Genomic DNA, 144,179 nt, shown 5'->3' with positions numbered 1-144,179 from the left:
AGCCAGGGTACCTTTTTGGCTAGGCTTATATAGGACCTAGGGACAATAGCCTAGTACCTACCTATGAACCTATAATAAAGCAGGGTTATAAAAGAAGAAAGATTCCGAATATTTTGTTTCATAATATATAAAGACTTAGCAGAAGTATTCCTAAAACAGCTACTTGATGGATGATTTGAAGATGATCCATGTATTTTGAACATACCTAGGCATAACTAAGGAGGAATATATGTGAAGAAAGATGATATCTGCTTTCATTGTTAAGTACAAACTGTTCTTTTGACAAGCTTGAGTTGAGGAAGGAAACCCAAAAACAAACAGAAATTTACAGTTATCTATAAATTAAGAAATGAATTAAAGGGAATTTTGCATATTCTACCTTTTCTAACTATTATGAAACTTTCCCCCGGATTCTCAAAAGCTTGCACGGAGTGCAAGATCTGTGCAGGAGCTCAAGCAGGCAATATGTCTGCCATGCGATCCAGGAACAGCCTGCAGGGGTGTGCACGAGTGCTCCTGCACTAATCTTGCACGGACTAAGTCCTGGTATGCAAATCACCCCATTTGCAGGTGAAATCCATGCAAATGAGGTGATTTTGCAATCCAGGAAGCTTGCAATAGTCCGTGCAAGACTAGAGCTATCTGCAGAAATGTACTCTGTTAGTAACCAAGTACATTTCTGCAAAATCCAAAACGGAGCTATGACAGCTACAAATAAAGGCTGCATATCATTGAGGAAGCATGCCAATGGCCAAGTATAAGGCCATTGGCATTGCAAATAATACAGAAAATAAAAAAATCAACTTTTAATTTTTTTAGCCGATCTCGGCCGTTTAAGCATAGGGCAGTGGCGCGCAAATGGGATTGGGGGGAAAATAAGAAAATAAACCTAAAATAAGAATTCAAACTAAAATCAGTATTCTGCCATGCAAATTAATGACAGGCAGAAGACAACCTGGCCAGTGAGTAGTGGTTGCTAAGGGGGGAGGCTCAGTGTGACACATGTAACTATGCATTAGCAGGCAATCCTATGCAAATGAGGAGAAGGAAAGTGAATCCCAGTTTTCCCCAGCATGTGAGTCAGGTCCCAGCAGTGTACGAGTTTGAATAGCTGGGTGCAAGCCTAGGAGGTAGGTGACATCATGGGGGGTGTGTCAGGCATACTGTAAGTGGTTTGGAAACCTGTGGCTTGGGTTTGTTCCTAGCTTAGCACAGCTAAGCTAGGTGGTGTGTTTAAACCTGCCTAGCACTCTTCACAAACCGTAAGCGTGTGAGGGTGCTGCACACTGGGTTTTACAGGAAGAAAAAAGAAGCTAAACCAGGAAATATCAGCAGTGTGCACATTTGTGCAATCTGTTTGTGCGGCGCGCACACGGGCTTAAACTGGGAGGCAATGGGAAGGGAAAACAGCAGTAGGAAGCTATTCAAGGAGAACTAGTGTAGCTGGCAGGTGAAATGTATCAGAATCAGCCAATTACACAGGCAGCAGACTAGCCCAGCCCAGAACATTACTATAAACTAAGCAAACACCTTCACCTCTGTTTTTTCCCACACTCTACACCACTGGTGTAAACAAGTGGTGAACTTTTAACACTCACAACAGCAAACCGTTAAGGGCTGCAATAGCTATCATACAACTTGTGGAAGATGCTGAGGGTGGTGAGAATGTGAATGCTGCCGAGCAACCCACAGTGAGGAGACGGAGAAGAGTGTACAGACCCAAGGTAACCTACCAAGGGCTAAATGAGCTGGAGATAGTGGACCGCTATTGGGTGGACAGCGACCTCCTACAGCAAATAGTTGAGCTGTGCCGACCACCCCTGACACACAGAACTAACAGAGAGGAACCCATCCCAGAGGATACCAAGGTATGTGTAGGCCTCAGAATACTAGCTACAGGTACCTTCCAAAGGCCAACTGGGGATATGATGGGGATTTCACAGGCATCAGCATCCAGTGTACTCCACCAGTTCCTGGATGCCATGTCAGCACGTTGGTGACCACATATATTTCCCCAACACCCGTGAGGCGTTGGCCAACAATATGCATCTCTTCCACCAAATAGTAGAATACCCTGAGGTAGTGGGTGCAATAGACTGCATGCACATATGCATCAAAGCACCACCCAATGAGCAGGGTAGGGTCTACATCAACTGCAAGGGCTTCCCCTCCATCAACCAGGTCGTGTGCGAAGCCCAGGGCATAATAATGAATGTGTGTGCTGGCTGCCCTGGAAGCTATCACATTTCCCACATCTGGCATCTGAAGCAGCTGTACCAGAGATTTGCCAGTGGGAACATCCCACATGGTCACCTAGTGGGGGATGCTAGATACACACTGGAGCCGTGGCTGATGAAACCCATCAGAGATTCACACACACCTGAACAAGCACTCCATAATGAGGCACACGCACAAACAAGAATCATAACAGAGCATGTGTTTGGGATGCTCAAGTCATGGTTCCAGTGCCTGGACACATCAGGTGGAGCCTTGCAGTACTCACCAGCTACATGTACAAAAATTGTCCTTGTATGTGCCATGCTACTATGATCCTGCAGAAACAGCTGCAGCAGGAAAAGTATGGGGCAGGGCCACACAGCCCCCCACCATTGCCAAGGCCTGCACAGGCACAGAGTGATTTGGAGGAGGAACAACCTGAGCCTGCCCCAGTAGGTAGAAGGAAGCATGTCCAGTATGCCCTGGCCTTGGCAAAGAGGCAAAGCATAGCACATACACTGACATGGGAGGGACCCAGGGAATAACACCTCTCTCTGACTCTCATATACAGTAAAATGGATGCCAAACATTACGCTACCTGTGCCTAACCATGTGTAGGGAGTGTACTATGTGCATCCAACATAGACAGCCCTGCAGCACCACCCTCAGTACTGGGACACGCACAAGGTAAGTGACTCACACATGCCAGTCGGGGGGGGGGTCACATACCCAACAACAGTTACAGTCAGCAGGATAGATGTAGACAAACACAAACAAATGCTGTACTATGGCCTCTGAATGAGGCCTATGGGTAACCTCCCCCCAGGCCTACACAGACAGACTACAGCAGGCCAGGCAGTGGGATGTCAGTTGTGAAGGCTAGAAAGTCAGAAACTAATATGTAGGTAATTAAAAGCAAAGATCTGTAGTACACTGTATGCCTCTAGCCAGCACGATAGGTAAGACTACAGACTGAAATAGACTACCCGACATACCAGTACAGTCCTAGCAAATGTGTACAAGTTTCAGGTGTGCCCCCCCATCCTACGTAGACATATAGTAACATTCAGGTGTGCCCCCCCAATCCTGTGTAGAAATGTAGAAATAGTCAAGTGTGCCCTCCCCCCATCCTACATAGAAAAATGTTAACAGTCTGGTGTGCCCCCCCCCAATCCTGTGTAGAAATGTAGAAATAGTCAGGTGTGCCCCCCCCCATCCTACATAGAAATATAGTAACAGTCAGGTGTGCCCCCCAACCTGTGTAGAAATGTAAAAATAGGCAGGTGTCCCTCCATGCATAAATGTAGCAACAGTCAGTGCCAAATGATTGATGGATACCCTGCAGAGACAGCATGCTACCTTTCAGTGTACAACACAAAGGTCAGTACTGCAGTACAAACTACCTGGACTTGATCCACACATGCAATACAGATGGCCATACTGGGCATGCTCACACAGAGAAATGAAGTCAGTGTCAGTCAACAACATACTGAAAGGTCATACTGGGCATGCTCACACACAAACACATGAAGGCCATGTCTGCAAACACCAGTGACACATGAAGGCCATGTCTGCAAACACCAGTGGACCAGACATATCTGGCAGTTGCAGTTGTTAGTGCAGACACTTGTCAGTATGCACCACTCATGCCTTGCACACACAGTGGATAGGAATACAGACATATATGTAAGGACAACACACTATAATAAGCCAAAGGTAGATGGATATAGATGTGTGGAAGAGGGTGACTGTGACAAGGAACCATCCAGGCCTGTCCCACCCAGCACACAGCCAAAGGGCCCCAAACACATGAGGGCAGATGTCACTAACTGCAGATACTAGCCACCAGTATCTGTCTGCATTACAGACTATGTGGTGCACGTGCCAGCTGTGCAACATGACTGTACAAGGAAGTAGTCATCTAGCAGCTGTATACACGTACCTGTGAAATATGACCCTGTGTGTGTCTGCATGTGGTGTGTCAACCACTAGATGAATGGATTATGGCCTATGCACACATACTGCCCTCCCCATAGCCCTACTATGACAAGCATGCTGAGGTCATCCAGTATGAAACACACCTTTGGGAGAGCTGCAGCCCAGTAATCTCCGTGGTGTGTCCCACAACTGCGTACTGCTGTAGTGTAAGAAGCTAGTTAGGTAGGAGTTTGAATTCCAGACTTGGCATTTGTGTGTGTGTCTGTCTGACTGTATAGAGATCAATGCTTTTTAGGGTACTCACAAGGCCTACAAGTCATATACTCAACTTTGGCAAGGCTGCTAATGTAATCCACCTAGAAATATACTTAACTTTGGCAAGGCTGCTGATGTCATCCACCTAGAAATACACCTCTGGAAAGATTGTAGCCCAGTAGTCTCTATAGTGTCCTGTAACTGTGTACTGCTGTTGTGTGATAAAGTAGTTAGGTAGCTGTTCTAATCCCTGACATGGCGAGTGTGTGTGTCTATATGTGTAAAGAGCAATGCTTTTTAGGGTACTCACACTGCCTACAAGTCATATACTCAGTTTTGGCAAGGCTGCTGATGTCATCCACCTAGAAATATACCTCTGTGAAGGTTGTAGCCCAGTCATCTCTATAGCACATCCTGTAACTGCATACTGCTGTCATGTGCTAAAGTAGGTAGGTAGCTGTTCTAATCCCTGAAATGACAAGTGTGTGTCTGTCTGTGTAGAAAGCTATGCTTTTTAGGGTACTCACACTGATATAAGTCATATATTCAACTCTGGCAAGGCTGCTGATGTCATCCACCTGGAAATATACCTCTGGGAAGACTGTAGCCCAGTAATCTCTATAGCATATCCTGTCACTGCATACTGCTGTTGTGTGGTAAAGTAGTTAGGTAGCTGTTCTAATCCTAGACATGGCCAGTGTGTGTTTGTCTGTCTGTGTAGAGAGCAATGCTTTTTTGGGTACTCACTCTGCCTACAAGTCATATACTCAACTTTGGCAAGGCTGCTGATGTCACCCACCTAGAAATACACCTCTGGGAAGGTTGTAGCTGAGGAATCTCTGTAGTGTGTGCCATAACTGTGTTCTACTGTAGTGTGATTTAGGAGTGTGTTAGGGTTCCTTCCCCACCATGGCAGTTGTGAATGTTTTGTGTGTGTTACAATGTCTTTGTAGGGAGAAATATTTTAGCTAGTCACACGCAGTACATTTCAAATGGCCTACTTTGGCAATCCTGCTGATGTCATTCATTGTGAAATACACCTTTGGGGAAGGAGCTTCCCAGTAATCCTTGTGGTGTGTCCTATAACAGTTCCATGCTGTTGTGTGATATAGACCTCTGTTAGGGGTTCTATACCCACACATGTTGGTGGTGGATGTTTTGTGTGTGTGTGTGTCACTGTCTGTGTAGGCAGCAATGCATTGTAAGCTAGTCACATGCAGTACATGTCAAATGGCCTACTTTGGCAATCCTGCTGATGTCATTCAGTATGAAATTATTTATTTATTTATGTATTTATTTATTTAATTATTTGCATTTGTTGACCGGGAGTGTCCGACTGGATGTAGGTCCATTTTCAGCGGAGGCCCGAGGAGAAAAGCTCCACGGTTAAAATAAACAGACAGTAGTTACATTGGATTACATAGCAATTAACAATTTAACATAGCAATTAATTACAAACATATTTACAGATGAAGAACATAGTACATCATTAGACAACTAGAATCTTTATCTGCAATGTACATAACAGACATTAACAAATGTTACAATAAGAAGTTCCTGCTGTATAGTAAGTACTAGGCTTATGAGCATCTGAGCTTGCTATAATCAAGGTAGTTAGTGGGGTGGAAAGAAAGGTAGTGGTTGGATGGGATGGGTGATATTAGAATTGGAGTTGCAAGGGCATAGCCAGCATGCTTTTAGGTGCACTTTTAGTAAAGTTTTGAAGTGGGTGCATGATGGTATGGAGGTAATTGTGGGTAGCAGGTTGTTCCATAATTTGGCTATGGCGCAAGAGAATAGTTCTTCACCAGCAGAGTTATTGGCTTTAGTGATCTGCAAATGATTTTTGTTGCTGGATCTTAGTGGTCTGGTGGTGCGATAGGGTTGGAGTAGATTCTGGAGGGATGGGACATTTAGTGGATGGTTTACTAGCTTGTGGGTGAGTGATAGTTGATACCATTGAAGGAGGTGAGAGAGTTCAAGCCAGCCCAGTTCAGCAAGTGAGAGACAGTGGTGACTACGGTAAGATGCCCCTGTGGCGAATTTAGCAATTTTGTTGTAGCAGGGCTCTAGCTTGTTTAGATCGCATTGCCTTAGGTTGGTATATATTGGAGAGGCATAAAGTAGGGTGGAGATAAGGTGGGAATTTGCTATTGAAATCTTTGCTGCCTTGGTGAGAAGTTGCTTATTTCTGTATAATGCTCCTATTTTTTTGTGGACTTTTTTTATGGTCATGGATATGTGAATGTCAAATTTTAGTTTATTGTCTATTTCCGCTCCTAGCAATTTGGTGTGTTCAGTTGGGTATATAGTGGTGTTGTCTTTTGCTGTGATGTTAATGTGAGAGTTGTTTATAGTATGTTTGGTGGATTGGAAGATGAGTAGTTTAATTTTGTTTGGGTTGAGTATTAATTGAGCATCAGATAACCAAGTTTCAACAGAGGAATAGGCTTCCTGTGTAACTTTTGCAGTTTGGGTAGGGACTGGGCTGAGCAGATGATGGTTGAGTCATCTGCGTATTGTATGAGTGTGCCATGTTTGGTGGCAGAGGCTAGATTATTGGTGAAAACAAAGAAGAGTAGGGGTCCAAGGATGGATCCTTGGGGAACCCCTATGGAGACAGGTTGCTGGGGAGATATGTCATTCTGCCATACAATGGATTGTTGGCGGTCAGACAGGTAACTCTGAAACCAGTTGGTGACTGATTGAGAGAAGGATAGGTTATTGAGGACAGAGATGAGTTGTTTGTGTGGGACCATGTCAAATGCTTTAGATAGGTCTAGGAAAGTAGCAGAGGAGAGATAGCCATTGTTTTTATGCTGAAGGATAGTGTTAGTAAAGGAGAGTAAGGCAGTGGTGGTGCTGTGGTTTGGTCGGAAGCCATGCTGAGTATTAGAAAGGAGGTTGTTAATAAGGAGGTAGTCTGAGACTTGAGAATGTATGCATCCTTCTAGTATTTTGGAGAGTGGAGAGAGAATAGCTATGGGGTGGTAATTGGTTAGTTCTGTGGTGGGGCCGCCTTTGTGGAGGGGAATTACATGTGATACTTTCCACAGTGTGGGAATGTAACTTTCTGACAGAGATTGGTTAATCAAGATGGATACTGGGTAGGCCAGAACATCAGCTGCGATTTGTAGGTATTCACTTGGGAGGTTGTCTGCTGCTAATTTGGTGGACTTAAGTTTAGTTAAGAGTTTTTTTATGTTGGAGGTAGGTACAGGAGAAAAAGAGAAGGCAGTGGGGAGATTACTAGTTGAAGGTGTGGGTTGGAGGGGGGGGGGGTTGTGTTGTTTAGCTAGTGATAGTATGGTTTGTGTGAAGTGTGTGATGAATGAGGTAGCAATATTTTTGGAGGAGTGAGGGATGTTAGTAGGAGGGGTACTGACTTTACCTGGGTGGAGGATGGAGTTTATGGAGGACCAGAATTGTATGAGGCTGTGTTGGGAGAAGTCTAGGGCAGACTGGTAGTATTGGAATTTGTCCTATTTTATTAGCTTTTTAACTCTATTGCATAGTTCTAGTAATTTCTTTCTAGTTGAGGGGGTTTTGGTTTTGCGACAGTGCTCCCAGGCTTTATCCCTGTTTTTCATTTCTGACTTAATGGTTTTCTGTAGCCATGGGAGGGTTGTGCTTTTGTTCTGGAAAGTCTTATAGGGGCATGGTAATTAAGGATGCTCAGGAAGGTAGTATTACAAACTTCAACTGCGTCATCAAGACTGAGGTACTTTAGGGGATGCCAGTTACATTCTTTGAGGGATGAGATGAATGTGAGTGGGTTAACGTTTAGTTTTTTACGTATTTGATGGTAGATGACAGGTTTAGCTTGGTATATGCATTTTTTGAGTAGGAATGTTGGGGAGTGATCACTGAGGATATCTGATAAGCAGCCTGTTATATATGACTGGGGGCTCTTACCGACTAGTATCCAATCCATGGTAGTGTGCTTGCTGGAGTTTTTATTTATCCTGGTTGGTGACTGCTGGACTAGTTGGGGGAAGCCATGAAGGTTTATATGATGGGTTGGATTGTTCCCAGAACAGGACTGCCAGTCAATATTGATTCACCTAAAATGATAGTTTCTTGTGGGAGATGGTGGGTAGACCAGCTGAGGAGGTTTTCTAGTGGAGGGATGTTTTGGCCAGGTGGGAAGTAGCATCTAATTATGTTGATGGTTTTGTTTTGGTTTATTTTGAGGTTGGTATATATTATTTCTTCATTGCCTATTTGTGGAGCTGATGATTTTAAGATCTGGATGTTTAGATGCTGTTTAAATATTATAGCTACACCACCTCTTTTCTTGTTTAGCTGGTCTACTCTTAGTATGCCGTAACTGGTAGGGAGTATTTGCTCACTAGTAATGTGAGGTTTTAGCCAGGTTTCTGTCAGGATGACTATATCTGGGGAGTACAAGTCTATGGTGGCACAGAGTTCATGGACTTTGTTGGATATACTTCTAATATTTAGGCTTAGTAGAAGGAAGTCACTTGGCTTTCTATTGGCTGTGATATGGGAGAAGTTGTGGTTTCTAGTCTGATTATGAGGACTGGGGTTGGAGATGGTAGGGTCAGGGTTGGGGTGGATGTCTCCACTTAGGGGTAGTTTTGATATGCATGAGGTTATTAGTTTTCTCAGTTTTTGAATGTGTTTGTTTATTAGAGAAACTTTATGATTGTGCTCTGTGGGTAATAGGTATGGTGGAAGGGTTACTATGTTAAGTCGTAGGGATGCTTTATATTTGAGTAATAAAGTTGGTACAATATGCGGGGGGTGCATAGGGATGGTTCTTGAGTTGGTGGGAGGGGAGCTGAGTGAGGGTGAGACATGAGTGGTGGTGTGAGTAGTAGTACAGTGGTAGTGGTTGAGTGGGGGAATGATGGAGCTTTGGTAGGATGTAAGATATGCAAGGAGAGTTCATGCAGTGAGTAAAGGTAAGGTATGCTTGTACATGTTAGTTGAGGAGGTGTGATAGTAGTGGGAAAATGGAGGAGGTAGTGTTGGGTTAGCGCTGTGGTTGGCTATTGGAAAGATGGGAAGGGTTTGTGAGTGTAATAAAGGTAGGATCACTGGGGGCTGGAGGAAATAGGGGGCAGGGTGGGGAGCAAAGCGGGTAGAGACCCTGTTAGTTGCTCTTATGAGGGGTCTGGAAACAATCAGTAACAGAGTAAACTGATAAATGAACATATGATAGTGACAAAGGGCGGTTGTAGTTTTAAAAATGGTGCCTGCCACAGGTAATATTTATTAACTTTGGGACTGGCTTAAGGTAATAAACAGGGAAGGGGGAGGGGGAGAACAAGGGTGTGAGCAGGCAGTTCTTTTGTACTGCTGCCAATGAGCCAAAGCAAAGACAAGTTTTTGTTTAAGAAACAATCAAAATTGACCAAGGACTGCTCTGAAACTATAAGTCATTTCTTAACCATTTCTCTGGTGGAAAAACAGGATAACCTTATATCAGTAGGCTACTGTGGTCTCAATTTAAATTAACAAACACACAGTATTGATCAGTTATGGATACTATTTGCTGCCAGAAGGGAATAAGAGAGAAAATGGAAGATGAGTGTGTGTGTGTGTCTGGGGGCGGGGGGGGGTGCTGCTTACAAGCCAAAGCAAAGTGCTCTCCAGGGGATAAGGAATATTGGCTCAAACAGGTAGACACATACTCAAAGTTAACTTTAGCTGTTTGCAGACAGTTCAGACATGGACTGCGCTACGCTGTGCTGTGACCTGCGTGTCGAGCCTGCTAGAATCTCAGGTACATGTGTATTCCCCCATACAATATGTATTCCAGTGTTGTGGCAGTCCGCCTGTAGTTTGCCCAGTGCTTTGTGACATGCCTAGCAGCCTACTGTAAATATCCAGTGTGCTGTTATGTCCAGTTATTTGCAAAACATACTGCTGCCAGGCCAGCATAACTGTTGTCTATTTCTGACAAAGCAGTGGTATGCTGTACAGATGTATGTCATTATCTATTGGGTAGTATTTGGCCATGGTAACTCAGCACCACCAGGTATTATGTTTCTGGACAGACTGGTGTGTGTGCGTGCATTACACTGTGCGGGTATATGTACCCCAGTATTGCTGTGATATACCCATGTACATGGCTAGTAACATCCACATTGGGAGGCGTGGTCCACTTCTCGCATGAAGGTGACATGTGTACACTTCTGGACTGACCAGAGAGTGCCAGACTGTCCACATATATTGGTCATATCCCTGCTGTAGTCCACATGATCATTACCGTGTTAGCAGTGGGACTGTACTATGCTGGCCCAGGATGTCTGTCCATAGGCAATGGTGCACATGTCTACAGCAGATGTGACCTCCCACACCCAACATGTCTGTTAAGACACCCATGTGACAGTAGCAACAGTCTATATATATACCCGCAATACATCCATGGCATCCCCTTGCACTACAGGGTTGGGACTATTGGTACAGAGGTAGGACTCTACTCCATATTCTGGACATATGGTAAACATATATGTGTATACATATATCCACATATCTATGTAGATATATACACATATAAATATCCACATACATATTTGGACATATACATATCCATATATATATATATGGAGATATATATGTACACACACACATATATATATATATATATATATATATATATATATATATATATATATATATATATAAACACCACACATATACATATACACAACCATGACTTCAACAAGTGGCAAAGTGTCTCATGTCATTCAAAGGAGATCAAATATCTGTCTGCCTGGGATGATGTACAAACCACAATGCTTTGCCAGAGATGGTCTGCATCTGTTGCCCCTGGGATTCAGGTTACTGGCTACAGCTCTTAGCACCCCATAGTGTCTTATCTAGGCAAGCTTCAAAAGACAAAACCACCACTGTAATAGATACAAGCATGCAAAATTGACGGTAATGCGACTCAATGCTAGAAGTCTAAACCTAAAAAGGCACTCTCTTGTGGCACACCTACAAATGCGGAACATCGATATCTGTGCAGTAACTGGGACCTGGTTCAACGCTCCAGAAAGCACACCTGTAATACCTGGCTACAACCCTTTTCACACATTTTGGTCAACAAACCAAGGCCCCAACACTATAGGTGGAGGAGTGTTCATATTCACCAAGGTTATTCACACCTCCAGCCTAGTTTCCAACACAATGCATTTGAGAATCTCCAGATGCAACTAACACTAGGTAAGACTGCAATCCAAATTGTAGCTTGCCAGAAATCCCCCTCCATGGCCCATGATTTTCATTATACAGTTATAAACATACTGGGCAATATTAAGATACAACCAAACACCATAATACAGGGTGATTCCAACTACTCTGCCATTAGCTGGGAAAACAACTCATGTACCAACACCCTTTATGGACAGTTCCTGGAATTCATACATTCCAACCCTCCTGGATCAACTAATCCATTGTCCAACCAGGGTCTCCAGTATCCTAGACCTGGTCATTACCAACATGGGAGTAAGATGCTCCACACCAGTGTTCAACCCCTCATAGGTCAGGTCTGACCATAAGGTAATCACCATTGACATCCACATCCCACCCCCACCCACCAGTAAGGAAACCTCCACAAAAACCCTCTCCAAAACCAATGCCATGCTACTCAAGTCAGAAGTGACAAACCTCGTGACACCCATGGAGATGGGAGCTAAATGTGCAACTGGTGAATCCTACACTAAGGCACTGTATGGGCACATCCATTCGTGCATGAATTATGCCATCCCAAATAGAATTGAGACACAGCCCTCCAAAAAAGGAAGGCAATCTTGTGCTCCACTGCCATGAACAAACTGTACAACAGAAGGAAGAAACTGTTGCAGAAAAAAGGATAATTCCAAAATGCTAACTGCTCCCTTACCAGCTTCAGTAAGAAGCTGATATACCTCAAAATCCACCACAACTTGTTACATAAATATAATTGCCATAGATTCCAAAGACAACCACAATGCATTCTATAGTTATGTCCAGGATATAAATGGCAGTGCTCAGAAATGCTCTGAGCTACAACAGAATGGCATTAAATATACTGATTCCAAGGAGTTTTCCATTATCCGGGCAGATCGATTTAGTGCCACATTCACCCTACTCTCACCCCCTAAAGGGCCCATCTCAGTACCAAACGATTGCCAAATTCCAGTAATCATGGCCATACAGGTGGAAACCGCTATATCCACTGCTAGGAATAGAGCATCCATTGGACCAGATGACATCCCAGGTCTGCATCTCACGTAAGTGCCATGTTTAATCATAACCTCACCTCAGGTTTCGATCCCACTGAGTGGCACACTGCTGCAGTTATCACACTCCACAAGGGGGAATCCACCTTGGATCTCGGGAAATACCTTCCCATCAGTCTGACGAGCCTGATCTGCAAGAGCATGGAATGCATTATCATGCAACTTATAAACAAAGACATTGGCAACCAGCAAACAATGGACCCACCCAGGTTGGGCTTGTGAAGGGCCGATCTTGTCTCCTGAACCTGACTGACTACTTTGATTCAGTCTCCCGAGCTGTGGAAGAGGGTAAGGCAGTCCACACAGCCTATCTGGACTTGGCCAAGGCCTTCAACAACATCCTCCACTCTGGAGACATAGTTAAACTTACAAAGGTGGCCATAACTACCTGCATCACTCAATGGGTTGCCAACTGACTTACTGACAGAACCCAGACTGTAAAAGTAGCCATGTCCAATCCCTGCTCCAGACAAGTGACACTTGGAGTACCTCAGGGTCGGTCCTGGGACAGCTCTTGTTTGGCATCTACGTCCTGAAGTACAGGCCAACACTACAGAACTCTGGCTAGCAAAGTTACAGATGACTGCAAACTGGGAGCCATTACTGCATCCCCAAATTATGTTAATATTCTACAACATGGCTTTACAGAAACAGATGCTTGGTGCCAGAGCCATGGGCTCAAGCTTAATGCCAAGTAATGTATAGTTATCCCCTTTGGAAATACCATGTACCCATGAATTACCACATAGGTGGCAGTACACTAAACACTGAAAGTGTGCTGACAGACATAGGGACACAGGTGGACAGTGGTTTCACCTTAATTAACCACATTGCCACAACAGTAAGGAAATCCTTCTATGTTGCACACCTCATCACTGAGGGATTTACATGCAGAAAAAGGGGGTAATCATCCCACTGTACTCATCCCTCATTACACCCATTACAAAGTACATTTGGTATGTACCTCGCTAGACAGCTGAGACAGCTGGGAAGGCAGTGGAAATACCTCACTATAAGAATCACAGACCTAAAACAGATGGCCTATGTTGACTGTCTAGAAATCCTCCAGCTATACTCTGTGCTATATCGTTTACACAGAGGCTCTTTCTGCGTAATATACAAGGCTATGTCAAACCCTGGGAAATGACAACTGTAATATGTGTATGTACTGCTATGTGCAGTACATGCATCTATGTGCTGTCTTTACAGTAGCAAAGGGCATTGAGTGTCATGTCTAAGACCTGCACAGCACTGTTATCAATGTGAATGTGTGACATGCAGGAGTAGCAACCTAGGGTACATGCTGTCACACTAGCATGTGGTGTAACTTGGCATTACTATTCTCAACAGTGCTGTCCCAGGGAAGGATAGAGTGCTAACATTACTACTGACAATGAGCACACCTGCAGGCATAGCTGCACTCTGAGGGATCACTGTCATGTTCCTGGTGTGTGGGCTGTGTCACCGTATATATCCCCTACTGGATAATAATCAGACAAGTGGAATGTAACAGTAGAGTACTGTCTGTACAGCACATGTTAGTTAGGGCTTACAACATGTAGTAATGGCATACATATTGTTGTCAAACATCCATCTGTTGACACATTCATCCTACTACATAGCTACTCAACAAACTGGTGTCTGTCAGTCCCTCTACAAATGTGCAGATGGCAGGTATCCAGCTTGGATACGTACAGACAACCTATGCTTGACTGACACTGACATGTGTGGCCAGCTGTGTACTACCTGTCACATATAGGAGACAACACCTTATATGGGTCACATGCCACGGGTACCTACACTACACTACCACAGTCAACTGAACATGCCTGGGTACAGGTCTCCAGTACAGACACTAACCATGTGTTGTAATACATGTTGCATACATGTCAACTGGATCGCCTCAGTGGCCATGTGCAAAAGGCACCCAGAGGATTGGCTGATGCATGTCACTCTCCCCCTGCCAGTCACTAATGTGGTGTCTGTTGATAGATTGCCTGCTGGCACATGGCAGGGGGCATGATACCAATGTACACACACCCCCTACACATCCACTCCCTCCATGGACAATAGCCAGGTACACAGCTATGACAACCTGCAGCAATGCACCACAGTATTGACATGTGTATGTGTGCATTGCTGAGGATAGCATTGTTTGTGTGTTAGTACACCTGTAGTTGGGAATTCCATGACAGTCTTCACAACCAGCTTCACTCCCATTGCCATAGTCAGATGTGGCCACTGCTGTATAGAACATGACATGTACTCTGTTACACTCCTCTCTCTAACAGCTACATGTGCCTTGCAGTACCAGCACAACAGTGTTGTACAAATGGGTCGATAGGCATGGAAAACTCATTGAGGTCTGTCAAGTGTGTGTATGTGTGCATGTCTACATATAGGTAGGGTACACCATTCCAAGGCCTACTCCTATTACACTACACATTGCAACACAGTAGTACAGATAGTGTTGTCACTGCCCATAGGTGAAGCATCGCAATGCAACACCCTATAATTATAGCAAACTGGTGAAAATAAAAACGAAAAACAAATTCACCAGTAGGACTAGTAGACACAAGTTTATTTTTCAGGTTAAGCACTTTCATCAAAGTAAAATTGACTTCCTCAGAACAATATACAAACAGTCATGTTGATTTAAATATATTACACTGTCACAGGATAGGTGAGGAATCCCACCAGTCAAACAAAAGATCTCTTGAATAAATGAATACCTTAAAGGCATACGCTATAAACACTAAAAATACAATGAAATACATTTCTGTGAAGAAATTATGTTAAAATTAAACCCTTTCCACTCTTTCTTTTAAAGCAGGCAAGATAGATATAAAATAATTTAATCCTGGACACAGATTAGCTGCCAAACGAAGCTGCCACATCAGTTCCCTCTTGTTTAAAGTGTTTTTCCAGTTGCCACCCCTTAGGGTTTATTTCAATGGTATCTAATATCCCAAACTTAAATCCAGAGAAATTAACACATATTTTACTATGCCTAAATAAGGCATTGGTTTCTTTTGAATTCTTAATGTCATATAAGTGTTCATATATCCTGGACCTGAGAGCCCTCTCAGTTTTCCCAACATAAAACCCCGGGCAGGAATTACACTTTGCCAGATAAACTATTTTGCTAGTCTGACAGTTACCTTTTTTGAAAAACACTGTGTCCAGGTTGATATTATTAAGTTTCAAACTAGCAGCCGGTAGTATATATCTACACTGTGTACAACAACCAGAGGCTTTGGTGAATTCATTCATTTTTTCACTACTATTGTTCATGTTACCCTCCAAGGTAAGTTTCAAGTTGCGGCCCACTTTAGTACAAAAAATAGGCTGTTCACCCACTGCTTGTAAAATATTAGGGTCACCCCTAAAAATGTTCCAATTCTTACAAAGTATATTTCTGACGTCATTATAATGTGTACTATATTGCACCACACATGCCTGGGAGAAGTTATGGATAGAACTCTCTGTTGTTTCACAATTTTTGGTTTTAGAAAGACCTCTACCTAGTAGAGGTTCATATTTAGAACCCCACTCTCTCAAAACCTCTTGTAAAATACCCTCTGCAAATTCTAGTGGATAATCTCTCTCCAGAAACATGTTCCTCAGGTCACTGAATTCCTTAATGACGTCCTCAAGATGGGAAGTCATTCTAGAAATTCTGATTGCCTGTCCCTTGACAATACTTTTTTTCTGGTATAGTGGGTGGTGACTTTGGAAACGGAGGTAGGAATTACAAAAAGTTTTCTTTCTATACACCTTGGATCTAAAACAACACACATCTTTAATGATGATGGTATCAAGGCAATATTTCCAACAAACCAAAGGAGTTGCTATGGGGGCAGCTTGTGACCCTGTTTATGCAAACCTTGTTTTATTAGGGTGGGAGAAAGAGTTTATTTTTGAAAGTAGGTTTCATTTGGATATTTTGTTTTACAGCAGGTACAAGAACCTGGATTATATTTTTATTTTATGGAAGGGTACCAAGGAAAGCATTGCTGGTTTTGTCGAATATCTAAATAGCACTACCCATTATTTGAAATTTACCTATGAGTGTAATGAGAAAGAAATTCACATTTTTAGGGGTGACCCTAATATTTTACAAGCAGTGGGTGAACAGCCTATTTTTTGTACTAAAGTGGGCCGCAACTTGAAACTTACCTTGGAGGGTAACATGAGCAATAGTAGTGAAAAAATGAATGAATTCACCAAAGCCTGTGGTTGTTGTACACAGTGCAGATATGTACTATTGGCTGCTAGTTTTAAACTTGATAATATCAACCAGGACACAGTGTTTTTCAAAAAAGGTAACTGTCAGACTAGCAAAATAGTTTATCTGGCAAAGTGTAATTCCTGCCTGGGTTTTATGTTGGGAAAACTGAGAGAGCTCTCAGGTCCAGGATATATGAACACTTATACTTCTCAGAAGTACAGGCAAGCACGGAAGGGCTGTGGCTGACTAAGTTTGCGGACGACTGCAAACTGGGTGCTATAATAGAGTCTCTGGCCAACATGGAGATCATCCAGAAGGGCCTAAATGAGACTGATGCATGGTGTCAAAGCCATGATCTCAAGCTAAATGCAAAAAAAAATGAGTAGTAATCCCCTTTGGAAAAAACAGAGTACCTGCAAACTACAACATAGGAGGTAATCCCCTGAAATCTGAAGAAGAAATAAGGGATCTAGGGACCCAAGTAGATAGTCAGCTTTCCTTTGATAACCATGTTGCCAAAGTGGTTAGAAAATCCTTCTATGTGACCCATCCTATCACAAAAGGGTTCGCATCAAGATCTAAGGAGGTAATGGTGCCCCTCTACTCTTCCCTTATCAGACCCATTATTGAGTACAATGCACCAATTGGAATGTACCTGGCTAGACATCTCCAGCAGCTGGAGAGACCACAGAGGTACCTAACCAAGAGGATTACTGGCCTCAAACAGTTGCCCTATGCAGCACAATTGAAAAAGCTAAGACTGTTCTCTGTTGCATACCGCTTTCTCAGAGGCGCTCTCTGTATAATGTACAGAGCCATGTCCAACCCAGAATTGTTGAACATGCTCCATCTTAGAAAAAACAAATCTACTCGAGCTACATGCTCTAGGGATATAAACCTCAACACAACAATGAATAGAACATTGTGGAGGGATAGATTCCCTTCACAGAGATTTCCCTTACTATGGAACAGGGTCCCAATCTACATAAGACAGAGCCCCTCACTATCACTCTTCAAGAGGAACCTTGATGAGTGGATGGGTAACAGAAAGTTCATGCCGGGGATCACACCAACAGCACTACTAGATAGGGGCCAAAGGTATTAGCTGATAGTACAAGGGTCTAGGGAACTACTAAAGGGGCAGTGAATACTGCACAACATGGCTGGGCTAATATATGCCTTCGGGCAGACAGCCCAGTACCAACCTATGAACCTATATGACATTAAGAATTCAAAATAAACCAATGCCTTATTTAGGCATAGTAAAATATGTGTTATTTTCTCTGGATTTAAGTTTGGGATATTAGATACCATTGAAATAAACCCCAGGGGTGGCAACTGGAAAAATACTTTAAACAAGAGGGAACTGATGTGGCAGCTTCATTTGGCAGCTAATCTGTGTCCAGGATTAAATGATTTTATATCTATCTTGCCTACTTTAAAAGAAAGAGTGGAAAGGGTTTCATTTTAACATAATTTCTTCACAGAAATGTATTTCATTGTATTTTTAGTGTTTATAGTGTATGCCTTTAAGGTATTCATTTATTCAAGAGATCTTTCGTTTGACTGGTGGGATTCCTCACCTATCCTGTGACAGTGTAATAGACTTAAATCCACATGACTGTTTGTATATTGTTCTGAGGAAGGCAATACGACACCCTACTATGCCTGTGGCATGCGCATTGCATGCATATCCCTGTGGTACCACTGTTGTGATATACAATGGGTTGTATTGCCGTCATGGGCAATGTGTGATAGTGGGCATGTCAGACTATCATAATGGGCTCCAGTGTGTATAATATCCATTGGGGGATGTGGGTGCTGTGTTCACTGTCATTACACTATGGTACACCCGGTATATGTCCCACGTACCACTTTCTGGTGACCACTGTGACCATCAACCATACAGGTAACAGATAACAGGATACAGCCCAGTTACGCATGTGCTGTCTGCAGCCTACTTGTAACACATTGGACACATGGACTAGTTAGTTAGCAACAATAAGCCCAGTTCTCTAAGATGTGTGTCTGCCTGTTATGTGTCTGTCAATGTGTATATGATGGTATGACAAACTATGTATTCTCCAAACATTAAATCCCCCATTACCATATTGTACATGTCTGTGGAGGTTCTGCGTGTAACATGTTACCTGGCACACACCTCTCCCTAAACGAGGTGTGGTGTGTACAATGAAAGCCACACAGTTTAGTAGCACTACATACCTAGGTAGGGGTCTAGTCACAGTGGTACCAAGTAAGGATGTGTGTGTATGTGGATGGGTTGATATAAGGGTGTAGATTATACATGTCCCAGCAGGTCACTTGTCAATGCGGCACAGGCAATAACTGTTATACAAACCTGTGACATATGTGCAACTGTACACTGGATATGTCACAGCCATGGTGTCACCACAGTGCCATAGCCCTTGCGGAATATGACTGTAGACCATCCTCCTGCTGAAACAAGTACACCTACAACATAAATGGATAATATTATGGAGATCACAATCAATCAGTGTTACTAACAGCTGAAATGCATCATATCTGCATGGCTACACTACCTGACATGTATGCATTACACATTACCCCTGACAACATCTTACACTGCAGTACATTACAACACTCTATTACAGTCATTATGTGCATCAGAACCATATTAGCATGTCCCTGGATAGATGTTATGGATGACAGGGATGTGGCACAGATATCATATGTACAGGGTGAGTTGCTGGTTTGCCAGAGGCTGAGGGTGGTCCATATATGTGTCACCATGTGTGTGGGTGAGGGATTTAGTTCTTTGATTGGGGCATGGTGATGTGATGTGTGTCGATATGGGGTTGCCCTAGGTGTGGTTGAATAGTATGCGGGTATGCTTGCACACAGTTCTGCCATGTGGCTGCCCTATACAGGTGTTGTTGGACAGCTGCAAACCATACTTGGCAGAGTGTGCAGTTCTCCGCCTCTGGCCAAGGACACCCTGACTGGGCCTGTCAGTGGTTCCATGGGCACGTGCAGGTACAGACCTTGAGGTGCTACTCTCCCCTGATGATGACATATGTTGGAAGGTCTACTCATGTGCACATCCCTTGGAGTGCACACTCTGCTGTCACTATTGCTGTGGAGTCAGGGTTACGTCTGCCGCAGTTACTTAACCTGATTGTGTGCAGATACAGCCATTCTTAGCATACATAGGATCCCTGCTGCAGTGCTCTGCTGTGTCATGATGACAAACCCTCCCCACCTTAGGTCTTTTTGCAGATGCTTGGCAACTATGGCCTACACATGTGTCAGTTTGCAGTGTCCCGAGAATGGGACACTACATGCAACAGCCTACTACCAGCTAATTATGTGGACCACAGTACTATGTTATGACATAGTGTTGATCTGTAACAGTTGCTTACATAATACAGGTATATTTACAGTTGTAGCACCATATGAGGGTGCTGTTTCACACATGTCCCTACTGTAGGCCATGTATCCTGCCATTCTTCTCATCCCTGTGGACACATTTCACAATGACAGGATGTTAGTTATCTTGCATGTGTCTGATGTACCCTTCCAATACCCCATTATGGTCTCTACTGTGATGCAGTGCATTTCCCAGCAACAAAACATGAACATGTACAGCAGGCAGTATGGGTAGGTGTGTTAGATGTGTACATGGAATATCCCATAGCTAATACATGCCCGGTGTATTGTCAAGCCTGAACATGAACCATACTCAGCTGCTACAGGCTGCTGCCTTGGTGGTATCCTGGAGAGACCTACTTAAGAGTGTGAGAGAGTTGATGTCAGTGGCTACAGCTGTGGCATTCATAAAGTGTGATGCAGCATTATGGTACATCAACAGTAGAAGCCCACAATACTACAGCTTATGCACAACTGTTTATTACTACTACACAGCAACAGACTATGTATATGACATCTCAGATATGCATGATGTACCTGTACAGATGTGGACACATACACAAGAGTGGACTACTGATGTGCCCTGGGGCCTTACCTGCCCACTCCTCAGCCGGTGTGTCGGTGGCACCCACCTCCACAATGCTCCCTGCTAGTTGTTGGTTCTGCAGGCAGGCAGGTGCAACAATGCTGCTGAGAAGCTCCTCCACACTGGTGAGGGGTGGATGGACAGTGTGCCCCCATTGTGAGGTGGTCACCCCATATGGTAGATGCACGCCAATGTACATGGTGAAGCAGGTCAGTGCAATGATGCTGGACCTGCGCATAGCTGCGGTTCTGCAGGCCGACATCATTGACCCTGTGGAATAAATCGTTCCACAGGGTGGTCCTCTCCTGCTGATCACAGGCTGTATGGCTGAAAAACAGTTGGTAGTGCTGTATCATGTCTTCAAAATTACTTCAGTTTCTGTGGCACTGAATGGTGGCAGTCGGGTGTGAGCCATCTTCCCTGGAAGACATAAAGATGGAAACAGGTCTGAGCAACTCATACAGCAGGATTACCATAGTTCTTAATACACATCTCTGTCTCCACCCACCATATCAGCTACAAAAAAATTGTTCACACAATGCAGTTGGTATGTCCACAGCTGACCTACCATTGGGACATATGTTGTATTGTACCACACTTTGTGCTATGTGTGTACCACACTTTGTGCTATGTGTTTGTAGCCATGTTCCCTGTGGGGGGCACTATCCTTGCTGGCCTGTTACAGACTATTTCACCTGCATGCCATTGTCAATGCCACTCTATATATATATATATATATATATATATATATATATATATAGGTTCATAGGTTCATAGCTTAGTACTAGGCTAACTGCCCTTGTGAGCCAAAGTCCAGCCAATTATCCCTTGTGAGATTTAAACCCTGCACCTTGTGTTTGTAAGGCAAACACCTTAACCATTAGGCCAACCTATCTATCTATCTATCTATATATATATATATATATATATATATATATATATATATATTGTTTATATACCTATATCTATATCAGTGTCTGTATATCTGTAGACATACATGTCTAATTATATATCACACAAATATTTATCTATATGTGGGGTGCATACAGACATCTGGTCCACAGTCTGTAACTCTCTTTCATTCACAGCTGCACTGTTCTGCCTTGCTGCAACACAGACAGGTGTCGCATGTGAACACAGACTAACATTAGGGTGGTATATATGGTGAGAGATTGCTGGTAAGCCTACTTTACACCTATGGCATTTGTGCATGCTACATTACACATTAACATGACCTTCCTGCAAGTGGTGTGCTCTGACACCCATGTGTCTATCATGACGGTAGTACTTCTACTGCCAGTTATTGCCCACACTAACATACCAAACACAGACATTATGGCTTACATCTTTGTCATTCATTGCTGATCTGCACAGTTGGCAAGTATGTCCCACTGCCTACAGGGAAAGACAGTATTGTCCAGAGCAGCTGTTCAGCAGAACATCATTACAGGAACAACTACAGATGGCACATATAAATTATTCCACATCATATATCCTATTATTCTATACCACATACTACATTCAGTTAAGTACATATATGTTTTACATACCTGTACATTTTTTTTCTGAAAGCTGTGACAGCTTTCTGTTGTTTAAGGTATTTTTTTTTTTGGTTGTTGTCTATGTCTGTCTGTCTCTCTCTCTCTCTCTCTCTCTCTCTCTCTCTCCACTAGAGTGATTGAGCTGGTTTGAATGGATTGCAGCATGGCTTTTGTAGGTGATGCACATGATGAGGTGATGGGCTCTGCACCACTCAGTGTGCAACAGTTACTAACAGCATGCAGCCTGCTGTGTAGTACTTCAGAAAACCACTGTCATGGCAACCCGGTACTATAAAATACTGACTAATGTGGCCGTTGTCCCTTAAACTTTCCATTATGGAGGACGTCCTTCCTGTATGTGGGCAGCAGTGTTACAGACAGTAGGTTGCAATACCTCTTACAGCAGGACTTGCAGACACAGGCCAACTACAAATTTGTATAAGGTTCCAGACCTACAGACAGAGTGAGTAGTGTTGTTATGTGCATTGTATATTGCTGGTCTTTCAGAGTTTGTGTGCACATAGTAGTTTAGGATGGAATGCATTCTCTCTGCATAGCTCTCAGCTGTGGGCCTATCCACATGATTGCCAGTGGATTGTCTGTTTTGATTTGTCTGTGCACCACACAGGTCTTGCCCTAGATATATCACTGGCAGTTTGTCTCTTGCATGCTATCAGTACATGGCTACATCCATTTGTGTTTCTGATGTCTTATTCCTGCATAGGGGTATGTTGCAACAAATCCTGTAACTCCAGCAATTTCCAGGGTGTGTAACAACAATACTGCAAATATGGCCCTGTGTTCCTGCCTCTGTCCTCCACATATATGGCAGGCTTTGTCCTACTGTGATACAGTTAGGGGTTGTTAGGCAATGGCCTATCATTATTTACTGCTAGCATTCCTGCTATCATCCCAGTCATATCGTGGAATCCCACAATATATGCTGGTCAGGGTCCATACATGTGACAGATACATTGACATCACCACAACCAATACATTTCCCCCTAGGGCCTGACTACAGGGTGTAATTGGAGGATGCTGAACTACACCTGTAATTGTTGATTGTTACTAATCTTGAAGGCAAATCCTTTGTCTACTGTTGTACTAATTGAAGGCCTGGACAGCATAGTATGTTATATATCCACATTACTTGCATCTACTGTTTTGTGTGGGCCTTGCAATCATCACTGATTACAATTTTCAAAATTTATGTGCTGTAAGTAATGGCATACATTATTGTATAGTACACAAATAAAGGTTTTCTGTGTATGCATACCTGTGTGTGGTGTCATGTCCTTTGAATTGTGAGTGGGTATATGTTTAATGTAAGTATTTTCATTGTAGCTGTGTTGTGGAGGGTCCTGAATTCAAAAACTGCATTTGCTGGATATTGGATTGCACAGCATATTCGTTAGGGCTGTGGTGGTGGGTTACATAGCACTAATTACCAGGTATCCCTCATTTGATCCCCCACCCCCAGTAAAAGTGCTTATGATCTGTTATGTTCTAGTGTTGAAGTGAGTGGTTCAGGATTTTGTTCACATGTGTAAATGCTATACACATTTCTATCTGTGTGTATATATATATATATATATATATATATATATATATATATCTGTCCATATGTCCATGCATGTTCAGCTCATAATTGTGGCTTGTACCTCATTCTCTTGGCAACTGACATGGATGATCTCAGGATTGAAGTCAGTGACTAGTGTTGACACATTTGTGTTTCAGACTTCATCTCCTTCAAAATATGTGTTTTAATACATATAACTGTGTAACTAGCAATGTTTTAAGTGTATAAGAGCAGTATTTGACATATATCCCTATTTGTACCCACATTTTGGCACACATTGTCCAGAATTCTTGCATTAAGATATTGTGTGGTATGATATTACTACATTTCCTGTACTGTTGACTGATTGTACTGGATGATATGCTTGTGAAAATATCAGTGCTGTGTACGTCTGCCATGGCTTAGTGGTAAGTTACTTTGTGTATAGTGTGCAGGGTCCTGGGTTTAAGCCTTGCAGAGGTGTTTTAATTTGTTGCTGTGCAGAACACCAGCCGTTGGATACAGAGTGATTAAGGCACTTTAAAGCAGTTGTAAGCGGGTTTGCACAGAGCTAGGCACTGCTAACATCCAGTCAGTTTCTTACACCCAGTGAGCTTCTAAATTGCTTAACCTGTGTTGGCAGTGCTTACCCCTGCGCAAACAGGCTTAGACATGCTTATTGCTGCTTAAAAGTGCTTGCTTCCGCTTACCCCCATGCTAATTGCTTTAAAAGAAAATAAAAAGGGGTTGATAGGACAGTGGTGAAAAAAGGGGCAGAAAGAGGGAAAGTCATTAGGGAAAATAGCCAGGGATGTGCAGGAAGAGTGTAGGGAAGTCCATAGCTGCCCATTTCTTCTACAGCAACAGCCATGCATATACACTGAATTTGGAGATAGATTTGGACACTCAAACCCCTGGGAGGGGGTGAGGACAGCAATAATAAGTTGTGATGCCAATTAGACCGGATTGCATGTGTCCAGCGAATATGTGTGCGAAATGGACAGCTATGTATGGGGCGAGATTTGTTTGTGGGAACAAATTGCCCTTATTTTTCTTTTTCAGGTGAGAGTGGGATGTTGGGGAGGGGTAGTAGGTATATTTGGGGAGGTAGGTTGTGTAGGTTAACAGACAAGACAAACAAGAAGCATACAGGGGCAGTATATGACATGTGGGGGGTACACACCTTGGACGGGGAAGGGTGTTTTGAAGTCGCAAGCCCATGAGTCCCCAAATGGAAACAGTGGAACTGATGTCCCCTCCCATGGGCAGTCACCACTTCACCTTCATGGCCCTAAAAATGGCTGTCCTGGGGGCTGGGTAGGAAGGGCAGGCTCACCCTCTAATTGTGCCATGCGACTCTCAAGCTGGTGTAGCTTGTCTCAAAACTTCCTGCTGAGCTCCCTACGCACCACGGCCCAGACCTGATGGTGGGTGACAGGTACCTCTCTACCCCCACTCCCAGGGGGGCCAAGTCCCATCCCCTGTGGTGGTTCCACCCAAAGGTGGTGCAGGGCCAACGGAGGAGGAGGTCCCAGGCTGGGCCCCAGATGTGCTGGTGCCCGGTGCCATGGCCAGCTGAGATGGCACAGGTGGGTCTGCTGGGACCAGCCTTCCCATACGAGCTATGGTGTTGCAGTTTTAAGAAAGATATCAGTTAGTCATAGTCAACAGCATTCTGGATTAGTTATAACAGCATGCACAGGTATTCCCATTGACCCAAGACACCAATTTACAACAGTTACAGATCAAGCAGAACACATGCATATATGGGACAAAAGTGGCCATTACAAAAGCATGCAGGTTTCATTGATGGCAACAGGCCACCAATATTCAAGTATTTGAACATGGCACATGCATAGAACCAAATGTGAAAATTTATAAACCAATAGAACATATGTCCCAACAAAAGTTTGGAGTGTACACATACCCATTGAGGTGTGTTATAAGGTTATTGTTACACATATAGAGGGGGTGAGAGAGAGAGGTCATTTACCAACTACTATATCCCTGTAGTTTTCACAACTTTCTTAGTCACTGCAGTGATCTGTCTCTTACATGTATTATTACACTACCCAATGTCCATACTTTGTACAGTGGTATGTTTGTAGATTAGTATGAGTGGACTGTGTCTTATGTATAGTTTACACCTCTTAACTGTTATACCTGTTGAGAAATTCTTTTTTAACACTACCAGACAATTTCTACACATACTCCCAGATTCCATGCTTGTAGATAAGTATATAGCCAAGGCTTTCAATACCATCCCCCATTCTGGAATTATAGCTAAACTCAATAAACTAGGTATAAATCCCTATGTCACAAGATGGGTTGCCAACTGGCTCACTGACAGAACCCACACTGTAAAAGTTGCAGATTCCAAATCTGACCTCAAAGCAGTGGCAAGTGGAGTACCACAGGGTTCCATCCTGGAACCTCTCCTGTTTGGTATCTACTTCTCTGAAGTACAGGCTAACACAGAAGGCCTCTGGCTAACGAAGTTTGCAGATGACTGCAAACTAGGAGCCATAGTCAACTCCCCAAATGATGTGGACATCCTACAGAAGGGCCTCACTGAGACAGATGCCTGGTGTCAGAGCCATGGCCTCAAGCTCAATGCCAAAAATTGCAGTGTCATCCCCTTTGGTAAAAACTCTGAAACCATGAACTACCACATAGGCAGCAATCTACTTAACACCAAATGCGTGATAAGAGACCTTGGCACCCAGGTGGACAGTAGTCTCTCCTTTGATAGTCACATCGCCACAGTAGTCAGGAAATCCTTCTACATGGCACACCTCATCATAAAAGGGTTCACATCCAGGAAAAAAGAGGTCATTACTCCCCTCTACTCATCACTCATTAGCCCCATTAATTACTACAATGCCCCTTTTTGAATGTACCTCACAAGACATCTGCAGCAGCTGGAAAGGCCACAGAAGTACCTCACTAAGAGGATTACTGGCCTCAAACAAATGCCCTACCCTGATCACCTCAAAAACCTCCAGCTTTACTCCGTAGCATATTGCCTACTCCGAGGTGATCTCTGCCTAACATATAAAGCTATGTCAAGCCCAGAGCTGTTGGACATGCTACACCTAAAGAAATCCCATCCCTCCGAGCTACACACTCTAGGGACATAAACCTTGTCACCACAATAAACAGGACACACTGGAGGGATAGATTCCTGTCCCAGAGACTTCCTATATTCTGGAACAAGCTACCCATCTATGTCAAGCAGAGGTCTTCATTACCAGTCTTCAAGAAAAATCTTTATGAGTGGATGGGAAATAGGAAATACACCCCGAGGATCACTTCTGTGTCTCTACTGGACAGTAGCACAGGAAAATAACTTTCTTGGGTGGCATAAGCTATGGAACCTTGCTGGCTAGGCTTATGTAGGCCCTTGGGTCGATAGCCTAGTACCTACCTATGAACCTATGAACTTATACGCAACCTGTGTTGTACCTACAGTCTACACCTCTTACCTGTTATACCTGTTGAGAAAATCATTGTTAACACTACCTGACAATCGGTACACATACCCCCAGATTCCATGCTTGTAGACTGGTATGTATGTGACCTGTGTTGTACCTACAGCCTACAACTCTTACCTGTTATGGCTGTGGAGAAAAACTTTGTTAACACTACCTGACAAATACTACACATACTCCAAGATTCCATGTTGATGTTATACACATACCTAACAATCCGTTATTGCACACACTCTGGTCAAGGCTTGACAGGATGCAGGTGTTAATGTGACATATTTTGGAATAGCTGTCATACACTTTGGGTGAGATGCCACAATGGTAGGTTTGTTTCCATATACATTCTCTTTTTATGTTCAGGTCTGACTATCCATTATATATCAGTGGAAACTGCCTACATTTCTTGAATCATCACATTGATTTGTCAGGGGAACAGGTTACCGGGCAGTAGATTTGGGCCATTTATCTGGACATGCTGGACAGTTCAGAACAGTTGAGAGGTATAACTATGCATACAGCTGACCACCTGAACATTCTGCTACAGTCTGTACAGTTGATGGTTATGATTATGCTTACAGCTTACTATCTGAACATTCTAGCAAATTCTGTACAGTTGTTGGGTCTAATTAAGCATACAGCTTTCTATCTGAACATTCTCACAAACTTTGTACAGTTGTGGGGTATGATTATGCACACAACTTATTACCACTCCTGGGATTCAAACCCCTGCTGTGTGTGGTGAAAAGATTACAGTTGATATCACTGTGCTATCAAGGAGTTGGTGTAGCTTTCCAATGGTTTCTGTCTAAGTCTCCCTCAGTTGTTCTGTATGACTGACCTCTTGGGACTTCCAACATTATTATACTGACCTTCCTACACATTTTACCTACATTCAACAGTGTGGGTATAACTGCTTAATACAACAGTACTATTTATAGAATGCAACACTACAACAACATATGTAAGCAGGATGTACACAAGCACTCCAGGGGTATACTTTATTCACAAGATATTACACCTTTATTTCCACGCAACCTATATGACAGTCATCCTGCTATATTGTCTGGTTTATTCAGTACATCCCATACACAATAAATTTTTATACTGGTACAACACTTTCCAGGACTGTTATCTTTATTTGTTATGACAGCACATGCAGGAATATTACTAACCTGCCTCGTAATGCAGCCTTTGCAGCCTAGCAGCATGTGCTTGCTGGTTCGCAGCCCACTCATCTGCAGCTTTCAGAGAAATACAGTGATATTTAGCCATTACCTATCCATAGTATACACAAGCTAGGCAATCATTATCTACGTAGTAGAATGGGTTCTTAGTGCTGGGGCATCGGCCATCTGCCTTGCTTCTTAGATCCACTGGTCCAAGAGACCACCCCTCCACCGCTTCAAGTCAGCATGGCGATGCCTGACCTGCTCACCAATCCAGGGGATACCAGTGGCACTGGTGAGGTTACAGGTGAGACTGTCCCAGGCCTCACTTTATACTGAGAGCCCTGGTACTGACCATGCAGTAGTCTCTTCTCATGGTGTTTTACCAGGAGCCATACCATGAATCTGGACTCCTGGGTGTCCCAGCGCTGTGCTCTAAATCGAGTTCCTTCCCCAACTCCAGCCATTCTGCCTACAGTAGGGAGCTTCATCCAGTTATGAGAATTATTGGTGCCTGTGGGGTTTAAATATGCCCAATTTCCCACACTTTCCTGTGATTGGATGGTTTTGAAAAGGCTAAACTATGGGCACACCTGCTTACTTAATGTTGGCATTGCTTAAAGGGGTATACCGCTGGGCATATTGAGTTAGCCGACCTACACATTGCTTACCCTAACTTAGCTGAGCTGTGCAATGCTTAGAGTTGTTTAATATTTCATTTGCATTATATTTTCCTTTTGGCATAGCTGTATTATTTATTACATGTTATATATGTGTCTGGTATCCGTGATTCATGTGTACATACACTGTATGGGGTCCTGGAGACTTCCACACTTCATTAGTATATCACCTCACATCTGGCCTTCCTGCAGTATTCCAGTTCACATAGTTATGTTATGTAGCAGGTTTTACAACAGCACACTGTACATAGATTCCTTTCACATGTTCAGTTTGATTTTCCTATGGTGAAGATTTGTTTGTTGAAACCACAATTTTATATAAATGCTGCTATGATGACTTAGTGGTTAACTGCTGTGATCGTAATATACAGGGTCCTTGGATTTGAGCCTTGCAGAGGCTGTTCATTTTACTGCTGGGCAGAACATGTGCCATTGGATACTGAGTGATTAAGGCACTTTAAAGCAGTTATAAGTGGGTTTGTGCAGGTTTGTGTGGAGGTAAGCACTGCTAACTTCCGGTCACAGTTTCTTACACCCAGTTAGCTTTTCCTTTGCTTAATCTGTGAAGGCAATGCTTACCACTATGCAAATGCACTTAAACGCGCTTACTAGTGGTTATATATGCTTAATACTGCTTATCTATGCTTAAACATGGTTACTAGTGCATTATTCATTAGGACACTGATACTTAACATGTGCATTTAATGCAGTACTCCACTTCATAAATATATGTTATTTTGTGGGTTTGGCAACAAAAGTATTGGTTATAACATGCTTTGCCATGTAAAATTGACTGTGCTGCAGTGGGACTCGAACCAGGAATGCCTGTTTATTAGGCAAATACTCCACCCACTACACTATTGCTGTGTGGTTTCATTTGCATATATCTTCCTTGTTATCCTCTTCAGTCTTCTAAGCTGCTTTAACCATAACTAAGCAATTGGCACACCTGCAGACCTACGGTTAGCTGTACTCAGATTTAAAAAAAAAAAATAAAGGGGTTTCTTCATTTGATTTTTATGTACTGTTGCTGTTGTACACATGGGGGACTGTTGGTGGGGATATGCACATGCCTATGAATGGTCTTGCTCATTTATTTCCACTTTCTGCTGTTCTACATTTCAGGGGCATGTTTATTCTGAGAACATTGCTCTCAGACATGCCCCCTGCACTCATACATGCTCTGTGTAAGGCTAGGAGGTTGGGCAGCGTGCCTTCATTAATATGCATGGCGCTCTGCCGTCCTGCTGCTAAACAGGCGCTTCCCTGCAGGACTAAGTTAGTCCTGCATGGAAGATTAGTGAATCCGGGGTTTGTCTTTTTCAAAGTGTTTGTTCATCTGGTTGAAAACTACTTTTCAGGCGATCAGTCATATCTGTTAAAGTACTTTTCTGGCCTTGAGATACTAGATGTCTACATTTCATTTGTAGATTTGCTTTCATTTCTCTAAATGTTTTTGCCATTATCTTTTATTTTAATGAAAATGGTTTTCTGCAAATATGCCACTTGATGTCTTAAAACTTTTAGCTTTGATTTATTTTAATTTTATTTTATTTAGCTTGTCTTATTTATTTTATCACGTAAGTCTGCATATATCTTCTATCTCTTCTTTGTTTCTGTGGCAGTTACTTGTGTCTTTTCCTCACAGCCAGTAAATTCAAGCTACAGTTTGGGTTTTTCTTTTACAATAAATTACAAGGCATTGCACATCTACTACTGAACCACCCAACTACAACATTCTAGGTTCCTTTTCAACTTGCAAAAAGCATGTAAAGTAGCAAATACAAGTTAACTCTGCTGTATGTCGTTATTGTTAATTGATAACTGATCTTGCAGTCCCAGTTAAATTAGTTGTTAGTAAGGTTTGCTTCTTCTTCTAAGTTATTGTTTGTGAAAGTAACTGCATCAGTTCAGGCTAAGGAATTGTATGTATAGCCTCTCCCCTCCCACTTTAATAGTTTATCTATTGTTACACAATTTAATTTGGGATAGGAATGAATTTGCATGTCCCCAACTAATAACTATGCATTTTTAGTCCATAATTAGCCATGCACATGATTTTAAATGTATGCATCTCTTTATCATTTCTTGTGCTTATTTTGCTTGCATAGAGGATTGTTTTCTGCTGCAGTGATTGTTCATCTTAAATTTGACAAAGACACTTTTATCACAGCCCTGTCCCACTACAAGTGGAATGTATTGACAGTAATGTCCCTAGATGAAACAGTTACTCACTTCAATTAGACCTTCCTAAAAATACTGAATGATTTAGCACCAGTTAGGACTAGAAGGTTAAAAGCTAACACAGCACCATGGCTGACAAAAGAGACCAAACAGTTCATGCTGCAGAGATAAAGCATGGAAAGAATGGTAAACACAACATGCCTACCAAAATTTTAGATATCTCAAAAACTGTACCAAGATCCTTGTTAAATCTGACAAGAAATCATGCCACAGTAATCTCCAATAAAAGCAACAAAACAACCCTAAGCTTTGTTTGTCCTCTCTAAATAAACTATTGCATCCCGGCCATACCATTACACACTGTCCTTCTACTTCAAACAACAAAGACTCCATTGTCACACAGTTCAATGCTCATTTATCCAGTCAGTTCTATCACTAATCAATGACCACCTCACTTGTTCTTTCACCTGATCTCACCTCAACTTCCATCTATTCTTGAAAGCAACACACTGTCCTTTCCTTTAGTTTTCAACCTGTCTCAACATCAACTATAAAAAAATTACTAGCGACATTTAAAGCAACAAATGAAGCTGCCAATAACCTTCCCATTGAGTTCCTCAAAATAGGTGAAGAAGCACTAACCTTTCCTGTCTCCAGTCTGATCACCTGGTCAATAACTGAAAACTATGTCCCATCTATCTGGAAAAAATCTATTATTATATCCCTTCACAAAGGAGATACTTCAACAGAGTTAACAAACTATAGACCTGTTGCTATCCTATCACCTCTCTTTAAAATTCTTGAGGAATATAGTCACTCTGAGTTTATGAAACATATAACAAACACAGCCTGCTCTCCAACACCCAGCATGGCTTGAGGCCCGACCATAGTACTACTACTGCCCTCTTTAACTTCACCAACATAATAAACCAACAGAGAAATGAAGGCAACCTTGTTTCTTCACGTTCCCTTGAGCTTTCCAAAGCATTTGACACAATGCCCCACCAAAAGCCCCTCTCTAAATTTTCAGCACTAGGTCTCACCACTCCCTCTCCTGGTTTCACAGTTATTTATGCAATTGTCAGCAGACAAATGAATAGCAACAAAACCATTTAACATTTCAAAAATCTCTATTGGTGTTTACCAAGTGTCAATACTCAGCCGCCCCTTCTATTTAATATTTTCATAAATAAACTTCATACTGGTACAGCTCTTGCCACTCTCATACAATACCCCAAGTGGTTCAACCTTTATCTGCTCTGTCCCATCCACAACAAAATTGCAGGAAATTACTCAAATCTCTGACATTGAAATATGGTTAAAAAATTCTAATTTGCTGGTTAATACCAAAAAAAAAGGGAAAAAAAAGCTTATGCTATTTGCTCCAAAACAACACCTTCAACAGAAATACTCATTTCGTATTAACTTAAATAATAACACAAAAATAGAAACCATACAGCAAACTAAACTACTCAGAGTCATAATAGATGACATCCTCAGATTTGATCAGCACATACTTCATTCCATCAAGAAAACTCAGTGAAAACGTGTCTCCCTCTGTAGGGCCAAACACAACCTGACAGATTAAGCAAGGATTACCTTAGCAGCAACGTGCCTTCTTCCATCTCTTACATGTTTTCTTTATTCTTACAAATATCTACACTATGTATAAAACTAAACTTATCTCCTGCTACTATAAAATAGCTAAATTTGCAACCAACCAACCAGCCTTATAAAACACACCACTACCTTGCATTAAAACAATGAAACTGGCATGAACCCCAAAACCAGCTGACATGCTCACAACTAATCACTGACCACAACCTATTACAATTAGTCATTGACCACAACCTATTGTACTCTCCAGACAAATGTCCAGCATTAAAAAAAAATACTATACTGTACTATTCACTCAGAGACATTTAGTCTAGCAATGATCTCTTACTAAACATCAGTAAGACATTCAACATTGCTGGACACTCTCTCTACTCCCATTATGTGCTAAAACTCTGAATGAAATACCCACACAGCTAAAACAGATAGAAAACTTGATTAGTTTCAGAGCTTTGATTAAACAGCACCTATGCCAAAGATGGCTGTGTTATTCCCACTCAACTGCTAACTTAACTCCGATTACTTTACTCCAACTCTTACAGCCACTTTGCTTCCCAGTCTTTTGTATCTTATTGCTCTTCTTCATATTGCACTAATTTCCTAAACACTTAATCTTCCTCATTCTCCCACCACTAACTACAATTCCTCCTCTGTCAATTTATTCTCTTTCTCATTTCCATAATTTTTCCTTTCATATCTCTCTTGTCATTAATTTTTAAGCTACATAACTACTTGTTTGTCTTTCAATTATTAATAGCTTAAAAACACCCCTGTTTTGATGTTTTCCCTGCAGCTAGCATGTTATAAATACACTATTATTGTATTTCATTTTTCTGTTCAATAACAAGCCAATATACATTACATTCTCTCGTTTTTTGTGTTAAAATACTATGGTCATGTAAGAAATATAGAAAAATAATGTAATTAAGCTCATGTACAGATGTTTCACGCTGCAATTATAAATGTGCATTATGGGTAACTTAAATGTGGAGCTTTTCTCTCCAGGCTTCTGCTGAAGATGGGTTTTACCCAGTCAGACTTTTCCCAGTCAACAAAGACAAGTAAATTATTCTCATTTGTTTGTTTTATATAATTCTGCTCTTTTATATTTCCACAGTCTATTCACATTTATTGTTTTCTATCATATGCATGTGTGTATTATAAACTTACATATTCCAATAAACTGTTTTAGTTTGTAATAGAATATGCCTGCACGTTTAGTAAAGTGTCAGGCTTTAATATAGCATTTCTATGCAATCTTTTTCCAGTCATGTTACTATTTATATATCCAACCAAGTCAGAGTATGCATGCTATTTGATTGGCATACCATTCAATATTTTTTTGGTGATTAAAGTGGCATTTAGATACGATCAGGAATCATTTTTGAGATATACATAGCAATTAATAATGTCACATGTTCGGTTGTATAAAGTCAATCTGATAACTAGATCTTAGGGAAGTAAGCATTTGTGAGTTATCCAATATTATACAATGACAGGCCATTGCCATTCAAAAACATGCACCTTTTACTGGTCAGCCCCACCAGTGTGTCAGTTATAAAATCGACTATATACCAATAGAAAAAAGTCCAGTTGCCTGGACTTTCTTCTATTAATATATTCCAAGGCTTTCCAATTGTCTTGAGTTAAGTATGAAGTATGAAATTTGAAAAACAGACATTTTAGAGGTACAAGCGAGACAGGTCATAAATACAATGAAAATGAGGTACATTATGCAAAACTAAAGAAATGTGCCTGATTTTCCTTGTATTTGCACCATGTGTCTCTTGTACCTCTGAACTGTCCGGTTTCAAGCTTTAATGAAAAAAAAAAAAAACAACAGAGATATTCCTTTCCCCATTGCTTCCTTTCCAAAGCACTGATGTACTGTGTAAGTGTGGGAACGTAAGTCTCATACGAATATGCAGTACATCAAGAAAGCAGTAGGATACTGAAAGAAAGCAGAGGAACACCATGGAGCTGCTATACAAAGACATTATATAATAAAAGTAAATAATTTTTGTTTTAAATAATCCCCTGGATTCTGCAAGCCCTGTATGGCATGCAGGACTAGTGCAGGAGCTCCAGCAGGCAATATGTCTGCCGTGCGAGCCAGAAATAACCTGCAGGGACATGTACAAGTGCTCCTGCACTAGTCCTGCACAAACTCAGCCCCTATATGCAAATCACCCCATTTGCAGGAAAAATCCAGGCAAATGAGGTGAATTTGCAATCCAGGAAGCTGGAAATCAGCCGTGCAGGACTAGTGTAATCTGCAAAAATGTACTCTGCCAGTAACGGAGTACATTTCTGCAAATTACAAAACGGAGCCATGACAGCTCCAAATAAAGGGTGGATATCATGTAGAAAGCATGCCAATGGCCAACTATAAGCCCATTGGCATGGAAAACATTTGCAAACATAAAAAAATCAACTTTTATTTTTTTTAGCCTATCTCGGCTGTTTAAGCGTAGGGCAGCGGCGTGCAAATGGGATTGGCCAGAAAATAAGAAAAAAAAACATAAAGTAAGCATTCTAACCAAAATCACTATTTTGCCATTATACCCAATGGCAGGCAGAAGACAACATGGCCAGCGAATAGTGGTTGCTAAGGGGGGAGGCTCAGTGTGGGACATGTAACTATGCATCAGCAGGCAATCCTATTCAAATGAGGGGAATGATACTGAATCCCAGATTTCCCCTGCATGCTAGTCAGCACCCAACAGTGTAAGAGAAGGAATAGATTGGTGCAAGCCTAGGAGTTAACTGACATCATAGGGGTGTGTGTCAGGCATACTGTAGTGGACTGGAGCCCTGTGGCTCGGGTTTGCTCCTAGCTTAGCAGAGCTAAGCAAGGGGGTGTGTCCGAAGCTGCCTAGCACTCTGTACATTGCCTAAGCAGGTGTGCGTGCCATGCACTGGGTTTAAAGGGGAAAAAAAAGTAAACCAGGAAATAGCAGCTCTGTGCACATATGAGCACTGTATTTGTGTGGCGTGCCCCCGGGCTTAAACAAGAAGGCAATGGGAAGGAAAAACAGCAGTAGGAAGGTACTCTAGGAGAACAAGCACAGCTGGCAAGTTAAATGTATCAGAATCAGCCAATTACACAGGCAACAGACCAGTCCAGCCCAGAACAATGCTATAAACTATGAAAATACATTTCCCTCTGGTTTTTCCCACATACTCTACACCACCAGTGTATACAAGCGGGGAAATTTTAGCAAACAAAAACAACAAAATGATAGGGGCTGCAGCAGCAATCAGACATCAACATGTGGAAGAGGTTGAGGGTAGTGAGGATGTGAATGCTGTTGACCAACCCACAATGATTAGACAGAGAAGGGTGGACAGACCCAGGGTAACCTACCAGGGGCTACATGAGCTGGAGATAGTGGAGCACTATAGGGTGGATAGGGACCTCCTACAGTAAATTGTTGAGCTGTGCCGGCCATGCCTGTCACACAGAACTTACAGAGGGGAACCCATCCCAGTGGATACCGAGGTATGTGTAGGCCTAGGAATACTAGCCACAGGTACCTCCCAAAGCCCAACTGGGGATATCATGGGATCTCACAGGTATCAGCATCCAGAGTATTCCAACAGTTCCTGGATACTATGTCAGCACATGCCGGTGAGCACATATATTTTCTCAACACCTGTAAGGTGTTGGACAGCAGTATGCATCTCTTCCACCAAATAGCAGAATACCCTGACGTGGTGGGTGCTATAGACTGATGGACATATGAATTAAAGCACCACCTGGTGAGTGAGGTAGGGACTACATCAACTGCAAGGGCTTCTCCTCCATCAACTGCCAGGTCGTGTGCGATGCCCAGGGCATTATAATGAATGTGTGTGCTGGCTGCCCAGGAAGCTATCAAGATTCCCACATCTGGCATCTGATGCAGCTGTACCAGAGATTTGCCAATGGGGACATAACTTATGGTCACCTAGTGGGGATATTGGTTACACACTGGAGCCGTGGCTGATGACACCCATCAGAAATGTGCACACACCCGAACAAGAATGCCATAATGAGGCACACGCACAGACCAGAATCATAATAGAGCATGTGTTTGGGATGCATGTGTTTGGAAGTCATGGTTCCTGTGCTTGGACACATCCGGTGGAGTCTTGCAGTATTCATCAGCTACATGTACACAAATTATCGTATGTGCCATGCTACACAATATGATCCTGTGGAAACAGCTGCAGCAGGAACAGCACAAGGCAGGACCACACAGACACCCCACCAATGACAAGGCCTGCACAGGCACAGGTGACTTGGAGGAGGAACAACCTGAGTCTGCCCCAGTAGGCAGATGGAGGTGTTTCCAGTATGCCATGGCCTTGGCAAAGAAGCAACGCATAGCCCATACAGTGACACAGTAGGGACCCAGGGAATGACACCTCTCTCTGACACGCACATACAGTAAAAGGGATGTCAAACATGACACTATCTGTTCTCAACCATTTATAGGGAGTGTACTATGCGCATCCGACATAGACAGCCCCCAGCACCATCCTCAATACTAGCACACCCACAAGGTAAGTCACTCCCCTTACCGATTGCTGATTGGAGTAGTATGTGTATTTACTTGTATCTATGGTATAGATGTGTGCATGCAAGGGAATCAGGTGGCTGAATAGGATGCCAGCAGATAGTAGACACCTATAGTAGCAGCATGAGATTTGTAACAAATACGGGTGTCACCATAGTAGCCAGTATTACACATGTTGACAAAACTCACTGCAGGAAATGTGCTGGGCCACATGTGTGTCCATATGACACACACATGCCAGTCAGGGAGGTTCACATACCCAACAACAGTCACAGCCAGCAGGACAGGTGTAGACAAACACAAACCAAGGCTGTGCTAAGGCCACTGAATGACGCCTATGGGTAGCCCCCCCCCAGCCTACACAGATAGACCACATCAGTTCAGGCAGCGGGATGTGAGTTCTGAAGGGTATGAAGTCAGAAACTAATATGTACGTCAATCAAATGTAGGACCTGTAGTACACTGATATGCTTCTAGTCAGCATGATAGGTTGGAAAACAGAATGGAATGGAGTACCTGACATACCAGTACAGTCATAGCAAATGTGTACAAGTGTCAGATGTGCACCCCCTACAATCCTGTGTAGCAATGTAGAAATAGTCAGGTGTGCCCCCCATAGCCTGTGTAGACATGTAGTAACAGTCAGGTGCCCCCCATCCTATGTAGAAATGTAGTAACAATCAGGTGTGCCCACAATCCTATATTTATATGCAGTAACAGTCAGTTGTGCCCCCCCAATCCTGTGTAGCAATGTAAGAAACAGTCAGGTGTGCCCCCCATCCTATGAAGACATGTAGTAACAGTCAGGTGTGCCTCCCAATCTGGGCTAGAAATGTAGTAACAGTCAAGTGTGCCCCCAATCCTGTGTAGCAATGTAGAAACAGTCAGGTGTACCCCCCCATATCCTATGTAGACATGTAGTAACATTCAGGTGTGCACCCCAAATCCTATGCAGGAATGTAGTAACATGTATGTGTAGGTATAATACCAGTGGAGCATGGATGCCCAGAGGTGGCCAAGGTAGCAGGATAGATTGTAGCATTTGTACAATATGAAGGTATGTTTGTGTCAGGTTGGTATGTGTTTCATATTGTGTGAGAGTGGTCAGTATGTATGCATGTTGAGGTATGACCCGGTGGCCATTGCCCACTACTGCCGATAACAGGGCCAAGTCCTCACAATTGCAGTGCCAAAGACAATTCCCACCAGTAGAACACATGCTAGCAGTAAGCCGTTGTAAATGTATGGTGGTAATATGTGTCACCATCTAAAAGATTGATATGGCATGGCTGTTGGGCTCGATATACAAGCAGTACACAGGAGAAAGTACCCCAGACATACAGTATATATTGTGTGACTGTGAAATGGATACACCCTTGGAATTGTACAAACAGGTATGCATCACATTATCTGGTCCTGTAGTAGGGGATACCAGTGTTGTCTGCCCGAACACTTGCAGATCACAAAGGAGGTAGGACTGATGTACTGGGAAACAGCTGATGTACCTGCACATGCCAGCATAAGTGGTATGTCCCATGCATATTTGTGCGTCAGATGCAAGTAGTGTCCATAGCACACATGCACCCAGCTTACCCAAACACCACCCACAGGTTCCACTCTGGTCATATCCCTGCTGTTGGGAATGGGTACAATATGACCCCCACCTGTATATGGCAATAGCGATAGAATGCAGAATGCAGTGCAGATGTCCCATGCAGGTGTGTCCCTAGCTGTATATAGAACACTGCCACCATCCACACCACCTGATCAGTACTTATAGAAAGTATTGGCATGAACACCTAGCACACCTACCCTGTCACCCTGGGGAATATACTGTATGGTGGTCTGGGACTGTAGGACTGACAGAATGCAATGGCCTGCCACAGCTGGCCTGCATCACCAGCAAATGGCCTACAGGCCTCTGCCAAAGGCCTGGGTCTCACATGTACTGCCAATGCATGTTATGTCATGGACACCCACATAACAACATAACACACTCCACATAAGCCATGTGCAAGGCCATGTGGACAAACCACAGTAACATGTCCTCCATGTCCCACTGTGTCAACTGTGGATCAACACAGAAACACAGTTGTGATGAGGTGATAACCTTAGGGAAAGTATCAGAGATTGTATGCATAATGTATGGCAGAGGATAGAATGATGGGGGGGGTAGCATAGGCAGCATGGACTGTGCAAGGTCCGACACAATCAGCTGTGTGCACACACTATCCTTGGCTGCTAACACATAAATGGGTGGCTACAAACCTGCCTGTACACCACAATAGGGGTAATGTCCTGACTCATGGCACCTGCCTCTGGATAACCTGTGTGAATCTGTACAGCTGTGAGGAATTGCCACAGCAAGTTAAGGCCATACTGTCATGTTGATGGATGTACAAGTATGGGATCCTTTGATCCTTTGCCAGCACTGTACCAAGGTGCTGAGCCGGATATACAGACCCAGAAGCAAGTGTCTGCAGCCCTCCCCCCCCCCGAATGGCATAACTTACCATGAATATGTAGGCATCTGTCCACAATACTGGACACAGCTTCATTCACACTTGTTCCCCAGGACATCACTGTAAGCAAGAATGTCCACCTGACAGTACTTGAGGACATAAAACATCACAGTGTATAACAGTGCACATGTCTGAATATCTCTGCTAACACCAGTACCATGTAGTAGAAGCAGCACAGACACAATCACCTACAGTACACACTATCCCTTGCACAGTTTGTCCCCATATTGCCAAATGATCTATGGATACCCTGTAGAAACAGTTTGCTACCTGTAGGTGTACAACACAAATGTGTGCACAGGAGTACAAATGACCTGGAATGGATCCACACATGCAATACAGAAGGGCATACTGGGCATGCTCACACACTTAGAGAAATGAAGGCAATGTCAGGCAACATGTCGAAAGGTCATAATGGGCATGCTCATACACTTAAACAAATGAAGCCCATGTCTGCAAGCAATAGTGGACCATACATATCTGACTGTTGCAGATGTTAGTGCATACACTCATCAGTATGCACCAGTCATGCTTTGCACACACAGTGGATAGGAATACAGACATATATCCAAGGATAACACACTATAATAAGCCAAAAGTAGACATACATAGATGTGTGGAAGAGAGTGACTGTGACAAAGAGCTATCCATTGTGAGGCCTGTCCCACCCAGCACACAGTCAAATGGCTACAACCACATGATGTGTAAATGCCACTCACTGTAGAAATTAGCCACTGGTATCCATCAGCATTACAGACTAGCTGTGCAACATGACTGTACAAGGCAGTAGTCATCTAGCAGCTGTATACAAGTACCTGCAGAATATAACCCTGCATGTGCCTGCATGTGGTGTGTCAACCTCTAGATGAATGGATTATGGCCCATGCACACTCACAGCTCTGCTGATAGCTCTACTATGACAAGCCTGCTGATGTCATCCACTTTGAAATACACCTTGGGGAATGTGGCACGTCCTAATACTGTGCAATGCTGTAGTGTGATAAACTAGTTAGGTAGGAGTTCTAATCCCAGACATGGCAACTGTGTGTGTGTGTGTGTGTGTGTGTGTGTGTGTGTGTGTGTGTGTGTGTGTGTGTGTGTGTGTGTGTGTGTGTGTGTGTGTGTGTGTATGTGTGTGTGTCTGTGTGTCTGTGTGTGTGCACCTCTCTCTATATAGGGAGCAATGCTTTTTACGCACTACAATTCAAATCTCCTACTTTGGCAAGGCTGCTGATGTCATTCACTGTGAAATACACCTTTGGGAAAGGTGTAGCTCAGTAATCGCTGTGGTGTGTCCTATAACTGTGTAATGCTGTAGTGTGATAAGCTAGTTAGGTAGGAGTTCTAATCCCAGACATGGCAACTGTGTGAGTGTGTCTCTGTCTGTGTAGGGAGCAGTGGCGGCTGGTGACTTCAAATCAAAGGGGGGCTGCAGGAGACAGCTGAATGGGTGGGGCCAAGGGAAAGGAGTGTGACCAATTAGAAAGGGACAGAGCTCTGCTCAAAACCACAAAATCTGGGACTTTAATTAAATACGCTGCCCTGGGTGCCAAACCGTCACTATGAGAGTCCAATCAAGACAAAATGAAGTGTAGAAGAAAAAATATTTGAATGCATTGGCTATGTGACAGCTTACTTAATATCTAGATGGAAACAAAAAGGTTGTGAGGCATGAACAAATAAACTACTTTTAAAATGCATTACTGAAATGCCAGTCAAAATCAAGTGTAAAAAACAAGCAGCACTCAACTCAACCACTTCTTCTTGCACTGCAGTTCTAATTATATTTAGCTTCATAAAAGTGCCAAGTAACATGCTGAAAGTAGCAATCTATGTAATATCCCCACTTGTAAAAATGTTTCTTATATCAAAAAGACCTGCTGCCTGACAACTATCTACTTGTTTCATGGGGAAAACATGATCAAAGTAAAAAATGAATAGCAAACAAGAAACAAGCTCAAGATAAATTGCTTAAAGGATTACTGCATAGGATATGGATCACACATGATAGACTGGCATTCTGTTTAGTTTATGGATTAAGCCTGTAAAGATGGCTTCAAGTCTCCAACAAATGTAATGACCTTCTGAAAATACTGTAATCCTGTCCTTTATTACAAATACTGTCATATGCATTTCAATACCTAAGGCTTGTATGTTATGTAAATATTCTCTGCATGGCAGCAACAAAAAGGCTTTCAATGTTGGTAATTCTTTAACAGTATGCTTATTAAAGCTTACTTGCATCTTACAATCTCAGCCAAGCTTATGTTGTATACAGTTCTTGCTTAAGCATACCTCTCAACTGTCCAGATTTTTACAGAATGCCCAGATTTATGCCTCATATTTTGGTTTGTTTCTGATACAAATGTGTGGTGGGTGGTCAATGAATAATGAGATACATTTGAGTTTCAGACTTCATATCCTTCAGGGAATGCATGACATAAATCCAGCTATTGTAGCAACTTTCTAAGTTTGTAAGAGCAATATTTAAAATATGTCCCTATTTTCTGGGCCTTTGTCCCTCCATTATTATAGGCTTTGACCAACTTTCTTGCACTAAGAGTTTGACAAGTATGTACTTCAGTAAGGATGAGTGTTGCCCCCTGCACCAACTTACTTGTGTTTGGTAAATATATAACTATTACCTTGCACCTAAACCTAACCATCCACATTATATTATTAAAAATTCCCTAACACAACTATTACACAAGACAAATGAACACAGATCACACACAATACCAAACATGTAGTACTCTAAATCTATCCCCTTATCTAGCCCTTACTTTTCTCACACTCATGTGTACATGCACACTGTACAGTATAATGCAATCTTCCACAACCATCTTTTCTGTCAAACATTCATTTTCATGCTGGCTCCTACTTACCTTACCTGCACTCACTGTATAAAATTTTAATTCAACCATTTTAGAGTCACACATATGTGCAGTCACTCTTTTTTACACACACACACACTCACACACACACACACACACACACACACACACACACACACACACACACACACACACACACACACACACACACACACAGATTAATTAAACAAAAAATAAATAAAAGTTAAGACTGCCTAACCTCAAACAAACGAACCCAGGTCATTGAACCTGCTACAGCATTAACTCACTTTAACCACTTTGGAAAACCTTTCCAATAAAAGTTTAGGTTGGCCAGGCCAACACATTCTGTAAACAGTAAACTCTCAATTACCATCAGCAGCACACCACACATGTATAAATTACAAAAAAAAGAAAAAGTCATCTTTTTCTTTTCTGACCATTATAGCCCTTTTGCTTCTGCATTATCCAGAGTGACATTTCTTTAAAAAAAAAATAACATACAAACAAAGCTTCAGCAATGATATGCTGACTACAGATGAAATAAAAAGAAAAAGTGCTGTACTATTTGACAGTGACACCAAAGCCTGGCAAAAACAGTAAACCTTAGACTCTGAATGTAATCTGGCTGTTAAGAGGCCCACCTCGTTAGTGGATTTGAAAACTAACTCTAACTCAAGTTACTCAACTCAACTGTAAAGAAGTAAACAAGCCACAACAAAACACTCAAAAACAAACAGTATAGCAAATGTATTGTTTAGTGCAAGCAAGTAAACATACCACCAGTTTTAATAATTTATCTCTGAACAGACAACACAGGAGGATTATTATCTACTTAGTGATGAAAGAGCAATCAAATGTTGATTGTACACTGTACTAGTATTTTGTAATTTTGCCCTACCTCAATAATTTAAAAACCGAGTGACCTGTCCAGCGTCTCCGTCTTAGTAAATCACAAAATTTGAACTCTGGAGTCCTAACCATAACTTAATAAAGCCAAAAAAAGTTGTTGTAAGCCCCTGAGCACCATCCGTACTCCACAATTAGCAAGTCAAGTAATACCATCCAAAGCACTGCGCTGCCTAATAGTAGTAGTACTGATTGGTTCTCACTCTCAAAAAGAAAGCGAGAACCAATCAGTAGCCATCCAGCTGCCAACATCACGTACATGCCTGCCGACGTCGCAGTCTGAGCCCCTTCCAATTCTATGCTGTTTGGAACCACATAGACTTCTGGGCATAGGTTCATAGGTTCATAGGTTCATACTAGGCTATCTGCCCTGGGGCAATTATAAGCCTAGCCCGATTCTGTATGGCTTACGCCACCCCTTGATTTGAGTATACTGTGCCCTTTTTAAGGTTAAGTTTACTGTGCCTCTGTCTAATAGTGACACGGGAGTAATCCCTGGGACAAACCTACGATCCCCCATCCACTTATCGAGATTCCTCTTGAAGAGATTCAGTGAGGTGCTCTGCCTCACATGAACTGGAATTCTATTCCAGAGCGAAGGGAGCCTCTGGGTTATGAACCTGTCCCTCCAGCAAGTTCTATTTATTTCTGTGCTGAGGTTCAAGTCCCTCAAGCGTGTGGCTCTAAGGGATTTAGATTTACTGAGGTGGAGCATGTCCATTAATTCTGAATTTGACATAGCTTTGTATGTCAGGCATAGATCGCCTTGAAGTAGGCGGTATGCAACTGAGTAGAGCTGGAGTTTTTTTAACCGAGCAGCATATGGCATCTGTTTGAGACCCTTGATCCTCTTGGTGAGATACTTTTGGGGTCTTTCTAATTGCTGCAGGTGTCGGGTAAGGTACATCCCAAAAGGGGCACTGTATTCTATGATGGGCCTGATGAGGGATGAATAAAGGGGCACGATTACCTCTCTTGATCTAGATGTGAAACCCTTCGTGATGAGGTGGGCTATGTAGAAGGTCTTTCTAACCACTTTGGCAATGTGGTTTTCAAAGGAGAGATTGCTATCAACTTGGGTCCCCAGGTCCCTAATAACTTTCTCTGTACTTAATGGGTTTCCACCTATGTGGTAATTTGTGGGCACATTGTTTTTGCCAAAGGGTATGACTATACATTTTTTGGCATTTAGCTTTAAACCATGGCGCTGGCACCAGTTATCTGTCTCTGTGAGACCTTTTTGAAGGATGTTTGTGTCAGCTGGAGAGTTGATTATGGCGCCCAGTTTGCAGTCGTCTGCGAACTTGGTGAGCCATAGTCCTCCCACGTTTGCCTGTAACTCGGAAATGTATATACCGAACAAGAGTGGTCCCAGGACAGAACCCTGTGGGACACCACTTGTGACCGGTTTTGAGTCTGACATGGCTCCAGCAACTCTCACTCTGTGGGTTCTGTCTTTGAGCCAGTTTGCGACCCATCTTGTGACATAGGGGTTTATATTTAAGCTGGATAGCTTATCTATGATGCCCGAGTGGGGTATTGTGTCAAATGCCTTTGCAAGGTCCAGATAGGCTGTGTGGACTACCTTCCCTTCATCTATGGCTTTGGTGACTGTTTCAAAGAAGTCAACCAGGTTCAAAAGGCAGGATCTGCCCTTGACAAAGCCGAACTGGGTAGGATCTAGTGTCTGTAGGTCCCCAATGTCTTTGTTTATGAGCTCCATGATGATCCTCTCCATAGCCTTGCAGACTAAGCTAGTCAGGCTTATGGGGCAATAGTTTCCAGGGTCCGTAGAGGCTCCACCTTTGTGGAGTGGGACCACTGTTGCTGTACGCCATTCTGTGGGCACATATCCTGTAGTGAGGCTGAGATTGTATAGCTGTTTTATTTGAGGGATTAGTTCCTCTTGGAGTTCATGTAGGATGCAACCTGGGATGCCATCTGGTCCCATGGAAGCAGTGTTTTTTGCTTTGGAGAGGGCAGCCTTCACCTGAGCATCTGAGATGTTTGGGAGACAGCCCTCTGCCGAGATAGATACTTGCTCTTTTGGGGGGGAGGGGGTGGAGAAGTTTGCACTGAACCTGTCTGCCAGGATATTGGCGATGTCTGTGGGTTCAGTGTATTTTTTGTTGTTTAGAATCAACTCAGAACAAGTCTGGGAGTTGCATCCCAGGTTTCTAACATAACTGAAAAAAGCCTTATGATTGTCTTTGGTGTCCAGTGCAATTTTTCTCTCGAAGCTGGCCTTGGAGGATTTTATGAGGGATCGTAATTTTTTGCTAGTACTAATCAGAGATGCCTTCCCTATTAGGGATTTTGCTCTATCATGTAGTAGCTTCCTCCTTCTGTTGTACAGTTTATTTATGGCAGGGGTCCACCAGACCGGACACCTGCCTTTGGATGATTGGGTCTTGGTTTTGTTTGGGATAGCATGATCCATGCATTTCTGGAGATGTCCGTAGAATGCATTTATATAGGATTCTGCAGTTTGGGCCGTAGTTTCCATTGGCCCTGGGGCCTTGAAGGATTCCACTTCGGTTTTGAGAAGTGAGAAGTTCACTTTTGAGAAGTTTTTCACTGTGGTTTTCTGGGCTGGGGGTGGGGTCGGGATGTGGACATCCAGTGAAATTAATTTATGGTCTGATCTTACCAATGAGGGATATACTTCTGGTGTGGAGCATAGAGACCCATGTTGGTAATGATCAGGTCTAGTATGTTGTCCCCTCTTGTGGGAGTGGTGACTAGTTGTTTCATAGCATTTGAGTTTATAATTTCCAGGAATCTTTGGGCTAAGGTGCTGGGGCTTGAGTAGTGCTCCCAGTCAATGCTTGGGTAGTTGAAGTCGCCCAATATAATGGTGTTCGGAGAGATCTTCATGTTCTCCAATGTTTTCAGGAAAGCCAAGTGGGATTCCTGACTTTGAGAGGGTGGTCTGTAGGATGCTATAAACTGAAAAGCAGTCTTGCCCACTGTTAGTTGCACATGAATGGTCTCCGATGCGCGTGCAATGCCACTAACCTGGAGGTGTGGATATCCTTGATAAATATGGAAACTCCCCCCTCCTTTTGTGGTTCGGTCCGGGTTTTGGGGCCAAAAAGCATGACATGAGGTATAGCCTGGTAGTGCTGGGGTGCCCTCTGGAGCCCTGAACCAGGTTTCTGTCACTGCACAGATATCGATGTTCTCCATACTGAGGAGAGCTTCGAGTGCGTGCATCTTGAGGTTAAGACTTCTGGCATTTAGCAGCATTACCCTTAGTTTTTTGTTCCTTGTGCTGTCTATGGGGGTGGGTTTGACATTTGAGCCTTGCCTAAAAAAGGCACTATGGGGGTGGCAAGAGCCTTTGCCAATATCCGAAAGCCCAGTGGTGACAGGTGCAAGCCATCCCTAGCGAAGCAACGTGGCTTGTCGAGCATGTCATCCCAGGCTAACAGACACTGGATCCCCTTTGAATGACACCAACATTTTAGCCAATTGTTAAAATCGATCATTTTGTCTTTGTACTGTGGCATCATTCTAGGTGAGGGTAAGATGCTGCTCAAGGTCATTGTCATACCAGCCTGGGCTACATGATCAGAGAGCTCCTCTATGTCTCTTTTCATGTAGTCCAGGGAGGTACATCTCAGGTCATTCACACCAGCATGTACAATGACTGAGTCATATTTGTATTTGCTTTGGAGTGACCTGAGTGCTTGCGTTATGTGTCGGATCCTAGCACCCGACAGGCAGCTCACTGTGACCTTCTCTTTATTCAGCCTGGTGAGCGGGACGTCAGTGTGTCTGACAATAGAGTCACCTATAACAAGAGTATCAGGTGTGTTATTCAGCCTTAAGGGATGTGGCTGCTTGGCACACTGACTTTGTGGGTTATGTGTTGTGTGTGTTTTGTTTTGAGGTAGCGTTTGCTTGGATGTCTGCTTTGGAGGTCTCTGTTGCTTAGGTAGATTTTTATTTAGAGCCTCCGAGTATGTTTTTGTATATTTATGTGTTTGGTTCGCTGATGTGGTGGGACTATGTGATACTGGAATTGTGTTGTGTGAGGTTACCTTCTCCTCCTGACTGGTTACACCAGTTTTGAGATGAGAGAGCTCAGCCTCCAGTTTGGCTAAATAGTTGCATCTCTCACATATATTTGAACCTGTTTGGAGGAGGAGAGGGTTGTCCATGTACATGAGACAGTTGTAACATTGCCTCAAAATTCCCAGATTCACCAACTGGACTGGAGAGGAAACCATTGACTGACCTTTGTACATGCTAGAGTAATAGGGAAACTGAATTTAAGACAGACCAATAGAGGATGCCTTCATTACTCCTCCGGGCTGCAATGAAAACAAAAAAAAAAGGTGTTTAAAATTGCTGCAGCCCAAGGCGGTTAAAGTGCACAATGCCCATGCGCGTACTTCTGAGTTGCGGACTGGAAGTTTGTTTAAACAAAAAAAAAAGGTATTTTTTTTTTTACATTTTTTAAAACACTTAAACACTTTACTTTTTAGCTGAGGGGGCTGCAGTCCAGCAGTCCGATGCCACGAGCCACCCCTGGTAGGGAGCAATGCATTTTAGGCTAGTCACACCCACTACAGATCAAATGCCCTACTTTGACAAGGCTACTGATGTTATTCACTGTGAAATACAACTTTGGGAAAGGTGTAGCCCAGTAATCTCCGTGGTGTGTCCTATAACTGCGTAATTTTGTAGTGTGATAAGCTAGTTAGGTAGGAGTTCTAATCCCAGACATGGCAACTGCGTGTGTGTGTGTGTGTCTCTGTCTGTGTAGGTTGCAATGCTTTTTAGACTAGTCACACTCACAACAATTCAAATGCCCTACTTTGGCAAGGCTGCTGATGTCATTCACTGTGAAATACACCTTTGGGAAAGATGCAGCCCAGTAATCTGTGTGGTGCATCCTCTAACTGCGTAATGGTCTGGTGTGATATAGTACTCTGATAGGGGTTCTATTCCCACACATGGCAAGTGTGGATGTTTGTGTTTGTTTCTATGTCTGTATAGGAAGTGATGCTTTTTAGTCTAGTCAAACTCACTACAGATCAAATGCCCTATGTTGGCAAGGCTGCTGATGTCATTCATTGTGAAATACACCTTTGAGAAAAATGTAGCCCAGTAATCTCTGTGGCATGTCCTATAGCAGCATGCTGCTGTAGTGTGATATAGTACTCCCGTAGTGGTTCTGTTCCCACACATGGCAAGTGTGGATGTTCGTGTGTGTGCTTCTATGTCTGTGTAGGGAGCAATGCTTTTTAGGCTAATCACACTCACTACAGATCAAATGCCCTATGTTGGCAAGACTGCCGATGTCATTCACTGTTAAATACACCATTGAGAAAGATATAGCCCAGTAATCTCCATGGCACATCCTATAACAGTGTAATGCTATAGTGTGATGGAGTACTCTGGTAGGGGTTCTATTTCCACACATGGCAAGTGTGGATGTTTCTGTGTGTGTTTTTATGTCTGTGTAAGGAGCAATGCTTTTTAAGCTAGTCACACTCACTACAGATCAAATGCCCTACTTTGGCAAGGCTGCTGATTTAATTCACTGTGAAATACACCTTTGAGAAGGCTGCAGCCCAGTAATCTCCATTGCATGTCCTATAATAGCGGAGTGCTGTAATATGATATAATACTCTGGTAGGGGTTCTATTTCCACACATGGCAAGTGTAGATGTTTGTTTGTGTGTTTCTATGTCTGTGTAGGGAGCAATGCTTTTTAGGCTAGTCACACTCACCACAGATCTAATGCCCTACTTTAGCAAGGTTGCTGATGTCACTCACTGTGAAATTCAGATTTGAGAACAATGTAGACCAGTAATCTCCATGGTACATCCTATAACAGTGTAATGCTGTAGTCATACCTCTCAACCTGGAAACATCAAAAATCTGGACAATGTCATTGAAAAAGAGGTACAAATCTGTACGCTGATTAACATAACATTTGCATACATAATTACGTAACCCCGCCCACTCCAGTGGAGTTGTGGGATACCAACTTTCAAATGCAAAATGAAGAACAGACAACCAAAATATGGCACCAGAGTCCCCCTGCAACCATTCCAATGTCCCATTACCTGTCTATTTCACCACATTTACCATAAACACTAATGCGTGCATACTGCTTTACTTCTACAATGATTATTTGGACTTTATTTTTACATTTTATAGCACAATGCACAAACACTAAGACATCTGCTAAACAAAGCAATACTGTTTCACAATGAAAATAGACTTGGCATTAAAACTTCTCTGCTATTGAAACCCACATTCATTGAAACAGCATTGAAACCCACACACCACATCCAAAGAAAATGCATCTGACCAGTGGTGGATAAAGATTACCTTTGGGCTGTTTTCAAATCATTGGCCCCTTGCATACAAAACAAGAAACATACATGTGCTATTTGATACACCTCCCTGACTTTATTAAATTATATTCCTTGTATAATACAGCAGCACACTTGTTAGACAAAGCGAATTTTAAAATGTATTGTTTGAACATTTTTCCAGTAGGCAATGAAACGAAATGCATGAACCAATAATGACACAACTGCCCAGTTTAGAACATGTCCATCGTAAAAGTTTACTTCCATACCCACACACAATATATATATATATATATATATATATATATATATATATATATATATATATATATATATATATGTGTGTGTGTGTGTGTGTGTGTGTATAAATAGAATGACAGTAGTACATGCCGTAGGCATCTTGCACAGCTTGTTGCACTTATTTTCAATTTCAGGGGTTTTTTTTGGGGGGGGGCAAACATTTTACTTCAATCAAGTCTAGAACCCAGGACCCTGTGTACTACAGTCAGGGCAACATACCACTATGCCATTGCCAAATCAGCAATTTCCTGAAAGATAGGAAGACTGAAACTTAAATGGCTATCATTTAGTGAATTCAGTTCTCACTTTTCACCATAGCTCTAGTCTCAACCTCTCAGCACAAAAAAAAAAACTGGACAAAGCCAATAATGGGGGAATGCAGACCCAAAATAGGGACACATTTCAAAGACTGATCTTATAAACTTAGAAAATTACTAGAATAAAAGGTTTTGTGTTACCATTTAGTTTCTGAAGAATATGAAGTCTGAAATTCAAATGCCTGTCATTATTTAGTGAACTCAATCCTACTGTGATTTGCCACAAATCCTGAAGAACAAATCAAAGATATAAGGCTTTAATTCGCAAGTGGTGGTGGCAGCTAGGGAGTTTAGGCTCTTTTTACCCTGTACCCAAGGTACAGGGTTTGAGCCACCAGGTGTATAGATTGGGGGCATTTTCACTCACACACACACACACACACACACACACACACACACACACACACACACACACACTTATTATAATAAAGCATATGTACCTGGAGGTGATAAAGAAATCAACCTTAGATGAATAATACAGGTTCACAGTTTTTATGAGAAAAACTCATCTTGGTAATACATTATTCTACCTTATGTGGCTCCTGATTAACTCATTCTACTAATGCAAGCAAGGTCCTGAACCTGTAAGGTATTGTGAACTATGGCATTCAGAACTCCTGGCCAATATCTGGATTAAAAAAAACAATATGCAAACTCTGCAAAAGTAGACTCTTCAACAGTGCTTGTAGCCGATCAGATTTTGATGACCCACTCCTCTGTGTATTTGATACTGCTTGATTGTCAGTGCATAACCTATCATCTTATTAGCTAGCTGCTATGCCCAAGCCAACAAACCCAGCCATATGGGCAACAGTTCAAAAAAGTAACATCCTTAACTATACTTTTCTGCATCAAGTTTTAGGTCAGGGTCCCAAAAAACATTTCTTTGAAGATAGACTCCATGCCTGTTGCCTCAGTGCATCAGTGTAGAACTTGAGGTCTGGGCTGTTGAACAACTCATCCTGCTAAAGGATTTTCCATTGCGGTAGAAATTAATCTCAGACTAGGCTGACATCTCTCTCATGACTGGTCTGGTGATTCTAACTTAGTGGGGTTTTTCTTCTTGCCTGTCAACAGACTGGCTAGCAATCTGCTAAACACCCCTCATGGTGCAATGAATCTTCATGCATATTTATAGAGACCTAAGAGTGATATCACCTTACCAACTCTGGTCTTCTTCTTCTTGCATGTCAACTGGCTGATTTTGGTCTTGAAGACTTCCAACTTAATAATGGGCAGTCTGAATGCCTGGGTCTATGAATCAATTTCAATGCACAGAACAGGCAAGACATTTATGCCGTCCAGTTTGTCTGATGCCATTTGAAAGCCTAGCTTCTGGCACAGCTGTATATATTCATTTACAGCTTGCTTTGTTTGTGTCTGCCCTTCTGCAATGATCAGAAAGTTATTTAGATACTGCACCACCTTTCTTTCCTGTCCTTTCTAAATTTCACAAATGCAGCAATGCAAATTGCACACTCCATGGCATGTTTTTTTTTTAAAGTAATGGTCTCCCAGTCTCATGATGTACAAGGGGCAATCTTGTGGTCAAATATTGAAAAGACCAAAAATAGCCTTAATGTATTGTTTTGCTAACCATGGACTTTCATTACCCTAATATATATATATATATATTTTACTTTTAGTTTTAGCAACAACTTTATTAACACATCAAAACAAGAGAATACACACCCAGCAATTCTGAATGACAGTATAATAAATTAAAGCAAATATAGTTATGCCATGTGGGTCATAATTACAAGCTACTAAACCTAACACACCATGTTACTAATCATACTGTATTAGAGGGAAGATAAACATGCTTGTGAGGGGAGGTGGTTGCTATTAACATCTAAAATGAATGCCACTCTCTACTGTTTTTCTTCTCAATGGAAATTCCCTTAATAATGATGCATATTCCACCTTGACAACCTCCTTATCAATCACATTATTTTACCTTTAAGGTATGACAAATAATCTATCAGCTAGAATTCTTTCTGGATATTTCTAAAACACCAGTCCTAAGGATGATATTCAAAATACTGAATAGCAGTATCTCAAATGAACCTGCCACCCTGTCTGCCAATATTTCTTTCTTCAAGAGACTGTTAACTACCTCAACCTTGTCCTTGTTTGATTTAGATTCCTTGCTGATCTCCCATTCAGAGGAGAGACTACCCCAAAAGGGAATTTATTGTTAACATTTTCCACTTGAAAGTGCACTGCTTGTGGACTAGGATATCCTTGAAACTTGCTTGCTAAAAGCTGTTCATTTCACTGGCATGCATATTCCTTGCATACGTTTGCCTTCACATGCCATGTGCATATCCTTTATTTTCAAAGACCCTTTATCTTTGGCTGATTAACATACAAAAATCTAGGTATTCATGTTCACTTCACGCAAACAGCCGCACATTCGTTAAATTCAAATGCACTGTCACATCGAAGTTTCTGTTCTCATTCATAAATGGAGTACATTTGTGCCGGTCTGTAAAATACTTATCAAAACACTTACATCATTCACTAAACAGCCGCATATCGTTACATTCAAATGCACTGTCACATCGAAGTTTCTATTCTCATTCATAAATGGAGTACATTTGTGCCGGTCTGTAAAATTCTTATCAAAACACTTACATCATTCTATATTGAATCTGCACTGCAGCAACAATTTACTTTACTAGCATCACAATATATAATATTAGTACAGCTGTGTCAATGGAAAAGTACGGAAAACATTCAAATGCACACAGCATTTGTACCCTTTATGCCATCAAAATACACTTCCCATTCACATTTAAACAAAGCAATTTACCCAACAGAAACACTCTTTAAGTATTATACAGTTTAAATTTACATAAATTAAAGATATGCATTAGCTTACCACTTAAGTAACTGTTAGAGACTTACTGATATTCATATCAGCTGCTCGTTGAATTGCTAGCACTTCCCGACCCTTCATTCAGCTGCTCGTTTAATTAATTCTTCAAAGAATTAAAAAAAATAATAACTCCCCGGCCCGCTTGCAGATCCAATCTGTTTGCTAATCCCTGGACCCTGCTAGAGCCAACGCTCGTTTGAATAACCGCGAATCATTTAAAAAATTGTTTCCTGCTGCTCGCACAGGCAGATCAATTGCGGAAATGAAAATGTGTGCAATGGAGCCCTTGAGCTCAATTCCAACAGGCTGGTAGCCCTGACGGAGCTGATGTCATCACGTACGTGATGACATCAGCCCAAAAGTAAACGGAGAAAAAAAAATAAAAATAAAAACTTGGGAAAAGTCGGAAATGAAGGGGTACCACTCGGGAATCGTGGCACCCCATTATTTGGACCCCAAAACTCGGTAAAAACCGAGTAATTCGGTACAGTTGGGAGGTATGGCTGTAGTGTGATATAGTACTCTGGCAGGGGTTCTTTTCCCACACACATGGCAAGTGTGGATGTTTGTGTGTGTTTCTATGTCTGTGTTGGGAGCAATGCTTTTTAGGCTAGTCACACTCACTACAGATAAAATGCCCTACATTGACAAGGCTGCTGATGTCATTCACTGTGAAATACACCTTTGGTAAAGGAGTACACAAGTAACCTCTGTGGCACTTCCTATAACTGCATATTGCTGTAGTGTATTAAGCAAGTTAGGTAGGAGTTCTAATCCCAGACATGGCAAGTGTGTGTGTCTGTGTTTGTCATTCGTATCCTGTGTGGAGGTGGCTGTGAGTGTGTAACAACTGGACTCATTGTTGAGTGGGTTTTGCAAATTTCTTATATGGTGGCCCTATTATATGTCACAGTGTCCACCACAGAAGGATAACAGATGTGAAGTAACTGAGTGGCTGGGGTGCCAATCCATATCCCTACATGTGACATTAAGGCCTGATGAACAAAGTTAGCAACCCTTGCATTACCAAAGAACACTCATACACAAACACACTCGCCTAGGCAACAACTGCCGTGGTGGTAGTACCCTGCATATTGCCCAAAGATAGTAACCATGGTGTGATTGCAGTGGACTACAGAGAGCATGCCACCCTGTCCGTCAGTACAATAGGCATGTACATGCAGACAGTGAACCATTACTATGTTCCCCACTGGGACACCTGCAACACCTGTGGTGCCATCAAATGTGACACACAAAAGACATACCATGTCTTAAACCCATGCCCTGTATGGGCAGATGCCACTAACACTAGGGAATACCTGTATCATGCTATCATTGTAGGTGCAGGGTCAACCTGCTGTCCATTACCTGTTCCCACCACATGAGGGCATGACTCGCACATCTAATGATAACCTGTGCACACAACATGGGCCAGACACCTTAGGTACAGTTCCACATGTCACTGTACATGCATGCGGGATGTGTGCACATCCCAGACACTGTCCATTTCATGGACTAAAGAAAACATACATGGCAAGCAATGCACAGCAATGGCCACATATATTAGTTACCCAGGTGACTGGATGGTGAATACAATACCCAACTGTGTGGACCAATCCAGACAGTACACCCCTGAGCCACACTGCAGACCATTGTCATGTGGCTTGATGCCAAATTATACCCATCACCTAGCCTTGTATAGCCTTCTGGCACAGTCAATCACTACACACCCGTGAAGCAATGCACCCATGCATGTCAGTTCTGGCACCTTGTGTCTGAGTATGTGGTGTATGATGCTTCTGACCACATTCACACTCACTACAAGCCCCATTAGCATATTGAAGCATGCTGTCTGATGCCAGGCACCTCCACATACCCTTTGCCCATATAACCTCTGGATAACCCCTGTGGTGCATGTGATATCTGCACAGTACTGTATTGTGGCAAACTAACTAGTGAGGAGGTGTATTCCTGACCCTGCCAGTGTGCCAATGTGTGTGGGTCCCTGAGAGAGTGTGGCTGTATTGATGCTGACACCTGTTCATGTGGACAGGCAAGTGTACTATACCTACCATATCGCTATCATATCACTGTTGCAGCTGTCGCGCGACATGTGAAAGCAATACACAGGTAGTCAGGGATTTGATACTCTGTACTGGTAGGTGTGTGACACAAACATTCTTAGGTGTTACTCTACCACCCCCTCCCTGACCTATCTTTGCCTCTGTCTGCCTCTCTCTCTCCCTCTGTGGTGGCTGTGGAGACATACACCTGCTTTGCTTAAGCAGCAGTATGTATTTTGTAAGTGATGCTCATGATCAGATGATGGCATCAGCATGAATTGCAGTCCTCCTCTAGCTTATTGCATTTGTGGAACAGCTGTGCTAACATTCCCATAGCCAATTGCATGGAAACACACTCCAATATCTAGGAAAATCATGTTGGTGTTGGGCGCTTTCATTCACTGTGAGCAACATCTAGATCTGTTGTTTGGCAAACTGCATCACAAATGGATTGTGGATTTACCTCTAAAAACATACACTGTGGAAACAGGCCAACACACAGGAGGGGGATGTGCCTGACATGACTACAGAATGTAAGTGACGCTATTCTGCATTTGGAGTAATGTTGGTTGACCAGGGTGTGTGTGGATATGGCTGGTCTACATGTTTTAATACCTGTCATGACAGTGCTATGTGTCTGAGGAAACCCCTATCTGTAGGGTCATGTTCAGACTGGGCAGTGTGTGGTGCCTTTTGTTTCTTGTGTTACTCACAGAGCACCTATCTGTGAACTGCAGAAGCTTAGTGTGAGGATTGCAGACAGTACGTGGTGACAGACATGAGTTACTGACTTCATATCCCTCATAGGACATATATCACAACACACCCTGTTACAACAGTAAATGTATGAGGTTATGACAGCAACATGTCAATATTGGCCCTGTGTTTGTGCCTCCAACCACTACTCTGCCAACCTGTGTACATATGTCATGCGGTAAGAGGTGCATATGTTCTGTACACCATAATTTAGTGACATCATATCTGATAACAAGCCAGTGTGATATCAGACTGTGACACATTATGTATAGTAGGGGTTATCTTTGAGGACATAGCCTGGGCATTCTGCAGTTGTGTGTACAGTACTGAGGTCTGTGTACTTATGGTGATTGTCGACAATGTGTGTATTGTGAATATGTACCTTGGTCTGTGTTCTTGGTCCTGTTCTATCTGATGTTGCATGCTGCTCCACTGTATGTTACCCTATTGACTTACATGTTTGTAGGGCCAAACACACACATGTCCCATACCACAGACAGGCATCGAACCACATGGTGTAGTGGCCCAGTGTATGTAGGGTTAGTGTGTGAGTGGCACATTTTGAGGATGGTGTTGATCAGATAGTCCATATACAGTAATATTACACTAGCTACCATATGTGGTTATGGCTGTGTTCACATTGGTTGTGGTTATGCACTTTCACACATGTGTATGTTACTCTGTGCTGTGACATGCCTGTAGAGCCTGCTATAATCGGCAGGTACATGTGTATTCCCCCATAAGAAATTTAGCCAGTGTTGTGGCAGTCTGCCTGTATCCTGCACAGTGCTTTGTTACATGCCTAGCAGCTTAGTGCACTTACCCAGTTTAAAGTGTATTTTTCCTAACAATAATGATGTAAACATTAATGTATATAAAAAACCTAGTACCTATATACCTCCTACTCCTCCAGGTATACAAAGATTTGTGGACACTTGTGAGCATGCTTTTAAAGAAATGCATACCACTGATTTTAATGGTTGCACCTTCTATAACCTCACTGCACCAGAATACTGGGCTTTGAATGAACTACAGAATTTGAATTCCCTTGTTATAAAGCAGGCTGACAAAGGTGGTAAAATTGTTTTAATGGATAAAGATCTGTATATTAGTCAGATGAATGCCTTGCTATTAGATGACCATATCTACCAGATATTAACTAAAGCAGCTGTAACTGCCATTATTGACAAGGTGTCTTTTTTAGTATTTGATCTATTGATTACGGGATTAATTGATGAACCCTTGTTTAATTATTTTTTGTTCAGAAACCTTTAATTCCTAGAATATATGGCCTACCCAAAATTCACAAACACATCACTGCCCCTCCTATGCGTCCCATTGTATCAGGAGCAGGTTGGTGTACTGAGCCCTTGTCGATTTATGTAGAGGGTATCTTACATGAGTTCTTAAACAGCTGTCATACTATTCTTAGAGATACAAACATGTTTTTACAGCGTCTACATGATAGAATGGAAACTATTAATGATGATGAAGCATTTGTATTCCTTACTATGGACATTGAATCCCTTTTTACGAGCATTCCGAATGCATGGGGAATTGATAAAGTAAGAGAGTTCCTTAACACAGATAGGAAGCTTACACCAAATAAGATTTTGTTAGTCTGTGGCCTATTAGAGATTATACTTGAAAATAATGTTGTTACTTTCCAAGATGAGTTCTTTCTACAGATGAGTGGCGTAGCAATGGGCACGTCATGTGCCAACAGCTACGCCAATCTATCAGTAAGTTGGGAAGAAGAGTATGTTTTATCGATCTTGAATCCCTATTATGATTGTATCCTTTGGTATGTACGTTTCGTGGATGATGTGTTTATTTTATGGAGAGGACATGGTTCCAATATCAATAATTTTGTAGATTATTTACACAGTACAACAGATTTTTTGAAATTTTCTTTTACTTCTTCTGACACCTCCATTGAATTTCTAGATGTAAGTGTAACTAAAACTAATTTAAAACAGCTGAAAACTAGTATCTACTACAAACCTACCAGGACCAGTGCCTGTCTTCATAAATCTAGCATGCACCCGAGACACATTTCTAGAAATGTTCTCAAAGGACAAGTTTTTAGAACTTTACGCCTACATAACAATGATGAAGACGCTGCAGGGGCACTGGATAAATTACACAGTGAATTTGAGCAAAAAGGCTACTCAAGTTCAGAAATCACGAATGTGATAACAGAGGCATGGAAAGTTAGATCAACAAGATGTAAGCCTTACATGAGCTCTCAAACTGATATGAGAACATCTGGCAATAGAGACATTGATAGGAATAAGTTTAGAGTAGTTTTTCGATTTGCAAGTGATATCAATAAGTATACAGATATCATTAAGAAGAACTGGCACTTACTACAGGAAATACCAGACCTTGTCCCCATGATCGGTGACACACCAAGTTTTAGTTTTAAGAACAACGTGTCATTGAAGCAACATCTTTGTAATAAAGAACACCAACCCCATAGAAAAAAATCTCTCCAACAGACAAGGCACTTTTCCATGCAGGAATTGTGCAGCCTGTCAGTACATTTATATTAAAAATGAGTATATTCATCCGATGAAACATTTTAGGTTTTATACTAAGAAATACTATGATTGTAAGAGTACAGATGTTATTTATTTTAGTTTTTGTCAAGCATGTCATGCCTATTACGTAGGAAAAATAAACAGAACTTTTAAAGATAGAATATTAGAACATGCAAGGGATATACGAAATTTGAAACAATCTAATGCCCTAGCAAATCATATTTTAAATACAAACAGTACTCACTGCTTCAAATTTTTGATTTTACAACAAGTATTAAGGACAAATAGAGGTGGGGACATAGAAAATTATACAGAAGAGTTAGAACAGAAATGGATTATCAAGCTGAATGCAGATAGATATCCGGGTTTGAATGGCTGTACTTCACTAGTCCCTTGCCTTAAAGCAAGATGTCTTAAACATTAATTTCTAGGTTTTAATGTGGTACTATGGTTCATCAAGCTTTTGTATTTACTTACATATATATATATATATATATATATATATATATATATATATATATTTAAGATTTTATATAGGACATTTTTATTTTATATATCTTTTTTATACTTTTACATATATTATGGTCAATAATGATGGTTTTTATAGAGAGACATGTACTTTAAGGTTGGTTTTAAATACACAGTTAGCATAAGCTTGTACTAATAGTTTTAATTGTTAAATTATTTGACTGTATTGCTTTAAATAGTTGAAACCACACTGATTGCTTAAGTATTTAACCAAGCATGGTCTGCATTAACATTGTCTGATGAAGCATGGCTGAACCCTGGTAACCAGTTCACACCACACAGTCTGATAACATAGCAGGGTAATGACATCTGCAATAAATGTATGTAATACTATGTACAATACATGCTCCTATGTGCTGTCATTACAATAGCAAGGGGTGTGAGTGTCATGTGTGGGACACAGATGTATATGAGGCCTGTACAGCACTGTCGTCCATGTGACTGTGTTACATACAGGGGTAGTAGCCCATGGTATGTGCTGTCACACTGGCATGTAGTGTATCATGGCAATACTACTGTTGTCAGTGCCTACACAACCAAGAGTAGAGTGCTAAATGTAGTACTGACAACAGGTACACCTGCAGGCATAGCTGGACTCTGAGGCCTCCCTGTTGTATCCCTAGTGTGTGGAGCTTTGTCACAGTATATAACCCCTACTGGGTAATGATCCAATATGTGGAATGTAACTGTAGACTACTGTCTGTACAGCACATGATAGCGAGGGCTCCTGACATGTAGGTATGGCATATGCATTGTTGTCAAACTTCTTTCTGTCAACACAATCATCCTACTGCATAGCTACTTGCCAAGCTGATGACTGTCAGTCCCTGACCAGATGTGCAGATGGCAGGTATCCAGCTGGGATATGTACAGGCATCATAAGCTTGATTGACACTGACATGCTTGCCCAGCCTTGTAAGAACTGGCACATATTGGAGGTAACACCCTGTATGCACCACATGCCATGGGTACTTCCACTACACTACCACAGTCAACAGAACATGCTTGGGTACAGGTCTTCATCACAGACACTAACCATGTGTTGTAATGCTTGTTGCATGCATGTCAACATTACCACCTCAATGGCCATGTGCAGGAGACACCTGGAGGAATGGCTGATGAATGTTGAGGGTCAACACAGCACTGTCTGTCAACAGATTGCCTGCTGACACATGGCAGGTGGCAGAATACCACTGTACACACAACCCCTACACAACCCATCTCTCTTTTGGACAATAGCTAGCTACACAGCTATGACAACCTGCAGTGATGCACCCCAGTACTGACACATGTGTACGTGTGCATGACTGAGTACAGCAATGTCTGTGTGTTAGCACACCTGTACATGGGAATTCCATGAGGACCTTCACAACTACCACAACACCCATTGCCATAGCCAGCTGTGGCTGCTGCTGTATGGGACATTGCATGTACCCTGTTAAGCTCCTCCACATACCAGCTACACGAGCCTTGCAGTACCAACACAACAGTGTTGTGCAAATGGGTTGATAGGCATGTGATACCCATTTTGTTCTGGCAAGTGTGGATATGTGTGCATGTCTGTTTATCTGTAGAGTACAGCATTCCGAGGCCACAAACACTTATTACAATACCCATTGCCAGATGGTAGTACAGATAGTGTTGCTGCTGCCCATCAGTCAGGCATGACAATGCAACACTCAGCTATGCATGTGTCATGTGCATCAGATGCCTATCCCTGTTGTACCACTGTTGGGTTCTACAATGGGTTGTATTGCAGCTGTGGCCAATGTGTGATGATGAGTATATCAGAATGTCACCATGGGTGTCAGGGAGTAGAATATCCACTGGGGGATGTGGGTGCTGTGTACACTGTCAGTACACTGTCATTACACCAAGGTACTCCCAGTATATGTCAAATGTACCACATTATGATTACCACTGTCACCATCAACCATACAGGTAACTGATACCACATTCCAGGCCAGTTATGCATGTGCTGTATGCAGCCTGCCTGTAACACATTGGATACATGTTCAAGTTAGTTAGCAGAGATAGGCCCTGGTCTTTTGGATGTGTGTCTGCCTGTTATGTGTCTGTTAATGTGTATCTGAAGGTATGTCACACTATACACCCATTACATCCCCCATTAGCATACTGTACATATCTGTAGCTATTCTGCATGTAACATGTAACCTGGGACACACCTCACTTTAAATGGTGTGTTCTGTGTGCAATGTAAACCACACACGTTAATATCACTACATACCTAGGTAGGGGTCTAGTCCCAGTGTTGCCAAGTAAGAGTGTGCATGTATGTGGATGGGTCTACATCAAGTTACAGGGCATACATGCCCCACGGGGTCACCTGTCCATGTGGCACATGCAATAACTGTTATACTAACCTGCGACATGTGTTCAACTGTACCCCAGATATGTCACAGCCATGGTGTCACCACAGTGCCATACCCCGCAGTGAAATATGACTGCAGACCATCCTCGTGCTGACACATGTACACATACAACACAAATGAATAACATTATAGAGACCACAATCAACCAGTGTTAATAACAGCTATAATGCATCATTGCTGGGTGGCTACACTAACTGACATATATGCATTACACTTTACTCCTTACAAGATGTTACACTGCCATACTCTGGTACACTGTAGTATAATCACCATGTGCATCAGAACCATATTAGCCTGTCCCTGCATTGATTTTATGGATGACAGGGAAGTGGCACAGGTATCATCATATGCACAGGGTGTGTTTTTGGTTTGCCAGAGGCTGAGGGTGGGCTATACATTTGACACCATGTGTGTGGGTGAGGGGTGTACCGAGGTGAACTGGGTGTGGTTATGTGGTGTGTGTAGGTATGGGGTTGCCCTAGGTGTGCTTGTATAGTGTGTGGGTATGCATGCACACAGTTCTGCCATGTGGCTGCCCTAAACAGCCGTTTATGGACAGCTGCAGATCATACCTGTCAGGGTGTGCAGTTCACTGCCTCTGGCCATGGACATGTAGACTGTGCCTGCCAGGGGTTCCATGGGCACATGCAGGTACAGGCCTCGATGTGCTACTCTCACCTGATGATGACAAATGTCCACTGGTACCAGATCCCTCCTGGGACTGGCCAGGACTACGTGCTCATGGCCTGCTGTGGTGTGGTGTGCACAGCACACCCCCCCGCAGTGCTGGTGCTGATACTGCCACTACAGGAGCCCATTGGTGTCCTATCACATCCACGTTGACTGCCAGCTGTTGGTGTTGCTGGCCTACATCCACGCAGCTGTCACCACACTCCCACCACACATTCAAGCATGGACAGACCATGGTCGATGAGGGCCATCACCTCACCAGACCATCTATCCATAAACTCAGTTAATGCATGGATGGCACCAGCCAGTTCTTGGGCATTGTCACTTGTAGTTGTGAGAGCATCCCTCTGCAGCCTCAGGACCTGTCTGGTGTAATGTTCTATACATGCCTGCACCTCCCCGACAGCCTGAAACATGCACCTGTTGGTATCAGCTATGTCGCCTCTGCCAGGGCCATAATGTCCAGCGGCCCTACCATGAACACCCTGGTACATCTGTCTATGTGGTGCCCTGCCAGACATCTGGCTATGCCTGCTGCAACCAGACACATTTGGCATGGTTACCACACTTTCCTGTGCACAGCCACCAAATACCAGCTGTCCCTCCGCTATGGCCACTGGTGATGGGGTATGTACAGGCACTGAAACTGTGTGCGGGGTTGGAGTTGTTAAAAGGGGGATGTCAAATGATGGCACTATTTCTGCCCATGACAACCCCACCTGTGCCTTAACAGTACTATCATCATCTTTGGTGTCTGGACACCATCAGATTGCATGCAGGAGGGGCCCTAACCCTACTTGCCACCTGTGGGGGAAACCAATAAACGCACCTTAAAACCTGTACAGCATTGCCTAACAGTACACACACACACACACACACACACACACACACACACACACACACACACACACACACACACACACACACAATCACTCTCACACAACCGTAATACCTATCTGTCCGTGACTTTACAGACAGTCCCACATATATGTCCATGTGTACCCCATCCTGCATCACACTTGGTAACATACACACATCGATACCACTCATTAACATAAAAGTCCTCTAAATGCCTACACAAGCGATCACAACACAAGACCTTTTACTACATTACCTGCCGGACCTATGTGTAGTGGTTTTAGATGGCCTCACTGCTGTCATTCGGTGTTCACCCTGTGTATGTCCAGACATCATAACCATGGCCCCTATATGTGTGAGCTACTATGTTCACTCCATAATATTATGCACTGGTGTGTCATGTATATGTAATGCTCAGATATGCTGCTCAATCAGCCTATCAAGTGACAACTGTAATATATGGGTACACTCCCTGATGTTGACTTGTAATTCCCCAATACATCTCTAGTGTTGCATACATGGGTTGTAGGTGACCTCTCTGCTGAATGCAATATTAAGGGTGTACCTGGTGTCTACCTTCCCTCTTAATGCATGTTCCATGCTACATACCATATTATACTATCAGCTGTCCTGTAATTGCATACATGACAAGTATTCCTGGTGTGTATTGTGGCAGTCCACGTCCATGTATTGCAGAATCCTAAAGAGAGGTACTATTGTATGCACACCCCACAGTCACACATGTGCATACATGGCCAGCCACACAAACACACACACACATGCACACATGGGTCTATATTATAAAATCAAAAAGACTTTACGGTGAACGCTCACATGAGGGAAAACGACGGCAATCAAAATTGCTATTGTGGGGGCATGTAGTTCCCCCACACCCCCGCTAAATATATATTCTAACTCTGAGGTCGCACTACAGTGAGGAAAGGGCAAATATCCCACTCCTCACTTTAACTTGACCCCACAATCACGGTTTCAATTCCGGGCATTTTCGCTCATGTGAGCATTCGCACTAATGTCTTTTCTTGCATCTAATATAGACCCTGCATACACGCATCATACATGCATCAACCTCCCTCCACTTCACCAGAGTGACCCTACAGACAAATTAACTACCCACCAGGATGCACAGACACACATACAGGTGAAGTTGCACAATGATAGTACATGCAGTCCTCACATTACCCATCTGTCAACATGCATAACATATGGTACCCAACAGCATGCAGTGCAGCTATAGTCAATCCATGCTAGCAACAGTATACATGTGTGTGATGCATGTGCTATGTCATTAGGTGATGCCCCTTCCCCTGGATACCACTGCACCCATGTACACAGTATTGCTGTGCACCTGTTCTGCACCCTGCCATGTACTGTGTACCATAACTCACAGGTGTACAGCCCATTGCTGAATGTGTACTACTGTATCAGTTATGTCAGCTTTAATGCTCAGAACCTCTATGTTTTCCAGTAACACATACCTGGGATGATATGTGGACATATGTCATTTGTGAATGCTTGATGTCTGATTTACAGCTCTCACCATCAGTGAACCATGTATGACCAATCCAATGCTCTTACACTGACAACCATCAGAGCATACCATGGCTACAGGGGGTGTACACACCCTTATTGATATGATGCACCCATCCTTGATCTGCCAAGAGAGCACATCACCGCATATTTTAACAGTACATGAGCCCAATATGTGACATATGTCCTGCACTTTCACATGCAGTGTCTACGAAATGTGTTAGCTGTGCAGATGCTGACCATGATGCATAAACACTGTGTGGGCATATGTTTGCACAGCCTTATGATGGCTTGTCGCACCTCTTGTGTGTATTACATGAGTCACTACTTTTGGCAGGGGTATACCAGCATGGGCCATCTGCATTTGCTAGTGTATGTTCAGTCTGCCCTACACATATCCCCCTAATCTGCATGATTACAAAGGCTACTCATGTGCACATCCCTTAGTGTTCACACACGGCTGTCACTATTGCTGTGTAAGGGTAGGGTTACATCTGCCACAAGTCCCGAATCTGACTATGTGCAGATACAGCCATTCTTAGCATCCTTAGAATCCCTGCTGCAGTGCAGTGGTGTGTCATGCTGACACCCCCTCCCCTTCAGCCTTTTTGCAGATGCATGACAAGTAAGCCCTGCACATGTGTGTCAATTTGCAGTGTCCCATGCACTGAACACCACATGTTACAGCCTAGTCCCAGCTGATAATGTGGACCACTGTAATGCCTTATGCCATACTGTATCTCTGCAGCAGTTGCCATTGTCCTACATGTATATACACTGGTGTTGCACTGTATATGGGTGTTGTTCCATACATGTCCCTACTGTAGGCCATGTCTCCCACCATTATGTTACTCCCTCTGGAAACATTCCACAATGATAGGCTGTTAGTTATCATGCAGGTGTCTGACATACCCTTCCAATACTCCATCATGGTCAGCCCTGTGATGCCGTGCATTTCAAAGCAACAATATATGCACATATGCAGCATGCATTCTGGGTAGGTGTGTTAGATGTGTGTATGGAATACACCATTGCCATTACATGCCCGGTGTATTTGCAAGCATCTACATAAACCATACTCACCAGCTAAAGGCTGCTGCCTTGGTGGTATCCTGGAGAGACCTACATAAGAGGGTGAGAGATGCAAAGTCAGTGGCCATACCTGTGACATTGCTACAGAGAGGGTGCAGTATTACAATACATCAACAGTACATTTCCACAATACTACCACATATGGACATATGTTTATTACTACTACTATGCAGCAACAAACTATATCAATGACATGTATGCATGATCTACCTGTACCGATGTGGATGTATATGCAACAGTGCTCTACTGATGTGTCCTTTGGCCTTACCTGCACACTCCATGGCCGGTGTGTGGGTGGCACCCACCTCCACAAAGGTGTCCAGCAGTTGGTGGCTGGCCAGATGGGCAGGTGCCACGAGGCTGGCCAGGAGCTCCTCCACGTGTCAGGGGGATGGATGGCATGGCCCCCTCCTGTGGCAAGGTGATCCACCTGGACTACAGCAGCACGCTGACCGGCATTGCAAAGCAGGTCAGAACAATGATGCCGGACCTGCTCATAACTGCAGTTGTGCAGTTCAACATCATTGACCCTGTGGACTAAGTCATTCCACAGGGTGGTCCGCTCCTGCTGATCATGGGCAGCCCAGCCAAACAAGATCACATAGTGCTGTATTAGTTCATTCAGCAGGATTTCATTTTCAGCTGCTGTGTAGGCTGGCAGCCTTCCATGGGACATAGTGCCTGAAAGACATAAAGATGGGCACAGGTGTGAGCAAGTCATGCAGCAAGGTTACCACAGTTCTTAATACACATCACTGTCACCCCCCCCATCATATCAGTGACAACTAACTGTACAGACAACTCAGTAAGTATTGCTACAGCATACCTACCAGTGAGGTAGATATTGTACTGTACCACGCTTTGTGCAATGAGTTTGTAGCCATCTTCCCTGTATGGACACTATCATTGCTGGCCTGTTATAGACTATTCACCTGAATGCCATTGTCAGGGCCACAATCGTTCCATATATGCCTGGGGTATGCTTGCTATGTGTTTGCTGCACATCTGACATTCTGTGTTATTGCGGTTATCTATGCATGCTGTTGGACATGTTCTTTGATTGTGTAGAGTATTACTACCAACATATGTTCTATAACAGTGACACACTAGCATGCATATGTACTATTGGCCAGCAGGACCACCTCTCCAAACTCATCTGCCCATGTTACCAGGCCACATCACATGTGTGACCCACCCTTGGGCCTCCTCATGTACTGGTCCAGCAATACTGCCAGGTGGAACCAACCCAGGGGATGTTGTCCCCCCACAGGGGCACACACAGACATGTTCCTGTTCCCTGATGACAGGTTCAGGGTCTGTTCCATAACAGGCTCCCCAGACACATGTGGGATGTGCTACATCACCTTGAGCCACCCAGTACACATTCACAGGGCCCACATGCTCCTCCTGCTCAACCTCCAGGCCAGACACCTTTGTGACATGGACTGCTGTTGTGAGTAGCAGCGGGTGGGAGGCTTGTTCCCATTGTGTCCATATTGGGGCCCATGGGGCATCCACATCACAGACCACACACACCATCCAGGGTGCTTACCCACAACATGTGTCACATAACACCCCTGTAGGGTGTCCTCTGTATCTACCAACCCTGACCACCACCACAACTATACCTGCCATACATCCCCATATTCCCATTCCATACTTCACAGACAAGGGCAATGTGCTCCCAACAAGGGGTTCACATGTGACATACTCGTCCATGTTGCACACACTGACAGATGTAGATATCTGTGTGTATTGCTATGTGTGCTGTTTTCTCACACATAGCATGCAGCACTGTGGCAGTAATATAGGTGACATGTATTTACATACATATATGCTTGTGTGTGTGTTTGCATATATGTAGACGTGCATATAGGTATATATCTATATATGTGTAGATATATATGATGTATATATGTGCTCATATAGATGACTACACATGGGTATATGTATATCTGTGGACATACCTGTATATATATATATATATATATATATATATATATATATATATATATATATATATATATGCATACCTATATGTGGGGTACATTCAGACATCAGGTCCACAATCTCAAAACATCTTCCTGCACAGCTGCACTGTTCTGCCTTGCTACAACACAGACAGGTGACATATATGGACATAGCCTGACATTTGGGGGGTATATCTAGGGCCGGATTGCAGGTAACCCTATTACACACCTATGGCATTCCTAAATGCTACAATACAGGTTAACCTGACTATCCTGCAAGAGGTGGGCTGTGGAACCCACATGTCCATCATTATGACATTACTTCCACAACCAGCTGTTGGCCACATAATATACATACTTCCCATTACACAACACACACTATGATGGTTTACATTTTATCAGTCAGTGATGCTATGCACGATTGATGGGTATGGTCCACTATCCACAGGGACAGACTCCATTGTCCTTAGCAGTTGTTCAACTGAACATCATTACAACAACACCTGAAGGCACATATAAATCATTACACATCATCTATCCCATTATTATGGACCAAGTACTATGGTCAATTGCATACATATATACTTTACATACCTGTTCTGGGAATGCAGACTCTTCTGGATGTTTTTTTTTTCTGTGCCTTATATGCACTCTCTCCCTCTCAGTCTCTCACTCTCAGTCTCTCTCCAGTAAATGGAATGAGCTGCTTTGCACAGATTGCAGCAGGTGATGCACATGATCAGGTGATGGCGTCTGCACCAATCAGTGTCCTCAACTTGCTACATGCATGCAGCATGCTGTGTAGTACGTCCAATTACCACTGTCATGGCAACCAACTACTATAAATCCCTACATCATGTGGGCATGGTCCATTTGCCTTTCTTGTATGATGGACATCCTTCCTGTGTGTGGGCAGCAGTGTTACAGACAGCAGGTAGCAATACGTCTTACAGGAGAACTTGCACAGTCAGGCCAGCTACATATTTGTAGGAGGTTCCAGAACTAGAGTGCAAGTAGTGTTGTTGTCGTCTGCATTGTATAGCACCAGTGTTACAGGATTTGTGTGTACATACTAGTTTAACATGGAATGCGGTCTGTCTGGATAGCTCTTAACTGTGGGCCTATCCTCTTGATGGCCAGAGGTGTGCCTATTATGTTTTGTCTGCCCATCACACAGGTCTTGTGTCAGATATATCACTGGCAGTGTCTGCGTTGAGTGCTATCAGTACATGGCTACATCCATTTCTGTTTCTAATTTCATATTCCTGACTAAGAGTATGTTGCAGACTATTCTGAAACACCAGCGACTTACTTAGTGTATGACAACAGGTTTACGCATATGGGCCTGTGTTCTAGCCTCTGTCCTGCACCTACATACCAGGCTTTGTACATATGACATGCTGTCAGGGGTTGTTATGTAGTGGGCTGTGAGTATGTCATGCTGCCATTCCTGCCATCAGTCCACTGCTGTTGTGTCCCCCACACATACTGTGGGGTTGGGTCCATATATGTGTGGGCTTCACCTACACAATACATGTGTGCCCTTAAGTGTTCCAGAGGCCAGTGTATGTTAAAGTGGCATATGGCCCTGTATTATTGAGTCTGGGGGGATGCACCATAACTAACCTAGGCTGTTACAACATGTGGGTGTATCAAGGGCAAGCTGCCTTAAGGTATTTGGATGTACATTACCATACAATTCACCTTGGGTAAATGCAGGTCTACTGCCTCCTGCCATACAGACTCTTCCGTTTGTCAGTGTGATTCTGATGGTGTCAGTTATGCCTTGTTATGTAACAGATACATCCCATTGTGTCAACTGAGGTCTTTACCCCCTAGGGATTGTGTACAGAGTGTAGATAGAGGCTGCTGGACTATACATCTGCATTACTTACTGTTGATTGATTGGTATCCTGTGGCCCAGTCTGTCTTAACTATTGTACTACTTGAAGGCCTCAGCCTGGACAGCAACATATGTAAACCTTTCCAGACTACTGTATTAATATAACTGTTTCACTGTTGCATTACTCTGTTTATATGTATGTCAGTGTCTAAATTGCTATATGACATGGCATATACAACTGTAATAGTGCACAAATAAAGCTTTCCCATGTATGCAAACCTGTGTGTCGTGTTATATCCTTTGACCTCACTGTGGGTATATGCTGCAGGCAACAATTGCCATTTGTATGGGTGGCTCATACAGTTTCCAGTTGGTAAGGTGGTAACTGTAGTCATACTGGCTGTATTGTGTGCACCATCTACATATGTATCTTTCTATACATATCTGTGTGTGTGTGTATGTATGTGTAGTTACACATATATATGTGTGTGTGTGTATATATATATATATATATATATATATACATATATATATATATATATATATATATATATATATATATATATATATATATATATATATATATATATATATCTGTATCTGCATATATGTGTCTGAGTATATATGTATCCTAGGGATGTTGATTGCTTCCACATTGTACATTCCCTGTGGTCGCCAGACTGTACTGCATGATATGTTACTGATACCAGCCTGACATCATACAGGTGGGATGGAGTACTGTTAACATCTTGTGACCATGTTGTGTCAGGTCCTGGTTATGGGATCTGCAACAGCTGGTAGTGTCTTACAGAGCAGACATGTTTGGCTGGGGGTGGGGGGATACCTATACATACAAGACATATGTTGTTTGGGCCCCCCCAACCCCATTATCGGTTCATGTAGACATATATGTTTTTGTTATGTTCCCATTTTTATCTACAGATGTGTGTCTGTATATTCCTATATATATATATATATATATATCTATATATATATATGTATATTCATATATATATATATATATATATATATATATATATATATATATATATATATATATATATATATATATATATATATATATATATATATATATGTATGTATTTATATATATATATATATATATATATATATATATATATATATATATATATATATACATATATAGATATGTATATATCTATTTATATATATATATATATATATATATATATATATATATATATATATGGGTCTACCTGAAAACGCCGAAAGTTCACAATGCCGACAATGAGAACACCAACACCGGAAGATCGACAACAGAAAAGACCGAAAGTTGAGAATCCTGACTCTGAGAACACCAACTTGTTAAGGTAAGTGTGCAATAGGGACGGACGTTAGGGTCAGGGTGTGAGCAAGGAAAATGTGTGATAGTGACAGACATTAGGGTAGAGTGTGGGTCGGGTAAGTGTGCGATAGTGACGGACTTTAGGTTTAGGGACAGGTTAAGTGAGTTACGGTGCGGGTAAGTTAAGTGTGCGATAGTGACGAACTTGAGGGTTAGGTGGGGATTAAGTGAGTTTGGGTTAGGGTGCAGGTAAGGTAAGTGTGCAATAGTGACAGACCTTAGGTTTAGGGTTTGGGTTAAGGTTAGTGCATAGATAGTTGTGTAGGTAAGGTTTAGTGTAGGTTTGTAAGGTTTTTGGTGTGCTTGTGTTGTATGCATGTTTTCCGGGAAAGGTATTTGTTTTGTTGATTGTCGGGATTGTGGTTTGTCGGGCATGTGAAGTTTCGTGTTTTTGAACTTTCGGTTTTGTCGCGTCAGTTATTTATTTGTCGGTGTTTTGGTGTGTCGGTGTTATCAGGTAGACCCATATATATATATATATATATATATATATATATATATATATATATATATATACATACATATATACATATATACAGTTATAAACACACACTAACACACACACACATTCATCTGCATGTTTATATATACTTCCTGTACTGTTGAATGACTGGGCTGGATGATATGTTTGTGAAAACATCAGAGATATGTGTATCTGATGTGGCTTAGTGGTAAATCACTTTGGCTATGTTATGCAGGGTCCCAGGTTTGAGCCTTGCAATTTTTTTGCTGGGCAGAACACGAGCCGTTGGATACAGAGTGATTAAGGCACTTTTAAGCAGTTGTAAGTGGGTTTGTGTGGGTTTGTGCAGAGGTAAGCACTGCTAACTTCCGGTTGCAGTTTCTTATACACAGTTATCTTCTAAATTGCTTAAACTGTGTAGGCATTGCTTGCACCTGCGCAAACAATCTTAAATCTGCTTACTGCTGCTTAAAAGTTCTTACTCCCACTTCCCCCCATTGTTGATAGGAAAGTGCTGAAAAAGGGGCACAAAGAGGGACAGACAGTGGGAAAAATAGCAAGGGATGTGAAGGAGGGTGTAGGGAAGGTCCATAACTGCCCATTTCTTCTACAGCAACAGCTGTCCATATACACTGAATTTGGAGGTAGGTTTGGACACTCAAACCCCTGAGAGACGGGTGGGGAAAATAATAATATGTCGTGATGCCAATTATACCAGATTACATGTGTCCAGTGGACACGTTTGCGAAATGGACAGCTATGTATGTGGCAATATTTTTTTTTTGGGAACAGAATGCCCTTTTTTCAGGTGAGAATGGCATGTTGGGGAGGGATAGTAGGTATATTTGGGGAGGTAGGTTGAGTAGGTTAACAGACAAGACAAACATGTCACATACAGGGGTGGTATACGACACAAGGTATTGGGAAATCGGAAGCCTGTGACCCCCCTAGTGGAAACAGTGGGACTGAGATCCCCATCTATTGGCAGTCACCAGTGCACCTTCACAGCCCCGAAGGTGTCTTTGATGGGGGCTGAGCCAGAGATCCAGGCTGACCCTCTAGTTGCAACACACAGCCTTCGAGCTGGCATAGAAGATCTACAAACTGCTGATCGAGCTCTCTATGCACCATGACCCGGACCTGGCGATGTGTGACAGCTTCCTGTCCGTGCCACATCTCTGGTAGGCAAGCCCCATCCCCTGAGGCAGTTCAACCCAAAGTTGCTGCAGGACCAATGGATGAGGAAATCCCAGGTTGGGCCCCAGATGTGCTGGTGCCCGATGCCACAACCAGCTGAGGTGGGACAGGTTGGTTTGCTGGGACCCGCATTTCCATACATGCTATGGTGTTTATGGTGTATCAACATATGTGGGTTAGTAATAGTCAGCACATTTCAGGGTTGGGTATAACAGTATGCATACAGATTCCCATTAACCCAGACAACAGATACGGAACAGTTGCATAGCAAATGGAACACATGCATATATGGGACCACAGTGGTAATAACAACAGCATGCAATTACGTTGATGACACCATGCCACCAATTTTGGAGTATTTCAACATAGCACATGCATAGAAACAGATTTAAATAATTATCAACCAGTAGGACATATGCCCCAACATAACAGTAGAGTCATCACATACCAGATGAGGAGGATATGTAGTGTATTGTTGGAGATATGGTGGGGGGGAGAGAAAGATGTCAATTAACAACTAGTATATTCCTGTAGTTCGCATTGCTTTCTTAGTCAGTGCTGTTATCTGTACCTTACAAGTATTACTACACTACTCTATTGCCTTAGTTTGGACAGTGATATGGCTGTTGTCATCTTTATACATGAACTGGTTTTATGTGCAGTATACACCTCTTCCCTGGTATACCTGTGGAGGTAATGTTTGTTAACACTAACTGTTTCTACACATACTCCCAGAATCCAGGTTGATGTTGTGCACATACCTGTCCATCTCTTTTTGCACAGACTCTGGCCATGTCTTGACCACATGCAGGTGAACTGGGACATATCTAGACTATTGCCCTCTTCAACCTTTACTGATTTACAACACGCTTATCCAGGATTTCCTACACAGTTATATTATGTAGCACAGTGTGGGTGACAGTGATCAGTGATACCTTATTTTTCAGAACAACTGTAACACTCACAATTCCATGCAATACCAGAGTAAACAGTACCAGTACAGGGTATCGAGCTTTTATTTCTCGGCACAGTGTTTGTATCCGACGTACCTGTGGGAGCAATGTTTGTTAGCACTACCTGAATGTTGTCACACAAAGTCCCAGATTTCATATTAGTATTATGGACATACATCTCACTCTGTTATTGTACACACTCTGGTCACAGCTTGACAACATGTGCATGTAGATAGGACATACTTGGCTTATTACTCTCATAACAGTTTTAGGAGTTGCTAGAGTGACAGGTTTGTTCTCATAGATGTGTGACAATCAGTTGTATTTCCTGTTTGCTGCCTAAACATCTAGGAGCATCCCACTGACTTCCCAGGGGGACAGGGTGACAGGCAGCAGATATGGGCCCATATACTGGACATTCTGGATTTATCTGTACAGTTGTGGGGTATGGTTCTGTATGCAGCCTACTTCCACTCCCAGGTTTCAGACCATGGCTGTGTCTGTTAAAACTAAAACACTGTCCATCACAGTTGTGTGCACTATGTAGATATTGCTGCATATCTCCTATCTGCTTTCTGTCTTATAATTATCCTGTGGTTTTACATTCTGACCTTGTATTACAACACTCTTATACAGGATTTCCTAGACAGTTATATTATGTAGCACAGTGCAGGTGACAGTGATGAGTAATACCTTATTATTCAGAGCAACTGCATCAGTCACAATGCCATACAATACCAGAGTAAACAGCACCAGTGCAGGGTATCATTCTTTTATTTCTGGGCACAGTGTTTGTATCTGAAAGACCTGTGGGAGCAATGTTTGTTAGCACTACCTGAATGTTGCCACACACAGTACCAGATTCCACATTACTATTATGCACATTTACCTCACTCTGTTACTGTACACACTCTGGTCACAGCTTGACAACATGGGGGTGAAAATGGGACATACTTGACTTATTACTCTCATAAGATTTTGGGGATTTGCTAGTGTGCCAGCTTTGTTATCATAGATTTGTGACAATCAGTTGTATTTCCTGTTTGCTGGCTATATGTCTGGGATCATCCCACTGATTTCCCAGGGGGACAGGCAGCAGATATGGGCCAATTTACTGGATATTGTGGACATATCTGTACAGTTGTGGGGTATGATTCTTTATGCAGACTACTACCACTCCCAGGATTTGAACCATGGCTGTGTGTGCTAAAAATACAACAGTTCACATCTCAGTTGCATGTGCTATTTGGATTTTGTTGTCTGCCTTTTCACTGTTTTCTGTCTGTGTGTCTCTCAGTTGTACTAAGTGACCTTTGGGGATTACACCAGTCATATACAGACATTCCTACACATTCTATTTATGTTGCACAGTGTGGGTAATAGTGCTTAATACAACGGTACTATTAAGTGATTGCAAATCTACATTAACATACAATACCAGAGTATACACATGCAGTCCAGCAGCTAGACCTTTATTGTCAGGCTATTATGCTTTTATTTACATACAAACTATATGAGAATTCCTGCCATATTCTCTGGTTTATACAGTACTTGCCTCAAACAATACATGTTTTATACTGGCAATTAATTTACTAATACTTTTAGATTTATTTCCTATGACAGTACATGCAAGAGTATTACTAAATTCCCTTGCGTCGCACCCTATCCATAATATACATGAGATGGCAATTATTAAACAGGTAGTGGAGAGATACTTACACACAGCTGGGACCTCCCCTGTCATCCTAACTTCTTGGATCCACTGATCCAAGAGATCCCCCTTTTGCTGCTTCAGGTTGGCATAGTGATGCCTGACCTGCTCACCAGTTTGGAGTATGCCAGTGGCACTGCTGAGGTCACAGATGAGATGGTCCCAGGCTTCTGCCTTATATTGGGAACACTGGTATTGGCCCTGCAGCAGTCTCTGCTCATGGTCTTTGACAAAGAGTCCTGCCATGGCTCCGGACTCCTGGATGACGCAGCCCTGCACCCAGAAGTGCACTTCCTCTCCCCTTTCTGCCATGGTGCCTGCAAGGGGAAGCTACAACCAGTTATGAGATGTCTTCCTGCCTGTTGGGTTTAAATAGGGCCAAATTCCCACGCTTTGCCATGGTTGGCTGGTTTTGAAAAGGTTAAGCTATGGGCAAACTGCTTGCCTAAGGTTAGCATTGATTAAAGGGGTATACCATGGGACACTTTGAGTTAGCTGGCCTACAGATTGCTTACACCTCCCAAGCTGACCTGTGCAATGTTTAGCATTGTTTAAAATTGACTTTGCATTATATTTGCTTTTTGGCATTGATTTATTATTCCTTACATCTAATATATATGTCTGGCTTCCATGATTCATGTGTACATACACTGTATGGGGTCCTTGTATTTAGTAGAGGACATCAACACTCTATTACATTTAGACCTCACATCTAGCCTTATTTCAGTACTCCAGTGCACACATTTATGTTATGTAGAAGGTTATAGAACATATGACTATATACTGATTCCTGTCACATGTTCAGTTTGATTTTACTATAGTGAGAGTTTGTTTGGTGATATCTCATTCTTATGTACTGCTGTGATGGCTTGGTAATTGACTACTTTGACTGTAGTGTATAGGGTCCTGGGTTCAAGACTTGCAAGGCTGTTCATTTTGTTGCTGGGCAGAACAGTGGCTGTTGGATACAGAGTGATTAAGGCACTTTTAAGCACTTGAAAGCAGGTTTGCATGGCTTTGCGCGAGGGTAAGCAGTGCTAACTTATGGTAAATATGCTTACAAAGAGTTAGCTTCAATATTGCTTAAACTGTGTGCGCATTGCTTACCCCTGCACAAACGGGCTTCAACCCACTTACTAGTGCTTACATATGCTTACTCCTGCTTACTACTGCTTAATAGTGCTTACACTTGCATACTAGTGCTTATTAGTGCTTACTCCCACTTACCACTGCACTAATTTAGAAAGTAATGTCTAATGGTTCTTGGGAAGGTTGGGGATTTGGAAGCTGTATGGAGTTATCATTCATTGCACATTTTACCTTCCATTTGTATCCATGATTCCTGTGTACATATACTGTATGGGGCATGTGCTTATCTGTGGACTTTGCAACATTATGATACTGACACCTCACATCTGCATTTAATGCAGTACGCCAGTTCACAAATATATGTTATTTAGTAGGTTATGCAACTAAAATATTGGTCATAACGTGATTTGACATGGAAAATGGAATGTGCTGCAGTGGAACTTGAACCGGGAATGCCTGCTCGTAAGGTGAATGTTCTGCCCACTACACTATTGTTATACTGCTTCATTTGCATATATCTTCTTTGTTATCCTCTTCAGCCATTTAAGCTGCATTAACCGTAGCTAAGCAATGGGCAAACCCATGCACCTACAGTTAAATTTAGCCTGTTTTATAAAAATAAAAAATGGTATATTTATATTGTGTATTTACTATTGCTGTTGTACATGTGGGGGGATGTTGCTGGGGGTATGCGGACACCTATGAGCAGTCTCCCTCATTCTTTTGGGCTTTCTGCTGTTCTTCATTGTGGGGGAGGTGTACAATTTGAGAGCTCTGCTCTCAGACATGCCCCATGCACTCTTACACGCCCCGTGTAAGATTAGGAGCTCAGGCAGTACTCCTTCATTAATATGCATGGTGCGCTGCCATTCTGCTCCTAAAAGGCCGCTTCCATGCAGGACTAAGCTAGTCCTGCACAGAAGATTAGTATATCTGGGGGAATGTCTTTGTATAACAGCAATATCCAGTGGCTGGGTATAGGTAATACCGGATTTACCTACAGTTAGCTGTGAGTAAATCCAGCATTACCCACACCCAGCCATGGTTTATTGCTATATTGTTGCATATTAAGAATACTTTAAACAGGTATAAGCATTGTATACATTTTGCAGAGGAATACTGTTAATATTAGCAGATTACGTCTGAAAATATGTAGTGTAATGTCCATAAAAATGCTAGTGATTCCAAAAATAGGCATTTTGTTATTTAGAATACTTACATTTAAAAGTGCTTTCATAACTTCTTGGTTAGGATGGGTATTACAAGTTACATTAGCTATGATTTGTGTAAGGTCAAAAACACCAGACTTGGGCATTATATTTTGAGTTCATGAAGAAAGTTTATTTATGAAAGTTAAAAAGGCAAGGATACAGAAAATGATGTTGTAGGACTACCACCATATTATACTCAAAATTCCTTTATGTGTGCTCTTGGCCAATTGCTAAAAGCAGTATTTTTTTGTATTTAACAAGGGCATATAATGACAGCACTATTTTGCTGATATTATGTGCAGATGACCAGCTTCTAACATAATGTTAAACCTGTATTATTTCATTGTTGACATGACATAGTGCTTAAAGTTTTTTTTTTCTTTTTTTATGTCTCAGTATGGGAAATTAGACAGTGTATAGATTTGTAGTCTGAATGTACAATAATACCAGAAGGGTGCCTGCTGCTTTGACTTAACTCTGAGACAGAAAATACTTGCTGCAAAGGCTCTGAAATTATAGTTGCCCTTTATTTCTCTATTGATCTGTTCCTAGACTAGTATTCCATTTATGGATATTGTATTGGCAAACAACTGTTTCCTATATAGCAGCAACTGCATAGTCCCCCACCAAGACATCCAGTAAAACATCTATTCATACAGTGGTCAAAGATCTACCTACCAATAAGAAATCAAACTGAGAACAAGAGTAATTATATTGTACAGGTATAGGTAGAGAAATAGATAGATAGATAAATAGAAAGAAAGATAGATAGATAGATAGATAGATAGATAGATAGATAGATAGATAGATAGATAGACAAAGAGACATGGGCAACTAGAAACTGGTCGGCCAGTAACTTATTTACCCAAGGCTGCTAGACTTTATGGCAGACACATACTGGTCAACAGAGGCTTATACACCTCTTCCGCCATTAGCATGGATCCCTGGTGTAAGTCAAAGTAAACCAGGTCCTCAACCCGCTTATCAACCAAAAATGCCAATGCCCATTTTTGGCAACCAAAATCAAATAGAGACAATATGTACACTGTTGTGTGGTTAACCCTGATACAGAGGATACATCTCACCAAAGTTAATGCCCAAATAGTTGGTCTGTATGACTCTTCCCCCTGTAGGGCACTATCTAGAGTATGTGCTGCTTCATACAACTCAATTCAAATTATTTAAACATAATTAAAAAAAAAAGAAAACAATCGACCATAACCAACCAACTGGAAAACAGCATTACTAAGATTAAATTATCTAAAAATATTAGTAAATTATGATGCTAACAAATTCTAGCTTTGCACTACTAAAGCAAAAAAAAAAAAACTTCTTTGATAATTTAAAAATCACTATAAAATGGAACCATCTGTGAGATGGCCTATTCACAAAAAATAATGGACCTACATAAAAACATAATCAAGAGACCACTTAAGTGAACAGCATATTTAATGAATCCCATTCAAATAAGATGAGAAAAATGTTTGATGCAGAAGTATAGCAATAGGCATTTGTTGAATTGCAGAGCTTTATTGTCCAGTTTATCTGTTTTCTGATATTCCTTCATTGTGGAGTATGCACGTTTATCCTAGGTCCATGTGAGTCTTCACCAGTGTTAGAACATCTTCCTTCATCCAAAAGAAATTCTGTATGTAATGTAATGATCTGATCCCTCAAATTGCTAATAGGCAAGCATATTGTGTAAAGGTGAGTATGCAGGTGTGTGTGTGTGTGTGTGTGTGTGTGTGTGTGTGTGTGTGTGTGTGTGTGTGTGTGTGCCTTCTATGGATTGTTGCCTGATCAAGCCTTCATTTCTCTGCTTTGCATCTGCTAATTTCTGTGAGAAGGTTTGTCCCACTTGGATTAAAAGGGTAATAACAGAATGAGTGCATTAGTGCTGGTTCAAAATATTTTCCATGCATGATATCATATAGAACTGTTTTTAGCGACCATCTATTTAAATGCTATGTCAGTTTCTCAGTTTTGCTGTGCAGTTTATCTACCCGGCCTTTTACAATGTCACAGTTATAGCTAATACTGAGTCTTGCATTGTCAAAAGCAAACTCTTACCTATTTGTGTAATATTATTTCTCATGAGATACAACTTTTACTTAATGATATATAAGGTTCGGCTCTTAAAATTCAACTGCTCTAAATGCAAATGAAGGGCAACTATTGCATGAAATTATTTCCTTGAGCAAGGTCCAAAGCCAAAAGGAGGGGTACAGTCCTGACTTTGGTTCAGATAACACAGACTCAATTAGCAGTCCAATCACTGGAGAAACTGGGTGGGAGAGGATGGAAAATGCATGGCAACTTTTAGCTCAGTCGCCTGAGGGAAGGGATGTGTTTGGTCCTCTTACTTGACACGACAACTATATCTGCACCAGAATCATCCACATTATTGGTAATATGTGTGTGAGCTAGTATACGTGTGCATTCTGCAAAGCACACATTAGCTGAAGTTACAGCCAGAACACAAGAGGGGATTTTAGGGAGGCACCATCACTGTCAGAATAATAGCCCACCCTGACAGACATCTCTCATTCAAGAGAGGAATTAGCTGTTACCCAGACAAAAGAACAAATGGGCAAAAGGACTCTTACCATGGTTCAAGAATGAATGGACTAGCCTCTGACCTCACAGACAAAGAAAAGATGAATGGTCCAAATGAGTATGGAAGTGAGGCTAGGAGATGGTCGAAAGAGTGGAGCAATAGCAAATAAATAAATAAATAAATAACACCTTAAGTATACATAACATTTTGCATAAAACATTTTTGCAGGATGTTAAACACCCCATACTATCCATCTGAGAGAGATTCAACCCATGTTATTATTTTCTCTGAGGTAATGGAAAAGTACATAAAGAGACATCACTTTAAAGAAAAAAAAAACTACTAAATTCTCACTACTTTTTCTGTGATACTGCAGTCTCAATGTAAGCTGTGAGCTGTAAGCTTGAGGCTCATATATTGCTGCATTTTGTAGTAATGCCACTGATATGGAAAAGCAATATATTGGGCAAACTGCAAACAGATAAAGCAGGGTTTTGTAACTGAAATATACCTATTTAAATTATATTAAAGGTATTGTTATAAATAAATCACTACACTTCAGTAATAACCCCATAATGTGCATGTGAAATGTTACAGTTTGTCTTCAGAGTTTCATGAAGTCAGAACATTATATACAGCTAGTACACCTAATACATGATGGACTGATGTAAGTGAAATTAAAAATAAAGTATGGTGTAGGTATATGTTTTTGTAATTCACCAAGGGGCTATGTCTCAATACTTCCCTAAATGTAATATGCTAATGCAGCAGTCCCTTCACCTAAAAGCAAAGAAAATGCTTATTTTTGCTAAAAAAATATTCCCACTGTCTGTTTATACTAAAAATGTTCAAGTATATTGGGTAAATTGATAACTGAATGCATTTAGAAGACTTAGGAGATTTTCAGGACAGCATAGTCTTCAGCCTGTAAGACAAAATATATTTCATCACTCATTTGTAAAATGCAAAGCCAGTCAAAATTACAAAATCGATAAAATGGTTAGATGGTCTGATGAAGATTTTTAACAAAATCGCTTACCCAGTTTGATGTTTCTATTCTTGCTAATAAATTTATGAAAAAGGAAGAGAATGGACTGCCTGGTTGTCTCGCTGCTATACTTTATTGTGGATTATAATTAAATTTAAGTTTAATTTGATCATAATCCTTGGCCACCATTTTTGAAATGCAGCTAGAGGACCATGCGCACTTTAGAGATGGGGGAGGTAAATGCATTTTTCAGCATACATGTCTTTGGATTGTCTAATAAAAAGGAAATAGAGACTACTGCACAGTACCTTTAGACTGACTCGCTCCTTACAAAATGAATTTCATAGATAGAGACTACTCCACAATACCTTCAGACTGACTCGCTCCTTACAAAATGAATTTCATAGATAGAGACTACTGCACAATACCTTTAGACTGACTCGCTCCTTACAAAATGAATTTCATAAATAGAGACTACTCCACAATACCTTCAGACTGACTCGCTCCTTACAAAATGAATTTCATAAATAGAGACTAGTCCACAATACCTTCAGACTGACTCGCTCCTTATAAAATTTATTTCATAGATAGAGACTACTGCACAATACCTTCAGACTGACTCGCTCCTTACAAAATGAATTTCATAAATAGAGACTACTCCACAATACCTTCAGACTGACTCGCTCCTTACAAAATGAATTTCATAAATAGAGACTACTCCACAATACCTTCAGACTGACTTGCTCCTTACAAAATGAATTTCATAAATAGAGACTACTGCACAATACCTTCAGACTGACTCGCTCCTTACAAAATGAATTTCATAAATAGAGACTACTGCACAATACCTTCAGACTGACTCGCTCCTTACAAAATTAATTTCATAAATAGAGACTACTCCACAATACCTTCAGACTGACTCGCTCCTTACAAAATGAATTTCATAGATAGAGACTACTGCACAATACCTTCAGACTGACTCGCTCCTTACAAAATTAATTTCATAGATAGAGACTACTCCACAATACCTTCAGACTGACTCGCTCCTTACAAAATGAATTTCATAAATAGAGACTACTCCACAATACCTTCAGACTGACTCGCTCCTTACAAAATGAATTTCATAAATAGAGACTACTCCACAATATCTTCAGACTGACTCGCTCCTTACAAAATGAATTTCATAGATAGAGACTACTGCACAATACCTTCAGACTGACTCGCTCCTTACAAAATGAATTTCATAGATAGAGACTACTGCACAATACCTTCAGACTGACTCGCTCCTTACAAAATGAATTTCATAGATAGAGACTACTCCACAATACCTTCAGACTGACTCGCTCCTTACAAAATGAATTTCATAGATAGAGACTACTCCACAATATCTTCAGACTGACTCGCTCCTTACAAAATGAATTTCATAGATAGAGACTACTCCACAATACCTTCAGACTGACTTGCTCCTTACAAAATGAATTTCATAAATAGAGACTACTCCACAATACCTTCAGACTGACTCGCTCCTTACAAAATGAATTTCATAGATAGAGACTACTGCACAATACCTTCAGACTGACTCGCTCCTTACAAAATGAATTTCATAAATAGAGACTACTCCACAATACCTTTAGACTGACTCGCTCCTTACAAAATGAATTTCATAGATAGAGACTACTCCACAATACCTTCAGACTGACTTGCTCCTTACAAAATGAATTTCATAGATAGAGACTACTCCACAATACCTTCAGACTGACTCGCTCCTTACAAAATAAATTTCATAAATAGAGACTACTCCACAATACCTTCAGACTGACTCGCTCCTTACAAAATGAATTTCATAAATAGAGACTACTGCACAATACCTTCAGACTGACTCACTCCTTACAAAATGAAATTCATAAATAGAGACTACTGCACAATACCTTCAGACTGACTCGCTCCTTACAAAATGAATTTCATAAATAGAGACTACTCCACAATACCTTCAGACTGACTCGCTCCTTACAAAATGAATTTCATAAATAGAGACTACTCCACAATACCTTCAGACTGACTCGCTCCTTACAAAATGAATTTCATAAATAGAGACTACTCCACAATACCTTCAGACTGACTCGCTCCTTACAAAATGAATTTCATAGATAGAGACTACTCCACAATACCTTCAGACTGACTCGCTCCTTACAAAATGAATTTCATAGATAGAGACTACTCCACAATACCTTCAGACTGACTTGCTCCTTACAAAATGAATTTCATAAATAGAGACTACTCCACAATACTTTCAGACTGACTCGCTCCTTACAAAATGAATTTCATAAATAGAGACTACTGCACAATACCTTCAGACTGACTCGCTCCTTACAAAATGAAATTCATAAATAGAGACTACTGCACAATACCTTCAGACTGACTCGCTCCTTACAAAATGAATTTCATAAATAGAGACTACTGCACAATACCTTCAGACTGACTCGCTCCTTACAAAATGAATTTCATAAATAGAGACTACTCCACAATACCTTCAGACTGACTCGCTCCTTACAAAATGAATTTCATAGATAGAGACTACTCCACAATATCTTCAGACTGACTCGCTCCTTACAAAATGAATTTCATAGATAGAGACTACTCCACAATACCTTCAGACTGACTCGCTCCTTACAAAATGAATTTCATAGATAGAGACTACTGCACAATACCTTCAGACTGACTCGCTCCTTACAAAATGAATTTCATAAATAGAGACTACTCCACAATACCTTCAGACTGACTCGCTCCTTACAAAATGAATTTCATAAATAGAGACTACTCCACAATACCTTCAGACTGACTCGCTCCTTACAAAATGAATTTCATAGATAGAGACTACTGCACAATACCTTCAGACTGACTCGCTCCTTAGAAAATGAATTTCATAAATAGAGACTACTCCACAATACTTTCAGACTGACTCGCTCCTTACAAAATGAATTTCATAAATAGAGACTACTGTACAATACCTTCAGACTGACTCGCTCCTTACAAAATGAAATTCATAAATAGAGACTACTGCACAATACCTTTAGACTGACTCGCTCCTTACAAAATGAATTTCATAAATAGAGACTACTCCACAATACCTTCAGACTGACTTCCTCCTTACAAAATGAATTTCATAAATAGAGACTACTCCACAATACCTTCAGACTGACTCGCTCCTTACAAAATGAATTTTATAGCAGGGGAACTGATTTGTCAATAGGACTTCTGAGACAGAAATGAATGGTCATTAGGACTCTTACCTACCTCACGGATGCATGACCCCCATGGAATGACTGATCCAGTTGTTCATTTGTAGGATAGCAATTATGGCAGTGTAATGTATTTCATGAATCAGAAAAATGAAGAAAATCTGTTACATACTTTCACTATTATGAAAGCATAAAGTGCATTATAGATATTAATGCTGTAAAATCACTGTTATAACTGTTTTGGAGGCAGCCTTGTGTGCTACAGCATGAAACCCAGTGTTATGACTGGGTTGCATAGCATGGAGCCCCATGTCAAGCTTATGTTTTTGTCAGTTTCAGAGCACAGCCAGTGCTTGCAGATTCACAAATAAATGTTTACATGGCTATTTCCAGAAGTTTATGTACAATATGCATTTGAGATACATCACAATTAATTAGAATTGAAACATTTATAATACATATACAGAAACACACACACACACACACGCACACACACACACACATATACACAAACACGCACAGATATATACATATGGTTTCACTTCATAATCTCGAAATGCTGATCTCGAATTTCAGCATTCCAAGACCATGAAGCTGAAAATGCAAAATGTTGAATGTGCATAAGAGCGAATTTGAATATCTCAAATCTGCTCTTATGCATTTCCGGTATATTGTATGAAGTATTTGGCTGGTATGGTGTCTGAAAATGAAAGTGAGTGAGTGTGTGTGTTTTGTACGTTGTATCTGTGGCTAAGGGTAGGGAGGTGTAAGTATGAGTGTGAGTGTTGGATTTGTTGGTGTTTGTGTATGTGTGATGTGTATTTGTGTGCGAGTGAGTGTAGAATGCCATGGTGTGAAGTTTTTTTTTTGTTATGTGCGATCTCGGAGTTGGTATATATAAGTAGGGGGTATAGGGGGTTCAGTCCCCCACATGGGGGGTGCAGGGGGGCTTGCCCCCCTGCCTGTATATAGTGTAGGGTTGTGTGGCTTGTGTGCTGTGGGTGCAATGGTGTGTGTGTGTTATGCGGTGTATGGTGTATGTATGTTCGTGATTGTGTGATTCGTGATTGTGGGTTTCGGGATTGTGAATGGTTCAGCTTCATAGTTTCGAAATGCTGAAATTCGAGATTTCAACATTTTGAGATTATGAAGTGAAAGCATATATGTATGTGTATATATATATATATATCTATATATCTATATATATATATATATATATATATATATATATATATATATATATATATTTATATATATTATCACTGCAATTTTACTCGGGGAAAGGAACCACTTGGCCAACACAACAAAATAAACCGAAGCAAATCAAACCCACCCAAGTGGGGGCCTTTACCTCCCAACCCACCACTCCCCCCAACTAAATATACCAATTCCAAGATTGCACTACAGTGGGGAAAAGGGCAAAGTTCACCATGGTGGCCAAGTGTTTCCTTTCCTGGAGTAAAATTCCTGTAATCCAAGTGTTCATGAAGGTAAGTTTTCAGTGAAGTCACCTCATCCTTTTAAGTTTCGGGTAACTGAAAATTCAATCATGTATAGGGGATCTATATCTATCTATCTATCTATCTATCTATACATATATATATATATATATATATATATATATATATATATATATATATATCTATAGATAGATATAGATAGATATGTATGCATATATAGGTATATAATATATATATATATATATATATATATATATATATATAAATATAAGTATGCGTGTATATATAGTTAGAGGGTTTACTATCACATGTTCATTTTTAGATGAACAAACTATGTGCGAAAACCACTTGGCAGATCCGGTAGTTCAATCACCACAATGCCGAAGCTGACATGAGCGAATGGCCGCTGTTGTCAGCTCCAACACTGTGGTGCAGAGTGCACTATAGTGGTGATGGGGAAATGTACCCTTACCCTCACTGTAGTGTGATCTCGGAGTTTGAGTGGGGGGTGCAGGGGGCTTGCCCCCCCCTGCAAAAACCTGTTTTAGTCTGTTGATTAGGTAGGAGCATTTCAGTGTAGTCGACATTTTTAAAATCTGACTGCACTGAAATGGTCAGTTTGACATTTACACTGTTCGCTGATGAGATTTCTGAACATTTGGTTCGGACATCTGTACATTTGAACAATGTCATGTCGAACATGTGATAGCAAACCTAATTAGAGATATAGTGTACTAATACTGGAGCATAAATAAATGAGAATGTTGCAGATTTCTACCTGTGTACTATCCTGTCTTTGCATTTGTGATGAATGCTTAATATTACTCAAGGAAACTAGATATTTTCTGCTTTAGTTTCTAGATTTATTTGTAGCTTTCAAATATGCGACTGCTTTTTATCTTGGTTATCACTCTTATTCATTTCTCCATGATGATGGAATTAGTTCAATACTTAATAATAACAATAATCTTCTTTTTCTTTCAGCTTTTCCCAGTTAGGGGATGACACAGCAGATCACCTGTCCGCTCATGATTGGCAGCAGGGTTTTATGGTGTCAAGTTGCCAGCCTTCCACGGAAGGCACACACACACACATTCATGCCTAGGGCCAATTTAGAGTGTCCGATCCACCTACAGCATGTCTTTGGGATGTAGGAGGAAACTGGAGCACCCAGAGAAGACACACGCAACCACAGGGAGGACATGCAGACTCTGCAAAGAAGGCACTCCAGCTGAGAATCAAACCCGAGAACCTCTTGCTGTGAGGCAGCAACACTAACTGCTGCACCACCACGGCCGCATAATAATAATAATAATAATAATAATAATAATAATAATGCTAACAATCACATTAAATACTGCATTTCCTGGGCGTTTGTTAATTTATTAAAAAAAAACAAAAATGTGAAAAATGCCAGTTGTAATCCAAACACCTTTAATAATTTAATTCATTAAATGCCTTTGTATTATTTGGGGCCATTTTCAAGTTATTGCTGATTTTAGTTTGTGGTTTATGTGAAAGTTCCATGCTTTCTTTCACTATTAGCCTGTGAATTTATTGACAGAAAATCTACTGAATGCTGATAGATCAAACAAAAGATCAAAGCAAATTTTAGTGACAGTGGAGTTATGTTCTTTTTCTCTACTGTTATGTGACCTACTGATAGCTTTATATAGATTTCAGGGATTTGTGGGTGAAGTGCCAACATGGAGGGTGTGTGTGTGTGTGTGTGTGTGTGTGTGTGTGTGTGTGTGTGTGTGTGTATGTGTTTGCACATGTGTGTATGTTTGTGTGTGCACGTGTGTATGTGTGTGTAGGAGGGCATTCTCCCTTTAAAAATGTCCCTTTGAAGTTCGCCAAACGTTGTTTTAGCAGCCTTTTTTATCTTTCAATATTCAGTAGATTTTCTGTCAGTGGCTCTTCATTCCACCCATTTACTACACTCTCTTCTTTTTGGGGGTACTATATTTGTATTTCATCAATAAAATGTAAATTTAAAACACACCAAAATGAAATGACTTACAGTATTATAGAAAAGGTGCATGAACTTTTAAAAGTACATGATGTTCTCATTAAAAAATGAATGCTATCATATAAGCATTTTTCAGTGTTATGCTGATTTATGTTTACATGTATACTCAGTACTGTGTAAATCAAGTACTTTCGCATGCCAAGCATTGTGTGTTCCAGTTACCATGATATAAGTGATCTAAAACATGCAGCAAAATGAAACTGTAAGGCTATATGCTTTAAACCTAAGAAAATCTTGGTTTAAACAAAGAAATAAGTAGCAGTGTATTACATTTCTGGGAATTATTTAATTCATTCTCTTTTTCAGTGATCTTTAACACTATTTTTCCCTTTTTATAATGACTTTTCTACAATAAAAATATATAAGATTTAACTTCAGATTTGGTCACTTGCATGACAATCCAAATACTCATCGGTCAGGTGTGTGGCAGGGCATAGAAGTCCGTTAGGGTATATACATTTGAATAAAACAGCAGACATGTTTTGTCACAAATGTTTATTAAATATTTTATTCTCTCTCTCTCTCTCTCTCTCTCTTTCTCTCTCTATTTTATTATTTTTTTTAGTTTTATAAGAAATAGGCAGAAAGGCATGGCAGATACTTGTGTTATTTTAAATAAAAGAATAGAGTTAGTACTACACAGAACCTAAATGCTATCAATTATAATCTGCCGGATAGGGTGAATAAAAAGGATGCCAGGTAGTCGTTGCAGCAGTTACAGAGAATAGCTACAATGCAATGATTTATTGCAATTGTTATAATTAAACAGGTCTCACTGAAACCATGGCATAGAAGTAGTATCCCATTTTTCATGCTGAATAGAATTTTCACTTATGGGTTGCAGTATCCATAAATTCTATGATATAACATCAAATATTTAAGTTAAGATTAATGTCAGAAGAAATAAAACTGGCATGAGTATTGTTTTTACAAATAGCCTGACACTTGTGCTATAAAGGATGAATACTCCTTTGTGTAATATATTCATTTATCTCTAACAGCAGGTGTCTTTTCAGATGACCATTTTTCATTTACCTGAATGTAACATGCAACATTAACATTAGAAATTCAATCAATAATAAAGTTTAATGTCCAGAATTTCAGTCAAATGGTAAAAGTGCCTATTGTTTTAAAGTCATACTTGGTGTTGTTTTAAATACCTGCTGCAACTTTCCCAATTTTACAGCATATGGGCACTCCCTAGTAAACTGTGCCTTGAAATGTTCATAAAAATTAAGCTATCTAATTTAATAATTCACTCTAAAATTTAGGAAAACGAATATTCTGGTATGCTGAAAGAGAAAAGATGCACTTAATGAGCAAATGTGAAAACTGTCATATAAATTATCAATTTATTTATCAACAGCCAGGTATGCGATCAGTCTAGTGATGCTATTCAGCCAAGCCTCAAGCTCATAGATGAGTAGTGAAAATAAGATAACAGAAATGCAATGCATAAATGTGACAGTACATATAAAATAAAGAGGTCAAATGTTTCAGTAAGTAAACACATGCACTCTAAGCAATTTACAAAACCTTGGCATTGTATATTTATATCTAAACAAAGTAGTATTATTGCATATTTACATATTTACATAATGCACAGAAATTGTATTGGTAAAAACAGATTATCCTCACAGTGAAGATATTAGAGTGTGCAAGTAAAATCATCATCCTGGTTTGCACAAGTCACAAATAACGTTGCCAGTAGGGGTTACCCTGCATCCCGAAAACATTTACATACCGATTCTTGTTGAATGTACTTTTTCAGTTTGGACTTTAATAAGTCTAATGTGTTTTGGGATCTACTTTCTATAGGAAGATTGTTCCATATAGCTAGACAAAATTTATTGAACTCTATTTGCCTATAGCAGCCTTGAATGGTGTCTCAGTAGGCCGATACTGTCATTTTGGCTGCCTTATTGACTGTAAGCAAGTTGTCTAATAGAAAGAGTTCATTTTTAAGGTTAGACACTGGACAAAAATGCTTAAAAGCAAAATTGCTGAGAAGCACTATGGCCCTTCATTACATGGGTAGATAGTATTTATTTATTTATATTTTGTTCACCGGGATCATCCGAATGGGCCATAGCCCATTTTCAGCAAAGTCCTGAGGGGGAAATCCCCAAGAATACAAAAAATTTCAAACAGATTAAAAAAATAGTAATCGAACAGCAGATATTTCAATATAAAGCTTAACAGCAATTCAAAAAAAAATTAAGCCTTGTAATAGGAATAAAACAACTTGACACAGTTACAAGCCTTCAACAGTTTACTGTGGTCGGTACTGTTTTGTGCTACCTGGAGTTTTTGAGTCTTAGTGCCAGACCATAAACACAGGATGGACACAGTATAATCAGTCATAGGAGTCGGGACATTTCTGGCAATGGATTAGTATGCAACTGGTGACAGGAGCCAAGAGGCTCTATAGCAAAGCTTCAGTCGTGAAAGAATATTTCTAACAATTGTGTGAGAATGCAAGATAAAAGAAAAGGTAGGGATTTTGGTCATTGCTATTACATATTATTATTATTGGTATTATTATTGTTATTAAAGAAAAGCACAACTCCATTTATAACAGTATATATGTAAATAATTATCCATGCTGGTGAAATTGTTATATTAGTAAGCATCTTGTGTACAGTGAAACTATTTAAAATATATTAATTTTCACCAGCCTTATGCAGCTAATATTAATATTAGACAATGTATACAATGTAAACATATAGTCTGGTATACCTTCTCTGGGTCTGCAAATAAGGTCAGCAAAATACAGGTGCAATGAATATGGAAAAGTAATGCAATTCCCGTAATAATGCCCATTTTTTAAAAGTGTAAATTGTATAAAGTTCTTCCATTCATAAGTACAAATTATTGCGCAGAGTCATAAATGGTATATGCCATGGCATATTGGAGGCAAGCATGCAGTCATGCTCAAAGCATTTTAGAAAAGCTGCAGACTGTGCAGCAGCTAACAGTTTTTTTTTTTTTTTTTTTTTTTTTAAGGAAAGGGGTTATAACTTTTTCATATGGGGTATCTTTATGTGGACACCTTGATGATTCCATTAAAAAATAGAAAGGGTGTGATAGGACAGATCAAGAAAGGGAGACAAAACAAAGAGGTGAACACAAAAGGGAAACATCAAGAGGGCTTGAGCCAGAAAAGGGAGAAGAGGATGGGCAGTATGTTTTTGTTAGCGGACAGACCCCCTAATATTTAAAAAATTTTTTTTTTTTTTATTAGAGGGTAGTATGGGAGGGAAATAGTGAAGAAGGTGAAGTGCATAACCAATCATGTGCAGACAGTAGAACTGCAATGCTACATAGATTTGTAAATAAGGTCAGTGAAATGCAAGTGCAATGAATACGGGATAATGAAGCAATTTCTGTAATCATCCCCACTTTTTGTAAAAGTGTAAATTGTATAAAATACATGCTTTCATATGCCATGGTATATTGTAGGCAAGCAAGCAGTCACACTCAAAGCATTTTAGAAAAGCTGCAGACTGTGCAGCAGCTAAGGATCATAGGATCATAGGAGGTTACTAGGCTAATGGCTCTGGGGCCATTACAATCCTAGCCAAGAGTTTATCCTCAAAAAAAAACCCAATCAGCACCTGTCACTCCTGTCAATGAGGAACACAGTTGGAACCCTGGGACAAATTTGCGGTTACCCATCCACACTTCAAGCTTGCACTTGAAGAGGGTCAGCGATGTACTTTGTTTGACGTGTATGGGGAGTCTATTCCAGAGATGGGGCAGCCTCTGGGAGACAAACCTGTCTCTTCAGCAGGTTTTTTAATGTTACATATTAGATTTAAGCCTTTTTACTGGGTACTACATGAGGAGTTAGACTTACAGATGTGGAGCATCTCTAGTAGAGCAGGGTCTGAGATTGCCTTGTAGGCGAGACACAGATCACCTCTGAGCAATTTGTATGATACAGAGTAGACTGATAGTGATTTGAGCCTGACCACATAGGACAGGTGTTGGAGGCCATGGATTCTCTTTGTGAGGTATTTCCTGTAGCCTTTCCTGTTGGTTCAGGTGTTTGGAGAGATACATACCAAACAGGATGGTGTACTCAATTATTGACCTAATGAGGGAGGAATACAGAGAGGTAATAACCTCCTTTTTTCTGGATGCAATCCCTTTACTTATGAGATAAACCAAGTAAAAGGCTTTTCTGACCACTGCTGCTACATGATGGTCAAATGTGAGATTGTTGTCAAATTGTGTACTCAGGTCTCTCACCACAGGTTGTGTGCTTAGGGGGTTACTGTTAATGTGGTAATCAGTAGGGGCCGTATTTTTGCAGAATGGTATGATAATACATTTTTTTGCATTTAACTTAAGGCCATGACTTTGGCACCAGTGAGACCCTCTTGGAGTATGTTAACATCATTTGTATAGTCAATGACAGCACCCAACTTACAGTCGTCCACAAACTTGGTCAGCCACAGGCCTTTTGTCTTTGCCTGGACCTCTGAGAATTAGATCCCCAACAATAGGTATCCCAGGACAGATCCCTGGGGTCACCATTAGTGACAGGTCTTCTGTCAGAGGTGGTGGCACCTATTTTGACCTTGTGGGTCCTATCAGTGAGCCAGTTGGCCACCCAGCTGATGAGACAGGGATTTATGACAAGTTGTGTTTGATTTTTTGATGATGCCCAAGTGGGGGATTGTGTCAGAGGCTTTGGCCTAGTCAAGGTAAGATGTATGTACTGACTTTCCCTCATCCAGTGCCTTGGTGACAGTCTCAAAAAAATCAAACTGGTTCTATAGACAAGACCTCCCTTAACAAATTCGAACTGGGTGGGGTCAAGTGCTTTGAGATTGCCTATATCCTTGTTTATGAGGTCCATAATAATATGCTCAATGGCCTTACAGATCAGACTTGTCAAGCTAATGGGGTGATAGTTTCCAGGGTCAGTAGTGGCACCACCTTTCTGCAAAGAGATGACAATGGCAGTTTTCAACTCTGCTGGAATAAAGCCTGTACTTAGGCTATGGTTGAAAAGGGTGCTCAATGGTGAGGCTAGTTCTTTTCTGGAGATGTTGCAGAATACAGCCTGTGATACTATCAGGTCACATGGAAGCTGTGTTCTTTGCCTTGGATAGGGCCTTTAACACTTCATCTATGGAGATGTGAGGTGTGGGGCAAGTATCGGGGTTGTCAAATGGGCCTTTGGTGGTGACAAGGTGAAGTTTACTCTGAACCTATCTGCTAGCAGGTTGGCTAAGTCAAAAGGATCAGTGTAAGTGGTGCCATTAAGAACTAATTCGGAACAAACCTGGGCTTTGCCATGGAGGTTTCTGACATAACTGAAAAAGGCTTTGTGGTCAGCCTTTGCTTCAGAGGTTAGTTTTGATTAATAATTGGCTTTGGGGGTTTTCACTAGTGATCTAATTTGCTTGTTGAGGCTAAGGAGGGAGTTTTTCCAATTGGGAATTTGTGCCTTTTTACCCTTGGACAACAGTTTCTTCCTTTTGTTTTAAAGCCTGTTGATAGAGGATGTCCACCACATATGTTTCTGTTTCCTTGAGGAGCAAGTTTTAGTTCTGTTGGGTGTGGCTGACTCCATGCAGTTGCACAGGATTCTTGTATACTGCACTGGCATACTGTTCAGCATATTTGTCTGCATCCTCTGAGGAGAGCAGTGGTGTGAAGCTACTAATACCCACCCTTAGAAGGTTGTAGGCAGTTTTTGAGAAGTTTTTTAGCCTGGTTACAGCTGGGGGGGGGGGGTTGGATGGGACAGACACTTTGATTGAGACAGAATGATGGTCTGATCTCACCAGGGAAGAACTTACTATGGGGGTGGTCCAGCAGTCACCCATGTTGATGAGAACCAAATCTGGAGTGCTATCTCCCATTTTGGGGGATGAGACAAGCTGGTCTAGTGCTTTAGAAATGATAAAGTCAAGAAATCATTGGGTAAGTGCATTAGAGCAGGAATAGTTCATCCAGTTTATGGTGCAGTAGTTGAAGCCACCAAGGATCAGGGTGTTAGAGGATGGACTCAAGTAGGTCAAGGTAGGAGGAGTGGGTGTCCTGAGTCATGGAGGGGGTCTATAGCTGGCTATAACTTAGATGGGTGGTTTGCCAATTGCCAGCTGCACCTGGAGACGTTTTAGTACATCATGCTAGCAAACCAGTCTGGAGGTATGCTTGTCTTCAATGAAAATAAAACTCCACCACCCTTAGTCTTCCCAACCTCATTTTGCAGTCAGAATGTGTGGAATGAGGGATAGTCTGGTAAGGCAGGAGTGCTCTCTGCAGCCCTGAACCAAGTTTCTGTGACTGCACAGATAGCATCTTCCAGTGCTAGGAGAGCCTCCAGTGAGTGCATTTTCAGGTTAAGGCTCCCAGCATTAAGCAGCATGACCTTCAATTTGCTTTTTGACAGATCTTTTATATTGGAAGATTTGTCTGTCGGACATTTCCTAAAAAAGGCACAATGGTGGAGGCAAGAGCCTTGGCCAGAATCCTGAATCCCAGGGGTGACAAGTGGAGGCCATCTCTGGAAAAGCATCAAGGCATGTCAACCATGTCAACCCAGGCAGACAGATACTGGATCCCCTTGGAATGACACCAGAAACTAAGCCAATAGATGAAGTCAATTATTTTTTGTTGGTATTGTGGTATCATTCTTAGTGAAGGTAGGAGGATCATAACTGCCTGGGACATACTCTGACAGCTCAATCATGTCTCTCTTCATATAGTCCAGAGAGGTACGTCTCAAGTCATTCACACCAACATGAACAATGACAGAGTCATACTTGTACCTGTTGTGGAGAGACTTAAGTGCATGTGTGATGTGGCAGATTCTGGCACCTGACAGACAACTGACCATGATATTCTCCTTGTTGAGCCTGGTGAGTGAGATATTGCTGTGTCTCACAACTGAGTCACAAATGACCAGTATGTTTGGCTTAATGTTTTGCTTTATCGGTTGTATGAGTTTATTGTTATGCCTTATGGGCTGTGTTTGTGAGAAACTGGTGTGTTGTCTGCTGTCTGTGATGTATTTAGTATTGTGTGTGGAATGTTAGTGAGTGTGTTTTGGAGGTCTCTGCTGTTTAGGTAAGTTTTTATTGAGGACTTCTGTATAGGTGGGTGCATGTTGTGCTTGGCTATGTGATGTGGGATGTGTGGTGTTTGTGCTGGCAACCTTCTCTTTGTCAGGGGTACTGACTGAGGCACAAGAGAGCATGGATTCCAGGCTACTGATATAGATGCATTTCTTGCAAGTAGAAGAATTATGTGCTAGCAGAAGAGGGTTGTCAGTGAACATGCAACAGCTGCTACACTGTCTCAGTATGCCTATGTCAACCAGGCTGGCAGGAGAAACTGATGGGAATTGTCCAGGCATAGTGTTCTGAAACTTGGATAGACTTGAGGAGAGAGGGTTTTTATAAGGGTTTGTCCACAAGAGTGTAGACCACAAAAGACTTCTTAAATGTAAAATAATTGGCCGGAAGCCCAAGTGATAAAACCAAAACTAAAAGGGATAGGATATCAGAAAAATTTAATCAGGCTACTAACGGACAGTAATAAATACAGCAGAATAAAACCACTTCAACACTTAAGAGCAAGCAGGAAGAACACAGTTACAGTAAAAGCAGCTAAATAAAGTGTAAACATTTTTTTGTTTTGTTTTGTGGAGAGGGAAGAAACAGCAGATAATTCAAGATTAAGAAACTAAGGGGGTTGGCCTTCCCAAATGCTCTCTCTGTACACAGTATAATGTGCTAATGAGATGGGGCTGAGAGGAGTGTCCAAAATTAAAGAACAAGGGGGTAGTCCTACCCAAGTGATCACCCTGTATTCAGTACAGTAAGCAAATGATATGGACTGCAAGGAGTGTCCTAAATTAAATTTACAGCAAGGGTGGGAAATTTCAAAGGCACCAAATTTAAGAATACACCAACACAAGTGTCGGAGGGTGGGAAAAGCAAAATGTAGACTCTGAAAAAATCAATCTCAAGCAAATCAATAAATGCAGCACAGTTTTGTTGACTATCACTGATAACAGATTAAGTGCAAAAAATACACTTATGGTTTTCTGTATCCAAATGGCTATTGAATCAGTCACAGCTAGGCCACAAAGAGCAGCTAAGATATTTATACTGTCTCACAGAATTGTAACTCCTTATAGAATAGTATACAGGAAAACTTAAGAGCCTCAGGGAATCAGATAACACAAAAAACTGTGCTCACACCTTGGGTAGGTTGGCTTCAAAAGAAGGTAGACCAACCCCCGCTAAGAAACCAGCTGAACAGAATGTACACAGTGACCAGAAATATCAAGCAAATAAAAGCACTACAATTTTGTTAACTATCAGTAAAACAGAAAACAAAATGCAGACACAGAGAAAAGCAATCTCAAGCAAATCAATAAATGCAGCACAATTTTAACTTAAACAAAATGCAGACACTGAAAAAAAACAATTTCAAGCAAATCAGTAAATACAGCACACTTTTGTTGACTATCACTGATAACAAACTAAGTGCAAAAAATACACTTATAGGCTTTCTGTAGCCAGATGGCTAACAAATCAATCATAGCTAGGCCACAAAGAGCAGCTAAGATACTGAAGGTTTAACAAAAAAGGAAAGGGGTTATAACATTTTTCAAATGTGGTATCCGTTTTAGATACCCTGATGGTGAACACACAAGGGAGACATCAAGAGGGTTTGAGCTAGAGGAGATGGGAGAGGTTGGGCAGTATGTTTGTGTTGATGGATAGACCCCCCCCCATATTTTTTTTCAAATCTTTTTATAAGAAGGTAGTGTGGGTGGGAAACAGGAAAAACAATGAAGGAGAAATGGTAAATGAAGAAGGGCTGAGAAAGTGCCAGTTGCAATCCTAGTGCAGAGAACCTCAAACACATCCACTACCAGTGGAGGACCCCAATGATGAAGGAGTAGGGGGCTGTATTGGTGTGGTAACTGACACTAACTAGGCAAGAATGTCCTCTACATGCTGAGGAGAGGCTTTGACTATCTGAATTATCCTGTCTACTACCTCTACCAATACATCCTCAACCAATTCCCAAGGCCCACTTTCTGTGAGGCTTACCAGGTTGCCACATGTCTGAGTGCATGTAGGACCATCGGTTTCATTCTATTCCTACATGGACGTCCCCTAGTCTACCAGGTACATCCATCCATCCTCAACCTCTTTTCCCATTTTGCACATGGAGTTGGGGTATCACTTCAGCAGTGACAATCATCTCGAGCCAAGGTTTATACCGCTGGGTGGCTAGACCTGCCACAGCCTAGGAGGCACATGTCTGGTTATGTGTGGTCCATTCCTGAGGTATTTGAACATGTATAAATGAAGGAAAAAATGGAAAAGAAACAAAAAATGAGAAAGAAACGTAAGCAAAATAAGAAAAAAGAGGAAAAAGGGTGGGGAGAGAGAAAACAGAAAAAATGCACTGTAGCAACACAGTAAAATACTGCAGAAAAATATCTTTATTGAAGTAAACTTGTACATGGGAAGCACATATGCTTGCACTAGGGATAGTGTTTGGGGAAGTGCTTATGTACCTGGGAAGAATGTATAAGGGTGGTGCTTATGCATACTTGTGATGAATTGAAATGGCAAGGGCTTATTTATTTCTGAATTGATTGTGTGTTTAAGTTATGTCCTTTAAAAACAGAGTTTACAGTACCCAGAAAACAATCCAAAAAGAAGAAATCATTAATTATTGCAGTTATTCAAGGTAACAAATCAGAGTATAAGACATTTATTTGGATTGGTGAAGTCTTTAGTTGCATTTCTTTCAGCTGTGAAGCTATAACAAAATTGTCTACAGCAGGACTACTGAAATCAATTTAAAAAGGATTGCTACCCTGAATTCTGTTCAATATTTTTGATATGCACAGTTAAAAAGTAAATACCTTTTGGATACATGTTATCAAAAGTCTCAACCAAATGTTGCATTTGTCTCATCTGCTGTTGGCTGTTGTATCACATTTCTTCCTCAGCTATAAGCAGTATAAGCAAAATAGAGGATAATCACGTTTATCTGAATTTGAATGTATTCCACATATTAACATAAGTATACCTTATATTCCCTAGAAGCATTTCTTATTTTTTTTTGTTTCCCATATTAAATGTTGTATGGATACATGTGTGTATTGTTACAATGCACTAGTAATATTCTATTGAGTTCCGGAAGATAGTAGAGCAATATGAAACGAGTCTTGCTTTTTTGTTTTAAAAAATTCATGTAACACCCTGTGGAATAGCTGAATTGCAAAGGCTGTTATATATCAATTCAAGGAAATGTGCATTTCTTTTTCTGCAGAATGTGTCTGATGTATAGTATGTAAAAGTGAAGTAAAACAGCATATTCTCTAAAAACGTCTGCAATGCTCATTCTTTTAGGAAAGTAGCCACCACTCCCCTCCCCCAACATGCATTCTATCGAGGGTGTGGTGAGTATCATTTCAGCCATGTTGTACGTGCAGCTAGACATACTGATAAACAAACAATAGAGTTAAGCAGTTGTTTTTACTTATATTTAGGTACTTGTCTTTGTGTAATATTTATGTGTAATATTTATTTTTCCCTTCAATGGTAAACAATTCTTTAGACCTCAGCAAAAACAAAATCACTGCACCAGATGAGATCGAACTCCGGTTCCAATAAAATATAGTGAAAATTCAAACAGGCAGAGGACCAACACGGCACAAAAAAAAAACACATTTATTAAAAGAAAAACTTAAAAAATGTAAGTGTTTTTGCATAGTCCAAATATGTTTCATCAGACATAACCACATTAAATAACTGTTCACTTTTAAAACAAAATGCATCCAATCATATTCTGAGACAAATTAGCAACTAATAGGCCTCTCCAAGTAAAACCGAGTGTGTATATCCCATCATCCTAGATTACTTATTATTTAATCTAGTGCTATCCAGAACAAAATACATCAAAAATGTATATATATATATATATATATATATATATATATATGTATATATATGTATATATATATATATATATATATATATATATATATATATATATATATATATATATATAAATATAATAAGCAGCAAAAACTCATATACTTTCTGAAACTGCAATGATTTACATGGAACATCGAGAGTCTGCACCCGCTGAATAAAATTGCTAATCATAACATCATATTGTTAAATTATCCCAATACAGAAGCTGTGAAGAAAATATCTAAATCACTTTGCGATCTAACAAACCATGGCAATATGCAGTCTGCGTGAACAGCGAAAATCAAAATACCTATGCACTCCACTCTAAAGAGTGTATGCCAACACACAGAAGCTGCTTAAATTACCAAAGTTATCTAAAATCAAACAATATACTAGCGGAACTCAAACTGCAAAAAATATACACTCACACATGGAGGCTGCTTATATTACCACAATTACATAAAGTCAATAAATAATGCAAGGCTCAAAAATAATATAATATACATATTATAAACATACTTAGTAGCATCCATCAGTTTGTCTATAATCAATAAAACAAACACACTAAAACAAGTATCATCTGATGTATAGTAACATACTTAGTAGCATCCATCAGTTTGTCTATAATCAATAAAACAAACACACTAAAACAAGTATCATCTGATATCATTAAAACAGATTAATGCATGATGCAATAACGCAGAAAACGTAAGTATTTTTAGTCGACGTTTAGTATGTGTTTATTTTATCTTTTGAATTATATCTTGATAGCTTATGTTTTCTGTGAGATTGCATGGTAATATAAGCAGCATCCATATGTGAGTGCATATTTACTGCGGTTTGATAAATATTTGTTTTTATGTTATGCTGGTTCTCTGGCTGTGTGAATTTTTTACAATTCTTTAGACCTGTAACTGCAGCTTTTATTTCAGAACTAAATTATATTCAGTCACCATTATTGATATTTGAACATTACTAAAAGATTTACAGAGTTACCTATACAGATTATTATTTTCATAGTCTTTACTGACATTTCTACTTATTACTGTAACCAGTTAACACACACTACTGCTTTTCATCTTTATTTAAAAAAAATAGATGTCTGATTATATATTGCATAATATTACATCAAGTAAATATTTTGACATAAGGATATCTGATTGTGGAACTACATGTACTTATGCCATTTTTAAAATCCCGTTTGTATGTTTGATATATATATATATATATATATATATATATATATATATATATATATATATATGTGTGTGTGTATATATATATATATATATATATATATATATATATATATATCTATATATATATATATATATTTTCTGCTTACTTCTGTAAGCTGTGAGAATAGCGCCGTGAGGTCTACGCGTTTATGTAGAGCCGGGTGTGGGCCTGGATGATGAATGTTTTACTAAAAAATGGTGAGACATACAAAAGGTAACGTCTAAAATGTTTTTGGAACTTTTGGTTGATTATTATGACAGGCATTTGGTGCAACTTACAGCCAAAGTTAATGAAAGCTATGAACATTTACAGATATTTATTGGGGAGAGCAGCTTTATAATGAGAAATAATAAATATAAACAAGAGATGGAAAGCTATGAAAAAGAGCTACAAGCCCGTAAAATAAAAAAAATATACCAGAGATATAAATGATTTTAAAAGCGGTGCAATGTATACTTGGAAACAGAGAAAATGGATGGTTCATTTAACTACTGATAAAAAAGAAAAGAAAGGGGTAATAAAGAGGAAAATAGCTTGTTCAATATTACGGAGAACTAGTGTCAACATTACTGAAGGAGATTCTAGTACATCTGAGTTTTCTTCAAACTTGATGGATACTGATGTAGAAATTTTGGAACAAGGGGACATTTTGTCACCGATTACTAAGCGCAGTAGGGGACCTTTAGATGAGGGGGAAAGAAACAGACATTGGAACTGTGGAACAAGAATTCAGGATGATATTAGAGACATAAGTTTACCAACAACTGGTGTACATAATGAGAATGAATTGGTAGTGAATTTAACACCATATACTCTAACAAAAGATGAAAATGATTTACTCAATAAAGGTTTGAGTTATGTGCCTGCATTTTTTGGATCTCATTTGTCCACTGTTACAGATGTTAAAAACTTTTGTCGTTTGTTGAATCTTAGATTTTTCTTCAACAATAAGGATGAAAATGTGCCTGTACATGAATTTATGCTTAAAAAATCCACTTTCCAGCCTCCTTACCACCCCACTGTTAAAATGTTTGAGGAACATGTTTTACATGAACTAAATAATAATCAGGATGTTATTTTTATAAATTATGGTATTAATTTGAATAAAATACAAGGAGATGCTTTTGAAAACTTATGGAAAGATGACAAAGTGGCAGTTGTAAAGGCTGATCAAGGTGGGGCAATTATGTTATGGGAGTCAACTGAATATGACAAAGAGGTTATGAGGCAACTCAGTGACCCAATTTCATATATGAAGTTACCTTTTGACCCAAGTGGTGGATTTAAGATTACTATAGATGTATTTTTGGAAGATGCTGTCACCAAGGGGTTATTAACAAAAGAGATTTGTGAACAATTGAAAGTGACTGAAATAGAACCTTCCATTTTTTACTTATTACCAAAGACACAAAACGATTTTCAATCCCCCCGGTAGACCAATAGTGTCTAGTCGGGGGTCACTGACAGAACCTTTGTCTATTTATTTAGAAGGCAAACTGAAACCACTTGTGCCATTGATAAGAGCTAGGATTAAGGACACTACTGAATTTTTAAGACTAATGAATGATATAGACGTTCCAGTACATGCATATCTGTGTACTTTAGATATCCAATCATTATATACTAGCATTCTCCAAAAGAGTGGCCTGGCTGCAGAAAATTATTGGGCTAAATATTCTGGGCTATATACTAGGGCCTAGATTGACTTTATACTTAGAATGTTAAGTATAGTGTTGGAACATAATGCCTTTATGTACAAAACTAATTGTTTTTTACAAATGAGGGGTATTGCTATGGGCACAAATTTTGCACCCATATACGCTGACCTATTTATGGGTTATTTAGAGGCTAGAATGATATATAATGAGGCAAATAAATTTAAATATATGGATATGTAGCAAAGATACCTAGACGTTTGTTGGTGTGTCTGGGTGGGGACTATAGAAAAATGGTATGAGTTTACAACTTATTTGAATAATAATAGCTTTGGAGTTCAATTTACAAGCAAGGTGGAACAGTTTAATATTGATTTTCTTGATGTTAATGTTACTAAATTGATTGATGGAACAGTGGTAACAAGTATGTACAAAAAACCTTTTTCAAAGAACGAGATACTGGAAGCTAAAAGTTGCCATCCTGGACACATCACAAAAAATATACCTAAAGCACAATTCATCAGGCTAAAATGCCTTTGCAGTAGAGAACAAGATTATGAAAAAGAAGCAGAAGATATGCAAAATAGATTTGTACATAGGGGATATGATAATAAACTAGTATTTATTGCCCGCGAACATGGTAAATTACAAGACAGAAGTAAGTTAAGTATAGACAATTTGAAAGAAGCAAAGACTACTGATAAATTTCTATTTATTACTACATACGGTACTGACACATTCCATATAAAACAGATTGTGGAAAAGCATTGGCCTATTTTAAGAAATGACCCCTTTTTGTGCAAATAGTAGATGACCATTGTAATTTTGGTTTTCGAAGAGGTAAAAATTTGGGGTGAATATTTTAATAAACATAAGAAAAGTTCCTTTATGGGTAAGATGATACAAAGTGAACGTATGAGAGGTAGTACATTCTGTGGGGAATTGTGTTTACTGTAAGGTAGTGTCTAAAACAAAGTCCTTTACTTCTATCAATACCACTAGGGTATATGATATTAGGGCTCTTATCATGTGCAATAGTGATTGGATTATTTACATGACAGTATGTAATTGTGGTGCTTTCTATATTGGACAGACATCTAGACCCTTTAAACACTGGATGGCCCTACACATAAGTGATATAAACTGTAGGAGAATTCATAGTTCTTTGTACAGACATTGGGCCGGATTCACGAAGGCTTGCACGGAGTCTAAGAGTAGAGTAAGACTCCATGCAGCCAACATGTCTACCGAGCGATCCAGGAACAGCCGGCAGTGGCGTGCAAGAGAGCTCCTAAAACTCCTCTTACACAGACAGGGCTAGGTTATGCAAATTACCTCATTTGCTGCTGAAAGGTATGCAAATGAGGTAAATTTGTGATTCAGGAAACCCTAACCTGTCCGAGTAAGAGTAGTGTTATTTGTAGAAATGTACTCCGTTGACAACTGAGTACGGTTCTGCAAATAGCAAAATGGAGCCATGACAGCTCCAAAGAAGGATGCATCCAGTCGTGGAAGCATGCCAATGGCCAAAAATATGGCCATTGTCAATGTTCACTGATGCAAAATTAAAAAAATATATATTTTTTTATCCCTATCGCCAATGTTTAAGCGTAGCGCAGTGTAGCTCAAATGCGCTGCGCTGTAAAAACCAGAAAAGCAATAATTAAAATCCACAAATGTGGATTTTACAGCAATCCATAATATACAATGCAAGGGAATGGCAGTCCAAAGACAACATGGCTACTGAGTAGAGGTTGCTAAGAGGGTTAGCTCAGTCTAAGAGATGTAACCAAGCATTAGTAGGCAATCCTATGCAAATGAGGGTAAGGATAGTGAATCCCAAGTTTACATAGCAAAAGAGTACCAACACAAGACGAACAATGTAACCAAGTAACCACAGGAAAAGTACTGATTCCAAACGGAGATACTTCCACAAGTTTATTACTTGTAAGCATGAAATACAATATAACGAACTGTGAACTTGCGAACAAAAACAGGAACAGAAAACAAAGTAATGAGTGAAGCGCTTTTCGTCTGGATAATATCCGGACTTCTTCAGACATTCGGTTACCTCTCACAGCGAGTTTAAATAAACTCCTGTATGTAACTCAACCAATCAGGTCACAGACAGTTCTCGTAATAAGTGTTTCAAATCACCGTGACCTTTTCCAACCATTTAACTAACATAGAACTTCAAATTTCACATTTCGCTTACATATATCATACAATTAAAAATAAAATAAGTAAACTACTAAGTTGACATAAACAACCCTAAACCCTAAGATCATTTGTTATACATTTAAAAATAAAAATCCACACACACTTTTCATATAATATCAAGTATTAATCAATATTGTAAAAATGTTCCCTAAAACTCTTTTGTCATATCCTGTTTAAAACAAGTGAATGATCCATTTAAAATTAGGTGTTTACAACACAGATACTACTGATGTAAAAGGGTAAAAATATATGTTAATATAATAAAACATTTTTGTATATTAATATAGTAAAAAAGTTTTTTTTATATATATACATATAATAGAATCTAGCTTGAGTGAACTATAAATACTATATATAGACGTTCTTTTCCATCTCTAATTTACGTCTAATCATAGGCTGCTAATCAGCCTAAAGTAAACTAAATATTTCTAACTTTTTCTTTTTCTTTAGTCTTGAAGGGCAATGTATATATAAGTAACTTAATCGGGGTTAACTCCCCTAGGTGTACTTAACCGTAAGTTTAAATGTATATTGTTGTTCTGTTCTTTTACAGATTTTCGGGTAACCAAGGGTGCCCTTCCAAGTAAACAAGAACGGAAGTAGTTATTCATTAGGGGTTAGTTTCCCCAAGTAAGTCACCTAAATAAACTTTTTAGTTTCAATATACAAGAAATCGAACAGGTCTCATTTGGGGTGAATATTTTAATAAACATAAGAAAAGTTCCTTTATGGGTAAGATGATACAAAGTGAACGTATGAGAGGTAGTAAATTCTGTGGGGAATTGTGTTTACTGTAAGGTAGTATCTAAAACAAAGTCCTTTACTTCTATCAATACCACTAGGGTATATGATATTAGGGCTCTTATCATGTGCAATAGTTATTGGATTATTTACATGACAGTATGTAATTGTGGTGCTTTCTATATTGGACAGACATCTAGACCCTTTAAACACAGGATGGCCCTACACATAAGTGATATAAACTGTAGGAGAACTCATAGTTCTTTGTACAGACATTGGGCCGGATTCACAAAGGCTTGCACGGAGTCTAAGAGTAGAGTAAGACTCCATGCAGCCAACATGTCTACCGAGCGATCCAGGAACAGCCGGCAGTGGCGTGCAAGAGAGCTCCTAAAACTCCTCTTACACGGACAGGGCTAGGTTATGCAAATTACCTCATTTGCTGCTGAAAGGTATGCAAATGAGGTAAATTTGTGATTCAGGAAACCCTAACCTGTCCGTGTAAGAGTAGTGTTATTTGTAGAAATGTACTCCATTGACAACTGAGTACGGTTCTGCAAACAGCAAAACGGAGCCATGACAGCTCCAAAGAAGGATGCATCCAGTCGTGGAAGCATGCCAATGGCCAAAAATACGGCCATTGTCAATGTTCACCGATGCAAAATTAAAAAAAATATATATTTTTTATCCCTATCGCCGATGTTTAAGCGTAGCGCAGTGCCACTCAAATGCGCTGCGCTGTAAAAACCAGAAAAGCAATAATTAAAATCCACAAATGTGGATTTTACAGCAATCCGTAATATATAATGCAAGGGAATGGCAGTCCAAAGACAACATGGCTACTGAGTAGAGGTTGCTAAGGGGGTTAGCTCAGTCTAAGAGATGTAACCAAGCATTAGTAGGCAATCCTATGCAAATGAGGGTAAGGATAGTGAATCCCAAGTTTACATAGCAAAAGAGCACAGTCAGTGGAGAGTAGGAGTAGGATAAGGGGTGTAACAGAGTAGAAGATAGGTGACATCATGAGGGGGGTATGTCTGAAAGAAGTGAAGCTCATTGGAGTAGAGTGGCATGTGTCTGCTGTCAGATACTAATCACTGGAAGAGGTGTGTCAACAGGTACCCTAGCTAAAGGCAAGAAATTGAAGGTGTATGCCGTGAACAACAGTAAAGTTTCTTGTAGAAGTGCCTGCAACATGTATGCGAGCATGTGCATGCCTGTAAAACCGAGTAAGCCTGTGTGCACGCGTGTGTGCCTGTGTGCACGCGTTTAAGCCGGAGTAAGCAAGTGTAAGGTTGTTGAAACCTGTGTAAGCGCGTTTGCGCCTGTGTGCGCGTGTTTTAGCAAGAATAAGCAAGTTGTAGTCCTTGTAAGCATGTATGCACACATGTGAGCTGGTGTGCGTGTGTTTGCGCTTGTTTGCGTGGCGCTGACCCCTGAGGAAACAGAAAGGTAAAAGGAAGCACAACAAATAGTAGGAAGTTAACCAGGGAGGACTAGCAGAGCTAGCAGGTGAAAACAATCAGAATCAGGCAATTACACAGGCAGCACACTAGCCCAGCCCAGCACTTAAAACTCAGCAAACAACTTTCCACTATGTTTTTCTGAGAGACACTGCAACACCGCAGTAAGCTAATAGAAGTGAAAACTGAAAAAGCTTTACTGAGACAAAGAAATGTTAGGGGCTGCCATTGCTGTCATAAGGCGACATATGCAATGTGCTGAGGGTGGTGACAATGCGAATGCTGCTGAGCAACCCACAGTGAGGAGACGAAGAAGAGTGTACAGGCCCAGGGTAACCTACCAGGGGCTACATGAATGGAGATAGTGGAGCGCTATAGAGTGGACAGAGACCTCATGCAGCAAATTATTGAGCTGTGCAGGCCAAGCCTCACACACAGAACCAACAGAGGGGAACCCATCCCAGTGGAAACCAAGGTATGTGTTGGCCTAAGAATACTAGCAACAGTTACCTTTCAGAGACCAACTGGCGATATGATGAGGATTTCACAGGCATCAGCATCCAGGATACTGCACCAGTTCCTGAATGTCATGTCAGCGCATGTCGGTGATCATGTATATTTCCCCAATTCCCGTGAGGTATTGGCCAGCAATATGGGTCTCTTCCAGCAAATAGCGGAATACCCTGAGGTAGTGGGTGCAATAGACTGCACACACATTCGCATCAAAGCACCAGCTGGTGAGCTCGGTAGGGTCTACTATAACCACAAGGGTTACCTCTCCATCAACTGCCAGGTCATGTGTGATGCCCAGGGCATAATAATGAATGTGTGTGCTGGCTGCCCTGGAAGCTACCATGACTCCCATATCTGGCATCTGACACAGTTGTACCAGACATTTGCCAATGGGGACATCCCTCATGGTCACCTAGTGGGGGATGCTGGATATGCACTCGAGCCGTGGCTGATGACACCCATCAGAAATGCACACACACCTGAAAAGGAACGCCATAATGAGGCACATGCACCAACACAAAATGTAATCAAGCATGTGTTTGGGCTGTTCAAGTCACGGTTCCGGTGCCTGGACACATCTGGTGGAGCCTTGCAGTACTCCCCAACTCCATGTACCCAAATAGTCATGGTATGTGCTATGCTACACAATATGATCCTGCGAAAACAGCTGCAGCAGGAGCAGCATAATGCCGGGCCCAACAGCCCCCCACCATTGCCAAGGCCATCACAGGCAGAGTGTGACTTGGAGGAGGAACAACCTGAGCCTGCCCCAGTAGGCAGAAGGAGGCATGCCCAGTATGCTTTGGCCTTGGCAAAGAGGCAACGCATAGCATATACACTGGCTCAGTAGGAACCCTGGAAATTATACCTCTCTCTGACTCACACATATAGTAAAAGGGATGCCTTACTTGACACTACCTGTTAACAATCATGTATAGGGAGTGTAAAACGTGCATCCAACATAGACAGCCCTGCAGCACCACCTGAGGCATGATTACCATGTGTTAAGCAATATAAAGCAGTGCTAAACAGCTCTTACCACTATTTAGTATATGTAAACAAAATTGCACACACAAAGTAGCACATCTTCAGGCAATGTTGAGCAATATTGGGCACTGTTCAGCAATGTTGGTTAACATTGAGCAATGTTGTGCAAGTTTGGTCAAAGTTGGGCATAGTTCAGCAAAAGCAGGTAAACATGGTCATATTTGCTTCACTGTTCCTGAAGCAGTCTGTTCTGCCCAGTATGAAAATATGAAGCAGTGACAGTCCTTGAACCCAGGATACTGTGCACTATAGTCATAGTACAGAACCACTAAACCATGACAGTGGTCAGCTTGTATGAAGAAATGTTGATAAGTCTATGAAAAGTATCTCATGGAAACCTTGCAGGCATAGCATAATCCCTGTTGAGTTAAGACACAAAGGTGAGGCCTGCAGTAAGAATAGAACCTGATTTTCAACAGACATATAGTATAAATGTTAATATTGGTAATGTTCACACACATCAACAAATGTAGTGGACCTCAGACAGCAACATACTGCAAGGTCACACTGGACATGCTCACACACTTGAATAAATGAGACAAATGTCAGTCAACAAAACACTGAAAGGCCGAACTGGGCATGCTCACACACTTAGGCCATGTCTGAGTACAGCAGTGGGCCACACATATCCGGCAGTTGCATGTGTTAACCCAGGAATCTTGCACTATTCACCAATCCGCCTTGTGTACACAGTTATGTGACAACAGACAAATATATAATATAGTGGAACCCTGTCATAATCAAATATGTTATGCAGATACTTAGGTTGTTCATAGAAAGTGGGAAAGCAAAGAAGAAACAAAACCTGCAATCAGTACCATCAATGAACAATGTGCATCCGGAACATTATCATAGGTTCAGAGGTTGATACTAGGCTATCTACCCTAGGGCATGTATAAGCCTAGCCAGAGTGTGTTTGGCTTTCGCAACCCTGTTAGATTAGTAGACTGTGCCTGTGAATAGTAGGTCACACAAGATAGCCCACATATGTTTATTTTATTGTGCCTCTGTCTAGCAGGGACCCATTACACATCCCAGGGCTAAACATACGATCACCCATCCACTTGTCAAGATGTCACCTGTACGTGGTCAGTGGGGGTCTCTGCATATGTGGGACTGGAATCTCATTCCAGAGTGAGTGGAGCCTCTGGGGTGGGAATCTGCCCCTCCAGCATGTCCTATTAATATCAGTGCTGATGTTTCCGTCCCTGTAGCGTGGAGCTGTAAGGGCCTTTGATATCCTGAGGTGAAGCCTGTCCATTAATTCTGTGATGGACATGGCTTTAAACAACAGGCACAGATCGCATCCGAGTAGGCAGTAAGCGACTGAGTAGAGCTGGGGTCACCATAGCCAAACTGCACATATGATCTGTGTGAGTCCTTAGATCTACTTGGTTAGGTGCTTTTGTGGACATTACAGTTGCTGCAGGTGTCGGGTAAGGTACATCCGAAATGGGGCATTGTATCCATTCATGAGCCTGATGAGTATAGGGGCACAATGACCCCACTTGATCTAGATGTGAAACCCTATGGGATAAGGTGGGCTATATAGAAGGTCTGTCTAACAACATTGGCAACGTGATTGTCAAAGGCGAGAGTACTAACTACTCATGTCCCCAAATTACAAATAACACCCACCGCACGTGATGTATCATCACCTATGTGGTAATGTATGGGCACGTTGTTATTACCAAAGGGGATGACAATGCATCTAATGGAAAGTAGCTGTAGGCCATGGCTCTGGCACCAGTTATCCATCTCTGTGATACCCTTTTTGAGGATGCTTGTGCCAGCTGGGGAGTTGATTATGGCACACAGTTTGCAGTCATCTGCGAACATGGTCAGCCATATTCCTCCTGTGTTAGCCTGCACGTCTGAGAAATATATACCAAAAAAGAGAGGTCCCAGGACTGAGCCCTGTGGGATGCCACGTGTAACTGGTGTATAGTCAGACATGGCACCTGCAATACTGACCATGTGGGTGCTATCCATGATCCAGTTAACAATCCATCTTGTGAAATATGTGTAGATATTGAAGCTGGTGAGCTTATGTATAATGCCCGAGTGGGGTATTGTGTTGAACTGAGCTCCAGGTAGGCTGTGTGGACAACCTTCTCTATGTCTATGGACCTGGTAACTGTTTAAAGATGTCGAACAGGTTCAAGAGGCAAGATCTGCCCACAACAAAGCCTAATTGTGTAGGATCCAGTATCTGTAGGTTCCCGATGTCTATGTGTATGGGTTCCATGATGATACACTCCATAGCTTTGCAGACCAGGATAGTTAGGCTTATAGTGCGATATTGTCCAGGGTCCCTTGTGGCACCACCTCTGTGGAGTGGGAACACTGTTGCTGTATGCCTTTCCTTGGGTACATATCCTGTATTAACTCTGATATTGAACAATGACTTAATGCGAGTGTTAAGTTCATCATGAATCTCGTGTAAGCCGCAGGCCAGGACACCGTCTGGTCCCATTGATGCTGTGGTGTCTGTTATGGAGAGGGCAGCACTCACCTGTTCATCTGTGATGTCAGGGAGGCTACACCCTGTTGGGATTGACATTTGCACTTTAGGGAGATGGGGGGGACATTTCCACTGAACCTGTTTGCCAGGATGTTTGCAATGTCAGTGGGTTCAGTGTATGTTTTGTCATTATGCAGTAACTCACAGCATATCTATGAGTTCCCACCCAGGTCCCTGACATAACTAAAGAAGGCCTTGTGATTGTCCTTAGTGTCTTTTGCAAGTGTCCGTTATAAGCGGCCCTTAGATGAATCAACAAGTGATCATAGCTTTTCCCTAGTACTGATCAGAGATGCCTTCCTTTTTGGGATTGTGCTCTATCATGTAGTAGCCTCCTCCTGTCGTTTTATAGCTTATTAATGGCCATGGTCCACCAGACAGGTCCCCTGCCTTTGGAGGAGTGAGTCTTGCAGTTATCTGGGATAGCACTATCCATGCATTCCAGTAGGTGTCCGTAGAATGCGTTTGTAAAGGATTAAGTGGTCTGAGTCGTAATTACCACTGTCCCAGGGTCTTTGACGGATACCACCTCGGTTTGTAGAAGTGTGATGTTTGCTTATGAGAAGTACTTCACTGAGATCACCTAGGATGGGGGTGTGGATGGGATATGTATGTCCAGTGAGATAAATGTATGGTCTGACCTTAACAATGAGGGGTATACCTCTGGTGTGGAACATAGAGTCCCCATGTTGGTGATGATCATGTCCTACATGTTTTACCCTCTTGTGGTTGTGATGACCAGTTGTGCCATAGCATTTGAGTCTATAAATCCTAGCAACTGTTGTGCAAGGGTGTTGGTGCTTGAGTAGTATTCCCAGTCAATGTTTGTGTATTTGAAGTCACCCAATATAATGGTGTTTGGAGAGACCTTCATATTCCCCAGTGTTCCCAGGAATACCGAGTGTTGTTCCCGAGTTCGGGAGTGTGGTCTGTAGCAGTCTACAAACTGAAATGCAGTTTGGGTCACTGTTAGTTGCACATGTACGTTCTCCGATGCTTTGTGCAGTGCTACTAACCTAGATGGGTGTGTATATGTTTGATGTATATGGATACTCCCCATATTTTGTTGGCCGGTAAGAGTCTTGTGTCCGAAAAGCATGGTATGAAGTAAAACCTGGTTGTGCTGGTGTGCTTTTGGGAGCCTGAACCAGGTGTCTTTTACTGCACATATATCCACAGTCTCCATACTGAGGAGAGTCCTGAGTGCGTGCATTTTGAGGGTTAGACATCTGTTGTTGAGCGGCATTACCCTCCATTTCTTTTACCCTGTAACGTCTATGGAGGTGGTTTTGTCTTCTGAGCCTTGCTTAAAACAGCCACTATGGGGGTGGCAAGAGCCTTAGCCAGTATTTGAAAGCCTAGGGGTGACAGGTGCATGGCATCCATAGCGAAGCTACATGGCATGTCGAGCATGTAATCCCAGGCTGACAGACACTGGATCCCCTTTGAATGACACCAATATGTTAGCCAACTGTTAAAAGTGATCAGTTTGTCTGTATACTGTGACATCATTCTTAGTGAGGGTAAGATGCTACACAAGGTCAGGGTCATACTGGACTGGGCTACATGATCAGAGAGCTCCTCTATGTCTCCTGTCATGTGGACCAGGGAGGAACATCTGAGGGTTTACACACCAGCATGGACAATGATGGAGCCATATTTGTACTTGCGTTGGAGTGACCTGAGTGCATGTGTTATGTGGAAGATCCTGGCACCCGACAGACAGCACAAAGTGACCTTCTCCTTGTTCAGCCTGGTGAGTGGGACGTTAGTGTGTCTGACAATGAGTCACCTATTACAAGTGTATTAGGTGTGTTGTTTAGCCCTAAGGGCAGTGACTGTGTGGCACACTGACTTTGTGAACTATGTGATATGTGTGTATAGTTGTGGGTTAGCAGTTGTGTGGGTGTCTGCTTTAGATGTCTCTGCTGCTTAGGCAGAGTATATTTAGAGCCTCTGAGTATGTTTTTGTGTGGTAATGTATTTGGTTTGCTGTTGTTATAGGTCCATGTGAGTCTGGATTTGTGGTGTGTGTGGTTACCTTCACCACCTGATAGACTGTGCCAGTCATGGGTTGAGGGATTTCAGCCTCCTGTCTGTCTCTACAGTTGCATCTCTCACATATATCTGAGTTTGTTGGTAGGAGGACAGGGTTGTCTGTGTACATAAGGCAGTTGTAACATTGCATAAAAATTCCAATATGCACCAGCTGGACAGGAGAGTACACACGAAACTGACCTTTGGACATACCAGGATATTATGATGACATACTCTGTTGACTGATCACAAAGGATCAGTAGTGTGTTAAGTGTGTAAAAGAGTATAACAGGGGTTTAGTGGTCAGGTTTGTCATTGTTTTGGAAAGATTATCTGTGAAGGAGTACAGACAGAACCATGACACCTCCTTCAGCTATGTCAGAAATAGCAATGTACACACATATATGTCATGAGTCAGGGTCAACTGTATCTGACTGACAATGCCAACATCCTGTCAGACAGGCCCATACATACATACCCACCTCCCACTGACAAAAGGCCTTATCATCATACCAGGCGATATCACATGTAGAATGGGTAAACTGCTCCTCCCAAAGCCGAATGAATGGCATCACTTGGATAACATTGTTTCCCCATATGTGTCATAAGTGAACAACAGAACAAACAGACCCTGCACCTGAACAGTCTGTTGAGCCTCACCCTCTCTACAGGATCTTACACTGCTGAATGTGTTACAGCAACATATGGCACACCCCACAAGTGTTGGTGCACAACAGACCATGGGAACTATAGTCCTATAAGCCTATGAAGTCTGATCTGCTAGGCCATGGAGTCCATCATGATTGCAGTAAGAAACAGAGCTATTGTAATCTGACAAACACACAACCCAACCAACTGTGGCATGTTAATGAGCAGATCATGTTCCCCAAACCTGCTAGATTGTTTTCAAGGCAGCCACCCAGGACATACATCACTGAAAGGAGCTGCACACGTCCCACATAGACTTTGAATAGCCCTTTATCAACATCACAGACACATGTTGTATCCACAAAACCAACAATCTGTGCATAAATATGTATTGTCATATGAAGGAATGGCAATTTGTCCACAGATAGATCACACAAGCTAAGAACTGTGGAGTCCTGTTCAAGCTGTTCACACCTGCTGACCCACATGGTTCATTCCTGGGATTGCATAAAACAAAGTGCAAGCACATTACCATGTCCAGTCTGATGATGTCAGCATCCTACAAATATAGCAGGAGAATAGAAATCACCCAATAAAGCATGTAGCGTGTCGTATTAATGCATCTCTCTAGTATCATAACATAGTTAGGTAGGGGTTTGAATCCTGCAATTGCTGAGTGTGTGTGGGGGTGTATGTGTGTATGGGATGCCCTTTGGGAGAAAAGGCCTTTTTGTAGACTGTGACAACACATTAAAAGAGGTGAACTCCTCTTTGCCAAGTCTGATGATGTCAGTATCCCACAAATACAGCAGTGGAAATGAAAATACCCAGTAAAGCATATAGCGCATCGTGTTAATGTGTATCTCCCTAGTGTCATAGCATAGTTAGGTAGGGGTTTGAATCCTGAAAAAGCTATGTGGGTGTGATTCCCTTTTAGAGGAGTGGCCTTTTTGGAGACTGTGAAAACACAGCAAAGGAGGTGATTTCCTCTTTGCCAACTCTGATGATGTCAGTATCCCACAAATACAGCAGTGGAAATGAAAACTCCCAGTAAAGCATATAGCCCGTTGTGTTAATGCGTATCTCCCAAGTGTCATGACATAGTTAGGTAGGGGTTTAAATGCTGAGTGTGTGTGTGTGTGTGTGTGTGTGTGTATGATTTCCTTTGAGAGAAGTGGCCTTTTTGTAGACTGTGAAAACACATTAAAAGAGGTGAATTCCCCTTTGGCCGGTTTGATGATGTCAGTATCCCAGAAATACAGCAGTGGAAATAAAAACTCTCACTAAAGCATATAGCGTGTCGTGGTAATGCATATATTTCTAGTATCATAACATAGTTAGGTAGGGGTTTGAATCCTGCAATTGCTGAGTGTGTGTGTGTGTTACACTGTTGATCAATGTGTTGTGGGTTTTGCTTTTACTACTGTATGACATATCAGTAAAACAACAGTATGTGCATTGCACACTTCAGGTATCTGTGTGGCAAATAAACATATGTACATGTGACCTAAATTGGTAACTGTGTGGCCAAGACATATGTACATGTGACCTCAATCACTTTATAGGTGTGAAGCCTGCTTTCAACACGACTACATCTGTTACCATTGACAGTTGTTGCTGCTGCTTCTCGGAACATAGGTCACATATGTGTGTATGTGACAAGTCCAGCCACTGTAGTGATCTGTGCCCTAGGCCATCTGTGTCACACACATGACAGTTGCTATAGAATAGTGTGAGTGAGGGTGTATGCCTGGGGCATATTTCAGACATGTTCAAACACAACACAGTCTGTCAATAATGGCCATTCATTATAGGTATACAACAACTCCGTGGATATGCATACAGACCCCTTATTGCTTATGTGATACACTGAGGGACATCAGCATACCTTTGGGAATGTAGATATCAAAGGACAGATGACATCACATGTGGCTGTATGTACACATTGGTACCCCTGCTACATGTTGTGTGCTACTACCAATGTGGTACTGTCAGGATACTATGTGTAGTAAATGTGGATGACTATGCTATTGTTGGCTCATAGCTTCACAACATGGGCTTGTCAACAGGTATCTGTCTGTATGATACCCTTGTGGAGGAAAAGTGTCTAATCCGGGGAATGCATTGTAGGCCACTGTATGCATCACCAGATGTGGACAGACATATCCCTAGTGTGTCTGCTTGTACCTAGGATGGACACATGCCAAACAGGAGTGGTCATGGGAATGTGTGGTGGTCAATACCACTGGTAACTGGTATAGTACAATAAAGGAATGATTCTAATGCTACTGTGTATCATACAGCTGTGTGTCAGTTGACAAGACATCATCTAGCGATTGGTTAAAATCAGGCTGTTGAGGTTATGTACACTACCAGAATGCTAACCAGTGACCGATATTAACAGTATCACCCACAGCATAGTGTCATACCATTTCATACACACATGTGTACCCAAGTTGTGACATATGTGTAGTGAAATGGATACTGGACACCAATAGGAAATATGAAGTATTAACAATGTGTAATACAGGACATGTCACCCTTCCCATGTGCCCACCATGCACGTACATGCAAACAGTGCACCTCCACCATGTTCACAAATGTACACCTTGAAATCTGTACTGCACACATAACACACATAACGTCCACTCACCGACACATGCTGCCAGTACCACACACATCAGCCAGCTGGCACATGTGCGGACAATCCATGTTTGGAATTAACCCTGGTGTAAACAATACTACATTGATAATCATTGATTTGATGCATCATGCCTGCTCAGACATACCTACAAGTATATCATTACACTTTACTGTTGACAACATGCTAACATTGCTACACTGCTATTAGGTCACCCTGTGCATCAGCACCATGTTATCCTGTTCCTGCATCAATGTCACAGATGACAGGAGGTGGCACAGTTTCATCATATGCACAGGGTGTGTTATTGTTTTTCCAGAGCCCGACAATGACCCATCCAATCGACATGTATGTGTGTGTGTGTGTGTGTGTGTGTGTGTGTGTGTGTGTGTGTGTGTGTGTGTGTGTGTGTGTGTGTGTGTGTGTGTGTGAGGGACAACAGTAAAGTATGGGTCAGTGTTGATGTAATTGTGTGTGTGTATGTATTAGCCCTACGTGTTGGTAGTATGTGTGTATGTCTGCATGCACACAGTGCCCCCTTGTGGCTGCCAAATACGGGAGGTTGTGGGACAGCCACAGACTGTACCTGCCAGGCTGTACAGATCACTGTCTCCGGCCACAGACACAGTACCTGTGCCTGGCAGGGGTAACATTGACAGTATCGGGTACTAAGCCAGACTGAGCACTATCGTCAGAGGCAGAGGGATGTTGACTGGACCCATGTCCCTGCTGGGACTGGCCAGAGCCACATGCAGGTGGTCATCTCGGACGGTCCACCGACAGCCCAGCCACAACATTGCTGGGGCTGGCACTGCCACTACGGGAGCGGCTGACATGTGTGTGTTGTCCGTGATGACTGCCAGCTGATGATGTTGCTGGCATACATCCACATCGACGTCCCAGCCATCCTGCACTGTCCTGGCACATGGACATTACATTGCGGAGGACATCTAGTGTCTCCCCCCAATGTCTATCAATGACATCGGTGTAATTGCGGATGGCACCGGCAAGGTCACAGATAATGTCATTGATCGCGGTGTTATGAGCACTCTGCACCCTTAGTCCCTGCCTGGTGTATTGTTCCATACGTGCTTGTGCTTGCATCACAGCCCAGAACATACCTGAGGTTGTGAGACCTGTGCGGGCACGTCTGCCAGGGGCATTATGACCAGTGGTGCTCCCACGAGAACCCCTGGACATATGCCTATGTGGTACCGTTCCAGGTGTCTGGGCATGGCTGCTGTGTGGGGTTGCATGTGCCATAGATACCACACTGTCCTGGTCAATGCCTACTGTATGCTGTTCCTCACCTGAGGCCATTGGTGTTGAGGGATGTATTGGCAGTATGTATGGGCACATAGATGGGGTGGAAAGCTGTGTACTGTCGATTGGCGGACTAACGACAGACCCTGTCAAACATGCCTGTGCCACAACACATGTATCATCATGTTCACTATTTGTGGCAGTGACCTCAGGTTCCCTGTTGCACCCATCCAACAATACCTCAGCACCTGTGAGAGGGAGACAGGAAGCACACTTTAACATCTGTACAGGATGTATGCACACATGCACACATGAACACATGCACACATGCACACATGCACACATGAACACATGCACACATGAACACATGAACACATGCACACATGAACACATGTACACATGCACACATGCACACATGCACACAAGAACACAGGCACACATGCACACAAATACACTACTCAGTCAAGTTGACACACACACACACCAACAGCAATATGGAACATATTCATTAGTGGTTAATGGTGGAGTACAGTATCACAAGCCAAAGAGTCCTGTCACACGTGTCAGCATGCAGAATATGTGTTGCTCAAAAGCATGCAGTGCGAGTGTAGAGAGTCCTTGTTGATAGCAGTATACATGTTGTTGATGCATGTGTGTTGTTCAATGATTGGCCTCACCCTGGAACACAATGTGTACATGGACACAACATTGCACTGCAGGTCTGAAATGCTTTCCAATGTCCTGTGCACCATCACTCATAGGTATACATACCATGGCTGGATGCACACAACTGTCAGGTGTATAACAATGAATGCTATGTGTAGTACTGTAGGTACTGTAACTGGATGTAGTGTAGTACCATGAGCCATCATCAGTCAGCATCATGTGGTCACTCAAGGCCACTGATGTATGTCACACTGGCAACTATCTTGCTGTACCTGACCTGCACCACTTAGGCTACATTTAACATTTCACAGACAGTTGTTACATGGGCATGTCAGGTAGTCAATAGGGAGCATTGCCTAACATGACTGTGTTGTGTGTTGATGCGTGTCACACCGCCCCATCATAGGCCTCTACCCCCAGGTAAAGTATGTGTGCTGTGTTGATAACATATGGGATACTGGAGTATGACCTTACAGCAGGTGTCAACATACACCATGTGTATCATATTAACACATACTGCATATGACAAAGTGGTGTATGTTGTGTGCATGTATATTGACTCTGCCTATACAATGTCCACTACAGTGTACCCCACTTGTTTGGGATGCTCCGTGTATTGCATGTGTATGAGTCAGCTACTCATGTCACTGGGATGTGCATAGTCCCACAGAGAACATGCAGAGGATGCACTATGTGTAGGTGTTTAACATGTTTATATGGCCTACAACTCTCCTATGACATGCACATGTTATATGCTATATTAACTGTAGCCCACTCACCAGCATGGGTCTGCTGTCTTGCTATCACACCAGAGGGACCTGCAAGGATATGAGACAGTTTGTCAGTGTCAACAACTATGGCATTGCTGCTGTGAGTTTGCAATTATACAGTAGTACATGAGGTGACAGTCACAGGCATACAGATAATGTCCTGAATTATCAGTATTGCATGACACCAGGCTCCACATATTCTGCATACACAGTACACATCTGATAAATGCATGTTATAACACTTGAGATAACAGTGGTCTACAGATATTCCATGATACCTGCATGCTCTGTATCATCGTGCTGGGTGACTCCGGCCTCCATGATGACACAGGTGTGTTGTACTGGTTGGCCAGGAGCCACCACGCTGAGGAGCAGCTCTTCCACTCTGGTGAGGGGGTGGGTGTGTTGCAGCACCACCACCTGCGGCAAGCTGTTGTCTGTGGACATCGGAAGCATGCTGCCAGACATGTCTGATTAAATCACTGCAGTGATGGCGTACCTGCTCATAAGTCTGGTTATGCATGCCTACATCATTCACCCGACGGACAACATCCTGCCACAGTGCAGTGCGACCATGCAGGTCCTGGCAGGTTCTGGAGAACAGCAGGTTATAATGGTGTATGAGGGCGTCTGATATTACTTCCTCCTCCTCAGGGGAATATGCTGGTTTCCTGTTGTGTGACATTACCCTGGAAGAAAATGAAACAGTAATTATGAGCAAGTCATGTGGCACACTCAACATTCTAAAGTACAGACATCAATGAAATGCCATATATAGCAACCTATTGGCTGTCAGTAGATACACACTTTTAATACCACATATGACTGCTCAGCCCACAACTGCCTGACAGTGCCTGGCACATACTATATACCAAACCATGTTCTGCACAGCAACAAAGTGGAACGAGTATGTAAGACTATACAACAGTACATGACACAGTGTATGTGACACAATGCACCACCTAGCCAAAGGAGGTGTATATGACGCTAATGCATACAGACATTTGTCATCCATTGAAATGAATGTACAGTACGGTTACAGTACTACCAGTACACCACGCTACTTGTTGTTAGCAAACCCCTCAGTAACATATGTGCACATTCATCACTATAGGTGGCATATTGCTGTACTACACTATACATGTTGCTAGATACGCACTTATATCCTATGACACACATACCACCGAGGCCATGTTACAGGCATACCCACACACACATCAGACATACCTACAAGACACAAAGGTATGGCAACCCAGATTAGATTTACCTGTGTACCACACAGTACTGTGTGTCAGCACCTACATAACCTCATGCCTGAGGTATGTAATGTGTGAGGACTACAGGTAACAAACAAAACAGTGTTACCAAGCCATGTGGATATAAACCATACTGTGCTGTTGAGGCCTACAGCTTCAGGTAGTACTACAGTTCATACGTGAGTTGTATTCACTAGTGTTAACAATCAATAAGCATACATGTACTGCTTTAGCCTACAATGGCACACACCAGTCGACACCATGGGACTGCTTCACAATGTATGCAATACTGCTTTTCCTGCCTGGCAATAGCATATGTACCTTTTCATGGGATTAGAGCTACAACACTACATACCATGGTATACACAGTTTCCCACTAGGCTATCACACATATACACATCTTTGACACATTCGCCTACACATTCTCCATCACACCCAGTCAACCTCACATAGCATGTGATGCAACAGGTACATGCGTGTGTATATCGGGTCCTAGGTAGCTGATAGGCTGTTATCCGTAGGGCCTATGGAAGCCTAGCCATATGGTACCCTGCACTTCAACACCCATGTAATGTAGGTTAATGTGCCCCTGTCATGCAGAGCCACAGAGGTGATTACCGGGTTGTGTTTCCTATCTCACATCCAATCATCATGTTTATTCATGGCAACTGCTAATGAGGACCTTAATTTGCTGTTGATAGGTAGTTGGTTCCACAGTATGGTATGTGTCTGTGATGATAATGTGCCACTCAAGCATGTTCTGCTTTTTGACTTTTCAAGGTTTAGATCAGTACAGTGTGTAGCTTGTATGGAGTTCCATCTGTTTACATGGAGCACGTCCAACACCTGTGGGTTTGGCATGGCATTGCATGTTAGGCAGAGCTAGCCTCTGGGTAGGCGGTATGCGACACAGTGTAGCTGTGGTTTTGTAAGACAGTCAGCATAGGGCATCTGTTTGAGTCCAGTAATACTCTTTGTGAGGTATGTGTCTGGTGTCTACAGTTGCTGTGGATGTTGTCTGAGGTACATACCAACAGGGCCATTGTACTCTATGATGGGTGTTATGACTGATGAACAGAGTGGAACATTAACCTCTGTTTCCATGGACAACACACCTTTATTGATGACATGTGGACTGTACTCAGTTTACATGACTAGTGTGGCACTGTGATTATCATAAGGAACACTACTGTCCACCTGTGTCCCATAGTCTCTTATCACACCTTTGGTGTTGAGTAGACTACCACCTATATGGTAGTTCATGGGTACAGGGCTTTTAACAACAAGGATGGCAACACATGTACAACATTGAGCTGGAGCGTACATATGAACATCCACTGGTGTACACATAGATATGCATAGTGGCACATATACAGTCCACCTTTCATGGTGGGAATATCAATTATGCAAAGGTTGAGGGGGTTACAGTTATGTAAGGATATTGCACAGTCTTGTGCAGAATGCATGGAAGGTGTTCTCAGCCCATATATCTTTAGCAGGACCCCCTATCTGGAAGACTATAAACCTAACAAATCATACCCACGGCGTTTGAACAACACATGTCATATGCCAGCACTGTATGCTGTCTTGTTTGACACACACTACAACCTACATATAAATATGCACATAACAACCTGCACCAACATATAAATGTCCGCCCTTCACAAACAGTTGCAGTATGTCCCTTGCTCTATGCACATGTTCAGATGCTTATAAATCAGACGCATATGTATCTCACCATATGTGTGTGCCATACAGACACAAGGTCCACACTGTTGTAAGTCCGTACACCTCACGGATGACCTGTTGGGCCTTGCTACATCATGGACAGTTGTCACATGTGTGCATACAGTAATAGTACAAGGGTATACATAGCTGCAAATGATACATTACTATACTAGCCTGCTACAGCAGTTGCCAATGCTAAGCTACACATTATGTGACTATCATGCATGTCTTACTCTGTGACATCCAAGTTTATATAGGTGTTTGCACTACTCCCCCAAACTGCCATTAAATGCAGTACTGTACAGACCATAGATAACATGTTCAGATGTTTGACATGTAATGCTGAGCTACATATGTCACACTTATGTCCCACTGCACACAGCTACACACCAATTTCTCCATGGCAGTACTTATGCATGGCATCAGTGCATACATACCTACTGCTGCCACATATGCATGTTTCAGAGGATGTACAGTACTATTCATAAACATCTACTACTTGCCGGCAACTACAAATTGTTACATACCTGTATGTCCCTTTCAGGTCCGTCTGTGTGTGCTTTGACGTTTTTTTTTTTTTTTTAATTAAGTACAGATACTTACTTATGTTTACTTTGTGCTTTTTTTTTCTTAATTAATAACTTTAGTTTTGATTAGGTATGTATATTTGTTACCTAATTTTAAAGTATTTTCTTACATGCTACTGTCTGCAGGAGCTGTTCACTTGCTTAAACGTGCAATGTAATGATTGCATGTGGGGATAGCAAGTACAATCTGCTTTTATAGGTATCTGCGCATGTGCATGTGATGCCCTCTGCACCAATTATTGCCCAGCAATTGGCAAATGCATCCAGTCTGCTGAGTGGTAATTGCAATACTCACTGTCATAGCAACCCAATGCTATAAATTGCTAAAGTATGTAGGCGTAGCCCTTTCAGATTTCCAGAGTGGGGCCCATGCTATGGACACTGTTGTGTATGTCAGAAGGTTGGTATACATCTTATAAATTAAGCTAGAGGTGTAGACAGTGATGTACATGTTGTACTCAGACCTGATTGTTGCCACTTCCAGTACTGAGCTATCAGTGTAGAGTTTTACTCACCACTACAAATGCTTACACAACATTTATTTGACTATGTAGTTTATTTTCTACTCTTATAATTAACTGCCATACAAATGTAGTTATTGAGACGTATTCTTTTGGCACATGAACTGTTTGTGAACTGTTATACTGGGAATATTAATGTACTCACTTCTGCAGGGTTTGTGTTTTTTATTGTTGACATTAGCACAGGGTTCGCAGTACAACTGGACAATTCCAGTACTGAGTATGCCTACCTACATACTTGGTAGACTCTAAACACACAAGTATCTTTTAATTGTGGGGGGCATGCTTACATACAGAGAGCATTATGTATTAATGTGTGAATATTATCTTACTGGACTTACAGGATTGGTGTGTACCTGTCAGTTTATCAGGGCAGGTGGTCTGTCTGCATAGTTCCCAACTGTGAACCTATCCAGATGGTAGCCAGATGTTACACTGTCATTCTTTGTCTGTGCAACTCACAGGTGTTTTCAGCACTGGTACAATGGCATTGTTACAGTCAGTTGATACCAGTACATGGCTACATCCATTGGTATTTCTGTGTTGTACTCCTTACATACGGGTATGCTTGTGGAGGTCCTACCAAAGCTATTTGCAGAGTGTGTAACAGCAGTATAGCCTATATGCCTGTGTGTTTGTGCCTCTGCCAGGCCTATGGAACACTCAGCTACATCTTTGCATGGAGTCAGGGATAGGTAGTTGAAAGTGAGATACACCTTACACATAATAAGGACAGTAGGTGTAGACTTCAGTGAAGCAGTGCATTTGGATTAGTACTCCTTTCATGAATTACAAGTGGTGTCTACTGTTATTATTGTCAGTATTCATTGTGTAATAGCCCACCTTTCTGACTGACGTCAGTACTTTTCTGAGGGATTCGGAGGGACACAGCTAAAATATGTTTCGCAATCAGGGACATCCCTGGAAAGTTGTCACAGTTAGGAGGTATGGCCTCTGCCCTACTCAGATATGCCAGTGTTTGTCCAGCTATGATACTGTGTGGGGGTTGTAAAGTGCCTCTGTACCATTATTTTCTGCTTGAATGGCTGCTTCTCGCATCACACTCATGTAATGCAATTCCACAACAATTGCTGGTAAAGATCCACAGAACAAGTCTTCCTATTTTTGGCCTTCCTATTTTCCCTTTATATTCACTCATTGTAATGCATGATATATTTTTTGCAGCACAAAGTTATTGTATATCTGTTGTGGCTTAGTGGTACTTCATGCAGTCTAATGTGTCCAAGGTCTGGGGTTCGAGACTGATAGAGGTATTTTATTTTGCTGATGAGCAGAACAAGGGCCCTGACACAGAGTGACTAAGGCACTTATAAGCAGTTGTAAGTGGGTTTGCGTGGGTTTGCGTGACGCTTAGTGATGCTTAGCTAAGCGCACACTTGCTTAAACCCGCTTACTACTGCTTAAAAGTGCTTACTCCCGCTAACCCCCATGCTAATTTCTTTGAAAAAAAAGAAAATGGGGAGATAGAAAAGTGGTGAAAAAGGGGGCACAAAGAGGGAAAGACAGTAGGAAAACAAGCTCGGGATGTACAGGATGAGTGTAGGGAAGGTCCATAGCTGCCCATTTCTTTACCAGCAACAGCTGTGCATATGTTGCAAATTTGGAGTGAAATTTGAAACCTTCCACTCCTGAGAGAAGGGTGAGGACAACGAAGTATGTTGTACTGCCAATTATAATTATCAGTTTACATGTCCAGCGGACATGTGTGCAAAATGGGCAGCTATGTATGGGGCGTAATTTTTTTGTGGGTACAGATTGCCCTTTTTTTTTTTTTTCAGGTGAGAGTGGAAAGTGAGGTAGAGGAAGTAGGTATATTTGGGGAGGTAGGTTGGGTAGGTAAACAGACAAGACAAACAAGATGCATATAGGGGCGGAGTATGACACATGGGGTGGGTGAACACAATTGACAGGGACAGATGTTTGGAAATCGCAAGCCCATATGTTGCAAATTTGGAGTGAAATTTGAAACCTTCCACCCCTGAGAGAGGGGTGAGGACAATGAAGTATGTTGTACTGCCAATTATAATTATCAGTTTGCATGTCCAGCGGACATGTGTGCAAAATGGGCAGCTATGTATGGGGCGTAATTTTTTTGTGGGTACAGATTGCCCTTTTTTTTTTTTTTTTTTTCAGGTGAGAGTGGAAAGTGAGGTAGAGGAAGTAGGTATATTTGGGGAGGTAGGTTGGGTAGGTAAACAGACAAGACAAACAAGATGCATATAGGGGCGGAGTATGACACATGGGGTGGGTGAACACAATTGATGGGGACAGATGTTTGGAAATCGCAAGCCCATGAGCCCACAGATGGTAACAGTGGGGCTGAGATCCCCACCCATGAGCAGTCACCACTGAACCTTCACAGACCCGAGGTTCGCTGTGCTGGGGGCTGCGTAGGAGGGGCAGGCTCACCCATGAGTCACGCCACTCCGGCCTTGAGCTGGCATAGGGGATCAGCAACTAAACCCTGGATCTCCCTATGCACCACAACCCGGACCCTTCAGATGGTGACAGGAGGCCCTTCTCCACCCACGCTTGCAGGGGGGATGAGCCCCATCCCCTGCAGTGCTTCAACCCGAAGGTGGCACAGGACCAATGGAGGAGGGTAGCCCAGGCTGGGTACCAGACCTGCTGGTGCCAGGTGCAATCGCCAGCTGAGGAGGGACAGGTGGGTCCGCTGGGACTGGCCTTCCCATACAGTCTGTGATTAGGTGTGTTTAATTACAACATAGACAACAGCATTCCAAATTAGTTAATAACAGCATGCAGTAATATTCCCATTAATCCAACACACCAGGGTTACAACAGCTGAACAGCAAGCATAACACATGCATATATTGAACAACAGTGGACATTACAACAGCATGCAGGGATGATTGGTGGCAACAGGCCACCAAGATTGTGGTGTTTTAACAGGGGACATGCATCAAAGTAAATGCAGATGTTATAGAACAATAGGACATATGTCCCAACAAATGTTTTGAAATTAGACATACCCACTGAGATGTGGAATTGCATTGTTTATGCACATGGAGTAGGGTGTAAAAAGAAACCTCCATTGACATCTTATTAGTACTTTAACTCTACACTACATTCCTATTGACTGCAGGTGTATATCCCCTACATGTATTATTACACTAGGCAACATGCATTAGATTGCGTAATGGGTTTGGCTAGTTCATCATATACCTGACCTATATCTGACGTAGTAACTGTCCAAGATGCAGATGTTACTGCTACATACTTGTATTTTATTTATATATTTATGTATCTGCACATCTGGATGTGTTCACGTGACATTTTCACTTGATTTTCTACAGAACCCTACATTTCATGTAGCACACTCACATTTCTGGGGGACACCTTGACAAGCTACTCGTGTGCCAGATTTACGTATGCATGTCAGCCATTTAACAACTGTTGAGGACTGTTACATGCTTCACAGCTACTGGCACTTCCTTCATCCACTTTATATGAGACTGCACAACTGTGGGTTGTCATCGCTTAATACAACAGTAATATTTATTTAATGCAAGGGTACAACAACATTTCTAAGTAACTGACACAGACACACTCCAAGTATTATACCTTTCTTATTCACATTAAAACTATTTTCTACAGGCTCTCTCCTTTATTTGATATTACAGTGCATACAGTAGACCTATTCAGGACATAGTATACCTTTATTGATAGGTTACAACGCTCTTTTTCAGGCTCCCTCACTTATTTTATATGATAGTACATGCAGAGATAGTATTCCAGACATATTTTACCTTTATTAATGTGTTACTACACTCTATTCCTGGCTAACTGACTTATAATATCTAACAGTACATGCAGAGGATTTATTCAGGGAATAAATGTTATATGCTTCACAGCTACTGCCACTTCCTTCATCCACTTCTTATGGGACTGCACAACTGTGGGTTGACACCACCTAATACAACAGTACTATTTGTTTATTGCAAGGGTACAACATTTCAAAGTAAGTGACACAGACACACTCCAAATATTATACCTTTATTAATTACATTGAACACTCTTTTCTACAGGCTCTCTCCTTTATTTGACATTACAGTCCTTACAGAAGACATATTCAGGACATATTATATCTCTATTGATAGGTTACAACACTCTTTTTCAGGTCTGCTGACTTATATGTTATGACAGTACATGCAGAGATAGTATTCCAAACTTATTTTACCTTTATTGCTGGGTTAGTACACTCTATTTCTGGCTCACTGACTTATGTTATATAACAGTACATGCAGAGGATTTATTCAGGCCATTTTATTGCTGTATTATTGGGCTACAACACTTTTGTCATGCTCCCTCACATATATCATATAACAATACATGCAGAATAATTACTAACCTGCCTGGTGGTGCAGCCTTAGCAGCCTATCTGCATAGGCTTGCTGATTCATAGCACAAACACCTGCAGCTGTGAAGTAAATGAAGGGATATTGAGACATACTTATCCATTATTTAGACTATATTAGTATGTCTTACATACTGCATTCCATGGCTACCTACTTAGTAGTGGGGCATCATGCATATGACGGGCCTCCTGGATCCATTGGTTCAGAAGGTCCTGCTTCCATCTCTTCAGGTCTGCATGGTGGTGACAGACCTGCTCACCAGTCCGAGGGATGCCTGTGGCACTGGTGAGTTCATGAGCCAACCGGCTCCAAGCCTCTGCCTTATACTCCGTCCCTTGGAACTGGCCCTGCAGGAGTCGAGTCTCATGATGATGGACTAGAAGCCAAACCATGTAGTTTGACTCCTTGATGCCCCAGCGTTGTAATCTAAAGCGAGTACCCTCTCCAGCACCAGTCATTCTACCTGCAGATGGGAGCTACAATCATTTATGGCGAGTATTCCCACCTATGGAGCTTAAATATGCTGCATTTCCCGCACTTTTTTGTGATTGGCCGTTTTTGAAAATTCTCGGCTGACTGCAGACCTGGTTATCAATGGTTAATCTAACATTTATAAGTATATATATGTTAACAGTGGATGTTTATCCTAAGCTGTCATAGCTTAGTGGTTCAATACTTTGATTATGGTTCACAGTGTCCTAGGTTCAAACCTTATCATTGCTTTTTATTTTACTACTGCCCAGACAGGTTAGGGGGTGTGGCTGTGTTTAAGCAACTTTGCTCTACGTTGCTCCACGTTGCCCGACGGTGCACTATTTGGCGCGGCACGCACCTCCGCGCAAACCGATTGCGCTGGGTAAAGCGCTATTTAGCTATGGGCAACTACATTGCGCTGGGTAAAGCGCGATTTAGCTATGGGCAACTACATTGCACTGGGTAAAGCGCTGCTTAACTGAGGACAATTATATGCCAGGTTCCTTTATAAATTTACATTTTGTTCACTGATACATAGGCCATTTCAATGCTTTTTAGTAAAAGTTTTATCATATATGTCAGGAATTATTTCATATACTCATTTTTAACATAAAATAGGAAGGGGAGTAGTGGGACTCAAACCGTGAATGCCTCCTCTTTCTGTGAATGCTGTACCACTATGCTATTACTATTTGGCGTAATTTGCATACACATTCCTTATTATGCTCTTCCATGTCGAGATTGCTAACTGCAGCTAAGCAATGGGCACACTCGTGCACGCACGCACAAATATGGTCAACTATATTGGGAATTAGAAAAAAATATTAATGTTTTACTTTTTATAACTGTGCTGGGGGTTTACAATGTCAGGGAGTGTGGTGTTGGGTACATGAACATTTGAGCGGACTCGCTCTTGTGTGTTGACATTTTGCATTTCACACACTTCCAGGAGCGTGGACCTTTAGACTGCTCGGCAGTCAGACATGCTCCCTGCTTGCCTGCATGGTCTGTGTTAGGCTTGGGGTAGAGTCAGAGTGCCCTCATGAATATTCATGGCATGATGATGTCATACCGTTCGACTGCAGCCTCCGAGTAAGACTTATTTAGTCTTACACGGAGGTTTCGTGAATCCGGGGGATTATTTAGATCATGGGGCACATTTCATTTTTGTAGGGATAGATAAATTGTTGGGTGATAATATCACCACAACAAAAAAAACATAAAATATTAGATTTAAAAAAAAAACATGAAAACTAAAGTTAGGAGCTCTTTATAAACCAGGATTAAAGGAAAATTTGTAATAAAATCTATAGTAAACATTGCTAAGGTAATATATTCATTTTTTCAGGACAGTTATATACTTTTTGATATTTTTATTTTTAGTTAAAATATGTATATTAGTTAATATATATTTTTCAAGCTAATACATTTCTTGAATGCATTTTGTATATAGAGATGCTATCAGTGCTATGCATTTTGTTGCGTGTGTAACATATATTATAATGTGCAATATAAGGGTCTGTCACTTTAACACAGAGAGTGGAGAGAATAAGACGTATATTTAAATGCTCTATAAGAGAATCCGGGTAATTAAGCACTGATGATGCCTACTGAGTGAAACCAATTTGCTGTGCTGTCGTGGCGGTCCGAAGCCATGGATATTTTGGATTAATAAATCTTTTGAAGAATATGAGGTCGAACCTTTATTGCTCTATTTGATGTTTTTTATTTCACTGCGAACTAGTGCTGGGTGTTGTGAACGTTACATATATATATATATATATATATATATATATATATATATATATATATATACATATATATATATATATATAGGTCTCCTGTTTGTTGAAGGTATACTTCATTGACAAACAGAAGGACGAGCCCACTTCTGCGAAAGTGCACTACATCTAAGGTGAACTTTTGTGAAAGCTGATTCACCGAATTGCGTTACAGTGAGGATAAGGGAATATATCCTTTTCCCCACTGTAGTGCAATATCAGAGTTTGTATATTTAAGTAGGGGGGGGGGTACAGGGTGGCTTGCCCTCCTGCATAAATGTGATTTAGTGTTTTTTTGTGTGTGTGTGTGTTTGGTTTTTATTTTTCATTATTTTGTGTTTTGCGAAAGTGCATTTTTGACAAAGTGCACTTTCGCGAAAGTGAGTTCTAGGGTTTACGTTTCAATTAAACGTAATCTCAATGAATCAACATAGCTCCATGTATATATATATATATATATATATATATATATATATATATATATATATATATATATATATATATATATATAGGTGCATATGGATTAAAGAAATAATTCTACTTACTATAGAACTCTGGCCTTCTGACTATAACCTGGTCAACCCACTCAGCCAGATGGTCAGCACTATGCTTTTGCAAATAGTCATACCTGCAGACCAGAGTGGGTTATACCTGAAAGGGTTGACAAGTGGTCATCAAACTCCTGACAGATATCATTTTTTTCCATGTACTGTGATGCTTGCACTCCTGGATCTTCTCCAGGTACAAGTCATACAAAATAAAAAGCATTACTAAAGTCTCCTTCTCAGACTAGCCAAGAGTGCAGTCTCATGCCTTCACAGGTGCTGCCATCATTCAAAGAGCCAGAACCAGAATGAGGAAAGAATCATGAGGGCTGTACTCAGCAGTGTTAGAATCCCTCCCTGGTAGGTATGATATCACTGTGACCAAACCCTTTGTTGCTAATATGTTTATTAGACCAGGTATTGATAATACTGGCAGATCTGATGTAACCACAACTGCTTTGTCACACACTGTTTTTCTTTCTTAAAGGAAAAACATTGCCAATCATTTCCATTTATAATGAATTATTTTTAATTATATCTATAATAACCTTTTAACAGCAAAGACTATTGAAAAAATTAATTGTTTCTCTTTTATTGTAACATCAGTATATGTTATTCAGTGAAGTAGGACATATGTAATTTTTTTCACCTTTTTTTAATAAAGGTGGGACAGAAAGAAATGTCAACAGTGATGTGAAATGTTATTTTTAGGACTTTGTGATAAGTGTCACTTGTTAGGCTGTGACGTACAGAGTTGGATGGGCAGGGATTAACCTTCACATTGCTTTCAACCTCATATTCAGATTACTCCATTTTGAACTTTGCAAGCATGTTTTTATTTGGGCTAGTTTAGGGCAATCAGCATGTCTCATCAAACTCTTTGGCATTGCTGCAGAGTGCTGCAGAGTTTGGAAATGTCTGCAGCGCATGTATGCCTTTTTCAGATATGTTCATGTACTGTGAGAAGCACATTCAACAATTGATGAAATGCCGAAGAAAACACTGATGTACTTCAGAACACATTTGAATAATACTACAGTTTTTAGACATACATATAAATTAGCCTACGTTACATAATAAATGTGTAAATTGGCCTGAATTTATATCAAAAAGTTGAGCTTCACCATATTGACTCGCCAATTGCTGGTTTAGGCAGGAAACGTGTTAGGACAGCACAGACATCAAAAAGTAAGAAAAACTTTATCAATGAATTATTACTTAGTAAGAGACAAATTAATAATTACTGTTATATTGTTTGAAAGCTTACTTAGAATATAGTTTAAATTTTAGTCTGCATTTAATAGTACAATTGCATGACTGGTAATTTTAGTCAACTGATTTCATGTTCTGTTCTATGTTACATTCTTTAAAATTTTAGTAAATGATCATTAGATTCTTACAGAAGTTAGTGGTTGCGCATACATGGATAAATGGTTATTGTATTTGAGAAATGTTAGTGTGCAAAGGACACTTTCAGACTTGATAAATGTAATGTTTTGCTACTGTCAGCGAAGGAAGAATACATGGTAATGGCAGATAGTAGTGCAATTTATTTTCGGTGAAACTGCTGTCAGGATTGAATAAAATATAGTTGTGCAGTTTACATAACATTTCTGTTTATTTATTAATTTACTTCCATGGGCGGCACAAATAGCAAGCCATTGGTTTATACTTTAACAGCTGATATCATCCAGACAGTAGTGTGATGAGTGTCTGACTGTAGCCTTTTTTCCCTTTTTCCTGTGTAGTACTGATGGAGAATAAGGTGGAAAGGCATAGACATAATAAGTTTAGTCATGTGGAAAATTGTGTCCTTGTGACAGCACATAGGACATATGGGAACCCTCTTTCTGGTAAAAGGGAGCCCAGACAAGCAGAGAAGAGCAAAGCATGTAGTCAAGTAGTTGTAAAAATCAATGCAGTTGGAGGCAGAAAAACTGGCACACTGCAAGAAAAGGGCAAATTGTATGGTAGACTGTGCTGGAAGCAAGGTCAGGCAGAATGCAATTTCCAGGACCAGTATGGGGGGGGGGTGCTCTGAATCTTATTAAGTTAACACCAGATAATGAATACCTTCTGTCCACCCTTCATTCATAGACTAGTTAGGACATACCAGGGACAACCTGGACCAATCTTATGAGGGGCAGGGGACAGGGTACTGTCTAGACATGTGGGGGGATCACATTATACTAACACTGGTTCTCATGACAGTAATGTCAGTACTCCCAGTGAACAATCACAACATATTTCTCACAGGCTGTGTCAACAGTTAACTACACCTAGGAGAACATCACATTCCAGGTCAAGGTCACAGTCATGCAGCATCTCCAACCCAACCTAGAAATAATTAAGCTTGCCACAACAGAAAACATTTTTGCCAGTTGTAACTCTGATAGATTCAGCAATGCTTCTCGACAAGCACCAGAAAGCAGGAAAAACTGGCTATGAATTGGGGTAAAATAGTTTTTATTAGCATATCACTATATTATCAATATAATAACAGTATAATATCAAATATAATAAATATCAATATAATATCACATAATTAATATAATATCAATATATGATATCAAATATATAATATCAATATAATATCAAATAAGCATCCAGAAAGTGGCCCTGAAAATTAAAACAACATCCAGGTCAGAGAAATACACTCCAAAAGGACACCAACTCTTGCTTCCTGCTGGATGCCACCACCCAATACCTGGATATTTAGTGTTATATAACTGATGTATGTACAAACTGTATTACATTTTAAAATAACTGTTTATTAAACCCAATAGTCCCTTGTACATCACCACTGCCCCTATCCAGTCCCTCTTACCTCTCAGTTTTCTAGTCTCTTAACACAAGGCCTAATGTGCCATTCTGGTCACTTCTTCTACTGCATTAGCAGAGTACCTATTCCTCCTCCTCTATAATTCTGCAGACTTCCTCTTAATTTCAGCCATAGTTAAATTTTTCTCTCTGGTAGGGTCTGCTGCAATATTTCTCACTCCTTGCAATGCTCCTCTCATTTTCCTGTAGTTTCCTTATCAGTCTTCTTCTTTCACCCAACATTTATCACTGTTCTCTCATCCTACTCCTCATCACATTTCCTGTCTGTCTCTCCTGGAAGTTCACTTCAATAAAGTTGCCTGCTTTCTGAATGTTTTTTTCTGAGCTCATCTCCACTTTGACTGGGCCAGCCCACTCCATTCACGCTAGCTACAATTGGGCTCACTCCGCTCCCCTACCCTATGGCCATTCTCAGCCACCCCCAGACACCTGAGCTTTATACCTAACTAGACACTCCCCTTTAGACTCACTGTCACACCAACCTCATTTCTAACAGGGCACTCCCCTTCTCACTTGCATCCAACTATAGCTTATCCTCTATACTACTTACAATATCACCAACAGGCAACCCCCAACCTCTCATTCATAAATTACCCATATTCTGCAAACTATCTAGGCTAAACTCAATCCCCTCTCACCCAGTCTCCCCACACCAAAATCACCATATATAATTCGAATAGCACTACCGAAAAATCTTACTCACTCCTGTAAATATACCTACTGATTATCCCTGATATACTTCATCACTTTCTCGGGACAAAATGCTGTCTATAACCTTTATAATAATAATATGCCTCACTAACACATTTCACTTAACCTCCTACCATCATATTAATACCTCAAAGTTGCAAGCTAAATCCTCAACCTGTGTAATCCATACACAAGACAAACCAGCTTTATTAGCAATATCACCATCTATCTACAATGTCTCAAATCTTGACCTTGTCTCATTTAAAGTACCCCCTTACCAACTAAACAACCGCATTTCTACAAAATATAACATCAGTTTTAAGATACCTAAAAACTGTCATCCAAATAGCATCCTAACTCATGCTTAGTAGAGATGTGCACCCAAATCCTGGCCCTACTAACAATAACAACTGCCACCCAATACCAAACAATTAACATTCTAAACTCCCCCTGGAAATCTACAGACCTCCTTATACTCAGCATTAACATAAGAAGCATACCGAACAAAATACCAGAACTACATGCTAATCTGCCCCTATACTCCCCTGACATAGTTCATCTCACAGAGACCTGGCTAAAACCACAAAACAATAATAATGAAATTGTCCCACTTGGGTATAATATCTTCAGACAAGCCAAGGCATCCAAAAGAGTTGGAAGTATTGCACTTCTCTTCAAAAATAGCCTGACCATTGAATTGTTAGTCATCGACCACCCCATGTTCAATATTGCAGAAACTATGTTCACCAAACTAAAAAGCAATTTAAAAAAACACCTATATATAATTGGTACCTATATACCCCCTGGTAATAACATTAATACAGTAGAATCTATTTCAGACCGGGCATCCCAACATCTCCACCAAAAAACACTCATACTAGGCAATGTAAATATTGACTGGTCTTCCTGTGGCTTACTCTACCCCACCAACCACATTAACCTACACAGCTTCACTCAGTTAATAAAACAACAACATGAGTAGATAAAGCATCAAAAAAGAGTCCATCCTTAATTGGATCCTCATAATAGACCACCTCAATTCTACCTCTCAGGCTCCCTCCTGGACACCCTCAGTGATCACCTTCCCACTTATGTAATCAGACACCAAGCTAATCCATTAAAATCCACCACTCTCTAACAAATTCGGTATACTAAGAATTTCAAAACCCATGACTTCATATCTGCACTTAATCAATGCAACTGGACACCACTATCATTCCTACCCCTGGATAGCGCTGTAGACTACTTCAACACTTTCCTTAACATTCTCAATCACCTCACCCCTATCAGAAATGTCAGAACTAAATCCAACTATGCCCCCTAGCTGACCAAAGATACCCGACTACTTCTAAAACAAAGAGATAAAGCCTGGGACTCATGGCATCAAAATAAACTCAAAAGTAAGAGGCAAGCCTATCAGGAACTAAGGAACAAAGTCAGAAAACAAATTAAGACAGACAAAAGAAACTACTACATAGGCATCCAATCCAGACACAAAAATAACCCACAAAAATTCTGGGCTGCCATTAATAAAATCCTACAACCAGGAAAGACCAGTCCCCTAATATTGACACTATTAACAATAATATCCCAACCAAATTCAATGAATACTACACCAAATCCATCCTGGCCCTCACCAATAAAAAATTCTCCCACTTCATATCTAAACTTATCTTCTGAAACCACATCTTCCTACATCATGTCCTAACTGGCACAATTTATAAACATCTGAATAGACTTAAAACCCACAACTCTGACCTCTGATAAATTACCTGCAGAATATCTAAAGATTGCAGCCAAAACGATCTCTTATCCAGTTTCCATACTTATCAATTGCCCTATATCAGAACAACGCATTCCTTCTCTGTGGAAATTTCACATATAATATCACTCCATAAAGGAAGGAACTCACTGCAACTATCTAATTACTGTCCATTTGTCATTCTATCCCCCTTATCTAAAATCCTTGAAAAATGTACACGTTCCCAAATAATGCACTATCTACTCACTAATAAACTGCTAACCAGCACCCAACATGGATTTCATTCCTATCACAGTATTACCACTGCCCTTATCAGCTTTACCAACACAGTAAATCAACAATGACATAACGGCAACCTAGTATCCACTGTATTCCTAGAGCTCTCCAAGGCCTTCAATATGGTCTCACATCCCAAACTACTATCCACTCTATCTGATCTTAATCTAAGTCACTCCACTCTAGCCTGTATTATAGACTATCTAACTAACCATCAAGAAGCAGTAAAATGGCTAAATTCCTTTTCTCCCCACCTACCTCTCAACCTGGGAGTCCCCCAAAGATCCATTCTTGGACCTCTTCTGTTCAACATATTTACCAACCAACCTCACAAAGCTACCCAGCATGCCACTCTAGTCCAGTATGCTGATGACTCTACTCTAATCTGCTTTGCCCCATCACTTCCTCAACTCCAGAAACTGACTCAGGAATCCTTTACCGCTGTTGAAATCTGGTTGTCCATCTCCGAACTAATACTCAACCACCAAAAAACACAGCTAATGGATGTTTTATTCCAGTAGAGCCTTAGACCCCATACCTCCATTCACTATATACTCATCTAATAACAATCCTATCGCACCTATCCAACACAGCAAACTACTAGGAGTTATCAAAGATCACAACATGAAATTCAATATGCACATTGCACAGACAATTCAAAAAGGTCATACAAAACTCAGCACCCTATATAAATGCAGAAAGTACCTCGCCAATGACAGTAACAGTAACAGCACTGCAAAAATCTACCTACTATCCACTCTTCTCTATGCCTCCCTGATTCTCATCAACTTAAACAAAGCAGAACTAAACAAACTAAACACTTGCTACAATAAAATAGCTAAGTTTGCAACTGACACACCCTTCAGAACACATCACTGTCTAGCAATCAAACAACTATCCTGGCTAGAATTACCCAACCTGCTCACATATAACCCGCTTAGAATAGCCCACCAAATTCTATATTATCCTGATAGAGTTCCTGCACTACAAGGCCTGTTTAATATCTGTTCTAACAAATGCCTACTAAGATCCACCCATAAAGCACTGGCAGACATAACCAAAAGCACCAATAATTCTGGAGACTCCCTGTACTCCACTTTTATTGCAAAAGCATGCAATTCCATTCCTATAGGTATTAGTACCACAGAAAACAAAAAGAACTTAAAAAAACTCCTCCATTCCCATTTAAATAGATCTTCGATATGTAATTGTTCTGACCCTGGCTAGCCTCACTTAATGATCTTACCATCTTTGTATCTGCTATGAAAGCTTACAACTCCTTTTTATATACTTACTTAAACAATGTGGGTTTACTGTATTAGCCACTGATAAATGTAACCATATGACAGAAAAAAATTGTCCTTACAACTGTATGTGTTCCTTATAGTATATTTATTTTATGCACCTTTCTTGACCTTGTTACTGTACCTTATTAACTTTCTTCACTCTATAATGTATCTTACTAGCATGTGTATTATATTTACTCTACTAATCCTAGTGGAGTTTTTCTCCCCGGGCCTCTGCTGAAAATGGGATTCATGCCGACTCGGACTTTCCCAGTAAACAAATGTAAAATAAAATAAACATTTTATTTGGCAACAGAGTGTATCAAACAAGTGGGTTCTAGAAACCATTCCTCAGGGTTACAGATGACTGTGGGGAGGATATTCCTCTTTCCCCCAGTGACATTCCTCATCGTCCAGATCAGACTGTTTTGTTTCCACCTGTTCTTCATCACATGCTGCCCCAAGGAGTGGTAGAATCAGTCCCTCCTTCCCAGGTGGGGAAGGAGTTTTATTGAAGGATGCTCCTAGTTGCAAAAGAAAGAAGTGCTTGGAGACCAGTTCTGGATCTTCCTTTTCTAAGACTGTTTGTGATAGTGCCCAAATTCAAAATAATGTCATTTCAAAACCTGTTGCTGCTTCTTCCACTTTCAAGTTTCCTGGTAATACTAGACTTAAAAGGTCCTTATCATCACATTCCTATTCATCCAGACTTTAGGTATATCTTAAGGTTTTGTGTGTCTGGATCACATTATCAGTTCTCTCCCATACCCTTTGGGCTATCCACTGCAGCAAGAGTGTTCACAAAGTGTCTAGCTCCAGTTATAGCTCATTGCAGGCTACAGGGTGTCCACATTTTTCTGTATTTAGGCAACTTGCTTATCTTTGCAGAGTCTTTTTCAAAATGTCAGGAATATCTCACTTGGGTGAGAAAAATCTTGTACACGCTGTGACTCCAATTGAACTTTCAAAAGTGCTGTGGTTTGTCAGAAGAGAAATCACTTGGTGATGACAACAGATATGCTTAAATCAAGGTCTCCCCTTCTTCCTCCCATCTCCAAAACAGTCAGTCACCACAGATGCTTCAAACTTTGCTTGGGGAACAGTTTCAGGAGAGATACTGTAAGGACACACACAAGCACATAAATATTAAGGAGATGCTTGCCCTGATCAAGGCACCCAATTCTCTGCACCATCTCTTGCCCCCAGGACCTCTTCAGGTTTTTACAGATAATGTCACAGTGAGGTGGTACATCAACAAACAAGGGGGAACCAGGTTGTACTCCTTTTGCAGGCCAGCTATGTAAGCTTGGGATACAGCTTCACAGCATAGTCATAATCTATAGGCAGCCTACATTGCATCACAGCAAAATTGTGTGGCAGACAAATTGAGCAGGAGCAGGCAGATTCTTATGATTGGAAACTAGATTCGTGGTCATCCATGATTAGATCCATCTGCGGGGAGTTCCTCAAGTAGACCTCTTTGTCTCCTCTATGAGCAATCAACTGTCAAAATTCTGTTCTACAACTTCATGAAAGAAAGCCTGGAAGACAGATGCCTTTTCTTTTCCTTGGATAACTATGGTCTTGTATGCATTTTCACCCTTTCTTCTAATATCTAGGGTAATTCTGAAGATTCAGGACTTCCCCAAGATCACTGTGGTGCCTGTGATCTGGCCCAGACAACCTTGGTTCTCCCTTCTTTTGAAAATGGCCAGGAGCAATTGTCACATGCTTCCTCAGATACTAGATCCACACACATACAAAAATAAGGATGTTTGATAACATCAATCATCTTTGATTGACTGCTTGAATGACAAGGTCTTAATTCCTTTTAGGCACCTGTTTTCTGAGGATGTGTATTAGGTATTAATGGAGGCAAGAAAGCCTGCTACTAAAAAATCATATATTAGCAAACAGGAAAGGTATTCTAGTTGGTGCCAGCAACATAACCAGCACCCATTCAGGGTTAGTCGTTTCTGGTTTACAATACTTGTGTGAGTTACTCCTATGGCCTTTATTATTGCTCTATCAAGGTTCATTTATCAACCATTTCGACATATCTGTCCATGAATCCTCCTCTTTTAAGGCAGTCACATGTACAAATGTTCTTAAAGGGGGTTTTGCATAAGAGGCCTCCAAGTAAACCAGCGGCCCCTCCTTGGCATCGTAATTTTGTGTTAGAGAAACTAACACTTGCTCCTTTTGAACCAGCTAATCCAGATAACTTGATATTCTTAACACAAAAAAGTTTTATTGATTGCTCTAATCTCTGCAACAAGGGTATCTGAGTTGCAAGCTGGTATGGTGGGTCAACACTCTCTCATTTTCCACAAGCACAGGGTTTCTTTAAGGACTAATCTTTTTGTTATGCCTAAAGTGGTATCTGAGTTTACTTTAGGTCAAGCTATCCATCTCCCCATTTTCTTTCCTGAACCAAAAAATAAGGGAGAAATGATACTCCATACCTCTGATGTCCACAGACAACTCAGGTACTATCTTGGCAGAACTAAATCTTTCAGATCATTGGATCAATTCTTCATTTCTTGTGAAGGTAAGAAGAAAGGACAACCGATGTTTAAACAGACTATTTCCAAATGGTTGTCTAAGTTATATTACCTTTTGTTGCACTCACCATGACAAAACTATTCCAGGCAGAGCCAAGGCCCACTATACAAGGACATTTGTTTCTTCTATGGCTTTTTGGAAAGTGTTGGATTCTATAAGTATTCTAGAAGTGGCTTCTTGGGCCTCTGTACATACTTTTACAAAGCACTGTAAGCTGGATTCCTTCTCTAGTTCTAGATCATGCTTTGCTAAGACCATTCTCCAGAGGGTCCTAGACCCTTTCCTTCCACCACCCAAATATAGTTTGCTATGGTAATCTATCCATGTAGCTAAGGCTGGTGCAGTAGTGATCACTATGAAGAACATAATAGTCATGTAAGTTGAACTTACCATAACAGTAGATGTTTAAATGATCACTGCTGTAGTAGCTACTCCCTCCCTCCATCCCCTTTGTTTCTTGGTGCATTTTTTAAGTCAGGGTGTGGATATTTATTTTTTCTTATTCCTAGCCATGACCTTTCAAGGTTTAGCCTTTCTTTCTCTGCTGACAGGAAAGCTCTGAAGGGCTTAACACCTAAAGTTGTCTTTTAGTCAGCTCAGCTCAAGCTGCTTGACATTTTAGGCACATAGAATGTGCCCTGAAGCTTTGGAAGCTGGTTGTCTGTTATATCCTTGGCAGGATATAACGCGTATAGCTAAGACTGCAGCAGTGATCATTCAAATGTCTACTGCATGCCGATAAAAATGAGAAGAATGTACAGTCATCTAACAGTTGTTATTATTATTATTATTGTGTGTGTGTGTCTGTGTGTGTGTGCACGCGCGCGTGCATGCATGCGTGTGTGTGTGTGTGTGTGTGTGTGTGTGTGTGTGTGTGTGTGTGTGTGTGTGTGTGTGTGTATATGTGCCTTTGTGTTTGTGAGAGACTTAAGGTTTGAAATTTGTAGCAAGTAAAGTATATGTGATTGTGTTTTTAATAATGTCCATCACTATAAAATTCAAAAATGGGATATTAAACAATAAATTATAAAAAAATATGTTATCTGCAACTGTTAATGTAATCATTACTAAACAAAACTAAGGAGGAATGTAAGGGCATTTTTTTCTTAATAACACCAAAGCATATAGTATCCTGTTGCAAAAACAAACACCTATAGTTAATGCACACCTGCACAATTAAATAATATATAAATGCTTAGCACAGCAGTGCCCTGGAGAGTGTGCTTTACTAGGAAATAGCAGGCCTATCAAAGCTATACAAAATCCTGGGAGAGACCATTATTTTCCTAAATGATCCACCTTGTCTAGAATTATTGAATGCACATTAAAGTTGTGAAATATAATGTGAACATGGTAACTAAGTAATAATTTATTTGTGCAAAATAAATGATTGGTATTACTTGTATAATAAATAAGAATGAAATCTATTTATCTAGTGTCAATAGAAGTAACATGTATGTGGAATATTTTTGTATCTAATAATACAAACTGCATATGGTGAACTGCTACCATTAAAAGGACTGCTGTTTCTTGTTCCACCTGCAGCTGAGAAATGGGAGTTATGAAAGCTGGCACACAACTTTGATACATTGCCACTGCACAAGCTGGACTTACCTTGCCCTTTTATCATCTTACATTGTGATATTTATGGCTCCACAATATACTCCCATTTGTTTACAGGATACATTGCTCATTATCTCATTCTTTGTCGTGTTATATTTTAAACTTTTATTGTGGAATGCCTTTTTAAAGGAAGAAATAATTCTTACTTCACTTGCCCCAGAATTACATTACTTGAACATAAAATGAAAAGAAATGGCTAACGGCTTGTTAAACTCTCAAAGACAGGCAATGAGGCACCAGCACCATTGATTGAAGGCACATTAGTGTGCAAGGTGACAAATGTTATCTAATACATGGAGACAGCAAATGGCACTGAAATAGTGAAGCAAATGATAGAATGCTTGAAAGAATGACAATCAAAAATCTGATCACTTGACATTTTAGAAATGAAGTAAGATTGTATGATTGCTTTGAGACAAGAATGTAGCTAATCAATAAAAGTACAGGCATTTCTTTGAAAGTGTTAGATACAAAAATGTCAGCAATAATTTGTGAACTAAGACAGTTCTTCATAATGAAATCAAGGAAGAATAAATTACAACATATAGCTCAACAGCAATAGATATTATTATATCACACTAAACTGGTTACTTGAAAGCTCATGTGCTCAGTACACCTGAAGAGCTTTTATTCATCCTATGTTCATCAGACAATCTAGTTCCAAAGATGCTAGGACATAAATTACAGATATAATCTTATATTACCTTATGCCTCTAGATAGAATGATCACTGACTATACTGCGAAGACTTTGAACATGCGACCGAACAAAACCAGTTAATGCAGTCTGCAATTATCAAAAAAGTTGTTATTCACAGTGTGAATATATATAAAATATATATAAACAAACAAGCACGTGCACAGTTGCGCACAAACACACACACACACACACACACACACACACACACACACACACACACACACACACACACACACACACACACACACACACACACACACACACACACACACACACACACACACACACACACAGACTATACTGCATGTATGCACAAGAACACCTATATTCCTTAGTGGAAAAAATAAGGATATCACCCCACAGCTTCTGAGTCACAGGTTCAGCGGTTCAATCCTGACTTTTGGGTACTGTCTGTGAGAAGTTTTCCTCTTCTCCCTGTGACTATGTAGCTTTTATCCAGGAACTCTAGTGTCTTCCCTAAAACACGCTGCTTGAGTCTCCATATGAAATTGTCCATATATTCATATAGGTTATAATACAGGTGCTTGCATGCTACTAGCTTGCATCACAACTGCTCACTGCCACTTGCTTGAAAAATTAAGTTTTTGAACTCCCAGCAGCCCAATTTCCTATTCCTGCATAGTCCTACCAACAGCTAATCCTATATGCAACCTAGCCTTACCAGCAGGGGAAGCTTGTGCTATTAGACTGCAGGACTGCAGCGCCACCAGTAAATAAAAATAAAAAAAAAAATGAAACAAAAAAAGAAAAACAAATGCGAGTCCCGGACTTCCAAGCATGCATGATTGGCATTCCCAGACCATCACACATCCACACAGGAATCCAGACTGTTGGTGAACCAGTATGGATAGGAAGACAGCCATTCTCTGTACAGAGATACCAGAAGTCTATGCAATTACAACTGGGATTGAACTTCAGTGTCTGCTGGCTGGAACCTGCTCTCGCAAGGACAAGGACCTTGCTGCTGTCTCGCACGGCGTTTGAAACGTGTATTTGGTAGGATGGAATCAAGCTGTTACAGGAAGGGTAGGATGTAAGTGGTACTGAGTTGCAGGAAGGGAATTGAGCTCAGGTAGGTAGGTGTGTGTGTGTGTGTGTGTGTGTGTGTGTGTGTGTGTGTGTGTGTGTGTGTGTGTGTGTGTGTGTGTGTGTGAAATGCCCCCTATGACTAAAAGAACTCAGGAAATATACCCAGTGGTAGCTAGACTAAAACCCTGTACCTTGGGAGTAGAAAACAAGAGCTTGAATTCCCTACCCACAACCACTTGTAAAAGTTTTGCTTCATATTGCTCTTCTGTTCCTCAAAAAAATCTGTTTTTTTTCTGGAAAATAATGACAGGCATTTGAATTTCAGACTTCATATTCTTCAGAAAGTATATGGTAACACAAAACCTTTTATTCTAGCAATTTTCTGTTTATAGGATCATTGTTGGCTTTGTCCATGTTTTCTGTGCTAACAGGTTGAGAGCTACGGTGAGAACTGAATTCACTGAATATGTTTGGGGAGCTGTATTCTGCCATTATTGGGTTTGTCTAGGTGTTTTGTGCTAAGACGTTGGGAGCTATGGTGAGAACTGAATTCACTAAATGATAGCCATTTAAGTTTCAGTCTAGCTGTCTTTCAAGAAGCAGCTGGTTTGGCATAGTGGTATGTTGCTCTCTCTATAGTGCATGGGGTTCTGAGTTCAAGTCAATACTTGGTAGTGAAATGCAAGGCAGTAACACAGCCTTTTGTTTTTGCTTCATATTGCTGTTCTGTTCCTCATAAAGTCTGTGGTTTTCTGGAAAATAATGACAGGCATTTGAATTTCAGATTTCATATTCCTCAGAAAGTACATGGTAACACAAAACCTTTTATTGTAGCAATTTTCTGTTTATAAGATCATTGTTGGCTTTGTCCAGGTTCTTTGTGCTAACAGGTTGAGAGCTACGCTGAGAACTGAATTCACTGAATATGTTTGGGGGGGCTGTATTCCCCCATTATTTGCTTTGTCTAGGTGTTTTGTGCTAAGAAGTTGAGAGGTATGGTGAGAACTGAATTCACTAAATGATAGCCATTTAAGTTTCAGTCTAGTTATCTTTCAAGAAACAGCTGATTTGGCATAATGGTATGTTGCTCTGACTGTAGTGCACAGGGTCCTCAATTCAATACTTGGCAGTAAAATGCGTGCTAATAACACAACATTCTATTCTAACAACTTTCCAAGATTATACAAACAATATTTAAAATATGTCCCTAGTTTTTGGGCCCCCCCCCCCCAATAAAATTTTGGATTTTTCCAGATTTCTTGTGCTTCAAAGTTGAGAGATACAGTTGAGTGTCAAGTGGATTTTACAAGGAGCTGAGAGCTTAAA

Source organism: Protopterus annectens, chromosome 5.part0 (genome assembly GCF_019279795.1).
Source record: "Protopterus annectens isolate FY-2018-M chromosome 5.part0, PAN1.0, whole genome shotgun sequence".
NCBI lineage: Eukaryota > Metazoa > Chordata > Ceratodontiformes > Protopteridae > Protopterus > Protopterus annectens.
This window is presented reverse-complemented; position numbering follows the sequence as displayed.